The sequence below is a fragment of the Triplophysa rosa genome, linkage group LG19 (genome assembly GCF_024868665.1).
Source record: "Triplophysa rosa linkage group LG19, Trosa_1v2, whole genome shotgun sequence".
In the NCBI taxonomy this organism is placed as follows: Eukaryota; Metazoa; Chordata; class Actinopteri; order Cypriniformes; family Nemacheilidae; genus Triplophysa; species Triplophysa rosa.
Genome location: NC_079908.1, coordinates 13,563,850 through 13,685,346, shown reverse-complemented (window position 1 = coordinate 13,685,346; position 121,497 = coordinate 13,563,850). Strand labels below are relative to the sequence as shown.

At 38.7% G+C, this 121,497-nt stretch overlaps 6 protein-coding genes across 14 annotated transcripts; 2 read left to right on the top strand and 4 right to left on the bottom strand.

Annotated features, from left to right (window-relative positions):
- The first annotated feature begins 19,057 nt into the window (after window positions 1-19,057).
- ndr1 (nodal-related 1) lies at window positions 19,058-21,064 on the top strand. Its single transcript, XM_057359754.1, has 3 exons — window positions 19,058-19,331; window positions 19,909-20,672; window positions 20,773-21,064. Exons 1-3 carry the CDS (start codon window positions 19,058-19,060, stop codon window positions 20,920-20,922), a joined length of 1,188 nt encoding a protein of 395 aa, XP_057215737.1. The 3' UTR covers window positions 20,923-21,064.
- A 248-nt stretch (window positions 21,065-21,312) lies between these two features.
- On the bottom strand, window positions 21,313-24,346 carry eif4ebp1 (eukaryotic translation initiation factor 4E binding protein 1). 2 transcript variants are annotated; one of them, XM_057359480.1, is made up of 4 exons: window positions 24,157-24,346; window positions 23,884-24,079; window positions 22,261-22,452; window positions 21,313-22,030 (listed from the first exon to the last, which is right to left on the bottom strand). In XM_057359480.1, the coding sequence occupies exons 2-4, from the start codon at window positions 24,017-24,019 to the stop codon at window positions 21,999-22,001; spliced, it is 360 nt and encodes a 119-aa protein (XP_057215463.1). In that variant the 5' UTR covers window positions 24,020-24,079; window positions 24,157-24,346; the 3' UTR covers window positions 21,313-21,998. The 2 variants fall into 2 exon arrangements, with proteins under 2 accessions (XP_057215463.1, XP_057215462.1); XM_057359479.1 differs by having other exon boundaries at window positions 23,884-24,073; window positions 24,157-24,345.
- Window positions 24,347-24,487: 141 nt separating this feature from the next.
- Window positions 24,488-87,588, bottom strand: ank1b (ankyrin 1, erythrocytic b). Of its 4 annotated transcripts, XM_057359474.1 has the most exons (44): window positions 87,099-87,588; window positions 61,536-61,634; window positions 58,486-58,587; window positions 55,708-55,806; window positions 54,677-54,775; window positions 54,497-54,595; window positions 54,222-54,407; window positions 53,745-53,843; window positions 53,546-53,644; window positions 52,351-52,449; window positions 51,931-52,128; window positions 51,404-51,502; window positions 51,141-51,239; window positions 50,857-50,955; window positions 50,582-50,779; window positions 50,210-50,308; window positions 50,005-50,103; window positions 49,524-49,721; window positions 49,224-49,322; window positions 48,491-48,589; window positions 48,297-48,395; window positions 47,212-47,304; window positions 46,619-46,691; window positions 46,151-46,171; window positions 44,172-44,295; window positions 43,995-44,058; window positions 43,529-43,641; window positions 42,866-43,090; window positions 42,256-42,410; window positions 41,947-42,158; window positions 41,259-41,463; window positions 40,911-41,007; window positions 40,283-40,511; window positions 39,981-40,109; window positions 37,271-37,390; window positions 36,302-36,386; window positions 34,540-34,614; window positions 34,313-34,444; window positions 34,002-34,160; window positions 29,071-29,722; window positions 28,694-28,982; window positions 28,500-28,580; window positions 27,674-27,765; window positions 24,488-27,536 (listed from the first exon to the last, which is right to left on the bottom strand). In XM_057359474.1, the coding sequence occupies exons 1-43, from the start codon at window positions 87,222-87,224 to the stop codon at window positions 27,697-27,699; spliced, it is 5,895 nt and encodes a 1,964-aa protein (XP_057215457.1). In that variant the 5' UTR covers window positions 87,225-87,588; the 3' UTR covers window positions 24,488-27,536; window positions 27,674-27,696. The 4 variants fall into 4 exon arrangements, with proteins under 4 accessions (XP_057215457.1, XP_057215458.1, XP_057215459.1 ...); XM_057359475.1 differs by lacking the exon at window positions 46,151-46,171; XM_057359476.1 differs by lacking the exon at window positions 61,536-61,634.
- A 1,893-nt stretch (window positions 87,589-89,481) lies between these two features.
- LOC130570010 (uncharacterized) lies at window positions 89,482-91,586 on the bottom strand. Of its 3 annotated transcripts, none has more exons than XM_057360056.1 (8): window positions 91,442-91,586; window positions 91,323-91,367; window positions 90,947-91,240; window positions 90,749-90,862; window positions 90,441-90,468; window positions 90,339-90,358; window positions 90,192-90,244; window positions 89,482-89,730 (listed from the first exon to the last, which is right to left on the bottom strand). In XM_057360056.1, the coding sequence occupies exons 1-8, from the start codon at window positions 91,470-91,472 to the stop codon at window positions 89,623-89,625; spliced, it is 693 nt and encodes a 230-aa protein (XP_057216039.1). In that variant the 5' UTR covers window positions 91,473-91,586; the 3' UTR covers window positions 89,482-89,622. The 3 variants fall into 3 exon arrangements, with proteins under 3 accessions (XP_057216039.1, XP_057216040.1, XP_057216042.1); XM_057360057.1 differs by having other exon boundaries at window positions 91,323-91,352; window positions 91,442-91,582; XM_057360059.1 differs by lacking the exon at window positions 91,323-91,367 and having other exon boundaries at window positions 91,442-91,585.
- A 909-nt stretch (window positions 91,587-92,495) lies between these two features.
- ftsj1 (FtsJ RNA 2'-O-methyltransferase 1) lies at window positions 92,496-96,052 on the bottom strand. 2 transcript variants are annotated; one of them, XM_057360054.1, is made up of 11 exons: window positions 96,017-96,052; window positions 95,556-95,827; window positions 95,217-95,286; window positions 94,991-95,090; window positions 94,347-94,425; window positions 94,154-94,206; window positions 93,942-93,995; window positions 93,729-93,831; window positions 93,490-93,573; window positions 93,241-93,344; window positions 92,496-93,146 (listed from the first exon to the last, which is right to left on the bottom strand). In XM_057360054.1, exons 2-11 carry the CDS (start codon window positions 95,674-95,676, stop codon window positions 92,946-92,948), a joined length of 969 nt encoding a protein of 322 aa, XP_057216037.1. In that variant the 5' UTR covers window positions 95,677-95,827; window positions 96,017-96,052; the 3' UTR covers window positions 92,496-92,945. The 2 variants fall into 2 exon arrangements, with proteins under 2 accessions (XP_057216037.1, XP_057216038.1); XM_057360055.1 differs by having other exon boundaries at window positions 95,556-95,699; window positions 96,017-96,045.
- Window positions 96,053-96,444: 392 nt separating this feature from the next.
- Window positions 96,445-121,258, top strand: rictorb (RPTOR independent companion of MTOR, complex 2b). Of its 2 annotated transcripts, none has more exons than XM_057360052.1 (38): window positions 96,445-96,565; window positions 96,691-96,738; window positions 98,688-98,785; window positions 99,406-99,470; window positions 99,975-100,106; window positions 100,492-100,555; window positions 100,972-101,098; window positions 101,184-101,353; window positions 101,499-101,566; window positions 102,102-102,169; window positions 102,500-102,582; window positions 102,738-102,825; window positions 102,908-103,019; window positions 103,510-103,576; window positions 103,735-103,815; window positions 103,890-103,990; window positions 104,116-104,281; window positions 104,419-104,520; window positions 105,035-105,081; window positions 105,160-105,295; window positions 105,459-105,658; window positions 107,137-107,263; window positions 107,397-107,561; window positions 107,663-107,739; window positions 108,029-108,107; window positions 108,438-108,547; window positions 108,647-108,734; window positions 108,981-109,073; window positions 109,224-109,330; window positions 111,277-111,548; window positions 113,361-114,384; window positions 115,412-115,589; window positions 115,768-115,852; window positions 115,933-116,136; window positions 116,727-116,879; window positions 117,608-117,731; window positions 118,001-118,139; window positions 118,721-121,258. In XM_057360052.1, exons 1-38 carry the CDS (start codon window positions 96,517-96,519, stop codon window positions 118,793-118,795), a joined length of 5,172 nt encoding a protein of 1,723 aa, XP_057216035.1. In that variant the 5' UTR covers window positions 96,445-96,516; the 3' UTR covers window positions 118,796-121,258. The 2 variants fall into 2 exon arrangements, with proteins under 2 accessions (XP_057216035.1, XP_057216036.1); XM_057360053.1 differs by having other exon boundaries at window positions 96,446-96,565; window positions 102,929-103,019.
- Window positions 121,259-121,497: the final 239 nt, after the last annotated feature.

Sequence of the window (121,497 nt, the reverse complement as noted above, 5' to 3'; positions counted from 1 at the left end):
TGATTAAACTCGGCAGGTGTCTTCAAATATGTGTGACGCAAGTTTTCTATGCGGGGTCACGTGACGGGACTGATTATTCTCCTTAGCCAATCACATGAAAATTAAATATATAAAGTAGCAACGACAATAGCTGTGTCTCGTTTCGTAAGGCTGCGTCCTTGTGTCCTCCATAGGTATCATCCTGTAAAGGATGCGGTATACGGAGGATTCTCAATTCAATTCAATTCAGTTCAATTCAATTTTATTTTATTTATATAGCGCTTTTCACAATGTGCATTGTTCCAAAGCAGCTTTACAGGAGCAAATAAGAAAAACACAGAAAGGTAAAACACAGCACAGTGCATGGTGTTTATAGACCAAGCAAGATCATGATAATAAATAATATCTAATAAATAAATGAATAAATAAATAAATGCAGTCTCCCGGTGAGCAAGCCAACACTGCACTGCTGTGGCGAGGAACCCAAACTCCAATGATGAATAAATGAAGAAAAAAAACCTCGGGAGAAACCAGGCTCAGCCGGGAGGGCCAGATCTCCTCTGACGTGTCATAGCTGCACTCAGTGACCCCGACCAAAGCCACCGAGCAACGTCCGCAAAGAACAGGGAGAGCCCACGAGCCGTGACCCAGGAAGCCCCACCCGCCGAAACCGTGCAGGTCCAACCCGGTCCCATTCCGCGATCGACAACAGACAACAGAGGAACAACCAGGGAAAAATAGTAATGGCATAATTAACTTTATTCCTCTGTTGTCCAACATCGACCACAAAACAAGACCAACCAGACCAGACCCACACAGTCCCAACAAATGAAACGCCCCGAACCACAACCAACAAGCCCCCCCACTCCCCACAAACACCCACCCAGCTACCTCCAATCAAAGTCACTGAGTGCAGCCATAACTTCAAACTGCTGTCATGTGATGTAAGTTTAGTATTAAATACCAAGTATTGTAAATTTAGCATTAATGTGACAAGTAGTCCATCTTTGCTCTCGGTTGGGAATGGAATTGTCTGGGCTGGGCCGGTCAGATGGTCGCCTTTTTCTTGGGTGGTGATGTAATTGCCTTGGATGGAGCTGGGATGGTCAGTCAGTCCGCAGGCTCTCGCAGAAGGATGGTACGGGATTTTCCGATGTAGCTGGCGTAATCTCTATGGGGATGGGCATATGACATTCATCTGGGCCTGGCGGAATCTCTCCCTACCTCGGGATGGGCATCCCGAGGCGAGGGCAGAAAGAGAATAATTAGCGTAGCTGCTGTTCATTAACTATGTATTAGTGAATGCTTGGCTGAAAAGATGTGTCTTTAATCTAGATTTAAAATGGGAGAGTGTGTCTGACCCTCGAATAGTATCGGAGAGGCTATTCCAGAGTTTAGGTGCTACGTATGAGAAAGCTCTACCCCCTTTGGTGGATTTAGTTATTCTAGGTGTTATTAAAAGTCTGGAGTTTTGAGATCTTAGAGAGCGTGATGGGTTGTAGTGTGGTAGAAGCTCTGTTATGTAGGTAGGGGCTAAACCGTTTAAGGCTTTATAAGTGATTAAAAGAACTTTAAAGTCAATACGATACTTAATGGGTAACCAGTGAAGGGTTGATAACATTGGGGTTATGTGATCGTATTTTCTGGACCTGGTTAGAACTCTGGCAGCTGCATTCTGAACTAACTGTAGTTTGTTTATTGATGATGTAGGACAACCACTAAGCAGTGCATTACAGTAGTCAAATCTTGAGGTCACAAATGCATGAATAAGCTTCTCTGCGTGAGCCACACATGAAATATTTCGCAATTTGGCAACATTTCTAAGGTGGAAGAATGCTGTTTTTGTGACATTTGAGATGTGATTTTTAAATGACAGGTTGCTGTCTAATATAACGCCGAGGTCTTTAACTGTATTTGTTGGAGTAACACTGCAGCCTTCAATTTGCAGGTTATAATACGAAATATTCTGCTCACGTGTCTTTGGTCCGATTCTCAATTTAGAATTAAACGTTAAAATGTCCTTCGTAGGACATACTGGGAGAAAAGGAAACAGGAAATATCATGTTGCTATGACAACACGTTGCACTCACCTGTCAAATTAATTAAAATGATTTCTACATGATTTAAGAGGTAAAAAGTTGGTTGCCTTACTGTTTCAAGACGTTTAAAATCTCTAAACACTTGTAAACCTATTTACTACATATGCCTGCTGAGATGAAAAAAACGTGACACAAATTGTAAACTGTTAACATTTAAACACCACATATTTGATTGAATGTGCAGCTGTTGCCGTTTATTCAAAAAACAGACGTTGGCCGACGCAAAGAATTGTGGGTAATCTCCAGCAATGAAGGATATAGCTCATGTATCCTCCGAATTCCTGTCAAAGAAAGCCACATTTGAAGGGTGCCTCCGGAGAGTCCTACCTGATTTTATGAAACGAGACAGCCTCGATGACATAGCAGCCAGTGTTGTAGTCGAGACCAGCTCATTCGAGTCCGAGTCAAGTCCAAGTCCAGAGTAGGTCGAGTTCGAGTCAAGACCGAGTCCAGAGTAGGTTGAGTTCGAGTCAAGATCGAGTCCAGAGAGGGTCGAGTCCGAGTCAAGTCCGAGTCCTAGGACAAGAGATCTGAGACGACACCTATAGAAATCTTCAAGAATATGTTAAATGTTTGGTGGAAACAATAAAACTGGCACCGAGCTCATAGAGTGCTCAGTGCATTAAATATACCATGGCATGTACACTATGTTTTATTTACTTAGACTGATATTAGTTTAAAAATATTATTAGCTGAGGGTAAAAAAGGCCACATAGTAAGTGTTGTAAAGGTAATTTTATTACAATTATGACTTCCCCCTGACCAAAGATATGTCAAAAAGATGTCTTTTCTGCATCTTTCGATGTTGAAAATACGTCCTTTTATTGGCCCATTATTACGTTTTCTGAACGTCTGATATTGACGTACAGGGGACCTTGGTACAGTGTAAAAACTGGTTCAAATCTGGAGTTTATCAGACTACTTTCAGTTTTCACATGGAAATAAATGAAATGAGACTCTGTGAAATTAGTTTTGTACCCACAATAATAACCATTTTATTGTGATCAGTGTTTGCTTTAGTTGGGCTCTTGATCCTTGACTTTTGTTAAATTAATTTGTTCAGGTCATGTAGTAGTGTTACAAAAACACTTGTGCACTGTGAAAGACAGACATGCTTTTACAGAAGTTAGGGTTGTTCTCATGGAAATAGTCAGGCTGTAATAAAATGTATTAGTTTTAAACATTATTGATCAATTGATGACTGGTCTGAGTGCTCTGGCTAGTCAATGCACAAGTATTGAGAGAAAAGTATTGATGATCAACCCTCATCATACAACCCTCAACAATGATGACAATCGTCAAAATAATTCAGATAAACAGATCACCCAGCATGCATTGCAGCATGAAGCTTTCTTTTGTTGATTGTCACCATTGTTGAGTTTCATATGCAGATTCTTGATGTCTTTGTATGTTAAAGTGGTTTAACAGATTGTGAATATGTTAATTCCTAAAAAAAATCACAGTATATCAAACTACAGATCCACAGAGCTGACACATTAATAAAACAAACCCAATTATTAACAGTGATCTAAACAATTTCAAAATGCATGCATTACCATTCAGAAGTAATCATCTCTTTGCTACAACTAATTTATTTTAACAGTTATGGCTGAAGAAAACCTAATTTAACATTAAAATAGAAGAGCCAAGAGCTCAACTAAAGCTAAAAAAGATCACAATAATGGTGATTTTTGCAGGTACAAAAGTGGTACTGATTCAATGCAATGAACATTGACAAATCATCCATTTTTAACCTTGATTCAATGGTTGCTTGCTATCTTACTGCACTCAAATCATTCAGCTCAGTTTATTTAAAACAGTCTCACTTAATTTATTTCCATGTGTAAACTCAAAATTTCAACCAGTTTTTACTTTGTACAGACTGGACATCAATATTAGACAATCAGGAGATGCCATGAAAAGCTATAGAAACAACTTTCATTTTTGGCCCATAAAGGGATGTCTTTTCCATGTGTTTAATATTTTTGCTGGGACTCGAGTGGACTCGGGCATAAGTCCAATTCCGAACATGTTCGAGTACGAGTCGAGACCGAGTCAAAATGCACACAAGTCCATGACAAAACCAAGACCATTAAAATAGGGTCTCGAGACCGAGTTCAAGACCGAGTCCGAGTCTCGAGACTTCAACACTGATAGCAGCCTTCGAATGCGACCTCTCGAGGATGCAGCCTTACGAAATGAGACACAGCTAGTGTGAGAAATAATAGCGCAGTAAAAATACCGATAAGGACTAAAAATGTACTCAAGTAAAAGTAAAAGTACACTGTTTTTAAACTTAAAAAAGTACATTTCCTGGAAAAAACTATTCAAGTACAGTAAATTTAGTATTCATAATTCGTTACTTTACACCACAGGTGAAGACAAAAACGTTTATTTTCTGGGTGTCATACTTTCACTAGTTTCCATCTGCAGATCGTTAATGTCATCTTTGTGCTTCAGTATCATATCTCTGCCTAAAACTTAAAGGTGTGATGAACTGGGCTTGTTTATTGTTTTATACTGTTGTATGAGGCCTACTTATGACGTTTGCGTGGTTTTTACATTAAAAAACATCAAAATCAACAAGTAATAGGCTATTTTCTACCCGGGTTTTGAGGCCGGCTCGACAAATGCTTGGTTTTAATGGGCATGCCGCATTGAAGACTTGGAAGTAAATGCCCACTGCTATGATTGGATAGAAGTTTGCATAGTAAACTTAGTTGGAGCCTTCTGTGAATTTGGTTAGAGACGTAACATTAGGTTACGCATTCTCCCTATTTGCATGGGATTAGTATTATCTGGGGACCTCGTGTGATTTATATATTACCTCCCCACATCTGTATTTCATGTGGCGCATTCGCATGGGATAAATGAAGCCTGTGATTTTACTCAAATTTACTGACTTATTTCCCAGATGTGATGGCAAGGCTTTGCGCATAGTTTGTATAGCCTATAGTTGTATGGTGTTTAATGATATCCGTACCTGTCAGCATTTGAGACTCGTGATCGCGAACCGGAAAGAAGATCACCGCGATCACGGGTCTCAAATGTTAGGAGAGTTTCCATGATAAATAAACAAATGGGAGATTGCCGGTAAATTATGGATATGACCCAGCATCCGAAATAATACCAAAACACTTCAAAACATCCTCCATTATTCTCAAACGGTGGATAAAACCTTGAAAAATTATATATGAGCACGCCAAATCACAGAGATTCAGATTCGCATGGGACTAATATTATCACAGGATCTCGGTGTTCGTCAAAATATGGTAGGTAATTTGTGGGGGAATTTTTACTTTACAAGTTACAGACATGGCCGATTTGCACGGGATTAAGATCACAGACAACCTCTGCAATTATTACAAATGACTAGATGTCCCCAGGTAATACTAATCCCGTGCGAATAGGGCTCAGGGCATATCAAGCGATCTCTAACAAAACAATAGTGACGCATAGTACAAAAATGTTGTACTCATATAAGATTGCTGCGCCATTCCTATCAGATCCAATATTGACGGCACATCACTGCTTTTTAATTTTAGTCTCTCTGCAAATCCAGCGTCAACCTGTGCCTTGTTCACAAAGGAATCCGTGGTAATGTTTTACCCACATGAGCTGGACCGTCTTTAAAAATAAACTTCAATCACGCATTACTAATGTCAGAATCTGAAGGAAGGTTATGCTATGACTGTGTTCTTCCACAACCAGGCACTGACGGCACAATATTTTGCAATCTTTAACGGCATGTTCATTGCTTGCTCACTCTATGGTTCCGCGCAACTTGTGTTACTTCTGTACTGTCATGCGTAAACCAGTGGGCGGGACTAGAGAAGGAGTCGTTGATATTCTTCTGTGGAGGCGGTGTTCAACCTATAGATAGGTGCCATAGGTGTCAATAACAGTTGTAATTTCAGTAACAAGGGTGTTTTCAGTTCTGACACTTACAGGATGTTCGCTTGAATATGATTCCCTCTTATATAACAAAAGCATGGGTTAAAATCGATGTCTTAATTCATTGCTCCTTTAAATTAGTTTATTAGAGTCCATGCTAACGTACGAACCTAAATAGCTAACTGTTCTCACAGCATGTACATTGTAGGTCATAAACGGAGGTCTACATTTCAGTGTCTCTCCATATTAAAGTGGTTAAATTTAAATGAATGCAATCTTACCCTGCGGTACATGAACAGTTGATCCTAGATGTTGTCATCTGAGATCGTAACGACCGTAACATGAGGCTTCTCCAGCTTGCATTGTGATCTGTAAACCCTCGCTTCCAAATGAAATTTATTATACACCATATTTATTTTATAATCGTTTATATATCCTTCCATGGCATATTTTAGTCCCACTTGAATTCTCCTGAATACTCGATGACAGAGTGTGTCCAAAATGTACCAAAAACGTACCAAAAACAACTTTGGACAAGGTTTTTACACTGACAGCTGCCATTGAAAGACATTAGGAACTCTGGTCGCTTGTCCGAGTTAGCAACACAGTAACTAAGGGGAGCACTACAGTGGCTGCACAGAACTAAGATGTTGTCAAGTTTTCAATTCCTTGCTGAAGGAGATAACATATTTATGAAACGTGCTCTGTAGAGCAGTTTGTCCGTTTAGGGCTACTGTAGAAACATGCCGATTTCCATGTAAGGGGACCCGCGGTGTATGTAGATAGAAATAGCTCATTCTAAGGTAATAAAAACATAACGCTTCATTATGTAAGGTCTTTATACACCTCTGAAGACATAGTTATGTATATTATATTGCATTTCTGTCAAAAGATACTCCAAAAAATTACACACTGGGCCTTTAAAAGATTCTTCACAACGATGCCATAGAAGAACAATTTTTGTTCCACAAACAACCATTTAGTCAAAGAACCTTTTGTGAAACAGAAAGGTTTTTCGGATGTTAAACGTTCTTTATGGAACCATTTAGTTCCCATGTTCTTCTATGCATCGCGAAGCACCTTTATTTTTAAGAGTGCACATCTGCTGACACTTCAGCACTACTATTTTTAGTTAAGCTGATGCCGATAGTTAAACTCACCTTATGTTACACTCTGGGTGTCAAGGGGGGGGGGGGGGGGGGGGGGGGGGGCTCAAAATCAGGTCCTTAAATGCAACCGTTTATGTTTTGCACAGAATAATAATTGTGTTTCCTCTTCAGTTATATTCAGTTGTTTGTTTAAATTGCTGTGGAGTAGATAAGGTTTCCCTTAACACAGCATCCAATCACTACAATGATGAACACATCATGTAATGAACATACATATAGAGGAAAACGGACATAACATACCTTATGAGAACAAGTGATGCCTGAACATTGAAGACTGTATAGATGTTATGAATGACAGATTGTGATTGGTGCTCGAGCTGATGACTCGCTGACTCCTGTCTCTTCACCCTGTTTGACGCACAGATTGCGTGCTGTTTTGAAGTTCTCCATCATTCTTCTGCTGCCGTCATAAACCTTATGAAACACTTTCAGCAGGTATGACTTCAAGTATGTGTTTATTTGTGAATTTCCATGATTACTGTAGTTGCTGAAAGTGTTGACTGACGTAAAAAAAACACCCATCACAGAGTTTGTAAGCGTTTTAGATGTTGCACATCATAAATTCTTTAAAACCACTGCAGCAAGTGTCTGTGCACTTGTGGGAGTTATGATCTGTGCAGTTTGCAGAATTGAGATGTCACCTCATACAGATCCAAACATCTCTCCTCATGCATTTTTAATGTTTCGTCTCAGCAAGATGTCTCCTCTCCCTGGCATTCAGAGGAGTAGACGAATAGACTCAAAGCAACATGCTGTTGTCAGGGATGAAGTGCTATGAAGCAGCACACTTCCGCCGGCTCAGGGGAGTTATCTGTTAGATCGTCTTATCACACGGAGCTGGATGGGACAAGGTCATCCAGCTATCACCTCTAGATACAGGCAAAGCCCCCGGCCACAGCTGTTTAAAAGAATCCTTCCACAACTATTTAGCCATTTCCCACCAGCCCAAACCACGGGAGGACACCTTCACAAGATTCACTGAGTCACAAACAGGGATACAATCGAAAAACGTACTCTGAAACATACACAAACTGCTTGACAATGGGCAACAGTCCCAGCCAATCAGAACAGGATTTGTCAATCAAAGTTCTGTGTGGGCGGGCCAAAAAAAGTTCTGTTGTTTTCTTGTTGCTGGTAGGGTTGCCAGGACTGGAGTTTTCCTGCATGTGCAATGCATAACAAGGACTGTAAAATACACATTTTTGGTTTTGGAGTGACATTTTTTTTATGTTTTGGTATTTGGGTCAAGGGCAAGTTTTGGGGTGGTTTTGATTTTTGGGTTTTTTTTGCTACGCAGATCTGGCAACCCTGGTGTCTGGTTAAGGAGTCAGCATATCAAAACTGAACCAACTGTCAGTTTTCCCAACACTGCACTGATCTAGCAGATGTCTACTTCATTTGATCAATTCACTGGATGTTCTTGAGGCGCTGGAGACATGGAGAAAAGGCCCGGCGCTGGAACTGATGGGACTCTTGATGCTGAAGAGGGGAAGGAGGAAGTGCAATTTGAAATATTTGGTGGTAATCAGCTCTCTTTGATAGGAAGATATCAGCGTGTGATGGAGAAAAGGATATTTCTTTTACATGACTACACAGCAGCCCACTGATGGGCACTTCAGAGTGCCCACGCGGCGAACTGCAGACACTGATCTCGCTCAGTTGCGTGACCTCAGTGATTTGCCCAGGCATTTAATGAAGCCCCTCTGTCCACAGAAAGTCAGTTCAATCACCTCCACGCCCGCTTATAAATATTTATCTCATCAGTGACAAAAGGACTTGCTCACTGTCATTATGTCCTTTGTAAGTCAAATAGAAGAGGTGTGTGCGTGTGTAAGAGAGAGACAGAGAGAGAGAGAGAGAGAGAGAGAGAGAGAGAGAGAACAAGGGGAAAAGGAGAGAGGTTATGAACATAAAGCATCAAGAATTGAGGAGAAACATGAATTCTGTGTATAAATATAATTGGCATTAAAGGTCCAGTGTATATAATTTAGCGGCATAAATCGCCAGTGTTAAAAACTCCCACACTCTCAAAGAGTTAATTTGACCATTTTTAAAACTGGCGATTTTGCTGTACACTCGCCTCTTCCTTTCAAAGCTCTACGGTGGCTGACACAGGACTAAGATGTCGTGGTGTTTTCACATCTTTGCCAAAGTCTCAGAGCAGTTTGTCCGTTTAGGGCTACTGTAGAAACAACATGGCGAATTCCATGTAAGGGGACACGCGGTGTATAGAAATAGCTCATTCTAAGATAATAAAAACATAACGCTTCATTATGTAAGGTCTTTATACACCTCTGAAGACATAGTTATGTATATTTTATTGAATTTATGTCAATAGATCCTCCAAAAAAATTACACATTGGACCTTTAAATGAATATAGTAAAATTACAGCAACTACAATTGCAGTTTATTATTCCAATTACAATGTGATACTACAATATACATACTGTAACCTGTAGGTTATATTTCAACTACTATTATTTTTGGTTATATTGAGATACTTGGTGAATATCCTGCATGTAAATCATTCAAAATCCAGTGCACTGGACTGTATTGCATAACATTATCACAGGTCAGTTCCTCTAAACACAGCTGGTCATGTAACAGACGATGACGGAGGAATAACATTTGGTGATCAAACATTAAAGTAATTGGCTAATTTGTGCCGCAGCTCATGGCCACCATGTCAAATTCATTACGGGGTTTCAGAACTCATCAGAGGTATTTAGTAAGAGCATTCATTAAACAGACATTAAATACTTAATAGGCATCGAATGCTGTGTGCAAGGCCACTTAATCAGGCCCTAAAACGGAAAGTAATTTCCATATTCAAAACGTATGCCCCAAGGTCATGCTATAAACCCCTCCGGAGATATCCTCTGGAACGGTCACTGAGTTCACAGGACAAAATTTTATCCAGTTGTGATAAAAGACAGAACATGATGTGCAACTATTCATTCGTATTTGAAAGATAATGGGCATACTTTTCAAAGGCGCAAAGGGCAAAAAGTTAGTGAAATTGTATTTGTGATGTTCTTTCATTTTAGATTCTAAGAATATTTAACCTGTTGAAGTGCATATGCCGATTACTAACTCACACCAAAAAGCTCACACCAATTACGTCTTGCAGCACAGCAGATAAAAGTGAAAGTGAAAATGTTTTTATGGGTCTGACAGTTTGACATTCAGCCTGTCCATAATCACATGTCATCTCTCTATAAACATATTTCAATGAATATCAAGTGGGAAACAATTATAATATTTCACTAGCTTTAGAAAGACCTATTTATATGGAATTACTCTGAATAAAGAGTTCTCAAGTTAGAAGTCTATTTAAACCTAACAGAGCTGAGGAACATAAATTAAAGGGGTCATATGGCGCAAATATGTGTTTTTCTGTGTCTTTGTTGTGTTATAAGTTGCCCATGCATGTATTAGACACGTGAAATTGCACAAATTAAAGTGTCGGAACAAAAGATGCATTCTATCTAAAAGCCAATGCTCGCCCAGACCTGCCTGAAACGCCTCGTGTAACCACACCCCCACAAATCTACTTCAGTTCGTGGTATGATTTGACTAAGACCGCCCAAATGTATACGCAAGTCGGGGCGTATACATTTGGGCGTACCTGTCAGTACAATTGCTTTGGGACCTGATATTCCAAATATGGTAAGAGGCGTCACATTTACGCCACACGCTTGCAGTATTCGACCAATCACTACGCACTGGTTAACTGGCCAATCATAGCACACCTCGCTTTTCAGAGCGATGAGCTTTGTAAAAAATCTGGGCGTTTCAGAAAGGCGGGGCAAAGAGAAGACACAAACATGCACGGTATGTGGAAAATACAGTGTTTTTGAACCTTAAATTGTGTATACACATTGCATTACATCTAAAACAATTGATAATATTAGTTTTAGCCATGTCATAGGACCCCTTTAATAGCTGATGTTTGGCATATTTCCACCTGCTTCATTGTGAACATAATTAGCAAACAGGATAATTGCATGTCAAGGTGAAAAAACTGTACAGCTATATGATTCTTCTTCCTATTAAGCAAATGATGATTCTTCTTGATTGGCTGCTTATTATGCATCTAATTTGCAACCTTCCTAATTGGCCGTCCAACGAAAGACGGCAGAATGTAAATGGAAAGACTAAAGGATAAGTGCTCATCACAAGCTGACTGAATCACTTTCAAGATAATTACAATGTTTTAGCAGCCTGCTGATTGGCCCTGAAGGAATTACATCTAAAATGTGATTTCCACACAGGGAGGAGGTCATTCAGTCCAACCGCTATGAAAAGGTTAACTTTTAAAAATCAACCTTTAAATGTATGCTTTCTTGATATTAAAAAGAACGAGTCTATTTGCAAAATTTCTTATAATTTCTTATTTGAAGAAATAAAAAAATGTATGCATTGCTCACATTACATTTGATGATGTTTTATTTAAATGATATATGCGCATGCATTAGACTGATTCTGTGTAGATAATGTTTAAAGCAATATTCCAGCATCACATGTGTTACCCTTAAAGAGATGTGTGTAATGTACTGTATGTGCATTGTTTGAATATATTTATTATAACTGTTCGGCATCACTTGTCACAGGTGCACTAACTGCAATCCTGCTAGATTTTCATCCTCTGCTGTTTTTGCTGTCAGAGCAGCAGGTGCACACACAATCCTGATAGTGCATGGACATTATATCCATTACTTTGCCCCCCTGCTGTATCCACACTCCCGGACTAACCCCACACATACAGTATTAGTTTATCTGATGCTTCATTTCTTTTGACCGTTTTTGTGTTGATCTTCCGTGTTGCGGAGCCAAACAGAGTGATCAAGTCGGTTAGACTATTAGTCCAATTTAATGAACTTGAATTCTTCATGTGACCTGTTTTTAAAATAAAAAGCCCACAAGGTGCACAATGGGATTCTTTTTTACTTTTTAAAACATTTTTGTAATTTGAGCTCAAAATAATTAGAACTATCTGCAAAAATTACAATGATGTAAATAAAGTTTCAAAAACACATCCAGAGTTCCAGCAATTCTAACATCACATTTTTAGCTTCAATAAAAGCACTTTATCCTTCATGGAAGGAATTTTATCAAAATTTTGTTTATAGCCGTAATTCAGCCATCGCTCAAGGTCAAGCTTGAGCACCCCAAAACGTTTTTAATTTACTCACAATAATAAGCAGTGTTCTGCTGGATTGTATACCAGAAAATACCAACAAACTGTTAAAGCCATTGGGATGAACTTATTCACACACCATGTAATTGTTCCTTTCCTTTGTGGATTGATCTGTTCGTTTGTTGTTGCAGTCAGTGAGCACACAAAGCTTGTGTGATCAGGAGACCATAAACAAGCTCACACAGCTTGATATGTCCAGATTGGCCGGCATCATCAATGTCTCCCCAGTCCGAGCGAGAAAACCGAGAAACCCTGTGAGGCTGAAAGCATGGGTTACAGCAGCTGTCTTTGACTCGTTTATCAGATGTGACACCTAAATGCTCAGTGTTTCTACTGACCGGAGATATTGAGCTGAAACAGATGAGGGCACATCTTAAGCAAAATGATAAAAGAATGGTAAAAATGCTATATTTTCTCTTTCTTTGTTATTTATTTATTTATGTTGAGAGTTTAGATTTAGAGATCCAAATCCAATTTAAAACACATTAAACATTTATTAACATGCATAAATAGATTGTGTCTGTATTGAAATTGCAAAGAAAGCAAAGCATGAAAAAGGAATTATGCATACCAAATATCAAAAAACAATAACAAGAGAATACTAGATAAAATATTGGATTGAACTAACTTGCTCTTGTTTCTCTTATAAAGGAAGCCACATTTTCACTTCTTTAAGTTTTTTAAAATGACCTCTATTACCATTTTGATTGACCCTTTTCTTAATATAAAATGAGACCTCGTTTCCACTTTCAGCCATTTCTACATCACCTATCCAGACCTGCATGTAATGTGTGTTATCGGTGTGGTGATGACTGGCAAACCCCTGCACTCACATGAGTGAATATTGATTTGCTCTTCTGTTTTTTCCCTCTGGTGCACGTCACATCTACTCACAGCCTTACTGAGTGATGTGGTCAGTGGCATCCATGCACCTGGAATACAGATGTCCAAGCCAAAACCTTCATTTCTTCAACAGACCACACATATTCCTGAAAAAGAAAAACTTCTGTCAACAAACCACGTTCTCATGAAATCATATTGCATTTTATGTTTTGCACATATGCTCTCATTTAATGTTTTTTATTTAAAAAAGATCACCAGCGATAGATGCCGCCATACAATGGACCTGCTTTATTTATTTCCAATAAACTTCCATTCCAAACATCTCCAAAAGCATGACTCACCCTATTGGCGTCGTATCTAGATGAAGAAAGTTCACACGGATCGCCAAGATAAAAGGCGTGAGTCACTGGTATAATTTCCAGTGCTAAGTAGGAAACAAACCCCCATATTATTTAAAAGAACACTCTCTGTCCTAAATCACCCATAAGCCATGCATGCAACCCCCGTTCGATGCTTTGATAATTACAATATGTTGGCAAATTGTATTTTGGACAACCGACCCCTGAGTTGTGACAAGTATCATTTGCTCAGTGACAGCGGCATCACATATATTGCGCCTGCATGAGATGTCTGCAATCAAACCAAGAGAAGACTTGTCATTTCCGACAGCTGAGGGGGCTCTTACCTTGCCCTTTGGCTGATTGATGTCATCATAGAGAATGATAATGAATACCAGCTAAATAATTTCAGACAAGCTCTGAAATTCATATTATCCATTACCATAGGCTCTATAACCATGTGTTTACTGCAATTGCAAACTTTATAGATTTTTTGACTTTCATGTATTTTTATTGGAAGAAAGAAAGCTGTAACATGAATATTAAACTATTGTTTTTATTATACAGTTTTTGTCTAGACGTGTCTCTCAATTGTAATTGTGTAGTGTAGAAAAAGTCAAAATCCCAGAGCAAAGAATCATTATTTCTGCAGGATAAAAATGAACAATCTCACATCCTAATTCTTTTATTCCTGATAGCTCAAATAAACATTTGAAATCACTATTTCACAGTCTTCTTTATAAAATTATAAAAAAGTTGAACAGACAGAAACCACCTTTGGGAAACAATAGATTGTTAAAAAAAACGTGGCAGTTTTTAAACATTGTCTCATCGAGTGCTTGATGTGAGTTTTGCCCTCTAACTAGAGGACAGGAGACTTTGTTCGATTTTCCTCTAAATTTAAGTCTGTCACCATGAATCAGAGTGATCTGGTGACAAACAGAAATAGATACAGCTCGCTAGCATGATAAACTAGACTGACAGTTTACCCAAGAGAGACAATTTTATCTCTCCTAAGCCTCTTTAACTAAACATTTTTTATTTCCTTATTTATTTACACATTCAACAGGAAACGTTTTTGTTTCGAGCTGTGGTGTGGTGGTGAGAAATCAGAGATAAGGTGGCATGCTGATGTTTACCTGACTGGCTTTAGGGGTTGGCATTATCACCCGCGTCTGTGGCACACAAGTAAAAACACACTTCACGCTTCAGAAAGCAAAGCCTGTCATCTGTCGAACATTGGTGCTTTTGAGTACAGAGAGGTAACCTCAATTTACGCAGAAGGCGTAAACATATTTATTTGGACATGACACGAGGGTTCTTGAAATCTTTGATTTAAAACATCATAGGAAGGTTGGACAAAGATGGGTTCCAATTTGTGGAGAAGTACACCTTTTAAATGAAAGGACGTGCCTTTGATCTTAAAAATAAGCCAAGCACTTTCATCTATGGCATGCGGTCAAAAAACTTCAGTTGTGTTTACATGTGTTGTCTGTTTCCACAGCTCAAAGATAAATGTTATTCTATTTCCAATCAGCTTTAGATTGTGGGTTCTTTTGTGGGAGCTGTAAGAGACGATTGTGAAAGTGTGCTTAAGAATAATCATTCTAGATCACTTAAAACACGATCTTATAAATTAATCAAAAACTAAATTCAAACGGTGAGATTTGTATATTTCTTTTACATTTCAAAACCACAACACAAAGATACAACAACAACATTTTGGACTAAGCTGTTGAAGATTTCCTAGAAACTCTTATTGTTTACCTAAGGACTGGCACATGCTGGCTGTGAACAACACAAGCATAAATGACAAAATGAAGCTTGGTGGTTATTGATATTTAAAGGGGTCATATGACACGGCTGAAACGAATATTATCCTTTGTTTTAGATGTAATGCAATGTGTATACACGATTTAAGGTTAAAAAACGCTGTATTTTCCATATAACGTGCATGTTTGTATCTCCTCTTTGCACCGCCTCTCTGAAACGCGCAGATGTTTTACACTCTGAAAAGCGAGGTGTGCTATGATTGGCCAGTTAACCAGTGCGTAGTGATTGGTCGCCTCTTACCATATTTAGAACATCAGGTTCCAAAGCAATTGTACTGACAGGTACGCCCACCTTACTTGTGTATACATTTGGGCGGTCTTAGTCAACTCATACCACGAACTGATGTAGATTTTAAAGGGACACTTTAATTTGTGCAATTTTACGTGTCTAATACATGCATGGGCAACTTATAACACACCAAAGACACAGAAAAACACGTATTCGCGCCATATGACCCCTTTAATACAAATGTTCTGCCTCTCCTTTCTGTTGTGACCTTTTGTGAATATTTCTCATGATTAGTTGAAGTCAATTTTTAAAGACACATACTAGTCTTTTTTGCAAAATCAAAAAGCAATTAAACAATTCCACTATTATTGGCCAAAAAGATGCAATTAATTTACCATATGTTGACCTTTCGTGACAACATGCCCCACAATATGGGGTAAGTTGTTTAAAATAAACCTGTAATTAAAAATACTTTTATTATTTCATTAGTTTTCAGCGAACGTTAAACAGAAAAGACATTACAACACACAAAACAACATGTGGGACATGTTTATGCCTGTTTTTGGACTGTTTATGCCAATAGAAATGTTTAATTATTGAAACATAAAATAACGTATAAAACATGTGATGCCCTGCCCGAAATGTAACAATTGTCCAGAAAACAATTTAACCTTAAAACTTGTAACTGTTACCCCTGACCACCTCTATAAATGTAATGCTCTGGCAAGACTTTATCCTAAAACATCTGTGACAATACAAAATGTCTGTCTTCTGTCCGATCCATTATGACAGCTCTAATATGTCAGGGCTTTGAAAAGTGGACCATTGTGCTGGCCTTGACATTTAAATGTTTCAAATAGATGTATTTTGAACCTATTGAACAGTGTATACTGGAGTATGTGGTGTTAGATTCAAGCCTTTATAAACAATGATCCTTTTCAGCATTTCTCAGAGCATAATAGTAAAAACATGCCTACTTTTTGTGCAATTTCATTGCCTTCGTGTTACAATGTGCCTGCAATCTTTGCTATCAGAGTGCTAGAATAAAATCCTACTGAACAATGTCAAGACTGGTTTAATGAGAAACGCTGATTCTTTAAATTAAAAAGAGATAGCTTTGTAGGTGCTTAAAGACTATCTAGAAGGAGCCCGCTTATCTGCTATACCGAGATACTGTATCTGTAGAAACATTATGTCCGGTTTGCTTAGAAAGTGTTAGGCCTCGCTGGAATTATTTTGGCTGCAATTATTTTAAAATATTTTAGTGAATAGTTTTAATATAAAGCTAACATTATCTCCACTTCAATGCTGAGATGAGGATTATTGAAAAAAAAACAAGTAAAAATCAAAGCGGCTGCAAAAGCATATTTTACACTGATGTATATCTATTTATCACATGTGTGCAGGCAACTTGTTGACATCGTGATCTCTCAGCTGTCATAAAGGCAGCGATAGCCCTTGTCTTAATCTTAATCAAACAGCACCATCTCACTGGATTTAAGTTGGTATCAAAGGCTTATTTCAAATGCAGGTGCTTCGCTGGACAGTGGGTAATTATCCCCATTATTCAAATGACACAAAGGCGGCCCTTTCATATTTCATGGTCTTTTTGTTTTGTTGCCATCTCTAACGCAAGTGTGCAATTTTCTTCCAGTGCCACACAAAGGGCTTGATTCTCTTTTCCTTCTCCACGCTCCCATTTTTTCCTACAGGAGAGGCCTGAGGTCTCTGTTTTGCAAACCGATTCACAGCAATCAGGGTCCCTGGCGATTAATTAGTCAGTCTGCCCGGAGCGAGGGGTGTCTGTCACAACAGGTCAGCATCACCTAGTTCTGCAATGTCCATATCATGCCACACATCCACACTCAATCTATAAAAAAAACACTACACAGATCTCTTGAGTGTTAAATGTACGACAACATTACAAGCAACAGATAGACACATGGACAGGGAAGGCTATATGATTTTTAACACATAGGGCAACATTTATTAAATCAAAACATTACTAAAAAAAAAGAAAAACCTCACATCAACACTGAAAAAAAAGAATATTTCTCCACACAATGTACTTCATTGAAACACCACTGAAAAACAAACTTATATCCCCTTAAAGCATTTGCATTCAATAGAAATTCTAGATTCAATAAAAGCCTAAACAACAATAGATTATCTTGGCCATGTGAATTACTTACTGTATATAATTTTTCCAGGCTATAGTCAGACAAACTAACAGACAGACAGACAAACAGACGAGAAAGAAAAAAAAAGAAAGAAGGCCAATGAAGGCAGCCTATTTATACATAGGCTATTAACATCAAATGGCTGCATATGGCAACTGACTGAGGAAAAAACTCAATGCCAATTTCTGCGTTATCAGTGTGTGTGTGTGTGTGTGATCACTGACATTTAGGCTACAGCTGCTCTGTTTCTCTTCAGCGAAGTATTGTGTGATGTGTGTGTGCACCCCACAACGGCATATGCTTCAATGTTTGGAAACGGATTTCTCCTGAGCACTCAAAATCAACGCAAAGCTTGTCAACACACGTGTCAGAAATGAGGATGCTAGGATGCACAGTCGATATTTTTACAGAGAGCCACATTGAGGTGCATCTCTTAGAATTCAAATTGGCTAATCGCATTCAAACGCGATGTTGGATAATCTGCTTTATTACAAATACAAGTGTTGAGTGCGGTCTTTCGGGACAGTGTCAATGTCATTCGATATCTATTTGCACATTTGGATTGTAATTGGTTCTGACATTGCTAAAAAAGATTGTATTTTAATATATCATAGGCTGTTTGGTCGAATTCATTCGGACAACAACGTTGTTTATGCAAATAGACCTATAATTAAACGATGCACCATACACTTTGCGTAAAATAGAATATAGACGCATCAGAAGTAAAATGATCCACCCGAACGAGGCGGTGATGTCTTCAAATGTTATTGTAATAATAATGTGGAGATTATCAATGACATAATTGCAAATGTAATCTTCGGACATAATGCATAAGCATATAAACAAAATGACATCCTCTATCTTCATTCAAACTAAGAAATAATAGGCCTACTGTAATCGGAGTGTTTCTCCTTTTAATCAAAGTCACATTGTTAAACAAATGTGCTCCACTAATATTATTGTTGCAAGGCACTTTCAATACACAGCGCTTCAGGTATAGAAGAATTCATGTTTTCACACCTTCCGACGCACAAAAGACTGCTGGTTTCGATACATGACGATCCTGGGACGTGTACCCCTTTAAACTCCCCCTGAGCGAGTATGGATCAGAGGGGCACTTCAAAGACCCAAAAGACCCATGGACCATCAAAAGACTGCAAGTTTCTATAAGTAAACTTAGCCGGTCAGGCAGCACCCTTGACCCTCAGTCTACGGAGAGCGTTGTAGGAGAAGGATCAGGAGATAACAGCATTCCGTTTCTCTGCCTGGTGGATTATAACTTTTTTTGTTGATATGACGCCGTTTGTGTGCGCAGTCGTGGCACTCTGGGTCGGATCAATGAGCGCAGCAGCATCCTTCCCTGGATTTCACGAGGCCCTCAGGAATAGGATGCGCACAGCTGGAAGGAGCGGCGGAGGTCAGGCTGGTCACCTCCGCCACACGAACCGATATCCGCTTTATATGATGCACCTCTACCGGACCCTGCTGACCGGAGACGATAAACAAATGAGCCATGAGAATCCAACCCTGTACGACTCCGATTCTGTCTTGAGTCTCGTCGCCAAAAGTGAGCATAGCCATAATTTATACATTTTAATTTTAAGTATTTTATTTTCATTTGAAAGCATTTTGCTTTTTGTTACTGCCTTACGAATTTTGATGTATTATTAGTATTGTATTTGATTACTACTATTTTATTTATTAAGCATTTAGCGATCAATTATATCTAGATATCACTTTTATTTTTTTAATAAATAATAAATTGAATATACTATTTTGAAAATAGTTATTTTTAACCACGATTAAATATATAAACCTCGTGTATATTTAATATGTTGACGGATTAAATAACGTGTACTCAATACGTGTAGGCCTACTGGCTGTTTGGGTGGTGCTGTTAGCCAGAGACGTCTTATGTTTATTAGTCAGCGTGTGTATTAGCTCAAGACGTCTGTTTGACGTTGGCTTGGGCAGCAATACACATCAACACAATAAGAACTTTGTACTTTATTAACTGCTTGTCTTGAAGACCCATGTGTGAAAAACTAATTAAGCACCACAATCTCTTATCCTTCTAGACTTTATAATTGACTATCCTTTCTTATTTTTCCGGGTGAACTAACATCTCGTCTAAATATTTTCAGGTTGCCATCAGATTGGGGACAAATGGGCCGTGACATTTGACATGTCCTCCATATCGACAAGCGACACCGTCCACCAGTCTGAACTTCGGATTCGCCTTCCAGAATTCCCCTCCACCGGCAACGCAGAGGTGGACGTCTATCACTCATCCAAACGTCAGTGTGACCAGAACCCATGCGCTGAAACGCGGCTTCACCTCGGCAGTGTAAAATCCAAACCGAGCGACCTAGCTTCCCAATCCTCCTGGAAGGTTTTCAACATCACAGCACTTCTTAAATACTGGTTGCATCAAGGTGAGATGGTGCCCATTGAAGAACACACCCAGATGTCTGCAGTGGAAACCAAAGCATATGAGGAGCAGGGTGTCCAGCATCCCACGGCGAACAGGGTCATGATGGTGGTTTATTCCAAACAGAACCAGGCCAAGACATCCACACTCATCCAGACAGCTGAGCACTCCAAGTATGTGGCTTTGGAGCGGGCCAGCGGTGGAAGTGACTCTGTGGCCCGGCGTCAAAAGCGGAACCACAGATCTGGGGACAGAGTGCGTGGAGGAGTAGGACCTGGCTTGACTCCTGGTGTTTCGCATGAGGCGGGGGATAAGAAATCACTTTGCAGAAAGGTGGACATGTGGGTGGACTTTGATCAAATCGGCTGGAGCGACTGGATTGTTTATCCAAAGCGCTACAATGCCCATCGCTGTGAAGGTGGCTGTCCTACGCCCGTAGACGAGAGCTTCACTCCAACTAACCATGCCTACATGCAGGCAAGTGTGGTTCTTTTAAATAATTTGTGTTGCTATTTTTTTAAATGCTCCTTTGTCCTCTAGAGTGGTTCTAATGTTTGTCTTTTGTTCTCATTTGCAGAGTCTTTTGAAGATGCACCACCCGGACCGGGTCCCGTGCGTGTCCTGTGTACCCACCCGTCTGGCCCCACTTTCTATGCTCTATTATGAGAACCGGATGGTTATGAGACACCACGAAGGGATGGTGGTCGCAGAATGTGGCTGCCACTGATCCTTCCAAATCCCAAATGGACTCAACATCAGCACTTTATTTGGATATGCTCACCAAAATCAAATATCTATGAAAGCACGATCGAAGATACTACAGATATGTTCAGGATGAAAAAGCAAATTTTGTTTGACTGTTTTGGACATAGAAATATTAGTATGAAGATGAACTTTAATATCTTGTAATATTATTACAGAATGTTTACTTAAAAGGATTGAGGTATCCTGCACAGAGGCACCTGAACTACTTGAAGCTATTTTTGAAAGAGTAATACTTTTTGTGTTAATGATTTGTAAATAGCAGAATATGTAAATTGAAATTTAATAAAATGTGTTTAAAATGCGATTCTTGCATTTTGTATTCTTCCTTTATGCTGTTTATTTGCAATTTAAATAAGGACATTATATTAATTATCTGGTGTTTATTGATTTTTCCAATGCTTACAATGTCTCTTCAGGAATTACAGGGCAGTTCAGAGAACTTCACAGCAACAAAGGCATTTACATTCTGTAGAATGACACTTTAGGTGAAAATGATTCTTCATGGCAAACAGAAATCTTTAAACTTTTTCGTTACATAATGCCAAATGGAAAGTGGTCAACTTTATTCCCATATGTTATGCGTTTTCTCCTGGATTTTCTCCATACGAACTGTAATGAAAACACCCAAGCAGTACTGTTGCTCCCCCTTCTGGTCATTATGCAAAACTACACAAACAATCTGTATCAAACAATGTAACATGGGGGGGTTATTAAGATGCCCACCATGTTTTAGGCAGAAGTAGAGCTGGGCAGGATTTGCCTGCATCAATGTGCTTGGGATGCACTGATCTGACATCCCAGACAGTGTCTTATTCAGGCACAACAGTGTAAGCTGATGTTGAGAATCAAAAGTAATGGCTTGTGCGTCTAGAGCGACAGCATCAATACAGAAAAAGAAAATGCCATTAGAACAGTACATAATGAAAAAAGATGACATGGAAGGAAAACTCTTTTGTGCATTTATCCTCAAGGACCAGTTATCCTCACAGTAATCTTCGTTACAGTCGTCACCTTCCTGTAGCAGGTCCTCTTTTGTAGTTAGATATCCATTTCAAACTGGGCATCCTCTCCTTTAAAAATCACAAATCAAATGTAACAATGTTAACTCATTTTCATAATTTGGGTGAACAACAAGACGGGCTAAACCTTTATAATTATAATGTCTATTAATGTCAACACGTTGACGTCTTTACCTCGTACTTTAGGACTGACTGGTCTCCTACGGACTAGTCATAATGTTGATTTGAATGTTAATGCTTAAAGCGTTTAATGATGGGAGTCTGTAATCAGATAAATATACCTGCGCTCTTGTCAGCAGGGGAGCTGTTATTGTTATTGACAGTCAGTTTGGGGAAGCCCTTGTCATTATTCATGGGGACCGAGGGGGGAATGGTCACCCCTGGAATGTTAGGGAGACAGCAGGGGGGAGTACGGGCCAACGGGGAGCTGCGACAGTCCAGGAGGAACTTTCGGTCATAGACGATCCTGGTGCCTATGAAATAGAGTAATAGTTGGATTAAGTAAATTTCAATGTTGAATTACTAATTACCTCTTAATCCAATCACATTTAAAAGCTTTATCTAATGGGGGAGGTCATGGGGGAAGCTGTCATAGGTAGTACAAATGCAGTGGTGACCAAGAGCTCATGAGATTGTGCAACATATATGAGGACAGCCAGGTACACTCAGATGCTGTCATATCGAACACATTTGTAAAAACAGTTGCATTCGATACGCATCCAAACATGTCTCAATGACTGTGCAGTTTGCAACAATCACCATTTTAAAAGATTTATCCATGTAGTAAAATACTTTATCAATGAATTGTTAAGAGAAAAGCACAGAGAGCAGCAGGCTGAACATGTGTAGTGAAAACACTATCAGCTCCTGTCCTATCAGTCCAGTTGAGCCTAATGTCAACCTTCACACACATCAGCACAACATATCCTTGAACTGAATTAACTACAAGCCCACTGAGCATAAACAACAGTACAACACAAATGTAGCTTACAAGCGTGGTTTTCTTTAAGAAATTGTTTATTATCATACAAAATTATAGTAAGTGTAGAAACGGTATTACCATAGTATTTCTACAAACATCAAGGTAAAACTGCGGTTACTATAGTGATGGTTTTATTACTATCGCCATAGGTTTAGAACCATGGTTAATAATATTCTTAAGGGTTTGCACGAAGTAGTACACAAACGACAACCAAATCATACATTCGATGCGATATGGAAAAAAAATCTCTTGTATTAAAAATAACCTTGAAGTGCAACTCATACGACGTTACGCACGCACGTTACATGACGTATTATGTGTGTAAAATCACAGTGCTCTTAATGTTTATTCGTTGAATGTCATTAACTTAAATCACAGTACAGTACAAGACGACGAGCCTTTCTTAAGAGTTAGAAAAACAGAAGTGGCCGCATCAACAAGGAAACCAGCCTACAGTCACAAGACTCGTCAAGTGTCACGTTGTCTTTTGACGACTGTTTACAATCTGACAAAGCAACGTTGTACGTCATAAACTGAAGTCGTATACGAAATTGCAGTAATATATAAGAATATTTAAAGGTCCAGCTTTAGAGACATTGCAGAACATTTGTGTGTACATTCACACCGTGTCTATAAGGAACTCTACGACCTGCAAACTTGTCAAGCAGCTAATAAAACAACAACGTTTTCCTTAAACATTGTTTTTTTATTATACATTTGAACTGCAGTTCAAAGTAAAACAAATGCAGGACTGAAGCAGTATGAGGTCATAACTGGCGGAGCACGCGCAAAGCGGTCTGTCAGGCACAAAGACATGCACGCCGTGCACGAGCTCTAGAATGCATCGCTATGTCGCGAGCACAACAAAAACAATGCACGAGAATGCAGCCGAATTATTCATCCGCAAACGCGTGACATTTACCTCCAGGAGTCGTGCTAAAGAGGGTCCCTCCGGGCGTTGTAGAATAATCATGAGGCATATGGGCCGCATCGTTGATTGTGACTCGTCTGGTGGTCGGAATCGCCTTGCTGGTGGTCTTCTGGCTGCCCATGGACATTTTGACACTATGCTGGCCACAAACTCAGAAAGCTGCCTTTATTAAATCGTGTCTCTGCACCTCGATAAATCGATAAAACACTTTAAAACGAATACAACCTGTTTGTTAGCAGCAAGTTACCTTTTACAAAGATTTACCTTCTCAGTTTCTGGCAAACTTGACTACATACAAAAATAAATAATACTAAATATTTGATATTGTATAACGCTTCATTCACACACTCGCACGCTAGCTAAAATGCTAGGCTTCTCCGTGACCACGTTTTCTCTCTCTCTCACTCCCTCATGCACACACCACGCACTCAACAAAACATTACCAGGAAAGGGCTATTTAAAACTGAGAACGAGCACAATGTCGCCCCCACTGGTGTATGGCGGAATTGCAGGAGGAATATGGGAATTGTAGTTTTAAGAATGTTTACGCAAACGCGACATATTCAAATCTGACGTCGCGCCCTTTGGAACGCCTTTACACACGCACACAGTGCCACAATATGTCACATCTTTCTTTATTAATGTTCGTAAATGATCTGAGCTGGTGTGCAGGGTAAATGGTCTATACATATCTTCATGTGAGAATGATTCTGAATAAAAGGCTTGTATATATATTCAATGTTCGTATTTCCTCTCTCCATTACAATAAAAAAAGAAAGAAGACGAAAACATGTTCAAATAGCTACAAAGCCTCTACATTCCCCATGACATGGGCATGTAGCACTGGATTCTAACTAGTATAAGTACATCCATAACAACTCTAATAAGGGTGCATAGCATTCTAATTAAATATATTTTGTCATATATTTATACATATATTCTTTATTAAAAACATCTTTTCTGTGCATGTGCGCAGTTGCATTCCTTAGTACAGAGTAATATGATATTGCGTTTATATTGTCATTAATCCATTCTAAAGGAGTATAGGTGAAGTCTAGATTTTTGCAACAGTTAAACATTTTACATAAACTCTTTAATACATAACGATTGCAATGAATGAATCATTTTGTTCCGTTCAAAACAAACAAAAAAACAAAATATTTTCTTCCCTTTCCCCACTTTGTTTTCAGAATATTAAACATATTCAACCGTTACAGCAGCAATAAGGTACCGAACATGTTTCCATGTCCTTCATGCTAAGGTCACTATCCCTACCCACAACACCCCTCACTGACAGTCCTCATACGGCTGAGAGTGGATTTACCTATATATGTCACAAACCAGAAACATGGAAGAGAAATCATTTGTCAACACAAACCTGAGTGAACTGTGAAAAATAATATACAGTGTGAGGCAGAATTCATGAATGTCTCAATGACTGTTGGTGAGAAGGGATGTGTGCAATTTCACAAAGCAAACAACATCACTGAACCCCAGATAAAGAATCACAAGGATCTAATTTAAAATGTTTAAATACAAAGTACAATCAATGTCATTCATCCAATTGTCCATGCATTCCTTAATTAAACATGTCTTTGATTGGACGATAAGTTCATTCATTTATTCAGTTGATCATTCATGCGTCCGCTCATTCACTCATCTCAAACTAAATGATATGAATGTGTGAACCGAGATCACGGCGTGCCCATGACTATGTAAGCTACTGCGCTGTGGTTAAATGCTGAGCACCTTCCCTGATTTTCAGCATTCGGCTTGCCAGTCATGACTCCATAAACAATGCTTTGCCCATTACACAGCTATCTCCGTTCAGGGAACTCGAGTTGGTGTGTAGATCACGTAATTGCATACTGTTTGACCTTTGTGAGATACTTGTGCATGCTTACATCTTACAAATGCTACTAAAATGTTGGGTAAATACAGTAGATACTGAACACACAAGCACTCACAGAGACAGGTTCAGATGAACACGGAAACACGCACACCAGCGACAACGCAGTATCCCAACTGTTTCAGCACGTTGATATTATTGCTTTGGTAGACTATATTTTAAGAGTTATGTTTGGGCTCTTTCATAGTAAAATAAAATCAACAAAGGTGATCCATGCGAATGTTGTCAACAGGACATCGTTAACATGTGCTTGCAATAGTAAAGAATCCCGTAGGTGGACAAGTTAAGTATAACCTTGTTGGTATGTGTGAGTACTATGTTGGTACGTAATAGTAAGACATTTGAAACCAAAAAGTGAGACAGACAGTTGAGAGTTCACAGTTCAGGGGTCAATTTTAAGGTGGACTGTCACAGTGCTGTCTGTATATTTATCTGTCTATTTAAAACTGTACATCTAAAAGAAAAAGAAATCAAGTTTAAAATGCATCCTTTTCACCATCTTAAATCCCAAACATCACAAAAGCAGTTACTCAGAGATAGTCCCCAAGCCCCACGTGTCACAGCTACAATCATTTTTCACCAGCACAGCTTGATAAATAATATAGAATAAATCAAAACTAAGGGGCCGAGTGCCAACCCCAGAGAACAGCATGAAAAGAGTGTTAACCAGCATGCAATGCTACATTAGTCTCTGAAATCGGTCCGACATGGTGGCTTAGCATAAAGCGGAGTAACAAATGTGGATGAACAGATGGTCGGTTGGTCAGAGGTCGAGATGAAAATAGGGTCGTGAACTGTCAGAACACAATAGAAGACAATATAAGCGTGTGCCCTCCATAGGTTGTCAGAAACATGGGGTGTTGTACATACAGAGCTTTGCCACCTTCAAGTTAAGACCAAATGTTAACACTGTCCGAAGGAAGGGGGCCCTTTAAAATCATAGCAAAAGCAATAGGTGGCCGACAGAGTTCAAAGGAACACAAATACGTTTCACAAAGTCGGACGGACGTTCACGAGCAGGAGAGCACAGAGGCTTATTCTCATTTCCATGGCAAACACCAAATTAGCTCTGACCGATCCAGAAAAAAAGCTCAGAAGCAAGTACACATGCATTAGATACCGACACACGCACACACACCGACACACATTCACGTAGCATAGAGTGCATATATCACATTAAATAACAGGATAAAGGGCCTGTGTAAATGAAGGGACAGGCTTAGCATCAACTATGCTGCTGTGTTTTGACAATCCGTTCGACAAAATAAAGAACTGTTGCTTTTTTGGGCTGTTGTGTTCCAGAGACTCCTGTTTTTCAAGATAAAAGGTCGTTGAGTACCCCCCAACCCAATCCGGGAACGGCCCTTTACCTTGTACCCCCTCAGTTTTCTTAGATAATGACAGCTCGTAGGTCATGCACCAGCAGTCAGTCATGCGTTTACAGGAAGCACTTTTTGTTTGCTGTTGTTTTTTTCCGCGTTTTGTACAAAACAAGTTCATGCCCTAAGCTAGTTGCTTTTTTCTGTTTATAAATGTTACAAAACTACAGGTAGGACTCCTTCTCCTTTTCGTTCCGGTGACTTGACTGTTGTTGGGTTTGGACGGGATGTGTTGTTGATCTCTTTTACTGCTTGTTTTTAATTCCTCGGCTTATGTTTTTTCCCCTTGTTCCGTGTGTCGTCCTTTCTCCCAAGTGTGCGTAGGTGAAGGATGGTTTGGCAGTGGATGTCCGACCCTGGAAGAACAATCGCTCATAAACAAATTGCTTCTTTAAGTTAGAGATAGAATTCCATTTCCCCCAGCAAGCCAAACGAAGTCACGTTTTGTAGTACAACATACAACTGATGGTCATATCACTGGAGCATATCATACCTTCAGGACAATATGTGTTGGTTTCAGTGCTTTACTCTTCGTAGACTGGAGTGCTTCACGGCCTGTACATCCCTCTTCACATCCACACCCAACTGGAGCAAAGAGAGAAAAGACAAGGCTTTACAAACTCCCAGAGGATCTTACATTACTAGGGTTATTATATAAGTCTGCTGGAAGGAACTATAAAGTACTGGTCAACAAATATGTGTTTTTAATGGCCAATGCCGACATTTAGAGAGCAATAAACTGTAAAAAAAATGCGCACAAGCTGAAACATTTACTTCACCTGGTAACATGTGCATCTACAATGGATTTGTTCAATTTAAAACATTATTTAGAAATATATATTATTTCCTCTATATAGATATGGCTCTGAAAAGTGATCACTTGAAAATTATTTTCAGTTGTTCTCAATTGACTATTTGTAGGTATGTGTTAAGGTAAAATTATCATTTTTGTTTCTTTCTGTGTATTAGTGACAACATTTCTCCCAAACAAAATATAGCTGCAAGCAGCAATTATGGGGTCAAGCCCTTCAAAGGCACAAGGGAAATACATGTGGACATTTCTTTTAATGAGGTTTTGAAAAGCATATTTTGTTTCTATTAGTTTTTTGTTTTATCTGCATTCATTTGAGGAAAATGAAAACTGGACAGACTGGTCAATATAAGAAGTGATCTCTTAATTTTTTTGCAGATCTGTATATTTATAATGTAATTCAACAATAGAAAATATGGCATTTGAATGTACAGAAAACATCCTGTTTTAACTGATGGTATATGGTTATGGTATAGCCTAACTATAAATCTGAAACTGTGACACCCACCTTGCTCACAACATTCCCGTGCTCATCGGCAAACTTCTCTTCATGGAGGTGATCACCGGTGAGATCTATTGGATCATCCTTCTGCAAGGAGCAAACAACAGTTATGGTTCAATTCCATTCTCGGAAAACAATCCAATATCAGCACTTTCCCAAATTATGCACTTTGCTCAGACTGGACAGCCCAGAGGACACACCTGTGCCTTCCGTCTGTCCTTGTCCCATGCCAGCAATTCTCCCTCCTGATGGGAGAAGCCCAGCCCTTTATCAAAGGGCTGAGTGCCCAGCAGACGCCCACGCAGGACCTCCAAATGGCCTGTATCACATACCGGTGTAAGGAGGGCCTCCTGTGCTACACGTGACTGATTGTGGTCCTGGGACGATGACATCATGGCATCTATGGTCTGCTTTGCTTTGGGTTGGGACCAGCTGTGGAGGGAACCTTCTTTCTCCTGCGAGTACGGCTGGAAAGCCCCGCCACCAAGCCTGCAAAGTTTGGATGGAGAAATGCTGTGTAAGTTTTGTGTTGCTTGTCTGTCTAAAACAAATAGTGGCGTATGGATTGGATTCATACCTGTCTCCGTTGTGTTCTAACGCTCGTGTCAATCCGGTTCTCTCGCACAACTGGGCGTAGATCTGTTGCCCTGTAAGTACAGAAAACTTTTCCTCTGAACTTGCCCCCTTTCCACCCTTTCCTCCTCCTCTAGCTACACACGTCACACTGCCGCCCGCCACCACCTCTGTCCTCTTGCCCTCCGACCTCTGACCTCCGGCCTGCCCATTGTAGTTGGACTTTGGGACAGCGCCACTAGCCCAAGCTTTTTCCGTGCATCCGGATGCCAGGTCGTGCTGTATGTCATCTTCATCGACTTCCTCTTCTTCCTCCTCCTCCTCTAGCTCCATGATAGAGCCACTGGCCCCGCTGGCTCCGCTGCTAGGCCTCCCCAAGCTGCTGCAGGGCAGACTCAACGTGTTGGCCTCAGAGTCGTCCGCGCGGCTGCTGCAGTCCAGGGACGAGTCCTCGACTGTTACCAGTGACGGACTGACCCCCGCTGGCCACACCTGCACATCTGACATCTCCATCATCGTGTCCTCCTCAGTGGTGGCGATGGGAGCGCATTCCAGGCTGGACACCTCCTGCCAGTATGGCTCGATGCCCAGTGGGGAGGGCAGGCTGTACTGCATAGAAGCGGGGGAGAGCAGCTCCTCCTGCACCAGCCCATAACCTGGCCAGACAAGAAAGGCAACGCTAACACCACACAGACATAGTGGGGATATGTGAAGGGTCCCTGACCCTCTCTAAGAGGGCATGCAGCAGGACACACAGTGCTCGGTGTCCATTATTATAGATACGTGATTATAGTGCGTCATGGAAATGATCAGTTGGGAGGATTATTGTGAGTTTAACAGCAATAAATGTGGAAATAATTGTAAATGCAGGCTCATATGATTGTCCTTCTGTGAAAAGATATAAGGCATTTTATTTGTTCACAACAAGCAATCCACTATTAAAGGAATATTCTGTTTTACTACCGAATATCGACACTACCGTTCAGAAGTTTTGAAACATTCACTCATTCTTTATTTACACCTTTTCCACATTTTTGAATAAAAGTAAACTCGTGGAATACCATAGTATTGATTTATTTATGTTGTCACTAAAAACATACAAAACTATGTTGTGCGCTCTTTTGTTTGGCAGTTTTTTATCCAAGTCATCTATATCAAAACTACTTATTTCTAATGAAGTATTAAGAAATGAATATGTTGGCACAATTATATTTGTAATTTCAAACATTTAAACACACACCTTCACATAAAACATTTTTTTAAATCATGAGAAAAGAATTCAGTCAAGTATTTCAAAACCTTTGAACACTAGCGTCCTGTATATGTATCACACATGTGGCATGCTGTTGATTCCTAGACAATAATTTCTATGCAACCATACACTAAAATAAATGTCAACCCAGTAAAAATTAAATATGTACATATAATTGTTTATATGATTAATCGTGATTAAATGCATCCAGAATTAAATTTTGTGTTTACATAATACATGTCTGTGTATTGTGCATATTAATTTTGTATTTATAAAACATACACATACATGCATATATTTAAGAAAAATATAATACATAAAAATAAAAAACATTTATAATTTAAATAATTAGTAAATATAAATAAACACATCTAAATATTTTCTAATAAATATATACATGTATGTTTTTGTGTTTATAAATACAAAATTAATATGCACGGTACATGTATTATGTAAATACAAACTTTTCGAATTAATTGCGATTAATCGTTTGACAGCCCTAATTGTTGGAATAACTATTTATTTATTTGGAAAAACCATTCACTTGGAATTGGAATCGAAAACAAACAGATGTTTTTATATAATAATGTTGTAGGTGGAGTTACATTTTTGTTATTGAGGGGCATTTATTTTTGACTGAGTAGGAATATTTCGCTTTCGATCAGAATTTTAAAGCTTGTAATTTTGTCAAAATGTTAAAACATCCTTTTTAGGTGGGGCAACATTTCTACACAGTAAAATCGCCAGTGTTAAAAAAGGTCAAGTTAATTTGACCTTTTTTAACACTCGGGATTTTGCTGTGTTGGTGACTAAAGTTCTGGTAAAGTATTATGTAGTGTCTGAGTTGAGTTTGCAAAACACCAATTAAGATTGTACACATGCATCTTCCAGATACTCTCAAGCAAAAGTTTCTGTGTTCATTTAGGCTAAAAAATACATTTGTAAAGATAGGGTTGACAGGTAATTACATCACATCAGTCATCTGCTTACACATGTATGTTTAAATCTTGCGGTTATCTCATGGTGCTGTCTACTTCCTGCTAAGTTTTTATTTAAAGCCTAACTAAACATGTTTCCTGTACAGAGCAAGTTGAATTTATCATCTGTGGTAATCACAGCATGCCACAGATATAGTAAATAAATATTACATTGAAGAATACTCCTTTAACATACCTTCCTCCCACACATACACACTAACACTCTCAGTAATTCCAAAGAGATTCCTGTTAGATTTTTCTTTCTCAAGTATGTATGAAAGTTGTGTACAGGACCAAGCAGTACATCCAGTTTAACGAGTATGCAACAATGACTTTTTCTTGTGTGTATGATCATAATGCAGGTTTCACATTTCTATACATTGGGCATGTTCAAATCGATATGGAATAAATATAGCTGATATAGCTGTCCATTATTGTATGAAATGGAAGATAATATGACATATTAGAAACATTCAGCCTCAAGGATCCAAGAAAGCAAAGAGAATTGTGGTTATCAGTACAATAACAAGATTATCAATATTTAAATTCTTTTTAAAAATAAATGGATAATGCTATCAGTCAAATTCATCTTTAATCATCTTTTGAGTTTTCTCATTTTTTTGGCCAATAAATCATGTTCAAAATATGAGTGTAAGAAGGCAGAAATATGATCATTATGTATAATATTAACACAATATAAAAACAAAACAAAAGCATTAAAAGACCTGAATCTTTTTTATTTTAAATGGACTTTTATGGCAATTTATCCATGTGAAAAAAAGCTGTACAATAAACTATTTTTATAAGTTTATTATTTTGCTATCCAGCAACTGGTGCCACATAAGCTGATAGATGTATGAATAGATGGAAAGAAGGATGGTAAGATAATGAAAAGAAGAAATGAAGAAATGCTGAGAAGAACCTGATCATGAAAATGATAAATGAAGACCTTCGCTGTGCCCCCAGTAATGAGAACACACGTGCGTCAGACACACACTGCACACCGTGAGGTACAACACATCTACTGTCACTCTAATTCAAATACAACAGCAACACAACATGACGCAATGTGTAAAAAAGTGCTGACAAAATCACACAAACACAACACTATTTTTATATAGATAAAGCACATATGAAAACACACACCCAGACACACATACAAATCACTTACACGTGCAACCACAGTAAATGTAAAACACACACCAAATCACAAACTCACAACATAACACACACAATTATGGCTCTAAAATATTATGATACCACGCACGACACTGTGATCTGATTATCTTATCGACTAAGGAGTGTATGGAGTGAAATTTTTCTTTGTCTTATGCACACGCACACATACAGGTTTGGGCTGCATTCACATGCTTAAACAGATTTACATTTACATTACATCATTTATTAAATTGTTGCATAATTTGCTAACAACATATCTAATAGGCCTTTGGTAAGATTTAGATTTTAGCCACTAGGTGTCGCTAATGGCTATACTATTTCACCTGTAAATACAGCCCATTACATCAGCAACAGAGCCCTGTGGTAAAAAGGGTGTCACACTATGATTGCGTGACACACAAACATACACACACACGACATCAAAAGACACGAACAGGAATATCTCAGTTAAAACATAACGTTTCAAAAATGCTTCCGCAACGTAAGAGTCACAGATCCATTTCCAGAGCATTATGTAAACTGTAGCCAACAAAACAGCAGGGCGTAGAACCACAACATCAACAGTTACCAAAGATGAGGAGAGTTTCTCAGATTATTGTTCAAGGAGTTAAACCATCACTCAGGAAAACAATTAGTGAAATATACACAAGGAGAATATTTGTACGTTAAAAGCATGCCATGCACACAAGTCTGTTAAAGAACAAGAAAAACAAAGGCTTTATTCGAAGCCTCACAATACACAGTTTTTTTCTAGAAAACACAAGCAACATGCACGTGCATACAGACACAGTGCAGCTCCCACACGAAATGGGAACTAGCAACAAAAGAAAAAAACTAAACAAGAATGAGAGGAAAAGGAGGCCCAGAGGAGGTCATTATGAGGTCAGAGGTCGAAGAGGAGAGCTGTGAAGAGGAAGAGCAGGGCGGCTGTGCTGCAGATGACGTGTTCGGAGAAAGAGAGAGAGAGACGATCGCAGACACAAGTATGGAGGCCCCTTAAGAAGTAATCCTCCATACGAGCCTGCATACTGCTCTCTGTTTTTCATATTTTAAAACACACCCCGGTATCCAAATACACACTGAATTTGCGTTTGGTAGCATTACTGCTGGTTTTTACGCTGTGCACTTTAACCGCTTTAAAATGACTATCAATAAACGCAGCATTTGAGGACACTTGATGTCTCGAATTAGTCGAATAACGCCGCCACGTGTGGTGACAGTTTATCCCTACTAAGAATTTCGTTTAGTAATGAATAATCAAGGCGGAAATGATGGCATTGCCATGACATGCCTGATTCATCAGTGATGAAAATAGAAAAATCAGAGCAAAAAATTCAGTTTCATCAAGTCCTGTCTGAAATGTTCTTTCATCCCAAATTTCATGCTATGGATTACTGGGAAGGCTAAAGCTAATATGCAATTAGTGGCCAACCCATGCAATTACAAACATCTAAGCTTTGGGTTGCTTGTCAATTCAACAATTTCCAAAGGATTAGAAGATCAGTGCAAGTTGCGGTACGTTCTTACCGTTGATGACACTTGGAGAAAGCATGGTGGAGTCACGATCAGCCAATCTGCAGGCTCCTTCCTCCGCTTCCTCGAGAGTCGCCTGTGGAGCCTGATCCTCCAGAGACTTCACAATGTCTGACCGGTCAATGTTCTTCAAAGCTCCATACAGATTCTCCACTGAAGAACATGTGATGATGGAGGAAGAGTTCGCTTTACAACAATCTGATCTTTTAACACTTAAAACACCCGATTCGCCATTATGTAAAGTATATCCTGTAAATGAATGTACAAAGTCACAGTGAGGTGGAATATTAATTCGAGATCCTCACACTTGGCTTTCTTGTCCTCTCGGCTAACCCACAGGTTGAGGAGAGCTGAACTTTGGTCCAGTAGGGAGTTGGGATTCTCCACTCTGATCCGATTAATGTCGTCCACACCAAACTGCAGCTCCCTCGCCAGCTCTACAAACACAACACATGAAAGAACACATAGCACGTGAGTTTAGGGGGATGGATTATTACCATGAGGGAAGGAGATAATAAAATCAGATTGTTACCTGTCCAGCTCAGTCCCAGCTGTTCAGATATTAGTGAGATCTTCATCTCAGTTTTCTCTATGACATTCACAGTGGCTGGATCAAAGAGAAATGATATCACAGTTTTTTACTTAAATACTGTTTGGTATTGATTACAAGGATGATATTTCAATGTGACACAGTTAAAGCGCCATACTGGGAGACTAAGAGACGTACATCTAGGATGGGATGATGGTAAATTATTGCATAAATTTCATTTTTGGGTAAACTATTCCCTTAAAACACAATATACAGCCGCGGAAAAAAATTAAGAGACCCATCCAAATGTTCATTTAATCAGCATTTCTAGATGTATTTTGTTCATTTCAGTCCAGTGTCTGTTCAATTTCAACAAAACCAAACCTCAGGAGTCAGTAGTGACAAAGTCATCCAACAGCAATGTGAAAGACTGACAGCATGTTAAGATGTTATTGCATAAAAAAATATTTTTGAACTTTTCCTAAATAAATAAATACATTTATATACATACAATACATTTACAAATATTACTGTTGTTGTATTGCTTAAAGGTGAATACAAACTTGTTTTCTTTGTAGTATTTGAGGTCTGAAAAAACACACAGCATCTTTTCTGTTATTTTGACAATTTTAATATCAATTTCAGAATTCCCAATTGCTTTAGCATTTTCCAAACCTGATGGCTCTTGTTATCCAGCATCATCTTGTGTGCGTCTTAAGGCTAAAATACACTACAAGACTTTTTGATTTGATCAGTTATATGTATCAATATAAATCTGATATACATATCAGTTAGTGTGTTTCTATCTGAAACTTTCAAAAATTGTGCAAGTGTATGATGTCTAGTTTAAAAAAAATCTGCTCAGATTTTAAAAGTCTTGTAGCGTATTCCAGCCATTACTCTTGTTCAAAGGAGTTTAAATCTGGTCAACATCTCAAATTTGCCTCTTTGATTAGTGACCTATAACTAGTGTTGAATCTTAAATATTACTTATTTAAATTGTGTTACAACATGACTTTGTACATAACATTTCCTGCTGTTCATTTTTTGGTCTAAATTAGATGATAATGATTTTTGTGTGATGTATATCACATTAGCAGTGGCTAAAGTGAATTACAGAAACCCTAATGGAAACCACCTGAATGGCCTCTATCATGGCTTTGTAGTGAAATACAGCCTCTATAATGCAACAGTAATTATATATCAATATATCAATCCACTACAAAATTCCCAGTAAACTTGATAAAAGTAATAACCAACCAAACCGACCGAAACCATAATGCTGGTCAACACTTACCTAAAACTGGTCAAAATCTGCCCTCTACATACATTAGTTGGCATCATCCCCTTCGAGAACACTGACGATGGTGAAGTGTCTTGGACATCTAAGACACCTCAAACCTCCCAGACCCTTTCTACTACGACTCTACCGTACCTCTAAACAAGCAACATTTTGCAGTCTTTCCCTTACTAAAGCTCATTCTCAAAAGCTGGAGCTTGCCATGCTAAGAGTATTACAGCTGGAATCAAACCAGCACCATGCGCTATATTTCTGCTCATTCGCTCTGTGGCTCGACCTCTGAGACCTGCCTGTGTTAGAGATAGCCCCTCTGAGCGCAATCCCACCACCACCCTGAAAGAAGGCAGTGCTTAGCATCAATCAGAGCCATGCATGAATAAATGGGCAGGTATAGAAGCAAGGACATGGGCACAGCATTCAGAAGCCCCCCTTCTCTTCTGCTGAAAGGACAGCAATATGTCTTACCCAGGCCCGACTCATTTAGGGCGCTGTATCTCTCTCTCAGGGCAAGAGGGGTCAACGTTCTCCGTCTCTCGTCACTGCCCACCACCTTAAAGAATAAAAAAGAATACACACAAGGAACTGACATAAGAGTCAGAAAAACAATATTCAAAGGTGATAGGGTCATTTTCAGGAAACCATTCTAACGGCAGTAATGGTTAAAATATATAATATGAATGAATTATTTTATTGCATTTTCTGCTGAAAATCTCATTACTGTAGGTACAGTTTTCCACATTTAAAAGTTACATTTATATTTTCTATAGAAATATAATTCAATAATGTCTAATTATGTATTATGTATGTATAATGAATAAGAACATGCTTAGGCATCATGGCTTCTTTTTTTTAGCAAAACATGCAATAATATTGAATTTTAGACTGTTATAGAAATAACATTTTTAAGGTTTTATTTTGATTTTTTTAAGTTGTTTCATTAATACTTTAAACAGGTAAGATGTTTTTAATTGTCTAAAAGAAAAACTATTCTTGGTCATCAATCTTGGTCTTGGACACCAAGATTCTGTGAGAATCACCGGATTAGAGATTTATTTGATTTGATTTTAATAATGTAATATTCTTTTTACACAAGATGGTAATACCACCAATTGAAATTTTACTAAATCCATCCTGAAGGTGCACCAAGATTCGTATCAAACCAAAACTAAATAAATAAGGTGATACCAGGTGAAAATGACAACATCAGTAATTCACAAACAATCCTATCCAGCCAGGAATAGATTTCTCAGAGGACAGCTAAAAAACAACATACAATGAACTCTATAATTTTTCATAAATTGTACGAGAATCCAGACAGGATTAAAACCCTAAAGCACGTCTGCAAAACAAACAACCCGACCTCCTGTGAGAAAACGAATCCCGTGTGGACAGAGCTAAACCGTGGTTTAAAGATCTAACGAACGGCCTCTTCACCTTTACACAAGCTGGCATGGTGATGTTGAGGTTGCACAGCACGTGCTGCGTGTCCTCATATTTGGTGGACTTGCGCAGGAAGGACAGGAACCCGGTGGCTTCTTTGTTGGCGTCTCGTACCTGATGAGCCGGAGGAGATGGAGAGGCCGGGGGCAACAGATGGACGGAGAAGAACAGGAGTGGAGGATAAAAGAAATGGGAGATGAAGGGTGAAATAAGAACAAAAGGGGAAGATGAATGACGAGAGAGACAGAAGCAGAGAAAAACAAAGATTAAAGAGCATTAGACAGAGCAGCTGCCTGGACGTGACTCATACAGGTAGGCGGGAGATGGGGGAGGGGATGGAGGCAGTCCATAGGCAGGCTAGAGACAGAGAGAGATTTACCTTCGCTTTTACCTGGACGTCTGTGAGATCAGACGGTAAGAGAGTGACCGTGAGGAAGAGAGAGAGAGACAGTGAGACAGACATACAGACAGGCAGGCAGGCAGGCTAGAAGGTGAAAGAGTTAAGGGCATGCTCACGACACTAATACAAGATTACGAGGTGAATCGCTACAAAACAGAGCAGCTCATCTGATGCTGACCCATCACAGACTGAGATGCAAAGTGTAAGCCACAGTGACACACACACAAAGTATGAAGACTAGAAACTTAAAAAGAGACACAAGTGAAGAGAGACGGACAGCACAGGGTGGGAAAATGTTTGGACTGGAAATGATTAGGTACATTGAAGGCTAGGGCTGCAAGATTTGGTCAAAAAAATCATACTGTGATTATTTTGACAAATATTGCAATTATTGATATGTTAAAATACTGAACATCTTATATGGCAGCTGTTTAAATAGTTAAGATAGAATGCCCATCATAACACTGAGCTCTTAAAAAAACACTATATTGCACAACTTAGTGAAACAGAAGCTAGTTCTCGTTGAATTCGCATTGTACATGAACTTGAAAGTGGACTCAGACCCTTAAAGGGATACTCCACCCAAAAATGAAAATTCTGCCATCCTCACCCTCAAGTTGGTCCAAACCTGTATAAATTTCTTGTTTGGTTGAACACAAAGAAAGATATTCGGAAGAATGTTAGCAACTGAGGCTGAGTAAAAAACTCAAACCATTTTTTTGGCCGGCGGACTGTCCACGAACCGTGGAGGCCGTGACCTTCGCCAACCTGCTGTACCGTGAGCTGATGTCAGTGCCGTACATGGCCAAATTTGTGGTGTTCGCTAGGATGAAGATGAATCTTGTAACCCAGTCCACTTATGAATATAAACTATTAATATTTACTTTACCATCAGTCTCAAAATTTCTTGGAGTAAAGCTAGTATATTTAATCTTCACTTTTTGCTTAACTTTGAAGCGAGCGGCGTATGCAAATAAAGTACGTGAGAAATAATTGACGACGGGCCGTAGAATTCTTAGAAAATAATGCACACCCCGAGGTTTTCTAAGAATTCAACGGACCGGAGTCAATTATTCAGCTTATACCACGGTTACCACGTTGTTCTGATGTTTGTTGTCAAGACATTTTTAAGGTATTTATCCTGGAATGCGCTCATTTCTAATAGGACGCTAATTTAATAGGACTCATTACTTATGCGTCTCAACTCAAGACATTGCTTGAGCCTGTAGGCCGATGCATTTATCAGAGAGCGAGCGAGAGGAAGACAGACAGCACAGCACATAAGCACATGCATTTGCTTCATTTAGACAGAAAAGCCAAGTATCCATATTTGTTTTCGCCGTATTCAACAGCCTGGTCATATCAGAAAAGCATTTGGAGAAAAAACATGACACCGAGTTTTCTGTGCCAGCTGTGTTTCTCACTGTGCCATAGAAAGCTTACTGCTGTGTATTTAAAGGCCGTTTATCTCTTCCACAGACGTAATTTTGACTTTAAGCCAATCATTAAACAAATAAAGATGTTGTTTTTTGTTATTTTCGTGTTTCTATGTGTTATCTTCAACACGCTGATTGTGTCATGTCATGTGGATTGCCATTACCTTTGATATACGCTTTCGTTTTTCGTCTGGACAGTCCAGCACAGCGCTGCCACCTAGTGTTGTTGTTGAAATTGTCATGCTGTCCATAAGTATTAATAGTTATTTCTTCTCAGTCAATGGAAATTATTCTGTCACTTTGTTTGTTGTTAGATCTTTATTCAGTGGTGGACAGTAGGCTACAGTAACCTTATTCAGTTAAACTTGGCGCAGTGATATTGAACTGTAATTCGGTCGACAGATCTGGAACTACTTCACATAGGTGTGCGTTTGACTGAAAAAGAATGCACACCCATAGAATGTTCGTCAGCCAACCAGAATGAAGCATTCCACAGCCCCGTGGTATAATATTTAATAATAACTACAGGTATCTAATAATTTTGATAGATCATATATCGATTTTATTTCAATTTCTTGTGCAGCCTTAGTGGTTTAAGACGTTTGAAAGGACAAAAGTTGACATGATGATCAGACAAATTGATTAAAAATGCAAACACACACACACACACACGCGCACACACACGCACACACACACACACATATAAACAGATGTATGGGTTGACTGAAAAGACAAGGCATCAGGACAGGAAAGGATACTGTGAACTTCTGGGTAAATGTTTAGTCTCACACACGCACGCACGCACGCGCACACACACACACACACACACACACACAGAGGTAGTTAAATGAAAGACAGATAGGCTCACCTTTACAGAGACAGGTAGCCGGTTGTCTCTGAAGGCCTGGAAACTGAAACTCCGCGGCTGCTGGGTGGCTTTCCTCACTGGCACCATGTTTCCGGAACATTCTAAGTGCAGCGGCATCCCCTCCATCACCTGTGGGAGGAAACAGAAGGTGAAGAGTGAGTCAGAGATTGTTCACGTTTGATCACGTTTATTGTGCACACATATGCATCTATACTAAACTGGTTGAATTTTATTATTTACTTGCCTTTTGCAATTGTGTTTTTTTGCGTTGATCTCTCTCAGAAATTGTATAGAAATTTTACCTCGATGTCCCTGCTGCGAGCCACCTCTGAGAAGTTCTCGTGCAGCTCCAGGGTTTTGTCTATTTTGTCGTCCGTCATGCAGTAGCAGCGCAGGCGACCCTCTCTGACATCATTCATCTTAGCGAACACCACAAATTTGGCCATGTACGGCACTGACATCAGCTCACGGTACAGCAGGTTGGCGAAGGTCACGGCCTCCGCGGTTCGTGGACAGTCCGCCAGCCAAAACCTGCGGCGAAAAAGAGGATAGACAAGCGTACGAAAGAGAACAAAAGAGGGTCATGAGGGACAATGTATTGTAAATGTGTATAAATTATCTGATGAATTACTGCTGCCGTGATCTATAGATAATGCTCGTGAAGATCTCTTTTAAATTAGTTTTGTTGTGCAAACAGCTCTGAGTTTCATGAATACAAAGCCTAATTTGCATAAAAGGAGGCGTGTTTGAACGGCAAATGATAATGACTTTATTAAAATATTCGCAACGTTAATTCAGCACATTTTGTTTCTTGAATTTTAGGGAAATAGTAAACAAGATGCATGTCTTTGAATTAAAAGTGAACCATGCGTTGTTTGATGAATTAAACCCTGTGTGATCGTCCCGGTTTTTGTGTCCGTTTGTGCTCACCTTGCGGACACGTTAGTGGTGAAGTTGGCACAGTTGTGAGAATACATAAGCTTGGTGGTACCAGTGATGTCCTCCCACTGAGCGGGGGCGGTGCCACCTGCAGAAGGTTTACAGCTTTTTATAAAATCTGTTTTTTTTCAAGAAACACCATCTGGAATAACTTGCAGAGTCTATCTTTATCTCTGTGTCCCTCTCCAGGCAGGACACCAGTCTGTTTCAGCCTTTTCCAAGCAGTTTGGCAGGACAGCTACATCAAATCTGGCTGAGGCTGAAAAAGACTGGTGTTCATCTTTCTTTCTTAAAACAAGCATATCATTTTTGATATTGACCACAAGGTGATTTTTGTACCAATAACACTGCAGAGGAGGCGGAGACTGGTAGTGTCCCCCTCACCAGCGTCACGTGGGCTCTCCCTCCAGGATGGAGGTAAAGGGATGCGGAGCCCAATCGGTCGGTGGAATTTACGCCGACGAGGCTCTACTGTCACGACGGGGCTGAACGTGGCCTGGTTTCCTAACTGCCGAGTCAGCAGCTCATCAGGGATTGGCTGAGCCTGTGCAAAGAGAGATGAAAATAGAATGTAAAGATTTAGTTATTAATGTGACGAAAATCTATACATTTTTATAACTATTTTACTTTGTATATTTTTATTATATCCATATGAAACATTTTTAAACTTGACAATTTTTTACACAGCTATAATTTCTCGGAACTATGATTAATAAAATATTTGTTTTACAGTCAAGGAGAATGTTGCACAAGATCAGATTTTCTGGTCAAGTTGTTTTTATTTAGCGTGCAAGGGGACCTGGCTTAAGTCCCAAACAAGCAAATAAAAGATAAAATTACATAAGAATGGGTCATTTCTGTTTTAATTGAACACTTTTGCACTGTAATGCTCAAACAATCATCTTTTTACTATTTTTTATATTTGTACCCAAAATTAGTTTCATGAATAGGTATAATGCTTGTGGTTTTAATCGTTTGCATTTATGAATTTATCAGATGTTTTCATCCTAATCTTTTTCTATCTCACCTGCAGGCCAAGTCGGACCCTTTTGGTTACCGCTGTCTCAGGGAAAATAGACTGGACCTGGGGAACCAGTTTACTTGTCAGCTGACCGCCCTCTGGGCCAATGAGATCGCTCTCCTGCTGGATACGTGACACCACAGCAAAGTACAGCGGGAAGTCTGTTGAGATTATGCGCCGGATTCTCTTCTTTTCTAGCTCCTCTTGACTTTCCAGGTCTGATGAAGTCAGAAAACAAAAGTCAATAATAATACAAATTTGAAAAAAAAGACATTTGAAAAACATTTAAAAGCTTATGAATTAAGTAAACCATACCTTCATCCATGCCGTTAAGGATGGTCTCCAGCACGTCATCGCCATAGCGATTACGATGCTCTTTCCATACCGAGCCGTTCTCACTTCGCAGAACCACCAGTTCCCGATCGCCCCGACTCAGAGATGCAAAGTGAGGAATCTCCACTATCACAGGCCTGAGGAAGATGATGGGAAGTTATAAAAATGGGCTAAATTAATGAAATGTTAACGGAAAAAAATCTTTAGTTCTATTCTATACTGTTTTTTGCTGACAACTAGGTTAATACAAGAATCAGTTCTGTTTTCCTCAAATTTAGTAAAAGAACATTTAGGGGTGGTTTCCCGGACAGGGATTAGTTTAAAGCAACAGTTTAAAACTTTTGCTCAAGAGTTCCCCCATGTGGTTGAAGAGCGCAATTGTCTGTTACCAGTGTTGGTAAATAAGGTCGCTGTATAAGCCTCCCCGCAATACAAGTGAATTTGTTATCTAAGCTGATGGAACCGGCGAATGCAGAAACGTTTGGAAACCATGTTCCACTCTTCCACCATAATTAAGTTAGGATATTCAAGACATTTTTAAAAACAAAATTCTTCCCATCTCTATTGTGTAAACGCACACACAAGCTCTTACCCCAGGAACTGCATACTGGAAGGCCCCAGTGAGATAATACGTGATGCGAGCCCCTCTCCCTCCACCAGAGGGGGTGGGGTGGTGAGTTTCTGTGGTTTGACCAGACGGCAGGTGATGCGTGTGGGGGCGGCACAGGTGCGTGGCGGGATGATGACACGCAAACCATTATGTCTGCTGCCACGCATAGACCCGCCTCTTGCATCCACCATGAAGCTAACCAGAAACCTGTGAAACAACGACCACTTTACAGTGTGTATATACAGAACGTGTCTACAACTGTATTCTCTGTGTGCCTTGACACATAATAAAAAATAAATATAGAATCTGATGTTTTTGGGGCATTTTTTTTTCTTTTCACTTTACCTGTTTTTTTCTCCATGGTAACACCAGTAGTGAAATTAGGCCTACTTGTAATTCTTTGCTTTTGCAAAATATCTTCATAATTCACACACCTTGAAAAAAATCTGAATTCTTATTGCTAAAAAAAATCTCATTTAGACACTTATGACAGTGGAGACATGTATAAAAGTAAGCATTTATGAACAACAGATAAATACGTAGATAACACAGGTGAAGAGCCATCAGTAAGGTCATTGAGGGTGAATACTTCAGCATGTGTGCTATCGGGATCTGTTTGTTTGGATGTGTAGTGACTGCACTGACCCAGTGTGGATGGGGCTGGCCACTGGGCTAACGTTGTCTGAGGTCTCTGTGGCTGGACTACTGGGGATAAGAGAATCCTCATCATACTCCTTTGGCAAAGGGACAGGGGTGTGCTGCAGACACACGCGAGTAGCACAGATCACACACGCACAAAGACACGCACAAACACAAAAAAGTACAGACGGCTTTATGAACAAGAGAACAAGTGAAAGAGAGAGAAAAGTGCAAACTCAGTCTGCTTTAAAAACCAGGTCAAACTGGCTTAGTCAAGATGGGTTGTGGAACATGGTTAACTAGGTAAATAAAGCCCTTGACATCATAGCCAAGATGTTCAAGCAACAATAAACAAGTTGACCCTGGCCTCACCAGATGATCAACCATCCACCAGTTTGAAAGCTGGTTTAATGTGTGTTTTTCAGCATAAAACATTCTTATTTTCAGATAAGGACGCAGAAAATAATAATACCTGGTCCAGCATGACAGTTTCGGGTGACACGCATGGAATTCTGGGAATTGCAGGTGAGTACGGTCTGGGGAGAATAGAGGAGAGAGTAAATCTAACACAATTTTAGACATGACTAAAAAATGCTAAAAAAATCCCTTTTTCTATATTATTGAATTATTTTCTCGACTTTTGACCTACGTTGTGCCCAGTCCACTCTCAAAGTCTCTCAGGGTTTTCTTAGGGGAAAGAAAATCATCGTCCTGGTCTTTCAGATCATCCAGCTTCAGATAGCGAGCCCCGTCCATCCCGAGAAGCTCATCACCTACATACAGCACAATATTTATCAGAGACTCCACAAAGGAGGCTTTCAGAACAATGGAGGATCAGAAGAAGGGAAGGAAAGCTCAGAAGTTACTTCAACGTTCACATTCCACCATCATTCCCAATCAGGCACAAAGAAGAACCTTCACTCATTCACCAAGCAATGAAGTCATACACACAGAGCCAATGGAACATGTGAAGAAATCAAGACGCTCAATAAGATCGCATGGTATTGGAATTGGTATCACAGATACGGAAGTGGGCATGCCCGGCAGTGCAGAGAAGATCACACTTAATCTGCATGGGAGAGATTGTTGGGTGTTATTGTAGGGGCTTAATCACATGTATTCAGAGACGGGTAAAACAGCCACTGTGTCAGTTCATTTTGGAGCCCTCTGCTGAGTCAAATAATCATCATTAGTCAATTAGGACAATTATCCTCTCCCAGTGTGACTCCCAAAGTGTTTGAATATAGAGAAAACCTAATTTAGGGGGTGTGTCTTCAAATTTGGACCTTTATGTCCAGGGACGGATTTTTATTTCAATTTGTCATATTTGTATATGGTCAAATTTAAATGATTTAGATACAGAAAAAAATCGTAAAAACTTCTAAATAAAATTCGGTTTATTATTATTATTTGTTGCTACCTCAAATAAAAAAGGTAACACTTTACAATAAGTGAAGAACTAACAATGAGCAATACATTTTATTTTAACATTTATTTTTAAATTGTATATTTAATTTTATAATTAAATGTGATGCGCTCTGGGAAAACCCAACACATGGTGAAATGTGAGATTTTACATTTTGATGCCACATCAAAGCTGGGTTCAAGCCCTTTCCAAAACTGTTTTTATTTCGTTCATGTAGCAAAATATATGGTTATTTGAAGTCGGCTGATCGCTATGATTTTCAGAAACTGAATTTTGAGAAAAATAGGTTTAAATTGGGCGATGAAAATAAAAGCACAACTGTAAAGTATCAAGTATAAGTCACTTTACTTGCTCTATTATCAATTTGATGTAAAAAAAATATTTGTTCATGTTGTTGATAGATACAATTTTTGATTTAAAAAATATCACTAAATGTTAAAGTTAACATTAGAATTAATGAATGCAGTACTGTCTGTTGTAAGTTGATGTTAATTAATGTAGTTGACCAGTGCTAACAATAAAAGCAAACAAAATATAGATTTTTTATCCTTGTTCGAGATCCAGACTTTTAATCTAATAAACCTTATAGGCAGTTTTTTATTTTTACTGTGTTGTTTTCAATTAAGATGCAAATTTCTGTACATTTTAAATACAAAAAGAACTACAGTATAGGCAAAAAAATCAGCAAATTTATTCCAAAAATGTTTAAAGTGAAAATTCCAGCATCACTTCCATTACAGTATGCTATTAAACTCGAAACAAAACTAATGGAAAAACACTTTGGTGGAAATGATGTATTGAAAAAAGACTAAATTGATAAAATTTGTATATGTTTACAACTGGACACTGTAGTTATGACAATGTGAAAAGAGGCTTTATTTAAAATGGTCCACATGGCCAAAAGTGCCCAAAGTTGAAGAAACACCCTTTACACAAACAATGCATTGAAAACACAAAGTTATTTCAGATGCAGTCCTGTCAGTGATGGATCCACAGACACACTACTGTAAATAAAGGAACGTCATGACCACAAAATGATGAGGAGGCGTTGCCGTAGTAACACGAAGCATTAGGTTAGGACAGAGAGCCGTTTGAGAGACTCGAGGGTCAAAGACAAAATGAGAGTGCTTGAAATGGATGCACACATTTCACAAACCACTGAAAATCTGACAACCAAGCCACAGAGATGAAGACGCTCCTACCTAATGTTAGTTGAGCAACTCCTACAGCAGGAAAGAAGAGGAACATTTCAGGCTGGAGATCTAACCATCACAGCAGACCAGTATCACGGAATACTTGATTTGATGTGTTTTACCAAAAAAAATAGACATCAAGTTTTCTAAATAAAAATCAAAAGAGTTTAGGGCTACGATTCATTGAACCAGAAGTGTTTCTACTTGTGTAAATCACATTGTACAGCCTTTGAAGTAGTCAGAACTAGAGTATGAATGTGACAATTACACTTAATTGCTAGTTCACTTCAAAACTGCCACTTTTGGGATATGACCCACCAGCCATCTGCTTACTGGCCCATGTTTTTAATTGAGAGTCTAGCACCATCCTCAGGCCTCTGAGACCCTGTCACAGCAGCTGAGGATCACAGCTTCAATATGACATTTACTGCAGTATAATCCTGGAGGCTAAAGCCACTCTGAGCCAGTCATACCTACCTTCATCTTCTGACACATCCAGTATTTCATCCACTGTCTCTGGGAAACTCATGCGATGCTTCTCGGTGGTGATCTGAGGGATGAAGAGGGAATATACAGTAAGGACAAAACAAGGATGATTAGCATGCAGATGCAATAACAACACTGGTTGAAAATAGCTTTATTGATGGCCATTCAAAATTATCTGTGGATTCTGATGGAACACATTTATTGGAAAGCAATATATTGCTTATAATTCACAACTTTGATATGTTACAAGACATCTCAGCAGTGTCCAACTCTGGTTATTAAAAGTGTGAAACATATATTTTTAAGCAACCTTGAGAAAATAATAAATAAATCACATTACAGGGGGTCTTTGGCCAGCTGTAGTGGCAATAGGAAAAATGAGAACGCCAACAGAAAACGCTTTCCCCACATTAGTATAGAATTAACAATGAGGAAGAGGGACTATCACACAAATAAAAATGGACCAGACAGCCCAAAGATATGAGGTGGTGACATAAAAGCCATAAATCAACCTGCTTTTTTGTAGGAAAGCTTTGAAGATTGATATCACAAAAGTAGACACAATTCATGAATTCGGCTCTTACCATAGATGCAGATTCCTCAGTCACCATTTTGAGCACATCAATGACAGAGATGTAGCCTAGCCGTTTTGCGATACCCAAGGGCGACGTCCCATTCTGTTACAGATAACACACAGTCAGGTCAACAAATCTCAAATCTATCTCTGCTAAGCCATGAAACAATCCAGCGGACCAGCACCTCATCCTGAGGCCCAAAAACCACAACGCAACATACACTGGCCCCATTCCTTCTATATTTGTATGTGTATATTTACATTACGTAACAAAATATATTACATTTAATTTAAGTTTCATTTCTATAGTACGTTTCACAACTTTGCATAGGTTTTTAAATATATAAAACATAGAATATGTGGCATTATTGCAATTTCCCAACACAATGACCTTTGACTGAACTAGATGTCTAAGTTTGTAAATGAAATTTTCTATTAATAGTGGTATTTATATTAATAATCTAATTATTTTCATGGGATGTACATTAGTATTACTTACTGTAAAATAATGTCCATAAGATTGTAATTAGTTTCTATGTAGAAAGATGACTGAGTTGATGACAAAAACAAATAAACCTGACAAATCAAATTTAAATGGATGTTTCATCCGAAGACGTGTACTCACATTAGTACTTTATAAAAAGAAAATGTAGCAAAAAATTGAAGACTATGAGACATTATTATCTTAATGCATTCATTTTAAAGAGAGAAATCACATCAAATTTGCAAAAATACCAGAATAGAAGAAAAGAATATCTTTAAAAAAGTTATTAAAAAGTGTAATATGACTAGTTATTGATATATACTAGACCCATGGTTATTTTGCTGACCTTTTTTGCTGCTTAATCTGTTATTTTATTATTAAATGCAATGACATTGAAACTTTTCAACGGTGTCCACATACTCTCCTCTGTACTCGCTGTTCTCTGGTTAGCAGCCATGCTGCTTTTATCAGCAGGATAATTCTTAAACAGCAGGTTATGTTTATTGCAGAAGACTGTAAGCATGACAGCACATATCACACACACTTCAAGTAGCATGTACAAGGTTTTGGCACAAAAGATGGTCATATTTCAAATTATGGGTGGTACTCACAGTGGTAATCTCATTGGGCTGAGCTCCATGTTTCAGAAGCAGAGTGACAATGTCTGTATGACCTTGTTGAGCTGCTTGATGTAAAGGAGTGTATCCCATCTAAAAAAAGCAAGATGAGAAAAGACCAATATTTTTGTTCAGCCACACAACCAAAAAGTATAAACCCAGAAAATTACACAAAGTTATGGACTTACTCTGGTCTTGCTGTTAACATGGGCTTGCTGCTGGAGTAAGAACTTCACCATCTTTATGTTGCCATAGTGACACGCCACATGTAATGGTGTGTAGCCCATCTAACAGAGAGAGAGAGAGATTGAACAAAGAGAGTGTGAACAGAGAAACAACTACACCGCTATCACTCCCTGGAGCTTTCCAGTGCTGACAGGTCAATGAAGGCATATATTACAGTATAGCAGTATATACAGAGCATAAAACCAGAGAAAAAAAACATTTAGTAGGAAAAAATGAATTATAAAAGGTTACATCTCATGATACGCCCTAATTAGTAGTGCTTGCTAAGGCAGGCATCATTATCACTATTTCTTACAGGGTTGCGGCCTTATTTAAAAAGCTTGTTGAAGAGACGTGTGCAATTACTTTTCTGAGTGATCAGACTTACAATTTTTGCTTGGCATACTATAAAATAAGAAAAAGGAGACCTAAAACATGTTTATCTTCAAAAAAAAAATGAGGTTGAAAAAACAAATTATGCCCACAGACCCTCGCAACTGCATAGCAACACCCTGGCAACCTACCACAACACCATAGCTTTGTGATTTCTACTAGATTACTACACACTCTTTATTAAGTGCAGAATTCTAGTTTTATCGTCACTTTTAAAGTTCTGTTTTCTGAAGTTTAATGGTATAAATTCTAGGACATTCCACAGATGGCACTGCTGCATGTACTGTATATGTGTGCACTTACCCTTGAGGCTGCATAGACTGAGGCACCTTGTTTCATCAGCATGTCTGAAATGCCCACATGCCCCTCCTGAGCAACCAGGTGCAGAGGTGTCAACCCGCTCTGAACACACACACAAGGGGATTACACAATTACAGACTCAATATAACTGCTCACACAGACTTTATCTTCATACATCAAATATCTGTTTTTCATTGCTCTTGTTAGATACTTTCAATCTGTCAAAGTTCCTCGAATTCTCCTTCTCTGTTACAAAACTAAATAAACCATAAAAAGTTATTTTAAGCCTTAGGAGTGTATCACCTTGTTGCCAAGGTTAACATTGGCCTGTTTGGAGATGAGCAATGCCACCATGTCAGGTTGCCCCTCCTGTGATGCCAGGTGAAGTGGGGTAATTCCCTGTAGTGATTCTGAATTGGCATTAGCGCCGTACTGCAGCAGACTGCCCGCCACCTCCAGTTGGTTCTGCTTGGCTGCGATATGCAAGGCTGTGTAGCCGTTCTGTCAAAACGAAGCAAGGATTAAATTGTCTTTTCGTCAGTCACTTTTATGTAAGGCATGCAAAGATACGCTTATTACACATATACACTTACTATTAAGGACAACTGTACAAGAGCAACTCTGGGTTAGGTAAATCACATCATAAATTGAGATTTATAAGATTTAAGACATTTTCCACTAGACAACCCGACAACTTGTACTACAATAAAGAAGGTCTACGGGATCTTAAATAATGTTATATCTGTAAGGTCATTGTGAATATCAGTGTTTTTGCATATCTTACTCTCGCAGTGCTGTGGGGAGAGCCGCCCTTGCTGACCAGCAGCTTCACTACATCAAGGTTGTTGTGATGGACGGCCACGTGCAGAGGGGTCAGTCCATTCTGTGAGAACAGAGAGGGGACACACGTATAAGTCAAGCACCTCTGTCTGTTATCTGATATATGCAGGAGACTACTGAGACATCAGATGTTCATCGTGATGTGTTACCTTTCCGGCTGCATTAGGATTGGCCCCTCTTTCTAAAAGTAGCTCCGCCACGTCCACTTTACCATATTTACATGCTACATGTAGAGGGGTAAATCCTTTCTGTAAGAAAATGCAAATACAAACTGAGAATGCAAGTGGAGCGTTTGTTGTCTCGTGATGTAATTGACCACTCACTAAGCTCCACCCACTTGCTTATTGTTGCTTGCTGAGACAAGTTTTACAGAACGTCAGCTAGGAATGCATTGGAGATTTTAATAAGCAAAGTGATTTTCAGTAAAATGGCGAATGTCAAAATTAGCTGAGGTTTGATTGGTCAGTAACAATTTTAAGGTAGAGCTTAGCAAAGAATCAATAAAGAGAAGAGATAAAAACCTTGGTCATTTTGGTTTGCTGGGCGTTCCCGTCGAGCAGGATGCGTGTGGTTTGGGCGTGTCCCTCACGGGCAGCGATGTGCAAAGGGGTGTGGCCTGACGTTGTGGCTGAGTCTGGATTGGCCTTATGCTCCAACAGAAGCTTCACCAACTCCTTATGTCCCATCCGAGCAGCACAGTGCAGGGGTGTCTGATCATCCTGCCAAAGCAAAGAAAGAAAATCTTTAAGACAAAAGAACAAACAATATGATTTTAAAGCTTGTATCATTTCCATACCTTGGCTTTAGCATCCACCTGTGCATTGTTCTGCAGCAGGAACTGTGCCACCTCACAGTGCCCCGCCCGGGCGGCCATGTGCAAAGGGGTCTCAACTTTCTACAATGATACAATCAAATACAAACACAATGAAAGTCCAGTTGTGAATCACAAACTCTGATCATTGTCATAATCGTGTCATTAGACATTAGCCAGTTTGTAAAGCAGTATAGCCTATAGCTTGTGCTATGAGGAAATTATTGTTTGGTATCTCCGAGGTTCTAAACAGATCACACAGTTCTTACCACATTAGATGCGTTGGGCGAAGCTCCTCTCTGAAGAAGATTCTTTACTATGTTGAGATGGCCCATGAATGCAGCCACGTGAAGGGGCGTCAAACCCGACTAAAAGATTAATATAATATAACATATAATATAATATGTATCATATATTGAGTTGATTTTCACAAAGTGGTAAAACGCTTGTACTCTACAAGAGTCTAAATGCACAGCTGGTGCAGCATGGAAGCAAGTTATCCATCAAAACGACAGGCAAAGAGTAATCTGACCTCAGTCACGGCCTCCAGAGATGCTGAGTGCTTCAGCAGAAGGTCCATGGACCGCATGTGGTTCTTTTTGCAGGCGATGTGCAACGGGGTGAATCCATTCTAAACAATCCACCAAAAAAATTAACTTGTATATGGTTTATGTTGAGCTAGTACTAGTAAAAGGGAATACTGGTTTTATTTGAATATACAAAAAATGGGTCTTGGGTCTTGACTCAAGTAAGCTTTGCACATGTGTTGCATGTACATTTTTGCCAAGCCTCCTTAAATTCTTCTCAAAGTTAAGCTTTAGTCTACATTCCAATCACAACTACATTGCAACATGCATAGAAACTCTTAAATACATATTTAATACTACATTAGAATAAAGAGACAAGATGTCAATTCCCCATCATCTTTTGGCCACTACTGTATTCAAGATAATTAATAGCTCCACCGCTGTAAAATTGATTCAACATTAAAATAACGTAAAACGTAACGGTAAAACATGAAGGACTAAGAGACGAGACAACCATCAAAGACGCACTAACCAGGGCACGGGCGTTTGCTTTTGCCCCCTTGTCCAGCAGCACCTTGACCATGCGGTGGTGCCCACAGTGTGCTGCAACATGCAGCGGGGTCAGGTGGTCCAGGGTGATGTCATCGATCTCTGCGTTGTATTGCAGCAGCTGCCTCACGCAATCCATGTGATCGCCTTGCGCAGCCATGTGGATGGGAGAGAGGCCGTTCTGCAGAGGCAGAGACAACATTATTCTCAATTGATCAGCATAATTACAGCATGGTATTGTTCTTAAACGTGGCCTAAGTCAGGCCTAAGACATCAATACAGATCTATTCTAATTACAGTTTGCACTCCACATTAGCCCCAGTGGAAAATCCGCTGTCAGCTGTATTATACTATAAGGTACAGGTTAACAGTGTGGCCAGGTTTGACAAAGTGGTTTAATCACCTTAGTTTTGGCCTGTATGGGAGCACCCTGATCTAGCAGGATCTCCACGACACGTACGTGACCGTTCCTGGCTGCACAATGCAGCGGCGTCAACTCATCCTGCAGAAGACAGAAAGAATGCAACGGGCGTCGATCAGCAATTTTGGACATTTTGGACACTTGAAATGTATTAGCCGTAGTTGCATCAGCCGTGGTTTGCATGCTAAACAAGCTGCATTTTCAAGCCTTATATTTTCATCATAGTGCAGTGTTAAAACAGTATGTTGTCACACAGAGAAAATACCTGTTTTTCCCAGAGGAAGGAAAATAGGTCATTCTCCACAAGCTAGACTTAAATAAGCCATATTCAGGAGTGAAATATCACATCTCAGCCAGAAAATACATTGCTGTGAAATGGTTGGGATGGATGTACTGTATAGACCATTTTACAAGATGTAAACAACACCGGTCCAAACGCACTTCCAGTTTCAGTGTTTTAACACTACATAAACATTACAACAAAATACAACGAATAAAACTGAATCGCAACGTCTTTAAAACTTCTTTAAAACGTAATTATGTATGTAAATAAAAAAGCAAAAAGGGCAATTCCAGCATTATGGATGTGACATTTTGAGTCAAAAATTGAAATATAAATTCCCAAAGAATGTATTTATTACCAATGTATTGAATCATCTGTTTATATTTTACTAACCCCAGATGACAGTAGCCCTAAACGGACAAACTACTCTACAGAGCACGTTTTGCGAATACGTTATCTCCTTCGGCAAAGAAGCGAAAACGTGACGACATCTTTAGTCCTGTGCCAGCCGCTGTAGTGCTTCGAAAGGGAGGGGTTTATGGGGTTTATGAGCCATTGGTTGCAATTCACAGCCTCACCGCTAGATGCTGCTAAATTTCGTACATTGGACCTTTAAGAGAGACTTTACATGGGTATTTAAACCACCAAAAATTGACATCATTACGGTGAAAACATTTGGTAAATTTTTTTTTTAGATTTTTTATCTTAAGGTTCCATAGAATTGCTCAAAACTAAAACAGGAAGTCCACAGGATGAATGACTAGACAATGAGTTATCCACTGTTTACTTCATTTAGGTAACTCTTTAGATTTGATCATTTTTGTGTCTTTTTGGTGAACATGACCCTAAACCATCCGAATTACACAGTTTCCATAGGAGAAATATATACTGGACCTTGGTCTTGGCATCTATCTGAGCTCCTCTGTCCAAGAGAAGTCGCACCATAATCACATTCCCTCTCCTGGAAGCAATATGTAATGGAGTAATGCCGTTCTTCAAGAGAAAACGAGGAGAGAACACGAGAAAGATTGAATTTGTGTACTTTCAGATAAGTGTTGCAGAAAGCGGTTGTTAAAATGACATTTCAACTGACCTTAGGCGTGAAGTTCACATTGGCTCCTCTGTTTAGTAAAAGCTGTGCTACACTGAGATTCTCATAATGGGCCGCGATGTGAAGGGGAGTAAAGCCGGTCTGCAAAAAAAAAAAAACATTTACATTACAGTTAAGCATTTCGCAGATGCTTTTATTCACATCCAGGCCATTCATATTTAATAAGAGCATGCATTCCCTGGGCTTCAAACCCATAACCTTGGCATGGGTAGCGCCGTGCACTTCCAGTTGAGCTAAGTAGATAGTATCACATTTCACTGATTCAGCATTCGTACAAAACGCGAACACCTACGCCGGTGGCTCTTTAAGAAAGTCAGTTGTGTTTATTTTTCAGTTCTGTTTATCTTGTCACACAGTCATCACAGCAATTACAAGCCAAGAGCGCCTGCAATGTGATCTCAGTGAGTCATGATGCATAATCTCCGGCGAGATGGAGCTCTGCAGACACACTGTGAATACCTTGCTCAGGACGTCTGGGTTGGGGTCATTCTGCAGCAGTACGGCAGCAGTGCGTGTGTCATCGTTGCGTGCTGCGATGTGCAGGGCGGGCAGACGCACTTTGCCCTTGGTGCCATAGTTAATTAAGAGGGCCACCACGTTCTCATGGCCCTGCTGAAGAGCTACCGCCAAAGGTGTAAAGCCGTCCTGGAAAGAAAATGACGTGGGATGTAAAGTAATTTGCATATAGGGAGAAAATGTCTCTTCTATGATTGGTAAAACAGTGTGCCACTCACTTCCGTTGGAAGGCTCTGATTGGCACCATGTTCAAGTAGGTATTTCACCACTTCCAAGTGGTTTTCTTGTGCTGCCATATATAAGGGACTGAAACCTTTCTGCAGAACGTATACAAATAACACAATAATGAATAAGCAGAATCATCAACACGTTTTTATAAAATGCATTTGATAACTAACCTGAGACTGGGCATTGACGTTGGCACCATAATTGATGAGTTCAGCGACCACTTTCTCTTGACCGGCTAGAGCTGCAATATGGAGGGCGGTATTCCCTTTCTGCCAAAGGCAAATTACAATATCATATAGACTGTGCAGCCAGTTCAAATTCAAAATAAAACAAAGATTAAATGCATTTATAAAACGGTTCGTTCTGGTCATTCACCCTGATGCTTATGTTCTTTACATTTTATTTGCTGTGTTTTATTTTATGAAACCTTGCTACTTATGTGAAATAACCATTTAATAAAAGCAATAATATACCGGTATTTTCAATAACTGTAAAAACGACAATGATAATATAGTTTTGCCTTAATAGCCACATTTTTTATACAAAAAATGAATAGACAGGGCTGTACAGTGCGACATATATGTCAATATATATATATGTCAAAAAATCAGTCTGTGCTAAGAATAAATTAGCCAGTGTAGCACATGTGCGATACAGTTTGTCAGGTGCATTAGACAGAGCAGCGTGTTTGTGTGAAGTGCGTTTGTCGTTGTGCTTGTTTGTGTGTGACATTAATTAATGGCGCACCGCTATTTGACTTAGTTTTAGTCCATTTTCCAACTGCATATAAGTAGATGAGGACTTGCGGACGCGCAATCCTGTCATTTCAATATGTCATATGGCTGTTGACTATCATAGTATGGAACAAAACTACGTTGTACCATGGTAGTGAATGGTGCCCCAGAACTGTTTAGTTTCCCATATTCTTCTAAATATCTTCTTTTGTGTTAAACAAAACAAAAAAATGTATACAGTTTTCAAACAACTGTCACCTATGTTCCATACGGATTTTAGAATTTTCATTGTTGGGTGAACTATCCCTTTAATATAGAATTAAACTGATGTGTGGTCACACATGTCTTTAAATAAAAGAAGACTGAAATACCTCCAGAGAATTCAGTTCAATTCAATATACTGTATAAACCTGTTTTTAGCTCTGTTGGAGGAAGTCTGCGGCATTTAAGAAATACAGTAGATTTACCTTTGTGGTAGTCTCCAGGTCAATGCCATTGTGGAGTAACTCCAGCACCATCTTAACGTGGCCTTCTTTTGAGGCCAAGTGCAACCCGTTGAGTCCATTCTGCAAAGAGAAAATTTGCTGTTGGAAACATCATTCTAAAAAAAAAACACTGACGCGTCTAAAGTATATCTCTTTATCTCTCCCCGTCTACCTGTCAAATGACTCACTGCGAAGAGGGCTAGCCTAAAAATAACACAGTGAAGCACTGAGATTTCTACAGATCTGTTGGGGTCTCATTAATCGGGGCGTGGAAGTACAGCAGTGGATGCCACTGCCAGAAAAGATTTTTTTCGCAGACGGTGCCTGGGAGAGGTACAGGCTGAATGGAGAATGCATTTGTTGGGAGGTTCGGTGGGTGTGCAGCTCGATGCAGCCATGGGGGGGCTCTGCGCTGCTAGCGCGTCTGGAATCCCCTTCATACTGCAGTGTCACTCATCTCTAATTTGCTCCATACTGCAGCCGTACAGAGCATGCGCGCAACACAGAAGGGTGGGAGAGAGAGGATGAGATGACGGGATGCTCGCAGACGGGAAGGAGGAGCTTTAGGAAAACAGCCACACGTGCCTGCTTGGCATTAATATTCTCTGGACGTGCGTTTTAATCTTTAGGGGAACATCACACAGTATCGAAACCATGCTGTGGGTTGATACTCATGTATGGTTCAATGTCACTAGATGTTTGAGGCTGATCCATTGGATGTCAGGAACAAGAACACTGATATAGCCACAGATTATATTTCCAAATAATAATATGCATGATTTTCATAATTACCTTCAGTGCCAACAGAGCAGGAAATATAACAATATCAACAGGTTTTTATTGCTTGATCACATTGCAAAAACTGTGATTGTCAAGTATACTCTCAAAAAGCATTTTTTGTGTATGCTATTCAACACATTATTAAAGCAATAAGCCCCGCGAAGCAGTGGGTTACAGTTTATTTTATAACAGCTAAGGGCGTTTTGGCACGACGCTAAGCGGATTGCCTAAAACCCCCTTAGCTGTTATAAAATGCACTGTAACCCACTGCTTCGCGGGGCTTATTGCTTTTATAAAACGGTTATTCCATATGCGTAGCAAGGTTTCATAAAATAAAGTAAATAAAATGATATTTAGGCTATGTAATGCGGTCAGCCGTTATAAATCGGGGTATTTTAGATCAAGGACCAGAATCAAGGACCAGAACTGACCGCTTTATAATGATCATTTTTACATAGTGTGTGATTTTGTGTTAAATAAATAAAAGATACAATAAAAGTTGAGTTAAAAGTAACACAATATGTGTTGTCCCAGAAATAACACAGATATATGTTAAGGACAAGATATTTTTGTGTGTGTTGTTTTTACAGCACAACCGGTTTTAGGGGCGGTAATGTTTTTTGTAAGGTATGCTTTTTTAAAACAACTTAAATATCCTAATTTGACTAAGGCCTAGTCCTGGTTTAAACTAATCCATGTCCGGGAAACCGCCCCTTAGTGTACAAGTTAAGCTTAAAGTTGCCTCTACACCGCCATCTCTGTTTGAAACACAAAACTGCAGGTTTCTTTATATACGTTAAAGTCACATTACACTAAACTGGAATTTCCATCAAAATCATATCAGACACCTAATAATTAGTATATTATTAGTTTTATTGTAGTTTTGGTAATATTTTCAATTGGCTTTTATTTTTATATTTTTTGTAGTTTTTTTAACATACTGTAATTATGTGATGTGTTTACCATTTTATTATTTATTTATTTATTTATTTATTTCATATGCTATATTTTAAGTTTAATTTCTTTTTATTAATTTTTGTGCCTCATCTTAAATTTACGTCACTTCAAGCCAACATTTCTAAGTTTTGTTTAGTTTAAGCTTTTCAAGTAACATTACTTATTAACAGGGCTTATTCCATCTCCGTGTCAGGCTGGTCTAAGCCCCGTGCAAAATATGTGGAGGGCGAGACATCCGCGCTGTGATATCAGTAACATACGCAGGAAGTGTACATACATTTACATTTACATACATGTACCTTCAGATTACCCAAACATGTCACTATAAAAAACCCAAAGATGCAAGAAGCATCAACATTCAACCTGGGTGGCATATCAGATGCCACGGCAGGTTCCCGATAGAATTGTGTCTGTGAATGATGAGGTGGTGTAGTACTCAATGTGTGTGTGTTTGGCCTGCAAGCATTGAGTGGGTGTATACATGAATGCTTTTGAATGTGGGCTGCCAGCCAGCTGTTCGCGTCCATTCACGAACCCATCTAAGAAGCAAACATAGCTCTTCTGCTATTCATATGCTGCTATTCTAGGCAAATAACGCGGAGTGTGATGATGCAAGTGGGAGCAAAGCCTGACCGGTGCGGGTTACAGGAGGAAAACCGGTGACATGAATAATTACAGTAATTTACTGATTAGAGCATAGAACACATCTCTGCATTGACACTGTAAACACAGCTGTAGTGTCCAACCACAAGAGCTCTGGGGGGTTAATACTGTACATACACTGGAAAGCTAATAAACACACACACACACTGGCACACAAACACAGATGTTTATCCTCATCTACAAGATGATAAATTCAGAGCTCTAAATAGCCATTTTTAATCACCCAAGCACTATTAATGGACTTCAAAGTTACCTCGGGCTAACAAAAATCACGGATTCAGGGTGTTGCCATGCAGTTGCTATGGAGATGCTAGGGTGCACAATTATCCTTGCATATGCTCAATAATGTCACGCTCTCACCTGATTGGCTATGTTGATGTCTATTCCGTTTTTTAGATGGTCCAGAGCCTTTTCCAGATTACCTGAGCGTGCAGCACGAAGGAAACTAGTTGATGTATCTGCCTGTAACAGAGAGAGAGAATAAAGGTAAAGAAAATCCACACACAAGAAAAGGGATTGTTTAATTACTCATTTGATGCTCAATACCAAATCCCTTTAAATGTTAAACACTTCATAAAACATCACGTCCACAGAGAAGATGAATATCCAGTTTCAGATGGCTTAAAGGAAAAGTTAATCTCAAAATCAAAATTGTTATTTTTTACTCACCCACATGACGTTCAACATGTTTTAAGACCTCCTTAAAACATAATAACACAATTTTGATTTTGAGATTTCCTTTAAAGAATAATGTTTTCTATCATAAATATTTAACAGGCTTCATTTTTTGTAGATCTCTGTAGTGTCCATGCAAAAGTGTCATGATTCTGCCTCATCATGTCATGTCTTTCTTGGTCTTGTGGCAGAATCATGACAGAGCCCCATTTTTTGTGTGGAGAGAGGCATGTTATTGTTGGTTCTGACATAACATGTGCTCTCTCCGGTCTCGTCTTTGGCCCCGCCCCTCTCGTTTCCTAATTTAGCCTTCCATTAGTGTTTCATTCCCGACACCTGTCCCTTGTTAATTATCCTTTGTTAGTCTCCCTATATAATGCCCTTGTGTTTGCTGTCCTGTGCTGGTTCGTTTTGATTGATTTCCCGTTACCTGTGTTCCTGCCCAGTCCCAGTATTTAGTAAGTCTTGTGTAATCCAGTTCTTGTTTTGCCCCCTTGCGGGAAGTGTTTATTTTATTGTTATTATCCTACCTTGGTTCCTTGTCTGTTTTCTATTTACACCCTCGTGGGTTTTTGTTTTATTTAATAAAGTACTTTTCTGTTAACCCCTGACTGCCTGCGTTTGGGTTCTGCACATCCCGACTCAGGTTCCAGAAACAAAACATTCACATTTATATTGCCCTCTTCATTCTGGGCCTCAACTCCCTTCCCAGAATTGCTCACTCTGCAATTTGCAGCTCTGTATTAAAATTCATGAGTGATATTTTGTGCCCTTCCATGCGATCATTAACAGTTTGCTCTGATGTGGTCACAATCATATTGCGCTTTTGAATTGCTTTGTCAGATACTCCAGTCTAGAAATTTCCGATCGCCTCCGCTGTGTTCCGGCTTGTTATGCCGTGGGATGCTTCGTGATGGGATGACTGACAGGCCGGTGTACCCCCAGTGGAAGATGTGGATGGAATACTGAGTGAGCAGGAAGAAGTCATTTTGAACCTTCATTTGCTCAGTTTCCTGGTGACAGCATGGTAAAACACATCTGTCATCATGACTGTGCAGTAATTGTGTGTGTGTGTGTGTGTGTGTGTGTGTGTGTGTCATAGCTTCATGAACCTCACTATACAGCATATCATATGTGACTGGAAACAATTGCTGAATCTAAATTAATTTTATTTTGTGACTGAAACCTATTTTTGCACATTCTGTCTGACCTCTCTCACAGATAATTTCCACAATTAGCCCACTTGATTTTGTCACCAATGTAGATGGCAGTCTCTGTTATTTACATATTCTTTGACTCATACAAACCAACGCTCATCACCCTCTTAGCCTGAAAGTTATCTTCCTTTCTTTCGGAAGTTTCCTTCCTTTCGGAAACAACCCTGACTTTCTCCCCACGTATGTAAATACAGTACATACAAACATCAACATCTTTATGCGAGCATATCCTTAAAATTAAACCAATTCAGTTAAAGGCATAGTTATATGCTCTCCTACTTGTAAGTCGCTTTGGATAAAAGCATCTGCCAAAATGAATATATGTAGTTAGCCCAAAAACAAAATATTCTTACATGATTTATTCATGTTATTTCAAATCTGTATGGCTTCTGTACAAGAGATAGTTTAAAGAACCAACCAAACAACTTTGCTCTCCATTGATTTCCACTGTATGGACAAAAAATATTTTCATGTTCCTGAAAAAAAGAGTCATATACAGGTTTTGACTGACATATGTTAATTAGAATAATTAATAATAGAATAATTAGAAATTAGTATTTTATACCCCATTTACTATCTCATTAGTATCTCATTCCCCATTTACTGCCATAGAAGGGAAAATAAATACTATGGGAGCCAATGGGAGATGAGATCTGTTTGGTTACTGACATTCTTCCAAATATCTTTCTTTGTGTTCAGTAGAAGGTTTAGAAGAATCTGAGGGTGAGTAAATAATGACAGATTTTTTATTTTTGGGTGAATTATCCCTTTAATAGATCTTGAACAATTTTGAGATGTGTTGTCATTCTTAATCTTAATGAAAAAATTGATGCAAATCTGGACATAATCCTGATAGATTGCCTTGTCTCTGAAGGACATGCTGTGTTTTATAGACTTCCGAAATCCGTCATCATCATTATATTGGCAAAGCAACCACTGACGAAGACATGGCTTTGTCATACTTGATAGTGAAATATTAAATATTATATTAATATTATAACATATTGTATTACTATATCTTACTATATTTGACTAATTTCATAATTTATACATATGCGAAAATAATACAATTAGAAATATTATGCTTAACAGGTAATAAACACATACCATATATATAGTATGTTTATATAGTGGATAAAAAAGACCATGTTTATTATTTTGCAGTGGGAAAACCCCTGAGCAGGGTTTTATGGGAAAATTCATCACACAAACACGTACAAAAACTTAACTGAACTGAACAGCACGCACTTAAACATACAGAATCTAATGCTTGGACCACGGACAGGGACACACGACACAAAACGAGCCATTTGGATTGAAAGGTGAGGAAACACTACAGGAACATCAGCGGAGCTGAATAAAGTTATTAGCCACATCACAACATTCAAACACAAGATCTGCTACCAGTTACACACGACCACAAGAGTTTCACACACACAAATGATTAAAAAGCCACAACAACACGCAGAGAATTAAAGTGTTAAGAGGCAACACAGCAAGGAGAACTAAGATATTTACTCTTCCACCAAAGTAGCATTTTCCACCTTGAGCCTCCGGCGAACCCTCTGCACTCAAACTACAGTCCTGATGCACAAGCCAGCGCTGAACCACATGAGCCTAGAAGACACCAATACCACACAAAGCGTGTTAATACACACACACACACACACACACACACACACGATTACATGGAGACACAGGAACACATGTTGGTGTACAGTATGAGCAGGGTAACACACAGTACAGTAATGTACAGTAATACTGAAACTGCATGTTCAATGCTGCGGTAAATACAAATGGGTTACGAAATGAAATTAACATTTACAAAGGTTATTTTCTAAATGCATATTACTGGTTGTATTTTTAAACACTGTGTTAGTCTTTGGCATCTTCATTCAAAATATGTGACCCTGGACAACAAAACCAGCCTTATGGGTCAATTTTTCGAAATTGAGATTTGTACATAATCTGAAAGCTGAATAAATAAACTTTCTATAGATATATGAGTTGTTAGAATAGGACAATATCTGTCTGAGATACAACCGTTTAACACTTTGAAATCTGAGAGCGCAAAAAAATCAAAATATTGAGAAAATTGCCTTTGAAGTTGTTAATCAGGGGCACAGTGGCAGACCATCCACTCACAAAAATAAAGTTTTTATATATTTAAGGTAGGAAATTTACAAAATATCTTCATGGAACATGAGCTTTACTTAATATCCTAATGATTTTTGGCATAAAAGAAAAATCGATAATTTTGACCCACACAATGTATTTTTGTCTTTTACTAAAAATGTTCCCGTGCTACTTAAGACTGGTTTTGTGATCCAGGGTCACATATAATTATTTCCTCTTTTTCTGAAAAGACTCCTAGATACCTAAAACCAAATTTCAAGTCTGAACGTGCGCACCTAAAACTCTACAAACATTTTCTTCTAAAATAATTTTGATAACAACAAAAATGTACTGCTAAAAACTACAGCTCATGAGCTTTGCAAAAGCCAAGGAATTTCAGGAGAATCAAACAACATCATTTAAATGCTGACGGAAGGAATTCAGAAACGCACTTGCATTACAGGGATTCCAGCTCTGGGCTCTTTTCAACACTGGTTGCTTAGCAGTTGCTAGGAGAGCAATGACATCATTTTCAGCATTCACAAAAGACTACAAGCGTGGCATATATGCAGGTACCACACTCGATCCAAGCACATGAAGATATGGACAGCTAAACAAATTCTCTGACCTAAATTGCTCTGTTAACATAAACCCACACAACATGAGTGAAATATTGCTATTTCAACAAATAGGGAATTAACAGGCCTGGGCAGAAATCCTAGAGAAATTTGCTAGCTAGAGGAAGCCATTGAGAACGCCAAAAAAGTCTCCTGAGTTATAAAAGTGCGACCTCTGTGCAACAATATAGCTGGTTTGTGTCACGAGCACTGACCGATTTTCTGTACCAGTAATATGGGTCAATTACTTGAGCAACATTCATTATTTGAATGGCTGCTAGGCCTTTGTCTAAGCCTCTAAGAAGGAAACCCAGAAGGTAAGTCTATTGAGAGAGAGAGGTTAGCGAAAGCAAGCCACAATCACCGAGCGAACCATGGGAATTCCGTTCCTCTCGGCAACTGTCAGTGTACTGTCATGATTCCATCTATGTGAAGTGCAAGAGCAGTCAATTAATTAATTTTGCAAAAATCCCTTATGTATTTAGAGTGCAGACACAGATTAACATGTAGTCCAGAATGAAAAGCGATGACATCATCCCCTGATGTAAATACGTAAGGATTATATTACCAGGTCAGAAAGTGAAAATGAAACCCAGATGTAACAGGTTGTAAGAATGATAGTCTGACCCTCACTGTGACGTATTGTAATAGACAAAAATTAAAGGTGCTGTATGTAATTTTTGTGGGGATCTATTGACAGAAATGCAATATAATATACAAATGTCTTCAGAGGTGTATAAAGACTTCATATAATGAAGCGTTAAGTTTTTATTAACTTAGAATGAGCTTTTTCTATCTACATACACCACGGGTCCCCTTACATGGAATTCACCATGTTGTTTCTACAGTAGCCCTAGATGGACAAACAGCGCATTTCATAAATACATTATATCCTTTGGCAAAGAAGAGAAAATGTGACGACATCTTAGTTCTGTGTCAGCCAGCGTAGTGCTTCGAAAGGGAGGGGGAGGAGTGGAGTGAGCCGTTGGTTGCAATTTGCAACCTCATCACTAGATGCCACTAAATTTCATACACTGGACCTTTAAAGACATAAGAAACAACAACTAAAAACATCTAACAACTTTATCATCAGTTTATCTAGGCTGGCAATTACTGAACAGAAGGTGGTTTTTCTCTATAACCTAACGTGGCAAAATATGTCAAATATTCCCTGTCTTAAACCATAAAAACCAAAACATGTCAAACAAAATAATAGTTTTTATGTTTTTGGTGCAGAAAAAATGATAGAGACTGATTAAGCTTGCAGTCTGAAACCTCGCATCTCCATATTTTGAGGGTTTTATTTTTGGCCATAAATCATTATTATCACCCTTTATGTAAGAATTTGGACATCCAAGATTTCAGAAGGACAGCGACGATATATGATGCTGAATGAAATAAAAGTAGTGCAGTATGTACAGCCTGTACATTTTCAAAAGGTGAGGCAAAAAGCAAATCTGCGCCCCTGGTTGCAGCCACTTTCACAACCGGTCAGGCTTTTCCAAGTTTTCATCCACACACACCTTTACATTGTCACAGATGCTAAAAATAGTGCCAAAAGACGTCATTAGGGTCACAGCATCAGTAGGCCAAAAAAGATGAATCGCAGTAATGAACTCTCCTGGGTTTACTTTGACCCACTTTTTCAGAAAAAGTCACCTATACAGTGCTGGAGTATAGATACATACAGTATATAACACATGCACAGACACAACTAGGGCTATAGATCCATGTACCCACAAATCTTCATTCTTTGCAAAACGATGCTAGAGCTCAATATCTGCAGGTGGATTGAATGGTAAGGCATAGTGTACTGACACAGCAGCCATTGGTTTCATATACTGACAGGAAACAGAACGACACCCTGTCTAGTAAAACAATCCAGAGAAGGTCACAATGTTCTGCAGATCTATAAATAAAGTTCTATAATTACCTTGCACTATTACTGTTGGCCAACGTGACTATGACAGTGCAAACAATTCAAAACAGACTAACTAGAGTATATTCTAAACAAACATCAAATACAATGTCCGTCATAACCAGTACATGTTATTTCCGCATTGCTCTAAACTCTATTACTGGCGTAAAATATATGTTGGCAGGACAATATGATTGTGAACATATATTTTTGGCATGTTGCTTGTTCAATATAATACAGCTCTTTGCATAACATGTCTGTATTCAATTTTTTTCTTGGTGAAAGCAATTTCCCTGAAAACACTGAAAGCCGCGCACATCCGGTCTTGACCTCCAGAATGCAAAATCAATCAACAGAGCAAAGGCTACACTTAAGTGGGAGATGTTCAAATATTGATAGAACGTGTTCATAACTGTTTGTGTGGGCATGCGTGTTGTTTTGCATGCTTGTAATACCTAGTAGGCACTTTGCACACTTCTTACTAATGTAGTAAAATGAGAGTTGCTTAAGTCTAAAGAGATCTTTGGTGATACTCGCAATGTGCACTGCGTATTGCATTAGTATTAGTATAATTATTATACATTTTGTGAATGCATTAAAAATGAATCCTCTAAGAATTAACGATAACTGACATGAATATAAACAACTTCCTGTTGTTGTCTTTTTTCATGGTGCTAAAACGGAACCACTGAAATATTGATGGTGATTGCAGGCTGCTGGGTCTGCAATCCATTAGAAACAAAGAATATATCGTTGTTTTATCCTCAGACACCTGGGTCTCTTCCTAAAACTCTGAGATACTTCCACACAAACATCAATTCCAGGCAATGACGGCATTATTGCTCACGTCAAAGGATGAGCAGGATGTCAATTTTTGTGCTTGTTGAAAATAAACGCATATTTAAATCAAAGCCAAGCAGTCGTAATACGATTCAATACTAATAGAATTAACCGTCCAATACTGTCCTGCATTTACTAAAGCAAAAAATGTGCCTTTATAAAAGGACAATGGCAAAAAGATAAGAAACACAAATGGTTAATAATAAATAATTAAAGTAATTATTCATACTACTGATATTAATATAACAACAATAATCAGAGAAAGATTTTGACATCGTCTAAAGATGTAAATGTGCAAACAGTGATGCCACACTGCTTGGGTGTTGTAGGAAGTTGCTAGGCTTTTGTTATGCGGTTGCTATGGCGTGTGGTTGATCACATGCTGCTGTGCTTCCCATCGTGTCAGGCCAAACCCTATATACAGTATATTATATTTAGCCCACATTTGGTTTGTGCATTATGGTTAAAACCAAAAAACATGGTAACCAGCTACAGTAGCCTAGTTTAACCACAGTATTTGTTATAAAATACTAAAATAAAAACAATAGTTAATTTTCGTCAATTAATTTTTAAATAACAAATAAAATATGAATATAATTGTACTTAGACATACTGTATTTATTTCATGTTCGTTTTCCATGCCTCCATTCAGCAGCTCACTCTTCCCCCTCTCTTTTATTTCTATATACTCTCTATACTCTCCCCTCCTCTGTCATGCGTTTCCATTTCATTCTCTCTGTTCTCTTACATGAGCTGCAGATCTTCTCAGTCACATCACATTGCAGCACAGTTTTCCCTCTTCAATATTAATGAGGACTGCAGAAGACCTGACTGCAAAGCATACTGGGTAGATCCCCTCAGAGTCTCCTAATTTCATCACTGTTATGTGCTGTCAGCCAACACTGAATATTAGTCCTGATCGTACATTTCAGCGCTCGCACAAAATCCTCAGTCGCATGGGTACGGCATTCTAAAGACGCATCACGAGCTTATCTTTGTGTCGTTCATGTTTCAAGATCACAGACACAACACATGGAAATACAGCCAAATTGCTGTTGTTCACCAAATTACCATACAGGGATAAAACATTCATTGTCTGATTCACATTTTGATGATTGTTTTCCTGCTCAGCCAATCAAAATGCATATTTATGAAGTGGTGAAACTAAGAATTGTAAGAGAAAGAGAGCGAGTGCAATAAAGAGAGATAACGTGCACGCAATAAAAAGCGAGGGGAGTTCAGGAGTCTTATGGTCGCGTGTAAAGCACCTGCCGAGCCCTCACCAGCACATGGCAACTGACTCCGCCCCCTCCCCTGGGCCAATCCATTTTCACAGGACTGGGAATGCAGCAACAGGGGGGTGGCAGTCAGCAAGCTACCATCAGATGGCACAACGCACACACCAGCACACGTTGATGGCATGAATCAGTAACAAACACATTTTCTCTCCTCACTAAAGCAGGAAAAAATGACATGTTAGACAACAATCCCTGCAGCATGCAGACTTATAAATCTTATAAATCTGGTTTATGTTTACATTCCGAAATCATATTGAGGTACTTTGCGAAGGGGTTACATTAATATTTAAAGGTGCCGTTCTTTGGCTGTTTTCAAAGCTTTGATTATGTTTTTTGGCCTGACATCTACACCTACCAGCCAGAGAAACCAAGCGTGTATGGTAAAGACAAACTGATAGCGTATACTTCTATAGATGCGTGTGTACAGTACTAACAGTGGCAAACGTTAGCAAATGCATTGACTTGAACACAAACCTGACACGTGACATGAGCCTTCTCACCGTTCCCTCTCCCTTTATACCAATGCATCTAAAGAAAAACTAAAGAAAAAGAGATGACAGTTTCCTTTTTGTTTAGTTTCTGGCCGATAGTTAACTGCTAGTTGTATAACTAACAAGTTAGCTAGCATACCCTATGCATTCAAAACTTAAAGTTACGTGAAAAATAACCTTGTAGGCCTACCCCGGTTTCTGATTTGGGCTTTCGTGAGATATTTTGACACATACCCAAATCATAATCCGCACTAACAAAAGACAGTAGTTTTTTAAGTGTTATGAAGTGAAACGCGAGCATTTTTGACAATCGTTGCTGTTCAGTCCGCTCGTTTTATTGTGTTTAACTACAGCTGTCGTCAGTGTTTTTGTTTGGCAATGGCAGCAGGCATGTGTTCAAATATCAAATTGGAGACTGTATTCTGTCGATTGTGGAACTCAACAACATGATATTTTAAATTCCTTATGTAGCCGAATCTGTGCTAGTTTGTATTGGGCGCCTCCAACTTTCCCTTTGTTTTGCCTCCAGCTAATGCCGTGACGTAAGCGTGACGTCGGCGCAAAAGGTGTCTATTGGACATAAGTTGGATAATAAAACAAGCAGACTGACCAGGAGACATTTGCAAGCAGGACATCAAAGGACCTTTCATAGAAGTGTTTAGAGGTATGCGCACACATGCACACACACACGCACACACACAATAACAGAACAGCTTTCACATTCGATGTTAAAGTCATGGAAGCTGTTATTTGACCGTTGGTTATCTTCAGTGGCGATCGGTGCCTAATCTTCAGGGCCAGCAGTAATTCAAAATATGTGTTCAGCGTGTCACATGAACCTATGTGCATCGTGCATCATGACAAAATACGTGCCTGCTGCAGACGCGTAGAAAGATAAAAGAGACACTTGTGTTCAAAAGATACTCGCTTAGTGTAATGTGTAATCAGAGTTAAGTGTTAAGCGAGTGTCTTGCGTGTATCTTTTGAACACATCAACACATTGAACACATTGATGTAAAGCTGAGGCCCTCAAAAGATACCATACATGTCTAGTTTTGTGCTAAACTTCTTAAAGATTTGATGATGATATATTGAAGCCAACCATGGGTCTGCAGAAGTGGAAGAGTTAAAAGGTTAAAGCAAGGCATATAATTCAAAATTCCTGTAACAAAAAAACTATTAAACACTTTTATTGCTAAGGACAAAAATACAGATTACACATATTGTTACTGGGCTCACATTGCCATTATAATGCACATTTTTGGCCAGCAGAAACCAATAAACAAAACCACTCCTAGCTTTAGATTATAAACATTAAAGTTACATAGATACTACAGTACAAATAACACAAATACTATTTGAAAAACAAGCATGCTCTTAGGACCATAGCATTTGTCTCCATAGAGACAAAAGTCATTCAAGATAACACAGCTCAAGGTCATCCGAAGAACACTTTCAAATGTTAATAAATGATTCACATGAACTCCTCTAGATTCTTTTTTGGTTCATTTAACAATTCAATTACGCCATTTTTCAGATCAGTAGACCATGGACCACAATACAACCTTACAAACACATCCACTTTACAAAGCACCTAACTGGCTAAGTTGCAAACAATTTGTGTTTCAAAGCATGATGTATCTGGCCTTCTTGTTCTCCTCTGTGATTCTTGAAAGCTCTCTTTAACTCCCTTTATATAAGGCCATTTTATCACGCCGAGACACTGAGTGACACGCATTCAGGACAACACAAACATCCAGAGGGCACACGGGTCATAGGACACGTGAATCTACTGAGACTAATGGCAGCAACATCTTCAGGCAATGTCAATTTAAACTTTCTTTTGTGCGTTTTTGCAGACCTGTTCCAAGTTTATCATGAAACGAGGAAGAGGAAGCGCGTGAGAGTTGGGATGTGGGCACACGCAAGTGCATTAATAATGAAAGAATAAGGGAAGCCATCTGTAAATTCCTCAGCAATCCTAAAAATCCTCCATATCGTCACTGTTGTACATGTTACAAGCTCCTGTTTAACTACTACGATCTATTACCAACTGAGACCAGAAACTATTTCAACAGGAAATACGTCAACACAGGATAGAAAACTGGGCAAATATTAAATGTGTACATCTTGTTCCCTTTCACAAAAGTGTAATCTACAACCTACACGCCATCTAAATATCAGAGGGTGTATTTTACAGATAATCTGCTTCAATGGACAATGTGTTCACAAAATTGCAACTGAATCATGAATCTTCCAAAATTATTTCAATAAGTGTATAAGTGTAACGTGAGATTCAGACTAACTGACAGGCATGTGTCTGTGTTTGCAGACTGCTAAAAAGTAAACAGAGAACCAATCAGCGTTCTAGAATCAACATTAGTTAAAACAACCACAACATTGCAGGATTATTTTCTAGCCACAAGAGAGAAAGAAGTGTTCGGGAGGACAGGAAACTTTGTGACACTGTGCTGCTCTGTCTTGACGTTGAATGACTGACTCCCAAATACGCCCTGTCATGTATCAAGACTGTAGGAGCTCTATTAGGCTGACACATACTGTACGCAAGCAATTTCTGTACCACACACACATACACAAAGACACAATCTAATTAAAATAGGACAGAAATTCCAGTTGTTTCAGATGAACGACAAATGCAAACATGTTTATGATCAAGAGCAGAGTCGTTCGCTCAATACAAGAACACACGAACCCATTCCTACATCACTTCCTGGTCCCTCTGTCAGCATGCGGAGTAAGTGTATGGCATATGTCTCACACTGCATGACTGCTTTCTCAACAGAATGCCCAAGTGTATACACACACACTCACAAACACACACATTCATGCTAATGTTGTACAAGTGTATATTCACTGGACTGGATCATTTCACACAGCTACAAACAGACCACGCCACCTACAGTACATATTTCGAGTGTTGTATACAACAAACTAGTGTACAAAAATACAAAGTGCTGGTCATGTTGTTGATTTATTCTGGTATTCTGGAGAGAGAGCTGTGTGAGGTGAAAGACAGAAGGTCAAGCAGCATGTTTTAATTTCACGACCCTTTCAGGATGTTTGATGAACGATAAGAATGATAGAGGATTCACAACCTACAGTAGAGGAATGGGGGATGACAATGCAGCACTGTCTGATGGATGGTCACATTGAGGATAGGGTGTGAAAATATGATGTAATCAGAGGAAAACCGGAAGAGATGGAGAGCAAAAAGCTGGCGAAACGATGAGAAGAGACAGCGCATGAAGACTTTGAAGTCTCCTGCTTCTCAGACGTTTGACTGCGAAAGACACTGAGAAAGCAATCTGCCATGTGTCTTCTATAGAGTTTTCAGAGGAACAGCAGCAATGACCACGTTTACATGAACGTCAGTAATCGAATTATTCGCCTTATTCTGAGTAAGATAATATTACGATTAAGGTGTTTACATGAGTTGCTTTAAGAATATACCTTTCATGTTCCCGTTATACATGTTACACTACATAATTCGATTAATGGCATACGTCATTACGTCCCTAAGCGACGCCGTTCGACGTTCCCTCCATAATTTCATGTATCAACAAACAGTTCGTCTTCACCATGGTACCACATACAGTTTTTGGTGTTTCATTTATTTTCTAGAATTGTTGGCATCTTTCTTATTTCCTGTTTGGACCAAAAATGTGCTTTCTTGCTTGAAACCATGTTGTTTGCCGTAAAACGAAACGGCTGTCCACTGCTGTGCGTGTGTGTAACCTGTCGCAAAGTGCCGCGAAAGTTCCTACGCGCCGGTAATAGTGCAATTAAGGTGTGTACATGTCTATACCGCACTTCAATAATGCGACTAAAATAGGAGTACTCCACCCGACTTAATTCGATTTATGTTTACTACGGTTACGAGTTTAGACGGAAAAAGCGAATCAAAAAGCTCTGTTTATATGGTCCATTCTTATTCAGAGTATTGTCTTAATCGTGTGTTAATATCGGATTATTGTTGACCATGTAAACATGGTCAATGTCACAAACTGTGCTCAGATTTGAAAGGAACAATCAAAAAACAGACAGTATAATTCTCAGCTTTCCAAAAGAAATCCACTTTTTCCACATTTCTCAACATATTCCTCTAAACCCAATTTTACATTCAACCTCATTCATTTATTTATTTACTATACTGTATGTTAACAGTTGCATCATTTCAAAGGCAATGAGCTATTTCTCAATTTTGGGGAAAAAAGACCAAATTTGACCCATTAATGAAACTGAGAACTTCATTAAATCTCATGGTGCATTTTCTGAACAATAACATTTTCTTATGACTTCTATGAAAAGCTGAGAATTTTATTATCGACTGAGGTATGATGCAAACAGAAATAAAAAATGTTAACTCTTTCACCACAGAGCCACAGTGATTAAACTCAAGAAAGTCAACCTACAAATGGCTTATTTATAGCTGACTCACACTGAACTGGGATAAAGAAAGCACATCTTGACAACATTAAAAAAACACACACTTCAGCTTTAAAAAAAGCAGTCCAGAAGTCAATTCATGAGGCACAAAAAAGACTTAAAGAAAGTCAAGAGCTTAAAGAAAAGCAATTGACTAATGCACAAGCCATGACACAGGTGTCAAGTGTAAGGTGTATAGCTGACGTCTGAAGTGTGGAAAAGGACAGAGATAAAAGGAGAAGCTTAGTGGAAAAACACAGGATCTCCCACTGTCTGTTTATGAGGTATATCAGCGGGTCTTCACTAAAACCTCAGTAGGGTTCTGCTACTGCTTGTGTGAGTTCATGTCACCACAGCCAGGGGGTCATACTAGGAAACAGGGGCCGGATTCACGAAACATATAAGTAAAACATAAGATAATAAAATATAAGATTGTTCTTAAGATAAATTATAGGAAGTTCGTAAGAAAGTTCGTAAGTGCGATTCTCAAACATTTCTTAAAACCTTCTCAAATATTTTCTTGAGAACATCTTCATTTTCGTCTTAAGGATAAAATAATATGATTATACTCGCTTGCTCGTGTGGTAACTGTATATGTTTATCTATAAACTTTATGTGTGTAACTGTGTAACAAGCACATCGCATTCTTATACAGCCTATATATAATAGCATGTGATGTGTTAAATGGCATTTACGATAGCATGTTAGCTAATATGTTAGCAAGCGTTAGACAAAATATAATATATTAGAATACTTTTTGGGTGTTACTACGGCATAATAACTTGTGACACTCTCTCCATTTACAGTCACTTTGTCCCAGAATAATGTGAAAAGCACTCTGGTTTTAATAATGAAAGTTAAAGTAAGGGAGCTAGACCTTATCGTTATTATATCAAAATAAATATTCCCTAATGGCAAGTAAACGTCAAAATTATGATTCTGGCTCAATACAATACACGTCACATGTGAAACAGCCAAATACATGTTTAAACATCTTACCTTTTGAGATTTAAGACAACCGTGAGACTGAGAATTTAAGGAGGCTTGGCAAATAAACAAACAAAAATACACAAGTGCAAAGCCTACGGAGTCAAGACCCAGAAAAATGGCAACAAAATATTACTACAAGAACAGATCAATAAATATTAAAGTCAACAGTGACATTAAAAGTTACAATGCCTATTTTTTCATGAAATATTGCAGCATTTATTGTAAATAGTTTATGAATGTGAGTCATTATCTTTTTAAAATTCGTGTGCCCTCATAATCTTCAGTTAAAATCTAAAATCCTGTAGTGACTATATCCATCTTAAATGACGTATGTTAGACGGCTTGGGCGGAGCATTCGTTAACTTCTCCCCTTCAACTGTCAAGTCTGCTGCCAGTTATATTTAAAAATGCAATGGCTGTTTTATACATCCAATCAAATCGCAGAGAAAGAAAAAAAAGCCACGCCTACTATTTTTCCTGTCTACTTAAATTGTAGTCAATGTATGCCTTGTTTTCTGTGAGCTGTTTATTTTATAGCCATTTGTTTTAATATATGTTCACAATATTCCCTGATGTACTGTAGTTTGCCTTTTAGGCAATTATGTCCAATAAATAAAATCACTTTTGGCCACTACTGTATATGCGTGTGTATTTATGTCATTCATATGGTTGTATTACATATTGGCAATTCTATGCAAATGTCAACCTTGAGATGAAAAATGTTTTTACCCAAAGTTTTCATCATATTAACGGCGCTTTAAATACACATGTGAAGTCTCTCTTGAAGTTTTTAAAGCATTTTTTGTGTTTTTAAAGCAAAGTTTTCCATAGTCAGGTATGTGAATTGTCACATCCATAACAGTCCATATTCCTCATAAATGGGCACATGAAAATTAAAATAAAGCAACTATTTTATGTTATATAAAGAGCCATCCATACTTCATTTGTTGGGTATTATTGCTTCTGGTTTATACATTTTAATTCACAGAAATCATACAAAATATGTCCTTTTTTGTCACATCCATAATGCATAAATGTTTCTCTCCTTTAAAATAAAAAAAACTTGTGCATACACTGATATGTTTCTGATGTGTAGACTCTATCAACAAGGGTTTAGTGAAATATAAACAGATAATATATTGCTAATAAATACATTCTACATTTATACTTCAAGTTTTGACTGAACATGTCACATCCAGAATGCTGGAATTGCCCATATCTAAATAATACTGTGCTAGGCATACAACCAGTACTATATAAATGTCTCATCATCGGTCTTCTGCAATATTCCACTCCTTCAGGTCCAGTGCTGTGATGAGTCACCCCGGCTAGCCATTCCATTTTCATTCATTATAATCTTATCCAATGAGGAGATTTCCTCCCAGGCTCACGTGGTCATGTGGTAAATTAGATAAAATCGTACGTTTAGCGGAGGACAATTTGAGAAAATCAGTGGCTCGCTGAAAGCTCTCTCAAAGGGCATTGGCACATAGGCTTTGGTTGACTCGGAGCAGGAACGCATTGCTGAGTGAGACCTGAGCCAGATTCACATTATCCTACTGTAGGACGTACAAGTGCCAAACACCCCGAGCAGTACATGAGAATGAAGACTCTGACAGATAAGAGTTTAGTGAGATACTAAGCGGAGTCCGATCCACTGAGGGTGGTCATGAAAACCAATGTGGCAACAATTCATGCATTCATATTAAAATACAAGCTGTTTTTAAAGAAGGTCTAGTCCTGACACACATAGTTAAAAGAAGTCGCCAGAAGCTTCTCAGCCCAGAAACACACAAAACAGCTCAGTGCAAAACTAGCGGAAACTGTCTGTCAGAATGTGCTTTGGTACGAAGCATCACAACTCCACAACATCCTACCCATCTGTCTATTGATAAAAGGCAGCATTTCAACAGCCCACCACATCATCTGTCCTTTTTTAGAAGGTACTGGCTATTGCTTTATTGTTTTCAAGCACTGACAGTGTATTTTCTACTTTAAACAGTATCACTGCCATCGCCTTTAGAGAGGGAAGGTGCTGGAATACCTGAGAGATGCGTTTGTCACTTTCACCTTCCTGTTTTCCTCAAGGGCCCGCTGTACCTGCTGGTCTGCCCTTACTGCCAAAAACAGCTAAGTCAGAGAGGCAAGATGGATTGTGTATGCATGTGTGCGCATGTGTGCTTAAAAGAGCCTATGTGCGTGTGTGAATGCATGTTTATTTATTCTTTCGCCTCGACACCACAAGGGGCGGTCTGGGGCCGGGGTGTAGCCTCTAGCCTGCAGGTCCGGAATGCATCTTTGAGTCTGGAGCTCAGAGCTGCACACATCGGTGACGGGGCAAATGAGAAGGTCTGTAAAGTAAGAGCCACACTGTAAGTCACACTGTGTGGTGCTGTCAGCTCAAGAACATCAATAATCTCTAATAGATGCAGGGTTGGGAGATTGATGGAGCGGCCGGTGGGAAGGAGGGCGGTTGGGCTAAAGAAACATGCAGAGGCCCCAGAAGGCATTTCAGTGGAACAGCTACTGACCTTGAGAGCAAAAAGCAGAGCATCATAAGAATCCAACCAGCTTGGACAACCAGCCTGTTTCTCACATACTTATTTTATCATTGTGGCCAAATGTAATGTCCAACTCTAGAGAATTGATGTCCTTACTCTTCATTCAAATATATTATTAAAGATTATTATATTAGTATAGAAACTGTATGCATTTTGCATAGTTTTGATTGAGTTTAAACTGAAGCTTTTTAAGAATAAAAAAAATACACTGTGCAAAGTTGACAGAGTTCAAATTTTAATACAAGAGCGGATCCACAAATATGAATTGCATAAATATAAAACTACTTAAATTGTAGTCAATATGTTCTTTATTTCCTGTGAGTGTTTTGTTTTTCTATACATACTTTTGTATATTCAAATAAAACCTATATTCCCTGATATGCTCTAGTTTGCCTTTTGTGCCAAATAATTTTGGCCTAGACGGTTTCATGGGATGCACACGCTTAGCCCGAAGTTAACTTCCAGTCTCCGTTTGGTTATAATATAACAACTTATTTTATATTTAGTATATATTAATGTTCATTTATATTAATATTTTATTGTATATTAATTGTATTAAATTAATTTTAAACTACTAAACAGTTATAGATTCTTTGCTGAGGTCTATCAGACATTTGGGCCACAAACCTGTGTTTTGTCCATTTTATACCATACACCTCAAAATTGGATTGTTTAATTGAACCTGAGGGGGGATTTTAGCAAATATTGTACAAATATTCCAAAGGACATCAATTTTGGCCACTGAACTGTTTTTTAAGTAACTTTTACATTCTAGTACGTAAGAATCTGACGACAGACCTAAATAATTATGCGCTTCACATCATGGCCGCATTATCACCTTGGGTGCATGAACTTTTTAATAATTCAACTTCTTAAGACAATTTTTCCTCTTCTTGTAGAAAAGAATAGGACAAACTAATGTGGGCAACAAATAACTTTAGAGATGCCCCGATACTAGATTTCCCCACCGATACCGATGGCCGATAGTTCTAGGTGATATCTGCCGATGCCGATTTCAAAGATTCAATATATATTTATTGGCCCGGTTTCAGAGTCAAGGCTCAGCTTAGAACTATGCCTTAGTTGAATTAAGATATTTATGTCGCTTTTATAAAATTGCCTTAGAAGAATACATGACTAGTCTTGAGATAAAACAATGGCACTGATATACTTTAAGATATTTCTGGGCAAGTATATTCAGTTAAGACAGGTCACACATTCATGGTAGTCTGGGACTAGTCTTAAGCCTTGTCTGTGAAACCGGGTCATTAACTTTCTGAATTAATTCATATAATGACTATTAATGTTAAACATCAAACTGGGGATGTTTTATAACATTTTCTATATACAGAGCACAAATTCATTGCATTTTCCTGTTCTCTTGTCATTGACAGAATATATCGGCCCTGATCATCAGCTGTTTTTAAACTGTCACTGATAGTGTGAAAATGTCCTTTTATCAACCGATACCGATTATTGGCCGATATATTGGTGCATCTCTAAACGCCTTAATAAATGAGTGAATAAAAAATCAGTCAATTTCTCCATACCATGCCCACTGACCTCAACAATGCTGTGGTATCAGATATTTTTATACTATAGGCCTGTGACTACAAATATTAAATCTATATCAGAATCTATCTACAGTAGAGAGTTAGTGTACATAGTTATTATAATACATTGCCTCATAATATATTAACATAACAAAGAAACATTTCTGTTAAGAGTGATTGATACAGTGTTTTTAAAAAGGCAGCTAAGGTAGCGTTAATGTTGGTGGACTTTTTAGTTCATATCATCAAGATTGATTTTACTGGCTATGATATTAGTGTTGCATTTATCACATCAGGCAGCTGTGCCGGTTCTGGGCTGTAGATAGACACACTCATCCGTGTGTGGTCACGGTCAGTTGTAGTGCTTTTGTAGTAGCATGCGTGGGCTAAATTGTTAAACCTTGATGCATCACGCTTGTAAAACCTTATGATTGAGTCTCAAGTAACAGCTGATCTGTTCTACTAGTCTGCAAGTGATTCCCATTTTCATTCATTTTGTGTTTATGGCTGACATTAGCCACCCCTTCCCAAGCTACACCCATGGGGGTTAGAGTTATAGTATAACATATACATTCAAAGCAGAGGATAGTGAAGGCAAATTCACCATCATAAACATCACGGCCGTTTCATCTCTCCCACTAGACCTGCTTATTGCTAGTAATCATCTACTGTCAGGTCATGCACTTGTTATAGTCTCTGCCACCCATGAACACAGAGGAATTGGGAAGGCAACAGCACTGCAAATATAACCGATCTCTCAGTCTCTACACTCCTCTTGAAGCACTGGACTGGAAAACCCACACTGCGCTCGTATAAATACTTCATCACTGATTCAATTTTAAACCGTGGATGGAAAGGAAAAAAAGACTTGAACTTTCCCTCCATTAGTGAATGCCCTCTTCCTCTTTTTGCTTACTTTGCCTGGCTCTCTCTCTCTCTTTCTCATATGTACACACTCATGCACAAATGCTGACTTTGGTAATGGAGCACTTACACACATCCTGTACACACCACAGACATGCACATTGACACAAAAGACACTCCCAGAATTTTCTAATACAGTGGAGGAAAGAGGGAACATAAACAAGTGTATCCTACTGAGGAGCGTCCATGGCATAAACAACAGGGGGAAATGTTGGGTACATCCCAATTCACATACTTCTGTACTATACTAAGCCATTTTGTAGCATGAAAAATAGTGAAATGTCAAATATATATCATTTTGCAGAAACAACAAGAGTTTTGTAAGGTATGAAAGTGTCACAATGAAGAAAAATGCAGTCTGTATCTGTATAGTTTTGCGTAGCCGGAACTTATCGCTGCTTTCTTTGGCCAAGGCCTGCCCAAGAGGCCATATGACTGACAGGTAAAGCAACCAATCACGTTTCGTTTTGTGCCGCGCCATGTTTAGAGGCGTGGAAATGTCCCTGCAGTAACAGACCGGTTTGCATTCATGAACCTGTCACTGAAGTGACTGAAGTGTTTCCAGAAAAGTGTGCCTTATGCATCAGACGTTTAGCCAACGGTCCGTGGGCATGACGTCTGAGGCTGAGACGAGTCTCTGTATGACCTAAATCTGAACTTTAAAAAAAATGTTGGGTTGTTTCAACTCATTTTTGGGTAAAATATGGACAACACCAACCGCTGGGTCATACATTAACCTACGCTGGGCTGTTGTTACCCAAAGCATTTTTAGAGAGTGGGAACTGTGCAAAGGAAACTGAATTGAGTAGATTTAAATCTGAGCTCTACAAACATTAAATGGGGTTTTATAGTAAGCAATACTAAATCTGTCTAGTATGTATTCTAAATCAGCGCAATACGCATAATCACTTCTAAGTCAATTCTACGTAAATGAATTAGTAAGCATACTGGTTCAGAATACTTCTGCTACTCTGACTATTTCTGTATAGTATGCATATTGTGCACAGTACAGCCCATTTTAAATGACCAACTACATGTGCCAAGTAAACAATAACTTTTGGTTGACTTTTGGAATAAGCATACCACTTAGATATACTGTTGTATGCATGCTGCATTGACTTATGTAGTGATCACACTATACAGATTTGACATTGATTATTATTGGAATAGTTTGCTAAATAATTGGGGATTGTATTAACTGCGAAATAAAAAATTACTGGAAGACTAAAAGCATGAAAAAATCTTAATGTCAATTGTGCAAAATTCATGTAACCTAATAAAGGAAGCGATCAAGCGCTGCTCTTATTGCAGTTCAGACTCAGGATACTGCTTGAATAACTGTGAATGTTAAGATGACTTAAATCACTCTAATCATTAACTTTTCAATAACGGGAAGTGTATCGTGAGCATAATCACAGTTCTCTTGAGACGTCAAGCATTATCTGTTGCAGATTACAAATCTGCCGTATCTGGATGCAGTAAAAAGACTTACATCACTGACTATATGATGATGGATAATGCATTCAAAAGTGCTTAGCATTATTTTTTCTTGGCACTGTTTTATCAGCTTACTTAGAAAGTATGTTTTAAAAGTTACTGATTTGATACAACAAGTTTTTGAGTAAGAAATAACTGGATATACCTATATCACCCAAGTTTGTGACTTCACAAAAGATATTCAAAGTTTGATGCTTTCCAATGCACAGATCAAACATAAAAATTCTGTCATATTTATTCACTCTCATGTGGTTCAAAACCTGTAAAAGACTTTCTTCTGTGTCCATAGAATGGAAGTCAATGGGGTCCAATGTTGTTTGGTTACCAACATTCTTCAAAATATCTTCTTTTGTGTTCTGCAGAAGAAAGAAAGTCACACAGGTTTGGAATGGCATGAGGGTGAGTAAATGATGAATCAACTTGTGGTTGGTGGCTTTACATGTCAGTCTGATCTTCCAGGAGGCGGTTCTTCACCAAGACAAGCTGCTGCATTGTGGATCAGATGACGATTCAGTCTGACTACAAGAGAATAAATAAAGAAGAACATGCACGCAGAGAGAAGAACACAGCGGCTGGGGAGACTCTAATCGTGATAAATAGGTTAGGATCAGAATAATGGAGCTGTCTGGGTTGTTTCAACTCTGCTCTGTTTTTTAAAGGGAAAATCGGGGCATCGCTGATTACATCAACCACGAGTAAGTCAACTGCCCCACCCACATCCATCAATAACACTGCTACAGAGCTGAGACGCTGAGTGTGCAGACCGGCTGCACATGTAGGGAACGCATCTAATGATGTCTTCATCTCCGTCGTCCCTACAAGGACATTAACTGTGAGGTCCTCCACCCATGTGTCCATGTAGAGATAGGACTACAGATACATATAGATCCAACAGTCATATGTTGTTAAATCATAGCTTATGGGCTTCTTAATGTGTTGAACAAAGCACTTTGAGGCTAATGGATGCTGCTTTGAATGTCATGTAACATCAATGTTTTTGTGCATTATGACTGGAACTGGGCTTTCAGACCAACTTGGACCAACGTTTATCATGATGCTGCTTGCCACATGCCCTTGGGGTCAGATACAGCTTCCAAGATGATAAAAGACCCCTAAAATGAAACTATAAAACAACAACGACTTCATCTGGAATATCAGTTCAAGAAATAATTGTCAGGTAAAAAGAAAGCAGCAATTCAGAAGTAGTTTGTCATGCTGGTGTAATGTGTGAGTGTAAGGTTGATGTGGTGTCTCTGAGTTAAGATGAAATCCATTTACGCCAAGGTTAATGGAGCAAGAATCACCATATATCCACACACACACACTGAAACACTCAAAGATGTAACCTGGAGATGTATGTGTGTACAAGCAGACTTGAAACACTTGACCAAATGGTCCGAGAACTTAAGAGGAAGAAACATGAGTTGACGACTCTATCACATTTTTTAAGGTAGTTTTGGACTAAAAAAGGCAAAAAAATTAGATATTCAATTGCCATTTTATTACAGAATCCGAAGAGACGTCTTACAGCTGACTCCATGTAAAGGATGAAAAACAATGGCGGTACCCATTGACTCGTATTGATTTTGTGTCTATACAATAGAAGTTGTTCGGTTATTATTCAAAATATCTTCTTTTGTGTTCTTCGGAAAGAGAGTCCTGACAAGAGGGTGAGTAAATGATGACAGAATTTTCTTTTTTGGGTGAACTATCACTTTAACATAACTATAATAATGAAAGTGAAAGTGTGAAGTGAAAGTGACCTATTAGTCAGATATGGTGACCCATACCCGAAATGTGACCTCTGCATTTAACCCATCCAGAGAGTAGTGAAGACACGCACAGCAAGTGGTGAACACACGTACACCCGGAGCAGTCTGTCTAATAACTGTCACATCACTACGTTCTGCTATTACTATCCATGTGCATACAATAACTTAAAATGCCTTCTTTTAAATGTTACATTTACAATTCAATTTACCAGTGTGTCGTTTCCTTGCATCTTATTTAACAATCCTGCAAAGCCAAGAAATTAATTTCAGTTTTTACAACATTTATTATAGTATCTAACTATCTAACAAGAACTACATTTAAGGGGACATGCCTTAAATCTGACATTTAGGGCCAGATTTACTGACAGCTTGCGGCAGTGCAAACGCATCTTTTGGTGTAAAAAAAACTACCGTTGGTATTTACTAAAGATATGCAGTAAAAACTAGTGTTGAAAAGGCGTGGACACCACTGTTTTTGCAACTGACCTGTTGCATATGCATTTGTAGAAGTTTCGTCTCCAGACGGAAACTTTATGAAACTCTATGGGAGGAGAGTATTTAAATAAATCACGCAATGCGATTTACTAAGGTTTGCACTCATTAATTGTACTGGTATTTGCAGCTTTATTTAACAATAGGCATGTCTCAAACCCTGCGCCGATTTGTGCGGCTCTTAGTAGATTGCATTGGTCATTATAGGAATGATATATTGCGCCTGTGTTTTTTAATGTGCATCTTTTTGGTAAATCTCCCACAGAAATTTTCACTCCCATTGGCGCTTTTTTTTAAAATTGCGCTCTATTTTGCCCCGTTTAGTAATTCTGTTGGTCCTATGCAAATCTGTACATTTACATTTACTGAATGTACATACGAGACACTGCTGTTGTAGGAAATGAAACAAAGATCTCAAACCTTATCATACTGCAAGCAAAAATGAATCCAGCACAATCTAGCACTCATCATTACTGAACAATTCTGCACTTTAGTTGTCAATGAAGCATGGAGGAATCAAAGGAAAATGGGAAAATACAGTCATTATTAGGCAAGATGAAAAAATTCTGCTCTAGCTTTAATATTTAATTTTCTATGATATCTATTTCAAAGCAATTATGACTGCAGCAAAAACGCTCAAAAAGCTTTAAGGGCCATAAACCGTTCACATACTATGACTCTCACAAAACGAATAAAAACACAAATTAACATTTACAGTACAGAGTCTCCCATTCATCTTATAAATAGGTACAATAATGTATATTTCACATAGTAACAGATTAAATATCATGCTTCTCTGCTCTGTCCAATCCAACTTTTAAATGAATCTACAGTGCATAAATAATGCTTACTTTATACAGTAGGGTATATAACAAACATCATTTAAAGCTATTTTTGTGTGACTCCAAACATAAACATCCTAATCTAGCTAAAGTAAAAATTCAGCAAGCCAAGGCTAAATAAACCCCAACTCCTGTCATTTCATGCCATTTAGTTTTGGCTAAGCATTCTTTAAAGTCAGCAGGATTTCTCTTTCTTTGGCTGAAAATGCACAAGAAGGCTGGCAATAATAGACCGCACACTGGAAAACTGTGAGTTTGTCACAGCATTTCACATATTGCTGTCCAGGCAGGCACCCAGAGACACTCACAGTCACATTAAAGTTAAGCAGTAAGGCTTTAATGGTGAATGTGGCAATATCCTATTATGGCCACAGAAGGTACTTAATTATAATGCACTTGGGTTAACCCTGATCTCTGACATTATGATGACATATTTCACCTATCACTTCAACTCTCTGCGGACCTCTTTCCCCAGTCCGCTTCCCACGGTGGTACATATACGGTACTGCACAAGCATGTCTCCCTTATAACAACTGAAGCTTCCAGAATGCTGGGCAATGCATCCCTTCAAGTTGGCAGGATCACAAGCAGATTGGTAGCGACTCAGGCACAAAATAAATAGCCTGCAACTGAAGGTATACTTACATCACCTTCTACTGCCTTACACTATTAGATAAGACAGATGCACTGCTGTATCGAAATCTGGGCCAAGCCATGTGTAATGACGTGATGTACGGGCCCTAATAGGAGCTTATATACAGTACATACAGTATATGTGGACATATATGCTAATGTTTCTGAAAAAGCTGAACTAAAGCACGTGCGCACCCATTGCCAACAAAACACAGACACCAGTTTCACTCACTGCATGCGGTTCATGTCCGGCATCTTTTAGCGCTGGGACAGCTCCATATATCAGTTTCAAACGATCTCCAAATCCAGCGTTATATCCACCGTTTATATAACATTCATCACCCAAATGCAGTGAACAAACAAACACCTGAACTTCGCGAACGTATGCTCTCTCTCTCTCTCTCTCTCTCCTGCACACGTGAAAGTGACGTCTGCGCATGCTCCTTCTCCTGCTCTCCTTGCTGCCGCGTGGGCGTGCCGCGTGCTTTTCCGGGAGAATTGTCCAATAAGGGACTAAGAAAAATTGTTACGAAACAGTTTTATATGTTCGAAAAAAACTTTCCGAAACCTGTACGATCGCTGGGGGAGTGTATCGAGCACAGAAATACTACGTAATACGCCCAACTCGTTTTTTGACAAGTTGATCATGTTAATCATGAGAAGACAGCACGTTTAACATTGTAAAGAAGTCAGAATGCATGACACATCGTTGTAGCACCCCTTTAAACATTTCTACAAAATAAGATATTTAGAAGAATGTAGGAAAGCAAACAGTTCTGAGACTATTTTGACTCCCATTGTAATTTTTCCTACTATGGTAGTCAATAATGGCCAAGAACTGTTTGGTGGTTACAAACATTCTTCCAAATATCTTTCTCATTGTTCATCAGAGCAAAGAAATGTATACAGATTTGGAACAACTAGAGGGTGAATAAATGAAGACAGAATTTTCATTTTTGGGTGAACTGTCCCTTTAAGGCCATTTACAAGATAAAAGTCAAGTAGGATCACTACGTTCAGTACATTTTGCATATTGTACATAATACATTGTACATAAAATACCCAAATGTCCTACTATTTGCTCAAATGTGCAACATAGAAGCTGAGCTGGAAACGTTGTGATAGCATCTTTTTCTCAACTTATTCAACTGGACAGCCAAGATACCTTAACACATAAATGTATTAAAAATGTATAACAACCATTTCATTTCTCAGTAATAAATAACTAGACACCACTCACTGAATAATACAAGAATAAAAAGTAGTATTTTGTGTATGCTGTGCCATAAAGCCAATTCTGAACACAGCCATAGTTTATTTATGTCTCACACCATGGACACTTGACATCATTTTGCTCTGCAATTCAACCTTAGGGAGGTATAAAAGTCATGACTGTTTGCCCACCAACAACTGAGACACAAGAGTCCAAAAAGCTTTGAGTAAATGTGACATTTACTAGAGCTCTGATCACACTACCACAGGCGTTCCCAAACTTTTCAGCCCACGAGTGCCAGTGACTCGAGACCCCCACTATCCTCAGAGGTGGTTAAAGTATACAAACGTTGCGCGCAACTGCGCACATGCGCTTATTAGGTCTATCCAAACACGCACATAATGACAACACAAAAGAACACAGTCGAACATAATATTATTTTATAGTAATTTACTCATTACTTGTTGTTATACATAAACCATGACCTATTACTACAGATGGTCAAATTTCATCAAACTGATTCGAGTGCTGATGGATGTCCTTTTTATGCAAACACCAGTCTCTTTTTGTACCTGAGGTCGATAGCTTTTCTGATTGCGGCGCTTCTCCGCCCTCCTCCGCTGGCCTCCCTGCATTGTCTTTGGTCGATATTAACCAACGTTTCATTTCGACAAATAAAAATATCCTAAACTTAAAGCCTGAAAAATAATCTGCATGCACATATGGGGATGTTTAACATGGTGCTGTAAATTGACTTGCTGCACCCTAACCTAGTGTGGTTGCTGATGTCATTAATGTGACGTAATAACCTCAGGGGTCACGATCTAGGCGAAGTCAATCCTAAAGGCTGATGGCTTTTTACTTGCATGGTTTTATATTTGACTTAACTAACATTTTTATATTTTGTTACACTTATTGATAAAATGCGCTATTTATAAGAATACAAAATGATTTCTGGGAACCATCTTGCGACCCCGCCCCTACTTTGGGAACCCCTGCACTAGCCATACCAGTTTAGTTCATGGGTCTACAACCTTTTTGACAGAATGGGCCATTTTTAATTTACATCCCTGAGTTTGTCTTTAATTTCAAATCACACATGTCACTTATTACAAAAATAAACAACAAAATACAATTACGCTCATGAAATATCCATCTTCCCTGTTTTTGCTTGTGTGCCAATGTTTACTCTTCTTCATGCCAACAATGGCACGGCACATGCATAAGATTGTCAACCCCTGAAACAGAGCATGGCCTGACGCCACTCATGTTAGAGAATGTTAACACATTAGCTGTACTGGAAGATCTCGTGCTCTTATACTTTTAGAAAACAAATATGAATATTTTGACCGTCTGAATGAAAGCCAATGAGATAATTGTTGTAGAATGTCTTATTTCGCATTTTGGTTTATGACAGCGTGCACAACCTTCTGATCCATATTATCACAGCAAGATTTGGGGATTTTCCAAAGTACATCTTTCGTGCGAGCAAGAAAATGTGATGGTCAGCGTCATAAATAAGCTTACTTGATAAATGAATTTGAGTGCAAAAACTGCTTCGATCTCACAATTCTAATATTAAATCAGATTTCAATTTCTAGATTTTCAATGTGATCTTAAACTCTTGAACTTCACTGTATGAATTAAAGCCTCAAGTGTGACATCTGAGGTTAATGAGAAAATGCCAAACTGATATAGATCTAAAACTAAACATTGTAGATCAAACAAACACTTCCCGACTACAATTTCTCTGGACCTTGTGTAATCTCACGAAGTGGCTGACTGTCCTGACAAATGCTTCCTCGGATGTACTGCAGAAGATTAAAAAGCCAGCCCTCAAGGACAGCCTTCAGTGTAATCTTCAGAGTCCAATATCTTATTTCACGCCGTGTTACTGTACTATACTGTATGTGTAAGCGTCTTGCTTTTGTTAATTGGTACTATGCTGACATTTCCCACCCCCAGCTGCAATCTCTGCCCGATCGTGTAGTTATGCGAGCGCTTTGATAAATGCTAAACTGACAAGTTTTATGAGCCTTGGTAAGCGCACGGGAGTAGAGTCATCACCCCTGTCTGTGGTGATGTCGTTCTCTTCATCCGTAACCTGAGTCACGTGGACCACTAGTCTCCCCGTGCATTCAATTTACATACTCTCATCGAACGCGAAACGTAACGCCTGAGATCTTCCACTGTTCTCTATTCAAAGAATACATTTCTCAATAAAAAACAGATGCACACAAGCCGAGAATCGGCAAAGACCTCTGCAAAGTATGTAACCAGAGGGCTGCATCTGGCATACTCAGAAACAGCTCCCATGATGCATTTCAGCTCCGATTCCATCGAAGAGACTGTAATGAGAAGAGCTCAGGGCACAGACGGCAATGGCAGGTGCAAACACAACGCCGCCGGTCTGCATACGGTACATGCGTTCGCGAGGCGGCGTAATGCAGGAAATGCAACAAACGCTCACAGAACAATGGAGCCCGCAGCGGACACCATACATACAGGGCAGACCACGACGGTAGCAGCTGAACACATAAAGCAAACCGGCAGACCGGACGGGTGAAATGTGCCTGCAATGATGTAGCATCAGTCATAAAAAACAATGTTCGACTGGAAATCCATCAGGCACCGAATCAAGCAGGACGATTCCCAGAGGACAGGGGGGCTACTTAACCAATCATCTCAGACATGAGCCCCCCCCTCCACCCCATCAGACAAGCGTCTTCCTTTCCTCAAACATATTCTGTGAACGACCAGCCATAGCTGACTGCTTAACAGAATGAGTCAGTGATATGTGTGAAGGTGTGCGTATGCATGCGTGCCCTCGAGACAGAAAGAATCAAGGAGGATCGAGGAGCATCCGTGGCTTTTTTTACCTTGCGTCTGCGGTCTCTCGAACGGTTCCTCTTCTTGATCTTCTCCTCCTCCTTCTCTCGCTGCTCCTGGGCTGCGAGCTCCTGTAGGTCCTTGTTCTTGCGGAGCTGTTTAGCGGCTTGCGCCATGGTGCCGCTGCGGTACGCGGTGCTGCGCCTGTGAAAGAGGCTGTCCCTGCGGCGGCCAGTGCTGGAGAGGCGGTGGCGCTATGCGCGCCTGCGAGGAGTGAGCGCCCTGCACGGCTCTAGGCAGCCAGTTCCCCCAGCAGCGTGCCACAAAAGAGATGCTGCCGCTCGCTCGCCTGCTTGCTCCTCACCCAAGCAAGAGCATGCCCCTCCCCCTCCCTTCTCTCTCTCTACACACCAGTCAGTCACGCAGTCTGAGGTTCAACACTGGGATACTGCTGCATCTCTTCTTTTTCTCCTTACGTCTCAGTGTTTTCTCATTCACCGTCTGCGTTTGTTCAGCATTCCTGCTGTTGCTTCGTTCTCATCGCTGTCCCCTTGGTGCAGATCTGCAGATATGTGATGCCACATGGGGGGGACCTATCAGTGCACACATAGAAATCACAAATTCATGACACGGTTTTGCAGGATTTTATGGGGATGTTTTGACCATCTTTTTGGGGGGGTTATTCACAAGCGTTTTGTTTCTGCGATGGCTCATTTTAGATAAATTCAGCTTCAAGTACTTACTGTAGGACCAACTAATAACAATGAAGGGGTTTGTGGCCATAACAGCTTACCTCATAAAAACCGCATGTACATTGTGTCTCACCAGACTGTGCACTTCAGCGAGAACGGACTTGCGCGTTGTTGTTTTTCCTGCAATTCAGTCCAATTCAAACCTATAAAAGTAAAGGTAAATGTGAGGTGTGCGTGTATGAACGACAAAGGGTAAATTATCACATGTTAATGTATTGACGTGCCTATCTGTTGCTCTGACACTGATAAGGAAAACCCCAGGAGCTTTCCACAGCTCACATGCTGGCTTTTCTTGGCTTTACATAGAAACCTGTAAATATTACATAATAACTGTGTGTTAATTGTGAACAGGTGGGATACTTATCTATCTTATATTTTGCTTATTTTACTGTTCTCTTTAATGTTTATACTTACTTGCACACTTGTAGTTACATTAAAAGGAAAGAACCATCAGTTCATTACAATTCTGAGCCCATCCTGACTGAACCGCTGGCGCAGTGCAAGCGTTTACATATGAGAGTGATGGCTGAGTCACGTGACCTTGGACAGATCACTCATGTTTATTTATGCCTGTCATGACAGCGGGCTGTACATTATCCGGCTTAATAACTGCTTGCACATCTCCTTCCTCTAATCAAAATCATCCACTCATTTTACACACCTACTGCATGTATTATTAACAATGAGCCATATAGTAGCAACCGTGTTTTGGCGGATTGATTAACGTAGCAGTCGTAGTTTACAAACATCTTTGTTAAATTATTGATGCTATTGTGAGACAGTGGTAAATTTGTAGTTACTATGATTTTATAACAAGTTATGGTTACTGAAGTATGTACACAGTACGACGATGAACCAGGTAACGTTTAACCAATTAATCTAACGTGACCAATTTAGCATTCTCATTTGTCTAAAATAACTAGCTACCCCAAACACTAGACTATTCAACTAATATGAAACATGTTACATATGAATTTAACATTGAAGTATTTGATAATATACCAAAAATTGAGCTAAAAATGTTTCCCAAAACGCTCAAATTATACAGTATAGGCCTATATAATTTATTTCGGAATAAAGTAGGCCTATCGTTGCTTGATAAAAATGTTTTACACAAATAAAAACTTGTGCTAATGCTTAACGAAATACTCACACGAAGGATTCTTTGCATCAAAATAAACGTCCCGTTTTTGAAAGCAATCTAATTACAGTACTTACCATTTTAACCGATGTGGTCACGAGTAATCTAGTCGCGCGGTGAATATCACCATCTAGTGGAGTCTTTATAGCAGAACAGTGTTTCATCACTTCTGCATATTACAGGCAAATTACCAGTGAGAATATACCGTACACTGACATGGGCATGTCCACACATGCCTGTGCCTTTATAATAATCAAGAGCAAAAGTATAATAGAAAAAAGTAAATCTATAAAAGTAAATATCTTGGGAAATCATTCCGTTTTATGCTCTACATTTTCATGAACCCCCATAAATATATGTAGAAATACTGGCCCCCACTGCCTGTTTAAGATAAAATATTTAACAATTACAATGCAGCAAGCTTATTTTCAACTCCCTTATTAAACCTTTAATTAATTTGAACCCTTATGAAAATGTACATAATAAAATATGTGACTTGACTGTGAAAAACATTTTGACACAAGGATCACTATTCTTTGATGGAAATTTATTTTTATATCTTATATCCAATTAAGGAAATTTGGTTACAACATAACATTTACAAGCCTATAGTTAGGCTACAGGAACGCATGAATTATAAAGGTAGAAATCATTGAACATGTTTTCATTCATTCAGGTTGTTTAGTTTACGACCACTGTGGCGTAGTCGGTCCCTGATTCAAACTTCACTGTAGAAGACACACCATCAAAACTTGTGTGACTCACTGTGGCATAAAATAACTCCTCCACCTGTTAAAAACACACCATAAAAATCTGTTAAAAGGCATGTTTAATGATGTGTTCAATAATAATAAAAACACAACAGACATATACACATCCAACTGCAATTTCCATTTCCTAAATCCTAAGGTCTACTTAGATCCCCGATTCTAATTTATTACTTTTTATCGACTGATAAACAAAGGATTTCCATAGTCTATTCATTTTAGCATATGGTACTCTGAACTTCTATTTGAAAAATATGGGAGGGAAGATTATTTCTTCAGCTGAACACAAAAGATAGTTTGAAAAAAGCTGATAAACAGTCAACACTTGACCCCACTGTCAAATACAGGCTTTGAACAATTTGAGGCTGAATAAATGGACATTTTTATTTTTAGGTGAACTATCCCTTTAACTGCAATCATTTTGGCATCCTGAAAGTGAATTTATACTCTTTTCAAATTGTTGGGAGGAACACTTGAATGTACCTCTGATCTGTCTTCTTGCTCTTCCTCAATACCATGATTTACACCTTGTGTGTCTAAAAAAAAAAATTGAATGAATTTTCATTTATTTATTTTTACCCTTACAATAACATGCACCAAACCTAAAGCATTTTAACAGATATTACTCACCGGTGTCCAGTTCTTGAGATCTGTAACAATACAACATAAATCAAATAAAGTACTTCAGGTTTATCACATAGCCAAGAGTGATGCGTTCATGAATTCACTGACCTCACTGGTTGAAACTGTCTTTTGCGTCCTACACGAATGATAAAAAGACTTAAATTACAACACTCAAAATATTTACTTTTGATAGACTTACATCTGAATGACATCATCAATTAAAAGCTTGGGCACACACTTTTACAAAAAGTTTTATAAAAGTAAAATCATTAAAGCTGACATTTTTATGGTAAAAAAATCACATAGCCAAGAGTCTAGGTAGTTTATGTCCTTTCTGGTTACTACACGTTTAAATTGAGTAAAATTTACATATGCTACATAAACACTAGTGAAAACTAATTTCTGTGGTTTCCTACCTTGTTTTTTGGTCACGCAGTACCAAATGCATACAGAGATGAAGATGAGCAAACAGAACAGAACCAGTGCCCCGAATACAAGCAGCAAAATGACGGCATGTTTACCAGAAAGGGCTGAAGATAGACAAAACAATCAAAGAAAAACAGTGCAATATCTTAGGTGTGGTAGAAAAATGAAAAAAATAAAATGCAATTTACGTAGCCTCCAAACTGTGACGGTGACGTTGGTGCTGGTGCTATTATTGCCATAGTCGAGCTGGGTTACGCAGTGGACATTAACAGCTGATAGGAGCTGCTGTTCAGCTTTACCCTCTAATAGCTGTTGTCCACTGACAAGGTGATCACAGCAACAGTTTCTGGCCGTTTCCTGGCCGATTTCCCCCGAGTCGATGTAGAAATAGCACCGTGATACATGCTGGCATGGATGACAGCATGTCAAATGAGTATAGTCACTGACAGTCATCATAGCAAGACTGACAATCACAGACGTGTCTGCAGGTTGCAAAAGACAGATTAAGAGAAATTCTAAAAGAAAAGTATAGAATACTATAGAAAATCAAGGTTATCAACATACTTGCAGTTGCATATTTGGCAGTAAGACTCACTGAAAAACAACCCACTGAGTTAAAGTTGAGAAAGAAGCAGCACAAAAGTACTTGACAATAATGGAAGCAATAAAACTGTTTTACTTACAAAGCACACAAGAATGAAGCAGCTGGATCATAACTAAATGTTAGTTTCAAACTGATAAGAGAAACACAACCTTCATCAGATCTAGCAGCACAGTATCACCATTTAAAAAGGACCAACAAGCAGGATACACGGTTGCTTGTTTTGCATATGTTGTCTGTTTTTTAACCAGCCCCTGGTAAGGCACACCACTTTGCATAATATATTCCCCTGGTTGTTTCCACATTTACCTTAATGTTTTATATCTGTAACTATGAATATATTACAACATTTAAACAGAGCCCATCAAAGCAAAATGTAGATCAATACAAAACATTGAAGAATAAACTTGTTTTTTAAACCCTGAGAATGACAGGAGTTTAGAAACTGTGTAGTCATGGATGACTTGCCATATAAATGAAAGGAGGAAACAGATGGAAGATCTTCTTACCCACACTGTGAGAATGGTGAGTTCTAAAAGAAGTCATTGAGTTTCTAAAATATGTCAACTTGTGTGCATTTTTTTGCTATGTTAATATGCCTTCTCATCGCAGCTTTATATTCAAAAACAACTATAAATGAGCAATTTGCAGGTTGATTTTTCACACTTTTGTTCAACTTTAAAACCTGTTCGCACAGCAAAATCTGCTCAACCAAAGCCGTAGGGTTGGAGCGGGACTATCTGTTTGCCCAACCAATGGAAGGTGGGGGGAGTGTCGAAGAAAACTCTTTGCAGGGGTGTCCAAAGTTGGTCCTGGAGGGCCGGTGTCCTGCAGAGTTTAGCTTAAAACTCAACCCACCCGTTTAGAAGTTTCTAGTCTGCCTAGTGAGACCTTGACTAGCTGTTTAGGTGTGTTTGATTAGGGTTGAAGTTAAACTCAGCAGGACACCGACACTCCAGGACCAACTTTGGACACAGACTTCAGCTTTAAGTGTGAACACTTACAAATAAAAAAAGCATTTGTTAGATTTTAGTTACAGTTGTCTTTAATAAGATGTTGTCATACAGTTAAAAGTCAAAAATTTGTTTCTAAGACATAGATCATACAAAAAAAAACATTGAAAAGGAGAAAATGGCAACACTTAATTATAGGGTTCCAATTCATTACATTAGTAAACTAAATTACTAGCATGAACAATGAAAAATATAGTGTTTCTATGGCATTTTAATGTCAATTTCAAGATTTTAAAAATGTAGATTTGTATCTGCTAACATTAGTTGCACAAAAATTGTATTGATATGAACTAACATTAAAGCTGAATAAATTATTAAAAAATATATAGCTCATAATGCATAACTCATGTTTATAAATGGAACCTGTTTGTAAAGTTTTACCAAGAATATTTGTCATGTTTTTCTGATTTTTAGGTGAAGTCACAAAGGGCTTTGTTCTATTGATAAATACATAAAATGAATTTTATAAGCAGCCTCTTGAAAACTTTAAAAAGAGCTGTTGTTCACTCACAATAAAACAATAGAGATTATAACATAGAAGGCTAGCTGTACAAATCAAAATGTTCAATGACGTTAGTGTGTTTCTGATGTCACCGTGTTTGGGTCCTGACTCGTGTTGAGGTCTAAAGAAGACAGAGCATCATCAAGCGCACCGGAGGGTGAGTCCTCTTTGGCTAACAGGTTATTCTTGCGGAGCTGACAGGCTTGCAGGTAGGGAGGCCGAATCGGAGGCTGGGTGGGTGGTAGATACTGATACTCTTTAGAGGAATCGAGCTGTTTGAGAATGAAACAAACATTTATGAGGCTTATTATATCTATAGACTACAGTGATACATATTTTATGTGATACGATGTAAAAGTCAGGCACCTGAAGCGGATAAGTCCTGTCTGAATCAAAGGCGCTAAGATCTCCACAAGCGAGGAATGGGACTATTATTCGGTTTGGTCCCTCTAACTGGTTAAAGTCTACATCTGAGAGGAAAAACAAAACAGTGCAGAACTGGATTTACCTCTACACATTGTAGCAGCCATAATACAAAAACAAACGACGAATCAGAGAAGTACATGAGACAAACGGAAGTAAAAATATTTGCTTTTATATAGTACAGGAAATTACCATATGAGTGATCCAGTAAGGGATTGGACATGTTGGGAACATAACCTTCGGGTGGGGAATAATTCTGACACACCACAAATGCCTCTACAGGGTAATAACATAAAACATTAAAAGGTTAGTCTGATACAGTACATTTATATACTTACCTTTTATGAAATTGTATAATGTGTCGTGAGTTGTGACTAACAAAAAAATCAGGAACTGGAACTTTTTTCACTTGCTGGGGTCAGTGTACACACCTATGCTGGAGTTGCGGCTGCTGCGTGGTTTGGCGCAGGTTACAGAACTAAAAAAGATCTTGAGCTGCGAGTACAAGAGGGTCACATCTTTTCCCCTGAAGATCTACGCAGAGGCACAGCGGAAATCAATGTTCATTTGGCATTTAAATTTTAAACAAACTGTGTTGTTTGTGATAATAGAATGAATATTGCAATGATAATAGAATAGCTTACTTTTGCCACAAAGTTGCCACCTAGTTTGAGGACATGAGTGGTAATATTCAGAGCCTGTGAATATAAAATAATTAGATCCATTAAAATCAAGTCCAAATCCTACTACTGCAATGTAACAAAATGTAACAAAACAAAGCCATTAATTATACTTCAAATGATCTACTTATTTATCATAAGGAAACCACAACAGTCAAAATACAAGCAATACATACAGCTAACAGGAGCTGTGCCTGAATGTACTCATCTACATCATGAAGCCCTGTAACTATAAAAGGGAACACATATTAAAACCTTCAATTTAGTACATTATTTTTAACGATCTGATAGTTCAGGATGGATTATGACTAATTAGAAGATGGCAACATTATGTTAAACACGACAAACGCTTGCTTAATATTATCTCACCATCAGGTGCGCCATCACACACAACCAAATCTGCAGACTGCCCTTCAAAATGACGAACAATCTCCTGTGCTGTAGAAATCTGGAACACAAACATGTTCGCTTGTCAAGCATATATGAGAGAAACTGGTATGGAAGAATATCAACTTTCCTTAACTTCTGAAGAATTACTAATGCAATGTTTTAAGCATAGAAAGTAGGGCTGTGCAATTAATCGAAAATTAATTGTAATCGTCAATTTTGGCTTCAACAATTACAAAAACAAAATAATCGAGGTAAAACGATTATTGTGCCACATTCCATTTTGCAAGGATCCTCTCTTTTCTCGTGGTATAAATCCACAGCGCACCCCCTTCTTTTACAGTGGTTCAGCTGTGCTATTTCTTTACATTTATTTTTCAATTGAATTCACAGTTTAAAAGCAAAGTTATTTATTTTCTATGTTGTTTTAAAAGTTAATGAGTAATCGTGTTAAATAATCGGGATCTCAATATTGGCCAAAATAATCGTGATTATGTTTTTTGTCATAATCGAGCAGCCCTAAAGAAAGTATTAACACGATGTCTACAAAAATGATAAAGTCACTTATTTCGGTCAAACTCTGAACCATTAGACCATAAAGTCACATAATTTCACTATTACTGCACCTTAGTAATGTCTCCCTGAATTTGTGTGACACCTGGCAAGGGGGCCATAGCTTGCAGGTCCACCGCAACAATCTTCACCTCCTCACTCTTGTCCTTCCCACTGAAATAAAGAAACATGAAGGCCTGTGCATCTCTACAAACAGAGCTGATGTATAAATGTATATAATGTCGTATTAATATCTTACTGTTAGAGTAGATAGCACAAATACTAAAAAGAGTAACTGACCGGAGTTTGCGGCTCAGGACTTGGCTCCAGCTACCAGGTGCTGCACACAGATCCACAGCACGACTCACACCTGTACACAAGCACAACATGTCAACAAAACATGACGATTTTTTAAAATTAAATACTTATCTACTATTTCAAGCACACTTAATACTTGACTAGTATTGTATGATGGAGCATCTGTGTGTGTTTGTATCAAAGCTGCCAACCAACAGATTTCTAAACACCCCCCAAAATGCCTAGGTAGGTAGATTTTAATACACACTAGTACGCGGTCTATGATATGATTCATCCAAAATGCCATTACCAGTTTAAGCAAAGTATGGTCATTAACGTTACCTTTAAAAAGGTTGAACTCCTCATCCAGCTGAAGAAGTTTGAAGGCACTTCTCGCTCTCCAGCCTTCCTCTTTCGCAAGTCTGTAGTATATATCACGCTTGTCTTTGGACGAACGCCCCATTTTTCCTCTTCAGGCCACTTATTCTGTAGATAGATGACGATACATTTTGACAGGCCTTTTTCTTAACCATTTATTTAGTCCGTCCTTCTAATAATGACATAAGTAACATCGTAGTGGAAGAGACGAAAGGCGTTATTTGATTTCATTTCACCTGTTTTAAAAGTAAAAGAATATAAAGAGTAATATCTCATCCTCCCTATTTGTTTCTCAATCAATTACAAAAGGTTAATGCTGAATGCAAGTGCTTCACAAACCAAATGTCATAAAAGCATTTTTAAATAATAATTTTAATAATGGTTTTAGAAAGTATAATATTCGAGCTGGATTGTTTTGCACCCACCTCAACACGTGAACAATTCTTCTTCTTCTTAGCGGGTTGAAATCAGCTGACCATGAAAGCACATTGCCTCCTATTGGAGATTGGTGGCATGACACATGAAAGGTGAAATTTTCACATTTAGGAAAATTACTGTTCATTTAGTCACATCCTTTTTTCAAAAATAAAATAAAATAAAATAAAATAAAATAAGCATCACCTTCTGAATTTTCCCCTTAATGCAATTTGGAGGTAAAAAGTTAGGAGTATGTTGTATATATTGCATTGTATTATTGTAAACTATACTATATTATTATAAACTACTTAAAATAATAATAAATTAGATGCACGTCGATGTATAATATTGTGTGTTAATTCATTTGGATTTCACGGCAACAATAATTTGGGGATTTTCATTCTCCATTAGACTGTCTTGCTGCAAAAACAGACACAACAGTCTGCGCTCGACCCAGTCCTCGCGATATACCGCGATGCTTCCGGTGTTGTGAACGTCTCTGGGAAAGATGGCGGTCAGCATCCGAGGCCGTCCTATCCGAAGTATACGGATGCGAGGTAAGATTAAACTGAGTCTGCTTGGCAGATTTACAGATCCGTCAGCATAATATTATGCCACGCTCATCCGCTACATCTTAACTTGATCTTTTTGTCAATGCCTCGTCTTGTCTTTGCATAAACAGGTCGAAATGACAGCGGGGAGGAAAATGTACCACTCGATCTCACAAGGGGTAAGTTAAGTCAGATGAACCCACTGAACTGCCCACCTAACGTTAGACAGCATTTTTTGATCAGCGTAGGCGTGTTGGCCATGTATTTATTTCACACGTCCCAGATGCGCATATGATGTCCAATTATGCGGCTAAGAAACACAGTTTACTAGATTTTGAAACAGCCCTTGAGTAAACATGACACATTTCAGTCATTGTGCACGAATCCCTCTTTTAGAGAGAATTTTACCCAAAACATACAAATAGCTGGTGTTGGATAATAACGCGGTGCATTTTATTGTTTGTCAAAGTTACATGTGCAACTTTTATTCATGCCCAACACCGAATTAAAACAACAACATTGTTTTGCTTCAAAAATCGTGTTCAACTCGCTTTTACGTATTATGTCATATAACCTTAACTAAAAATATGTCAGCATTAGTGATACTTGTGGCTTGATGACTGGTTTATGTTTTATTATAGTAATTCTGCTGATGTTGTTTTATGTTGTTGTTGTAAGGCATGCTCAGTCCCGACTCATTGTTTCTCATTCATCAGCTGACAATATTTGATTATTATGGGCTGTCAAGCTTCCTCTGAATCTCAATTCATAGGTCAGCATCTGTCACAGCTAATGTCCTAGATGTCATTTGTATTTTTCTTACTGTACATATCGTCTTTCAAATCCAAATCTGGACTGGAAATGTGATCATGGATTGTTCACGCATTGTTTTGTTGTGCACACAAGAGTTCCACGGCACTGTAAATAAAATGTTGGTGTAAAAGATGTCCATTCGGAGGATTGTTGCTATTTGTCATCATAACAAATAAGGGTTTGGCTTGCAGATTCATTTATCATGGAATCTTGTTGTTTGTTTCTGGATCTGTTTTGTTTATTATGACTCGAGCATCACAGTGAGATATTTCTAATTGTAAATGAAAGTTTCTTAAGTTATGACAATTGAATATTATTTAGACTGTCGGTCATGATTGTGCAATGTTGTTCTATGAAATGTTACTGTACGTGTATGCGTTTGGCAGATGCTTTTCCCACAGTGACTTGCAGTGCATTCAGTATGTGTACTTTCTGGAAACCAAACCCACAACCTTTGCACTGCTAATGCAACTGAGCTACAGAATTTTTGATCTGCTATAAATCTTGAGTTTGACTTGTTTTGTTGAATTACAGAGTAAAAATCCCCTTTCTCTTAAATCTCATAGTTGCATTTCACCATTCACCAATTTTTGACTGTGACGCATTCTGTTTGCTTCAGTTGTGACTTTCTCCTAAAACACTTGTATTCACACAAGCCGTTGTTCCAGTATGATGAGTCATCAGGGAGTCTGTGAACCAATTAGTAGGTTTTGTGTTATTTTAGTCCAGGTGATTGAACAGCTTCCTGCGCAACTGCAGGGGGAGATAAGTCATAAAGAGCTTGTGTTTTTGAGTGTTCATTCTATTTCTTTGAATGAACTCCTAAAAAGCAGCAGACTGAGGTAGGAACCCCGACATAATATGATTTCAGCCATTTACTGTGGAAAAGAAGCTGTCAGATAATCAATTCCATCCTGTTAAAAGCTAAAGTGCTCTATTTCCGCACCACTAGTGGTACCAGTCGGAACTGCGAAAATAATGGGTTTGCCAAACACTCCTCCAATCTGTCATTGGTTAAGCCATTGTTGCTGTGTTATGCTATAAAAGAAATGGAAGAGATTTATTTTTGTGATTCATCTCCTCATTGGTTTGATGTCAGGAAGTTCCATTACATTCACATGCATTAAAGTCTTATGGAAAATGCATTAATGGTCAGGCTAAACCACTTTGTGCACGTAATGAATGTGTTTTATAATGTTACTATTCATTATGTGATCATATCCTTTATTTTTCTCCTTCTCAGTTGTAAGCTTACCATCAGTGGCAATGATGCAGTTGCATACTTATTATTTCTGATCGACCTCTTTTTTTCTAGACCCCTCCGAGAACATGCGAGAGATCCTCCAGAATGTGGCCAAACAGCAGGGTGTCTCAAACATGCGCAAACTTGGCCACCTGAACAACTTTGTCAAGGTTTGTCATTGGCATTAATTCTTACCAGAGTTTGATAAAACTGAGTTAGCAGCAGAGAAGCAGCTTTTCTGCATCATACAATATCTGCTATAAATGAATTGAAGCTCAGATGCCATATTTCCAAAACCTTAGAGAACTAGAATGCTTGCTGTATTTGGTTAAGTTTGGCATTTGCACCAGCAGATTATTTTAGCACATCAAAATCTATTCCTTATCTTTCTGACAAAGACTAACAAGACAGATCACAAGTGGCACTGACTTAATCCTGAACTTTACTAAACAAATCTGATAGCCTTTCTTGGAAATCTCTGCTTGTATTGAAGAATTCAGCTGACAGATTTGTCAGATCTTGGCAGGTGATCATGCGTGCCGCTGTCGTAAGTGATAAACTATTGGTCTTTTTCCATTCGACAGGTTTTATCACGCCAACCGAGCTGTCAGTTGATTAACTATCTGCGTATAAAAAACATACCCTCCACGTTTTTACTGTGTGTTAAATACCCTTAAGTATTTCAGTAATGATTGAGGTTGAGATTTACAGACTGACATTTAAAAGAGCTATCAATGTCTCAACGTGTAGCCAAGACGGATAAATAATCACGTGTTTGTTTTTAATCCAGCTTCTCTGCAATGTCGGCCACTCCGAGGAAAAGTTTGGCTTTACCTATGAAGAAATTATTATCTGGTGAGTCATGAAGCAAACAAGTATGCTTGACGTAAGTTGTAAGGTTTTCACAAAGGTGTTATGAAGGTAGAAGAAAGATTAAAGAAATTTTGTTTTTCTGTTATCATACTATGCTTCAATAACATTTAATCTAACCTAAAAACCAAAATTCGACAAAATGTAAATTAAAATGAATGTTTTTGCGTGATTCATTAATGCACGCTGTTCTAAAGAAAAAATATATATTTTCACACTCTTTCACCTTTAATAATGTAACTTTCTCCATTTGTGAAACGACTGACCATTTCTGCTGACATCATCAAGACTGCATTGGCAGAATAAAAGTAGCATTATTATAATAATATAACCCAACAATTTACTAGTTTTTATGATCCAATCAAATTCAAATGGATTAAAAATCAAGTACCATCCTACGTTTCTGCAGAATATTCTGTTTTACTTGGACCTTACTTCAGTTTTTAAAAATGTTGTCCCATATTGGCTTTCAATCTGGTTCTTTTTTAGCCTCAGATTGGCTCTGCTCAATGAGGCCAAGGAGGTGCGGGCGGCTGGCCTGCGTGCCCTTCGCTACCTCATTCGAGACTGTAGTATCCTTCAGAAAGTTTTGCGTCTCCAGGTGGATTACTTGATCTCCAGGTTTGTATATCTAGTATTTGGTAAAGAATAGTGAGGTAGTTGCTAATTTCCTTGATCAGATGCAGGACTTGATGATAATCCATGGTGAGTTGTGAATCATTTCCTGTTAGGATCTCGTTCTGTGTGTGAGATGGAACTAGAGTTCATGTGAAGAGCTAGTCAAGTCTAGTTAAATTCAATCTGAAGCACAGTGGTGAATGTATCCCACTGTAGGTGCATAACTGAGCCTGAAGCACTGGCTTTCTCTACGTATCAGATCTTGTATGGCAATATGAATCGGAAGGCATTTAGAAGTAATATTCATCCTCTCCAGCACATATGATGTGATTGGGGCATTAAGAGTTGCATTGATTGTTAATGTACTGTATGATCTTTTTATCTGTAGATGCATTGACATTCAACAGAGTAATGAGGTTGAACGCACACAAGCTCTCAGGCTAGTGAGAAAGGTGAGCTCAGACTGACATTTTCTCGTTGGGTGCATCTGGTTTTAAAGGGACAGTTCACCCAAATATAAAAAAATTCTGTCATCATTTACTCACGTTCGAGTTGTTCTAAATCTGTGTAAATTTATTTTTTCAGTGATAGATATTTGGAAGAATGCTTGTAACCAAACAGTTTTTTTTCCTACTATGGTAGTCAATAGTGGCCAAGAACTGTTCGGTCACAAGCATTCTTCCAAATATCTTTCTCTGTGTTCATCAGTACCAATAAATGTATACAGATTTGAAACAACTTGAGGGTGAGTAAATAAGGACAGAATTTTCATTTTTCAGTTCCTTTAATGCTGATTAAAATGGGTATTGATGGCCCTGAATCTATGTAGAAACTGATTCACAATGCTTTATCTCCCACACTTTTTTAGATGATCACTGTGAATGCCCTGCTCTTCCCAAGCTCGGTCGCAAACTCCCTTATCGCCGTGGGCAACGACGGACTGCAGGAACGGGACCGGATGGTTCGCGCTTGCATTGCCATCATCTGTGAACTCGGTGGGTTCCCGCTGTATTTAAGAAGCATTCTGAAACATTTTAACACAGATGTTGAGCTCCTGCGTGTTTATGTTTGACCACGCAGCACTGGAGAACCCAGAGATTGTGGCTAAGAGGGGTGGTCTCAGCACCATACTGAAGAATGTAATCGACTGTCAGCTCAGTCGCATCAATGAAGCTCTGATCACAACCATCCTGCACCTGCTCAACCACCCGCAGACGCGGCAATACGTTCGCTCAGATGTGGAGCTAGAGGTATGGAGATCTTGGTGGGACACGTTCACCAAATGTTCACCAACGGTCAAATCTATGTTTTAGCTAGTTGTGATCTTTTATAAGCACAAGTTATAAAAGTAACAGCCAAAGCAATATTACAATTTTTTCTGTTTCTTTGTTTTAGCAAATCTTGGCACCTTACACAGACTTTCACTACAGACACAACCCAGACACAGCAGAGGGTCAACTCAAGTAAGCGTGCAGTCTTAAAGGGACAGTTCACCCAAAAATGAAAATTCTGTCATCATTTACTCACCCTCAATTTTTTTTGTTCTGTTGAACATAAAGAAAGATATTTGGAAGAATTTTAGCAATTTTTTGTTCTGGGTCACCATTCACTACCATAGTAGGAAAGATTATTGTATCAATTCTTTTGTTGAACAACAAATAAGAGATTTTGAAGAATTTAGAAAAGCAAACCGTTCTGGGGCACCTTTGACTACCATTTTTAATTTTCCCTGCTATGGTAGTCAATGATGTCCCAGAATTGAAAATTGCTAACATTCTTCCAAATATCTTTCTCTGCGTTCAGCAGAACAAAGTCATTTATAGACATTTGGAACAACTTGAGGGTGAGTAAATGATGACAGAATTTTCATTTTGGGGTGAACTATCCCTTGAAGACCCTTCATGGTTTTACTAAAATGTTGCAAAGTAAAGGCTTGAAAATACAAGCATGTAACTCGATTTGGCAGCTTTTTTAGTTGTGTGTTTTTCTTTTTAACAGGGAAGACAGGGAGGCTCGATTTCTGGCCAGTAAGATGTCAATTGTTGCTTCCTTTCGCTCGTGGTCAGGTAAGCATGTTTCAATACTTTCTTATAAAAAGAATAAATCAGAATTAAGGTTCCAAATGATGCAGGTCGTCATATCTAGTTAGTCCATAATGCATTCAGGAAGTTACAGGAACAACCCACATGTTATGTGGAAGACCACAAGCTTTCTGTAAAATTTTATGACTGTTGTATTTGTGCAGAAAAAGATTTTTGCATCTAATAGTTATCTCTCCTCTGTAAAAACGAGTTCAACCATTGAATTTCCTCATGAACACACCTGTAGTGCAGTAGATGTACAGTATATCATGGCTGTATTGAGAAATAACCATTTGTGTTCCGCTGTCCCTCCAGGCATCATTAACCTCTGCAAGTCAGGCAACTCTGGGATCCAGTCTCTCATTGGTCTGCTGTGTATACCAAACATGGAAGTGAGGGTATGATGGGATATTATTAGAAAGCTTGCTGTACACACAAGATGCAAATCAAATTAGTTGTTCCTCTTGTTTTTAAAAGCAGCATTGTTGATCACTTAGATTAAGCATTCAAGGCCATAATATTGAGATACTTTAACACTTCAATCTCTTCACAGCAAGGTCTGTTGGAGGTGATGTATGATATATTCAGACTCCCCGTTCCCGTGGCGACGCAAGATTTTATAGAAGCTCTTCTCAGTGTGGGTGAGTGCTACCGCTGTCTGCTCGCGCTGATTGACATTATTTCTGGACTTTTACCGCATTCCATGTCAAATCACACTTACAGAAATGACATCATGTGTTCCAGACCCCGGTAGGTTTCAAGACACCTGGAGACTTTCAGATGGTTTCGTTGCCTCAGAAGCAAAAATCATACTTCCGCATAGGGCGCGGTCCAGGTAAAAACATCCGATCAGGGTAAAGGAGTAGTTGACATGCCGTCATGTTATCTTATATGTTTTCCCAGTTATTAATGTGCCGGCACATTTGAATTTTACATGCTGATTGATTTGTTTTCATCATTAGACATATTTAAAAAAAATTATATAAAATATAAATCCAAAAATGTATAATCATGTAAATGTAAATGTATTTCATATCAGAAGACCTATATTAACTCATTAGAGTCATAGGAATTGTGTGTGTGTGTGCGTTTAATATATGTGTGCATTTTAATTCAAAATTGTTTGTTGTGCTCAATCAAAGAAATAACGTTGTATAAATTTGGGATGGCAAAAAAGCGAATTTGCATATTTGTATAAACTATTCCTTTGATTAACCATTTAACTGACCTATCTCATGAAGTCAAATATATCTGCCTTGTTTAATTCTCATCCACATCGAAAGCATTGATTTGATCTTGTGTTTGCGTTCTTTGCATCCACACAGACCTGACTTAATGGATAACTATCTCGCCTTGCTGCTGTCTGCCTTCATCCAAAGTGGACTTTTAGAGGTAATCTACCACGTCAACTTGACAAAAATGCTTATTTCTATTCCCCTAATGTCAGTTTCTTGCTTATTTATGTTATTCCATACATGGGGAAGTCTTTTCTAAGGCTAATGTATATAATAACTCTTTTAACATAACCAGTCTGTTGTCTTTATTTACAGGGTCTGGTTGAGGTGATCACCAGCAGCGATGATAATATTTCCGTTCGTGCGACCATCCTCCTAGGAGAACTCCTGCATATGGTATTATTCTGGAATCAACAGAATGTAGCCTATGCATATCTCAAACGACTGATTAATCTTCATTTTATTTTCAGGCCAACATCATCCTCCCTCATTCCCACAGTCACCACTTGCACTGTCTGCCCACTCTGATAAACATGGCTGCTTCTTTTGATATTCCTCAGGAGAAAAGACTGTGAGTTAGCTGTCTTGTCCTTCAGAGCTGATGATACAAATCGCACAGCATCAGAGCCACGTGATTGTTTTCTTCCGGCACTGTGTTTTGATGAAGACTTAGCTGTGTTTGGTTATGATTCGCAGACGGGCGAGCGCTGCGGTGAATTACTTGAAGCGGTTTCACGAAAGGAAGAAACGAGGCCCTAAACCCAGCAGTCTTTACCTGGACCAAATTATTCGCAAGTCACTGGCCGCTCAGGGCTGTCGGGACCAGCACATCAGACCCCAGAGAGACATTTTTGTCATAAAGGTATGTGTTGGTGGTTTTTGTGATTTGTGTAAATGGCCGGTGTGAGATAATGGCGCTGGTAACCGAGTTGAAGGTTCCTTGTTGTTGTTTGTGTAACAGTGTCAGGTTATCGGTAATTTGTGTTTTTGTGCTCTTAGGACTCAGAGGAAGCTCTAATGCTGAACCTCAAAGAGAGCCAGATTCTCTATCATAAACAGAATTTGGACTGGAACTGGATCCTGATCAGTACCATATTGAAGGTGAGAGCTTTTTATTTCCTAAATCCACCTTAAAGTAATAGTTCACCCCAAAATAAAAATCATTCATCATTTACTCACCCTCTTGTCATTTCAAACCTTTATGACTGACTTTCTTCCGCAGAACACAAAAGAAGATATTTTGAAGAACATTGTTACTTGGTTTTGTGTCCATATACTAGAAGTGAACGGGTGCCAGTGCTGTTCGGTTACCAACTTTCTTCAAATTATCTTCTTTTGTGTTCTGGGGAAGAAAGAAAGTTGAAGGTTTGAAATGATAAGAGGGTGGGGAAATGATTACAGAATTTTCATTTTTGGGTGAACTATCACTTTAAGGCTGACATTTCTGAATAAAATTTTTGAATTTGGATTGAATTTGGATCTAATGTAAGAGCTTTCAGTTTTAAATTCGTGTGGGCGTTTTATTCATGGTAAAAAATATTTTTGTGAATGGATATTCATACATCATATAATTGTGCAATGTTTTGTCTTTTTGTTATTTACATTTATGCCGCAGTGGCCAAATGTCAACCTTCGCAACAACAAAGATGAGCAGATGCACAGGTACGCACAGGCGAGTTGAACATCTCATACGCTATTCTCGGGCCTTCCTTATTGTAAAAGCTGCACTTTCTATCTCAGGTTTGTGCGAAGGCTGCTGTTCTTCTACAAGCCCAGCAGTAAGCTTTATGCCAGCCTGGAGCTGGATCACAGCAAGGCCAAGCAATTAACAGTGGTGGGCTGTCAGTTCATTGAGTTCCTGCTGGAGTCAGATGAGGTGAGATAAAAAAAGAGCCTTAAAAGAACAGTATACCACAAAAAAACTCTGTCATGCGGTTTCTAACAAAAATGGTTTGGAATAACATGAGGATCAGGAAATGGTGACCTGAATCATTTTCTGTATGAGTATGTCTTTATGGTATGTGTTGCTGTCTCCTCAGGATGGCCAAGTTTATCTTGAGGATCTGGTGAAGGATGTTGTGCAGTGGTTGTCTTCGTCCTCAGGGCTGAAACCAGACCGTAGTCTACAGAGCAATGGTCTCCTCACCACCCTCAGCCAGAACTACTTCCTCTTCCTGGGCACTCTCTCAGCCCACCCGCAGGGTGTTAAGATGCTCGAGAAGTGCAGTGTCTTCCAATGGTTAGTGTAACACCTGGCAGAACCGAGGGTTATAAATTAGCAATGCATAATGCATTGATGACCAGCTAGGAGAGTTTGTGGACTGCCCTTAACTTCCGGTACACATTCGCAAACAATAGAGTGCCTGTAGATTATTTCTGATAACAAGCAAAAGAAACCGAGAAGAACCGCTACTTGGCTAAACTTGTCTCTCCAGTATTTTGAATTTATACTGAGATACCAAGCTCAACCGCTACATGTCAATGTACCGTACGGTTTCTTTAAATGCAACCAAACTACAGGACCCATTCAGCAAATCGTTTATTTAAAGGAAAAGTTAATCTCAAAATCAAAATTGTGTTATTTTTTACTCGCCCTCATGACGTTCAACATGTCCAGAAAAGTACTAAAGACATTGTTAAATTGGTCCATCCGCTCACGAGAGCGACGAGAATACTTAATGTGCGAAAAACAAAACAAAATAACGACTTAAATCAATATATTCTCCTCTGTCTTGTCAGTCTATGGTGCGCGTTCAGGAGGCACTTCGACGCAAAGTCTTAAAAATGTACAAATTATAATTTTCCATGACGATACAGCACTGGCCCGATCGGGTAAGTGACAGTTCTCTCAACTGGCCCGAGGATCTCCCATGCTAGCTCCGGGCCATCAGGCAGTCCTTTATGTCAAGCCCTGCCATGGGGAAGCTTATACAGGGACATTATTTACAACACTGGTAACAGACAATTGCGCTTATCATCCACATGGGGGAACCTGTGAGCAAAAGTTCTAAAGTGTTGCTTAAACATAAATTAAATAAAATAGAAATAGTTATATTATTAGACACTAGCCAAACACAGACCGGAAGTTAACTGCAGTCCGGGCGCGCACGTCGGATGAAATGGTCTATAACAAAGTCTGATTTTGACATTTACATAAGCAAATAAGGATGACCAGTTGATTTTTTTTATGGTAGGACTTGATTTACTCTTCTGTGCTTTAGACTTGTAACCATTTGGTAATAATAAAAACCTTTTAGGCTGAGTTTTTTATGTTTATACAGCATAATATCATACTTTTTACTCCACTGCAGTTTTTTACTTAGTTTTTACCTTTAATACTTAGGTACATTTTAAATCTAGTACTTTCTTTTACTCGAGTAACATTTTTGACTAAAATACTTGTATTAAGGTTCTACATTTTTTATGTGTTTTATTAACTGTTTTATGACATGTATTCATGAAATGATGTGTAGTGGAGTAAAAAGTATAGTATTATGCTTTGTAATGTAGTAAAATAACATTTTTATAAAGTAAAGACACTCCAAAGTACAGATACTGGAGAATGTACTTGAAAATATACTTAAGAGTTAAAATATTTTTGTCCACCTCTGATTTGTAGTTGGTTATGTACAAACACAAAAAATCTTTTTTTGGACTATTTTGTCAATTCTGTCTAATGGACACTGAACCCTAGAAATAATGCTTTTGTTTTGGTAGCCTGCTGAACCTGTGTACTCTGAAGAACCAAGACCATCTTCTGAAGCTGATCGTTTCCACACTGGATTACAGTCGTGACGGTTTGGCACGAGTCATCCTCTCCAAGATCCTCACTGCTGCCACTGACGTAAGACAAAGAGCCATTGTTCTTTACTCATGTTTGACCATTTATCCATGATTAGCAAAATGTATGCAGTTGAATCGTTTCCCATATGCTGCTGGATCAGTAATGATGTTCCTTTAACATTCTTTTGACACAGAATGGCAGGCTGTACGCCACCAAACATCTGAGGGTACTACTCCGAGCTAACGTGGAGTTCTTCAGCAACTGGGGGATGGAACTGCTAGTGACTCAGCTTCACGACCGCAACAAGGCTGTTTCAATGGAGGCTTTGGACATACTGGATGAGGCCTGTGAAGATAAGGTGATGTTAACTTTTCTTCAAATGCATAATACAAATATAAAGAACACAAATGTTTATTGTAATGTTATTTAAAACATTATATTCCATTCTTGCATTTGTAGGCAAACCTTCATGCTCTGATTCAGATGAAACCAGCTCTAACTCATCTGGGAGACAAGGGTATGCTGTTGCTGCTACGGTAATAAATATATTTTATTCAATGTTTATTTTATAACCCCTCTACATAACTGAAGAACTGTGTTTAAAAGTTCATTTTAAAAATATTTTACTCTTAAGAAATGTATTATTTCCCCTCTTGCTGCTGGCTGCCATTTTGAAATCATGTGCATCACTCTTAACTGTTAAGACACATACTGTTCATTGCCTATTGGGAATTGAGAGTTTTGGTTTTCACTCACAGTAAATTTCAACGAGGTTTTGTGTAAGATTAACTGTTTCTTCTCTGATAATCTGTCATTTGTGTCTAGGTTCTTGTCCATTCCAAAGGGGTTCTCCTATCTAAATGAGAGGGGATATGTCACTAAACAACTTGAAAAGTGGCAGAAGGTACATTATCTTTGCCATTATTTTGGACTTAATAGATGTGACTTTAGGTTTTTAGAACTCATTATTACATTTCCATTTATGCATTTGGCAGACGCTTTTATCCAAAGCGACTTACATTGCATTGTATTATACCTATTATACTATTGTATTATATTTCTGACTATATGCAATCCCCTGGGATTGAACCCATGACCTTGGCATTGCTAGTGCCATGCTCTAACCACTGAGCCACAGGAAAGCTTTATTCTAGTAATAAATAGCTTAATCTTTTAGTACCCATTAATTGTTTATTATTATTTATTCAGTGACTACCCTTCTGTCCCCCTGTAGGAATATAACCTCAAATATGTGGACCTCATAGAAGAGCAGTTGAATGAAGCACTCACTACTTACAAGAAACCAGTAGATGGGGATAATTATGTGCGACGAAGCAACCAAAGGTTTTGGTGGACATTTATTTCTTATCCAACAATTTTTTACTCTTGAATTTATAAGTAACATTTGAAATGTCTAAGACTCTTCTAAATTGTTTCTTACAGGTTACAAAGGCCAAATGTTTATCTTCCTGTGCATTTGTATGGACAACTTGTACATGAAAAAACAGGCTGTCATTTAGTAGAAGTTCAGGTATGTGAGACAATTATTATTTAATTAAAATAATGAAAAAAATTAAAATAATTTATGACTGGAATAAATGAAATATGACATCTAAAAAAGATGTATACGTCTTTATTTATATACATTCAGGTCTTATAATGTTAAAGCTCAAGCACATTTATTATAAGAGTATTCCAAATTATTTCAGTTGGTTGACAAATTCTTTTGAAACTAAACAGAAGGGGAAACACAATACTTGTTTTCTGTCTTTGACAGAATGTGGTTCCAGATCTGAGCTACACAGTACGCTGCCCAGTACTGGACAAATGGGAGGGCATAAAACAGCTCAAAGCTGCACTTTGGGCCCTGGTGAGCTGCTGTGTTTGTGTGAATGATATTTTTGGTATTTGTGTTGTGAGAGTATTGCATGTTGAATCATGTAGGAGAACCCTTTTTTAGGTTTCTCTGTCACATTATTCGTAGTGTTGTATAATATTATTAAAATCTATTTGTCTCAAGGGAAACATCGGCACATCTAACTGGGGGCTGAACCTCCTACAGGAAGAGAATGTGGTTCCAGACATTGTTGCTCTTGCCCATGACTGTGAGGTTCTGTCTATCAGGGGGTATGTAGTCTTGATTCTAAATTCAGGATGGAAATCACCGTCCAGTAATGTCAACATTTAGAAATGGCCTTTATGTTGGACACAGATACTGTACTTTGCTTTGTGGCTGCAACCACAAAATGTGTTGATAATGTACCAGTGCAAATGTATCAAATGCTTTCACCCCTTTTAACCAATAGGGTTGTGCAGTGATGATGTCATTTCTAGGCAAGCCTGATAATCTAAATCGCCTTGGGGAATTTCTAATGGCTTTTAAGAACGGTGACTTTTGAAATATGAGTAAAATAAGATCTGTTGTTAACAATATATAAAATCAGGGCTGTACGTTAACTTTTTTTGCACGTAGCACTGGTGCTACAGAGGTTTAAAGTTTTGTAGCACAGGCCAAACAGTTGTAGCACAAGTATAAAACGTTTGTTATATTAGATAAGTATAGTATACACATACAAATATTTATGTGTAGTTTATCACAGAAATAGGTAGGTAACAGACAAAGGACATTAATGATACAGTTGGGTAAATTAGGGCCACGCTTTTTTCCGTTTTAATTTTTCTAAAAGTTCTGTATTTTCCATTCTTTTACTATACAATAATTATATATTTGTCCACATACTGTAGTATACTATTATATTATTCACAATGGTAAACTGCAGTAAAATTCCTCCTTTTGCAGATACAATGGTGTTTTTGATATATTATTTTATATATATGTTAAATATTAGTTTACTAAATATAATTATACTCTAGTCTTTATAGTTTATCAAATTACTGCTAGAATACTATAATTTATTATAGTAAATATTATAATACAATGTAGTGTTTTTAGTCTGGATGTTCAAGTTTACCAGACTTTTTGGACGGGTCGTCGTGTGTGGTTGACGATATCTTTTCTCTTAACAGTGAAATGCTTATGAAGTAAACTCATGTCCTCATACAGAGATGCAGACAAATGCACGAGCGTCAAACGCGTGTAGTAATGCGTTAAACTGTGCAGCTCATTTATATTCATGCAAAACAAGCTGGTGACATATTTAAAAAGCCAGAGAGCGCCTCCGGTATTCCTTCCCTGTTTCCACATCGCGGAAATCACAGGGCTCTGAGAACTCAGTGCAGCAGGAATCAAGTTTTAAACGCAAAAACAACTAAAATAGCGGTGCACCGTTGATTTACATCATGCACACCGTGACAAACACACCGCACACAAACAAGCGGCTCTGTCTAAAACATGTGCAAAACTGTAACGCACGCGTGCTACACTGGTAAATTTATTCTTAGCACAGGCAGATTTTTTCGTAGCATGTGCGACAGCCCTGCATAAAATGTTTTCTTGTTTTGTTTTGCAATATTACACACAGTCATATCTCAAACATCTTCAGATTCGCTTGTTATGTTGCAATTACACAAGTTTATACCTCAAATATGTAAAGTGTGGTGTCAAACAAAACATGAAAGTTCAAAACTCAAAAATAAGGAATCGAATTTGTAAAAACGAATTTGAAATTCCTGAACCAATGGCTTGTAATGTCTTATTCTCTTTCATGTTGGGAATATGTAGTGTCAGCTTTTAGAATACTATACTGGAAGTGATGTTTCTCAATAGATGTATTATATCAGTTTTCACAAATGAAACTACAAAAATGTGGCTTTTGCATTAAGCAATCCTAAATTCCACTTCCTGTTAATACACTGTAGCCATCGTAGTCATTGCTCAACTGACTAGAAAAAGGATTTGACCAAGCGTTAACAGTGAACTCTGCCAGACCCTCTTGCTGTTTCAAAGTCTTACACAGTTTCAAAATGATTTCGCAAGAACCGCTATGCGTTTCTGAATGACTCAATGGTGTCATTCAGCCGCTCCTGCTATTTGGCAATCTTGCATTCTTTCATTTTACACTCTGTACTTTGCTTTTACATGTTTGTTTTTAAACCTTTTCATCTTTTCTCAGCACGTGTCTTTACGTTCTGGGGCTCATCTCTAAAACAAAGCAGGGCTGTGAGCTCCTGAAACTGCATGGCTGGGATGCGGTCAGGCACAATCGCAGGCAGCTCTGGCCTGTGGTGCCGGATGAGGTGGAGCAGCATCAGAACCCTCAACAACAGCAGACCCCACAACAACAGCAGCCCCTCATCCAGCTGTCCTCAGCCCCCAGCACCCTTAGCTTGAACTCGGAGTCCACCGGCTCCAGACATAACAGCGAGAGTGACTCTACACAGCCCAGTAAGTGCTGTTTCCCCACACTCAGCTATTACTCATCGCTCTTACTGCAACACTGCGGTTTAGGCCAGGGTGGAGGTTAGTCATACCACCTCACAGATATCTTTGTATTACAAGCATGTTTTTCAGTTTGTTAGTCTTATCTTTCTGCTTGTCTGGCTTCATTCAAGTGTTGAAAAAGTAAATATGAAAGTAAAACTATTGTTAAATGTTTAGATGGTTTTTCGCATTTGTAAGTCCATTGGATAAATGAATAAATGTGAATATTTTTAGATCAAGGTGATTGAATGTAGCAAAAGAATGCATCTACAGTAAAGCGGAATTGGTGCAGGCACAAAAGTTGGCACCAGGGTGTTTTGGGTGGTAACACCCTGGTCTAGACGTTTTTATTGGACGCACATGCCTGGCCCGAAGTCTTCCGGGCTGTGTTTGGTTATAATATAAAATTATATTTTATATAAAATTTACATTCATATTTATTTTTATGAATATGTTATTGTACATTAATTGTATTAAACTAAATTAAAACTGCACAATAGTTATTCATTCTTTGCCGATGTTTACCCGGAAGTTAAGTTAGGGCCACGTAATGTTTGTTTATGTTGTTGCCGCTGAAACCGTCTCTAGTTGGTTGTTATGATGTTGTGGGTGGTTGTCAGGGTGTTGCTGTGCCATTTTAGTGTTTTTTAGCATTTTTCTATGCGATTGCCAAGGTGTGCTGGGTACTTGCCACTCGGTTGGTTACCACCTCGAGCAAAATGAGACATGTGTTTGACACATTTCTGTCATGTGTTTCTTTCTTATAGAGCATATGCTTGTTGCTTCCTGTTCATTGATGTAGAGCAAAGTGGTTAAATAGATTTTGCAAGCTATTTAACATGACTAGAGGCAATTTGGCATTCATTGAGGTGTTTTTCGGTGAATTTGAGATAAAAACAACATGTTGGTGTGCCATAACCAGACTCTAGTTTCTTTTGTAAGTTTGTATTTTTACATGTTCTGGTGTGCCAGATTCTAACAGGTAAACATGACTTCATTCTTATTTAATAAGATACTTGGGCCTACAGTCATGCACAGATGTGTTCAACTGAGTAGAAATAGAATGGAGAAGAAGCATGAAAGCTTTTTCCAGTCAGTTTCTGTGTTTGTTTTTAGATGAGTAAGTACAGTCGGTAAGCCTGACTCAAAGAAACTAGCAGAGGGAAAAGTTTAAGCTTTACTTTGCTAACACTTTAAACATTGTGGCCTATTGGTTAAGGTGGGTAGTTGTGTATATACAGCTGCAGAAAAAATAAGAGACCATTCAAACTTGAATATGAGCTTGTTTACTTTGCAGTATTTGAGGTTTAAAAAATACAGAGCATCTTTTCTGTTATTTTGACCTGTTTTCATTTTCTACAAATAAATGCAAATAGAAACAATATTTTTGTTTGAAATTTGGGAGAAATATTGTTAATAGTTCACAGAATAAAACAAAAACAATAATTTTACCTAAACACAAACCTATAAATAGTAAATTCAGAAAAACTGAAAATGGTCTTTGAAATGGTCTCATTATTTTTCTGCGGCTCTACATTTCCCGCAAATGTCCTGCATTCCTGATGATTTAATACAAATAACATTTTAGATATTAATTAAAATTAAAATAAATTCTTTATTAAATTAAATCACCTTTTACTGACAATATTTTAGAGCTAATCGTGCTCTCTTGTATTGAGTGTGCCATCATTAAGGTGGTACTTTTCCAAAATGTCATTATTTTTAACCAAAATGTGTTACATTTCAACTAAAACTGTCTAATTGACCTCTCTTCAGGCATGTACATCATGGATGACGATAAGTTGGAAAGCCCTGAAGACCATCCGTTGTACTTCAGATCCAAACTTCCAAAGGACCGCAGCCCCTTCACCATCTTGTCCTCCAGCAGACTGGTGCGTAACCGCTTCCTCATCTCCCTCTCTGGAAAGAAGCTCCGCAGTACCAGCGACCCCAAAGGCACGGGCGGCAGCGATAAACTCCAGGGCGAGCCTACATTTGGAGGCCTCAGAAGGAATCGCACGGTCACTGAGCCCTCCATGTACTCCCCCGTTCAGGGAGATATGTTCAGTCCCGTGTTTAGTGATGGACATCTTTCGAAGAGCCCCAGTGTCAGTCTGGAGACCTCCTTTGCGGGTAACAAAACCTCAGACACCGAGGGCAGCACATTCAGCATTGGAGATCCAGAGGTACGTCTGCACAAAACCGTTGAACGGGGTGGAGGGGGAGACGGCAAGCGAGAGCAGACCAGTCGGGAAAGGCTGGCCGGAGATGGCTCCACCTCTGGAGGTGGCCCTCCGTTCAAAAGCCGCAGTCAGAGTTTTAACACGGATACGACCACCAGCGGCATCAGTTCAATGAGTTCCAGCCCATCCCGGGAGACGGTGGGCGGCGTGGACTCATCAACCAATGACACGGATTGTATTAGTCTCAACACAGTCATTAGCACCCAAACCATCAAAACACTGAACTCTCTCACGCCCCAATCCAACCACCTACCCCTGTCCAAATCGAACTCAGTGCTGCTGATGCCCCCGGGCTCCTCGCACACCCTGCCACGCAGGGCCCAGTCCCTTAAATCCCCCTCGGTCACCACCATCTCAAGCCTGACGGACTGCAGCTTCATGTACACGAGCCAGCGGGACGCGCTGGGCTACGCTACACTTAAAAGACTGCAGCAGCAGCGCATCCATCCTTCCCTGTCCCACAGCGAGGCGCTGGCCTCTCCCGCCAAAGACGTGCTTTTTACAGACGCCATCACCATGAAAACCGGCAGCTTGGACTCCAGACTCACACCACGCAGGTAAAGCAGATTGACCTGCGGGGGGGCGCTAAGCTCTTTTCCTTTTTGGTGTTACTAGGCATTTTTTGCTTGGTTTTTTTTGCATCCATTTTTTTTACTTTTGATAACTATCAGTTGTCACACAGGGTTTAAAGAATTCATCCACTTAAAAACGGGTTATTGAGTCATATGTCATCGTCCAGCTGAAAAGCTTTCCATGTATCTTCACCCAATGCATTTATGGACGTACTTAAAAATCCAACAATATTTTGAAGAATTTTTGAGTGATTTTGGACATTTTTACCTTCCGTCTGAAGGGAACTGACACCCAAAAAATCCCCTTTGAAATCCCTGATCCCCTTTCCAAATAATATGCTCTGTTTCTGATGGTCTCAGGTATACTAAAAAGCGCTTCAGATGTCTGGGCCAAGGTTCGAGCAGGCCCCATCGCAGATCTCTGCTCCCACGGTGCGTGGAGAACCACCCAGGCCTCCCTCTTTCAGTTTGAACGTCCACTTCAAATCATTTATAAAATAGCGTCCCCTGGCCTCGACGCCTCTTTATCGCCCCTTTTTTATTTCCCATTAGCGTTTCCACGGCTCAATCCTTAACCTGATTCTCTTCAACCATGACTCCTCAATCCTTCAATTTGCCTCGCCAAAATAGAACAAAATAAAATCTTACCCTGATTGAGTCTACTGTAGCTCTAACATGACTTTATAACCCAACCATTATCCCCGTTGCCCCAGAATTCCAAGAAGTTTGCTGATTGTGTGATCCAGTTGAAATTCCCGTACCACATTAGCCACGTTCCTGCAGTTGATCCAAGAAGCATGTAGAGATTGTTTGTGTTTGCATGAGACAGCCAGTAAAGACCAGCTGCTCACTCTCTGAATTGTAAAGACGCTTTTTCTACAATCCTATCAATCATCTGTTAGCCTGCAAATAGTACAGCAAATAGTTCCATATGAAACCTTTTCCCAATTTTCTGCTTCTTCTAAATACTTCTCTAATGTCTTTCCTGTGGTCATTTTATCTTTGGACGCAGGTTTCTCAAGGCTCTGAGTTTTGCATCTCTGGATAAAGAGGATCTTCTGAGCCCCATCAGTCAGACGTCACTGCAGCGTTCTTCCTCCGTGCGCTCCATGGTCTCCAGTGCCACATACGGCAACTCCGACGACTACATCGGCCTTGCACTGCCAATGGACATCAACAGCATGTTCCAGGTTTAAACTTCATGGTCCATTTTACTCCTGATATTAGCGTCTGTGTCGGGTGATGCAATCACAAAAGCAGATTAAATCATTTGCAGATGTTCTCATGACCACACAACAACTATGACTTTGCAAAACAACTTTCTAAACTTGTAACTGAAACTTACTTGAATTCCTGGTTGCTGTCTAGATTAAAGACATACCGTACTTCCAAAAGAGAACGAGTCCACCGTCAGAGGACAGATCAGCGAAGTTCTTCTCTGGAGATGTGGATGGTGAGGACCTCAGTGGTTGTGCATTTCTGATAGAGTTATTTAACCTTGTTTTAGTATCTCATTGCTGTTTTTGTCTTCAGGTTCCAGTGAAGGTTCTAGACATTCTGTTTTAAGGTCTCAGTTGAGTATTACAGAGCTGATCGCTGTGAGCCAGACGGATCACCAGCAGCTGCTGGGTGCGGAGGAGACCGGCCTACAGGAGCACAATGATGAGAACTGCCTTTACTGCGCAGGGCTGCACGTGCTCGGCTGCAATTCAGACACTTCAACCCAAAACCGCCCAGGTAAGATACTTTTTTAAATGTCTCATACTGTAGTTAACAAGAAATATTTAAAGGAAATGTTCGCCCAACAATAGAATTTCTGTCAGTGTTTACGCATTCAAAAGCCCATATGACCTTCTGTTGCTTGGTCACTTTTTTAATACAAAGTTGTAGTTGTTGTGCACTGGGGCTTTAAAGGGACAGTTCACCCAAAAATAAAAATTCTCATTTATATCTCCTCATGTTGTTCAAAACCTGTATAATATACACTCTTTGCTCTGTGGAACACAACAGATATTTTGAGAAATGTCGCAGTGGTTTAGTTCCATGCAGTGGAAGTCAATGGGGTCTAATGTTGTTTGGTTCCCAGTGTTCTTCAAAATATCTTCTTTTGTGTTCTGCAGAAGAAAATAAGTCATTTAAGTTTGGAATGACATGAGGGCGAGTAAATTAAGAAATTTCCCCATCCCTTTAAAGCTCTACAATGGACTACTTTTTGGATATTTTCCGGTACTTCTGTGTAATTTTGGAGCTTGGCTACCCCAGTCATCATGAAGTAATTTGCTCATACTGATAAAATGCTTAGACCTTATTGTTTTTTTTTACTTTAGACTATGCTGATGCTCCATACTCAGAATGGTGCAATCAAACCATACACAACTTGGAGGTAATGCCCCAGTCCAAGTTCTCCGGGGTTTCCTGCTGCAGTGATGCTGTTTCTCAGAGCTCTGTTGGCAGCACACGCAGCACTGAGCTTGTCCTTGGTAAGGAAATTTTAGAAACGGTCAATGCTTGACTGAAAGTGTGTTCATTTAAATGAAATTAAAGTGATAGTTCACCCAAAAATGAAAATGATGTAATCATTTACTCACCCTCTTGTCATTCCAAACCTGTATGACTTTCTTTCTTCCGCAGAACACAAAAGAAGATATTTTGAAGAAAGTTGGTAACCGAACAGCACTGGCCCCATTGACTTCTATTGTATGGACACAAAACCAATGCAAGTGAATGGGGGCCAGTTAACAACATTCTTCAAAATATCTTCTTTTTTGTTCTGCAGAAGTAAGAAAGTCATACAGGTTTGAAATGACAAGAGAATGAGTAAATGATGAAGAATTTTTATTTTTGGGTGAACTATCACTTGAAGTAACCAAGGAAGCTTGCAAGAGGCTAATTTTCTCTTTGAACTGCTGCCGTCTGGTCGGAGCTACAGAGCACTAAGCACCAAAACAGCCAGACATAGGAAAAGTTTCTTCCCTCAGACTATCCTCCTGCATGAACAGTTAAATGTTCTTCTATTGTGCACAATAAAAACATGTGCAATACATAACTATATATACTGGAAGCTTCTGTCACTAAGTCAAATTCCTTGTGTGTCCAAGCACAATTGGCAATAAAGCTTTTTCTGATTCAGATTTGGATTCGGATCTAGATTCAGATTGTATTTTGTGTAGTTTGAGATTAATTTTTTATCTGTTTCCATCTCTCTCAGGAGTTAAAAATATTCCAGAAGATGCTCCAGCCTGCCGTGTTCTTCTGAGGAAAGAGGTGCTTCGGCTGGTTATCAACCTTAGCTCCTCAGTGGGGACCAAAGGGAATGAAACTGGACTCCTCACGTAAGATGATTCTTCCACATTGACTTGAAATTATTGAAGCAGTGATTTCTTAATCCATTTCTTAACATGCATTGAACTGTAACCGTGATGATAATCATTATTAGCCCACTTGGATCAAATCCTGGTGTTTTTGGAGAACATTATGTATGTTTTGATTTGCGAAATGTAATGTGAAGTGAAATTCTCGAATGTAGGGAACACTATAAGAGGTTTATTATAAGTATTATGTTTCTACCTTATCTCAAAACTCTATCCTGCTTTCGTTTCAGAATCAAGGAAAAGTTTCCCTATGCGTTTGATGATATCTGCTTGTATTCTGAAGTTTCTTACCTGCTGGCTCATTGCATGTTTAGACTAGCCTCACGACGCTTCATACAGGAACTCTTCCAAGATGTTCAGTTCATTCCGGTATTGTTAATAAATACTTTCATGTCAAAACAGTCTAAACAGTTCACTTAATGGGATAGCTCACCCCCAAATTTTAATTCTGTCATCATTTACTCACCCCCGTGACATTTCAAACCTGTATGACTTTATTTCTTCTGCAGAACACAAAAGAAGATATATTAAAAACGTGTTGGTAACAGAAAATTGACTTGTGTCCATGCAGTAGAAGTCAGTGGGGACCAACGGTTTTTGATAACCAGCATTCTTCAAAATATCTTTTTTTGTTTTGCAGAAAAAGTCATACAGGTTTAAAATGACAAATGATGAAAGAATTCTCTTTTTATCTTGAGCTGTGTGAACCTGCACAGGTTGCATTATAAGCTCTCCAGGAAGCTGCTGAATTTATCAATTATGTATCATTAAAAATATATATTTCATGCTTTAAAAGTATTAGAGGCAAGTTCCAAATCGCAGATTTACTTTGTAAGTCACAAAAATCATTTTATTCACACAAATTATAACATGAATGTGCATTAGTAAGTAATATTATCATTGTTTGGTATATGGGTTAACTCTGCCTGCTTCCATTTTTCCATTTGCAGATGTACGAGGAGGCCGAGAGCATTCTGTCAAAGCCCAAGAAGTCTGCCACTATAGATCCTCCATCAGAGCCCTGATTCTCCAGAGGATTCACACTATTATCTTCCTTGATACACCAAGTTGCCAATCCATTTCCCTGCCTGTGCACTTAAACTGTTCATGGTATAAGAGACAAGTGGGATAGATATTGGTGGATTTAGTGAGACAGAGCAGTACGTTAAGAGAACAAACAGACCTGAACAAAAACACTGCTCAGATGCATCTGCGGTGCATGTTGTAACCAAATAATCCTTTGTCAGACAAATATGAACTGCAGACCATTCGATGGAAAGTGAAACTGAATTGGAGGAAAATATCGCAAACAAAATTTAAGACTGTAGGATGTTTAACTTGAGTAAATCCTGTTGGCCCGTATTGTCATTTTTAAGGGCATGCGAGTCGGATTGCACGTAACTAAAGAATTTTATCCCGAGCGGATCTCTTGACACTACAACATTCCGGTTGTTTCTCTTTCCTGAATTCACTTCTACTAATTCTGGCTGTTAAAGTAATATTAAGAAGTGGCTTTTGCGGCAAGAATGAGCAAACCCTCGGCTTTAGTTCTGATGCGACTGCTCTGCGAGACAATCATCACTAAGTAATAATAATGAGCAACTGCCAGTTTTTCTTTTCTTTTTGTACCTGACTCATGGAATGATCTCTTCTGCTTATTCGATTCTTATCTTGACGATGCAGTCACCAAACCCCAAGGAAAATGTGTTTACACATACTTGATGGTGAAGTTACACAATTTTACAACATTATGAGAATTGTATGAGTGTATAACTGTGTTAACTGACCTCTGAAACGTCATCCAAAAAATATCTATGTTTGAACCAATAGTAAACAAGATATTTATTTATTTATATGCTTATGTATTGTTTGGTCCAAGCAGCTTCTATATGTCCTTCACACTTCATTTCCAGCCCATTAGTCTGGATTAAACCCGGGTGTGTTATTTCTGGCAGTCAGTAGAAAATATTTCTTAGCCTTTCTTTTCTGCTGTTTAGCAGTTTAGTTTTATTCTGCTCTCTTTCAAGTGTTTGTAAGGTTCAGTCTAATGATTTCCAACTAACCCGGTCACCTTATAAAAGTATTTGTTTTTGTGTAGAAAAAAAGACAATATTTCACTATGTTTGTGCTATGACACAAGTCAGCGGTTATGCCATGTTTAGGAATCTAACTGGCTACCGCCCGTAATTACTATACAGTATTCACCATTTTGGTTTTGAAATGTTCAGTATATAGGGGGTAGGGTCAATCTGGTTTAAAATTGCATTATAACAGTACCAAAAATGAAAAATTCCCTATTTGTATTTTTAAATTTACAGTAATGAACCATTTTCTATGCAATGTGGCTGTGCATTTTATATGCATCTTGTTATCAATTTGTGTTCTCGACTGGGCCATTCATGACGTTATAAGGCTTTAATTGTTTTGACTTACATGTAGAATTCATGACATTTACCTTTTTTTATTTATAGAAACTAATTAATCTGCCTTTGCTTCTGAATTAAGCATCAGCTTTAAACCATTACTTTTTATTTGTGAGAGATTAATTTATAATAATAATAATAATTTAGGAGTTTGATATGGCCAGCAATAATGCTAGTAGTTGTAATGATCATTTTTTATATATTGGTCAAATTTATAATGCATGTGCATTACCCCATCTGAGTTTTCCAACAGCAATGGAATTAAACATCAGGTGATACTGGCTCATATGATGCTTCTTAAACTAAATGTTTTGGATTTATGTACTGTCTGGTAAAATCGTTTGGACATTAAGCCACTAATAAAAAATAATTTTGAAGGGAATCTGTCCCTGATAATGTTCTTAGTTGAACCGAGAGTAAAGCATGTTACTTGTGCACTCAAGCTATTAGTTTCAGAAAGTGGTGGTATCCCAGAATGCAAGGTGGTTCTTTGTGGATCTTTTTCCACAGTGTTAAATCATGTTCTTGCTTTGTCTTTAACACACTGGGGGTTATTTGCACCCCTCAGGATGACCGTAAGCCATTGTTTTAAAGGGTTTTGTATTGTAATGCTGGTATTAAATGCACTGGTGTTTTTAAACCTTACAAATTATAGTGGCAAAAAGTGCTAAGCAATTGTATTTGTGGACCAAATTATTTTCAATGGGGTTGTTTTGTCCATCACTATTGATGCTAATAGTGTAAAGGAAAGGCATATATTTTAAATGTACATTTGTTCATTGTAAAACTAAAACAAACTGCACCTTTCCATGATTTTTTTTCTGTAAGTGCACTCATGATTTTGCAGAGCACTGAAATTTAAGCACGGTGTAATGATGAAATTGCAGCGAAAGATGCAAGTGTTATTTATATTTTTTCCTGAAGGGAAACACTCGAAACTGTTGTACATACTTCTGATGTTTTCTTAATAATGGGCTTTCTTTGGGGTGGGGGTTGATATTTATGAGCCTTGAGAAACAATCCAATGAAAGGGATCCATCCTTAATAAAAATAAAATTGTATTCACTTGTTTCGTGTTTTCATTTAACATGCAGATGATAAACGTGTGCCGGATAAGAATTCATAAAAAGATTGTTGTTATTGTGAGTGGATGAGTGAGTATACCAGTCAAAGGTTGGACATTCTTTATTTACATTTTTTCACAATTAAGAGTCATAATAAACCAGCGAAAAAATGGAATACAATTGTAACTGGGAATTATGTTTTGACTAAAAGCATCTAAAATCAACCAAACTATTATAGCA

Coding starts and splice junctions, on each gene's coding strand:
- ndr1 (XM_057359754.1), top strand. CDS start 19,058: ATGACGCCGTTTGTGTGCGCAGTCGTGGCACTCTGGGTCGGATCAATG. Junction 19,332..19,908: donor CTTGAGTCTCGTCGCCAAAA/GTGAGCATAGCC, acceptor AAATATTTTCAG/GTTGCCATCAGATTGGGGAC. Junction 20,673..20,772: donor CTAACCATGCCTACATGCAG/GCAAGTGTGGTT, acceptor TCTCATTTGCAG/AGTCTTTTGAAGATGCACCA.
- ank1b (XM_057359474.1), bottom strand. CDS start 87,224: ATGGCGCAAGCCGCTAAACAGCTCCGCAAGAACAAGGACCTACAGGAG. Junction 52,129..52,350: donor CCATACAGGCCAAAACTAAG/GTGATTAAACCA, acceptor CTGCCTCTGCAG/AACGGCCTCTCTCCCATCCA. Junction 37,391..39,980: donor GGCTACCTGTCTCTGTAAAG/GTGAGCCTATCT, acceptor CCGGCTCATCAG/GTACGAGACGCCAACAAAGA.
- LOC130570010 (XM_057360056.1), bottom strand. CDS start 91,472: ATGATCCAGCTGCTTCATTCTTGTGTGCTTT. Junction 90,469..90,748: donor CTGCGTGACCAAAAAACAAG/GTAGGAAACCAC, acceptor TCATTCGTGTAG/GACGCAAAAGACAGTTTCAA. Junction 89,731..90,191: donor AGCAAGAAGACAGATCAGAG/GTACATTCAAGT, acceptor TGTTTTTAACAG/GTGGAGGAGTTATTTTATGC.
- ftsj1 (XM_057360054.1), bottom strand. CDS start 95,676: ATGGGGCGTTCGTCCAAAGACAAGCGTGATATATACTACAGACTTGCG. Junction 93,996..94,153: donor AGGCACAGCTCCTGTTAGCT/GTATGTATTGCT, acceptor TTATATTCACAG/GCTCTGAATATTACCACTCA. Junction 93,574..93,728: donor CAGCCGCAACTCCAGCATAG/GTGTGTACACTG, acceptor ATTACCCTGTAG/AGGCATTTGTGGTGTGTCAG.
- eif4ebp1 (XM_057359480.1), bottom strand. CDS start 24,019: ATGTCCATGGGCAGCCAGAAGACCACCAGCAAGGCGATTCCGACCACC. Junction 22,453..23,883: donor CTTTAGCACGACTCCTGGAG/GTAAATGTCACG, acceptor TCTATTTCATAG/GCACCAGGATCGTCTATGAC. Junction 22,031..22,260: donor CCCTGCTGACAAGAGCGCAG/GTATATTTATCT, acceptor TGATTTTTAAAG/GAGAGGATGCCCAGTTTGAA.
- rictorb (XM_057360052.1), top strand. CDS start 96,517: ATGGCGGTCAGCATCCGAGGCCGTCCTATCCGAAGTATACGGATGCGA. Junction 101,567..102,101: donor ACAGCAGAGGGTCAACTCAA/GTAAGCGTGCAG, acceptor TCTTTTTAACAG/GGAAGACAGGGAGGCTCGAT. Junction 103,991..104,115: donor ATTCCTCAGGAGAAAAGACT/GTGAGTTAGCTG, acceptor TATGATTCGCAG/ACGGGCGAGCGCTGCGGTGA.